The sequence below is a fragment of the Balaenoptera borealis genome (genome assembly GCF_965194805.1).
Source record: "Balaenoptera borealis genome assembly, chromosome: 8".
NCBI lineage: Eukaryota > Metazoa > Chordata > Mammalia > Artiodactyla > Balaenopteridae > Balaenoptera > Balaenoptera borealis.
The window spans coordinates 82486537-82630715 of NC_138865.1; the positions used below are offsets into that span (position 1 = coordinate 82486537).

General features: G+C 37.4%; 2 pseudogenes across 2 annotated transcripts; one reads left to right on the forward strand and one right to left on the reverse strand.

Annotated features, from left to right (window-relative positions):
- Positions 1–2962: 2962 nt before the first annotated feature.
- Positions 2963–93208, reverse strand: LOC309633108 (ferritin light chain pseudogene; annotated as a pseudogene). Its single transcript, XR_014249589.1, has 2 exons — positions 90193–93208; positions 2963–3286 (listed from the first exon to the last, which is right to left on the reverse strand). The product of XR_014249589.1 is annotated as a ferritin light chain pseudogene (transcript).
- LOC309633096 (leucine-rich repeat-containing protein 59 pseudogene) lies at positions 16095–19072 on the forward strand (annotated as a pseudogene). The gene has a single exon. The product of its transcript is annotated as a leucine-rich repeat-containing protein 59 pseudogene (transcript).
- Positions 93209–144179: the final 50971 nt, after the last annotated feature.

Genomic DNA, 144179 nt, shown 5'->3' on the forward strand with positions numbered 1-144179 from the left:
CCTGGCCAACTGTTTCTAGGAGACCTAAGGGGATGTTTCTTGTATATTTGCACACAGTTCTCTTGGCCACCGTATCTGAGGGTCTCCTCCTCTCCTGCTCACGGTGATGATGTCTATCAGGGAGGCTGCCAGCTTCTGAACCAGTCCTTGAGGAAAATAAGAAGGGCATTGTTGCCACTGGGATGCTGCCAGCTTGGCCCTGTTGCCTGTAATGCCACAGAGAGCCTCAACTTACTACTCAAGTGCCTGGCACCAAGGCTCGTAATCCAATTGGTTCCTTCTTAAACTCAAAGCAAATTCAGCTCCACAGAGACTTCGATGGAACTGATCTTCTTGTTTCTACTCCCTCATGACTGCTATTCCCACTTCCAAGCTATTCTAATCCAGTCTTCTCATTTTTACAGGCAAACACACTGAGGCCCAGAGTGATCAAATGACTTGTCCAAGGTCACACAGCTAGTTTTAGGTCAAATTGAGATTAGAGTCCTTCTGAGTCTTTCTTCATTCGGCAGATATTTATTGAGCATCTACTATATGTCAGGCAAAAATACCTGCCTCATAGAACCTACATTCTTTTTGAAGGGAAAGAGACAATAAAAAACATTAAAAATGAATTATATGGCAAGTTAGAAATCAACAAATGTTTTGGAGAAAAATAAACCAAGGATAGAGAATAGAGAATATAGGGGAGATGGGCATTACCATTTTATATAAGTTGGTTGAGAAAGAATTCATTGAGAAGATAACACCTGAACAATGACTTAAGGAGATGAAGGGGGCAGCACATAGATACCTAAGGGAAGAGGCTTCCAGACACAGGAAACAACAGCAAAGGCCCTGTGTTGGGAGCACGACTAGTGTGCTCAAGGTACAATAAGGCAGCCCTGTGGCTGGGAGCAGAGTGAAGGCAACGCAAACGTGTTTTCCCAGTGGATGGAAGTGGGGTGTAAGACAAACAGAGAAGCGAAGGATGAAGATGATGTCAACTGACATGGGGATAGACGCAGGAGCGGTGTTAGGAGTAATGGCCATGAGTTTAAATGTTGACAGGATAAATTTGAGATGCCAGTTAGACATCCACTGGGAAATGTTGCGTAGGGAGCTGTACATGCAAGTCTTGAGTTCACTGGAAAGGTGTGGGTTGGGATTCTAAATTTGCAGATACACAGTGTACAGATGGCATTTTAGGTCATGAGATTAGAACAGATGATCAAAGAAATGGTTGTAATTAAAGAAGAGGCCTAAGGACTGAGCACTACAACACTCCCACTTAAGAACTCAAAGAGATGACGAAGGACCAGCAGAAATCACTGTATCCTGCTTTCCCTCTTATGATAAGGCCACACCCAGGGAGCATCTCCTTGGTGATGAGTGAGTGGCTCCTGAGACCCTCAACCAGCACCATCCTCTCTTCTGATGATAATTGTCATCTATTCCAGCTTTCTGACTCTTTCATCTGGGCTTGCTTTTCCACTTTATTCCTACAAGATGCTGGGCACTAGATTTTTAAAATGTGTGAGTTCCTGGGAGTAAAGAATGGCTAATTTTATGTATCTGAAGGTGGCTTTCCTGGTACAAATGAACTATTTTGTTTTGAGTATGTTTCACAATAGAAAGGGGAAAAGGGCACCAGAGCTACTTTCTGTTGACAGAGTCCATCAAACTACTGATTTCATTTGAATTAACAAAAAAATAAAAAGCAAATTGACACAGATAGGAAACCCTTTAATTCCAGGCTGGAAGAAACTTATTTAGGAGCATTCAGTCTGAGGATGGCACTGGAAAAGAAACAGGCAAGATGGATATTGAAGCTACATGCTAACCTCTGCTGTAGAACATGTTTGTACCCTGTTCTGTTCCACATTGCCAGGCCGTTTAATGTAACTGTCTGCAGTGTGTCCTCTTTGGGGAAAAATTAAGGCAAGGACCGCAGCTTTATATGCACCCTATTTTAAAGAATGGCTAGGTTCAGTTGCAGGGTGGGGGAGTTTAAGTAAATGAGATATGAAGCCATAAGGACCAGTGATTCTAGGGTAGGCATGAAAATTTGAATTTTTATGTGGAATTTTCTGAATTTTAGTGTTTATAACTATTTCAAATACTCTTCAAACGCAGTGAGAGCCAAAACATACATTCACACTCATACACACACATCTGTGGATGACAACACTCTCAGTGGACAGCATATTCTACAAATAATACAGAATTTTCTAGCCAACAATCATGATAAACTGCCATGATTTATTTCTTGGTGATAAGATTTCCTGCTTAAAAACAACAATAACAAAACAATTATGAAACATATTAGTTAGTGCTGTGATGTTTTAATGATAGAATGTTAAGAATCAACCTACTGATTCAGGAAAAACTTTTATGGCATGGGAATCTTCTTCTTGTCACTGAACCAGCAAGTCAGTAGTTACTTCTTTTACCTCCAAGTGAGGCTCGTCTTAAAATTATACCAAATTACAAATAAAATAATGTAAACTAGTGATGAAACCCTAAAGTCCTCAAAAACAGAGATTCTGGAATATTTTTATATTTGTCTCCAGATAGAGAGTGATAGGAATTGACCTAAGCCAATTTGGCCCTTCAGGAGTTTTCAAGCATTTTGGTAGATATCAAAAAGAGACTGGAAATATATGGAAGCTCTGAGGTCTCTTCAGCAGGTGGTATTTTACACTGGAAACAAACCTTAGACCCAACTACAATAACCTACTAATGAGAAGGCACAACCTATTTTAGTTAAGCGTGGGGAAAACTTTCTCTGTTTTCAAGTAATCCCATAAGCACCTATGAAGGATGCATTCTGAGGTAGAAACCGCAATACTGGGACTCAGTCTCAGCCAATATCTATTTGGGTCAGTCATAGCATTCTCTAGAAAGTTCCATATAGAGCATAGGCCTGCAACATTCCTATACCTTTCTTTTTTTTTTTTTTTTTTTTAATTTTATAGCTACTTTTATTTTTATTTATTTATTTATTTATTTTTGGCTGTGCTGGGTCTTCGGTTCGTGCGAGGGCTTTCTCTAGTTGAGGCAAGTGGGGGCCACTCTTCATCGCGGTGCGGGGACCGCTCTTCATCGCGGTGCGCGGGCCTTTCACTATCGTGGCCCCTCCCGTTGCGGGGCACAGGCTCCAGACGCGCAGGCTCAGTAGTTGTGGCTCACGGGCCCAGCTGCTCCGTGGCATGTGGGATCTTCCCAGACCAGGGCTCGAACCCGTGTCCCCTGCATTAGCAGGCAGATTCTCAACCACTGTGCCACCAGGGAAGCCCTCCTATACCTTTCTTATGCAATGGTCTCAGGGGCTGAATAGTCCTTCTCGCCAACCATGTATTTTGAACACTCAATTCACCAGTGAAAAGTGATTTCTTATGCTAATAAAAAGGATGAGAATTCCAGACAGAATTCAAGTGTTAACAGGTCCTAGAGTATATATTAAAATGAATTTATATGTTGGTACATTACACTGTGTCTACTAAAGCATAATACGTGGACAGTATAACAGAGGTCCTAACTACCTTCCATTTATAGACAAAGCACCAATACCCCCTCATTCTGGATTCCTAAGACCTGCACAGCTGTAATTCAGGACACTCATGTCACTGAAGATAGTGACAACATTGGCTTAGAAAATTATCTTTATTACAAGCAAGGAAATTTCCTTTAGAAAATTGTCTTTATTACAAGCAAGGAAATTTCCTTTTGAAATTGGTGTGAATCTTTTCAAAGCCCTGATTCTTTTCTCTCTTTGGGCTACTATGTTCTTTATGGCTAGATCAAAGATACATATTATATATATATATATATATATATATATATATATATATATATAAAATATGTATATACTGTATATATAAAAACTAAAAAGCAATCAACAGTTACCTATGTAAGGAGCTGGAGTCACCACTCCATCACAACAAGTAAAAAGCTGAACAGAATGAAAATCAACAAAATGTGACAATACAAGGAAAGGTGCAAACATTTCGGATGATACGTGGTAGAGAGTAAAAGCAGTAACATGAAGAGTGGAGAGTTCTTTAATGAGAATTCATATTCTGTTGAGATTAGAAAGTATACGAAAAATTGGAACATTTATAGTAGCTTCTAGACCTGATTGAATAAAGAAAATCTATTAGGTTATGAGGTAGTATGAAACAGGATACCGACATAGAACTTGCTCGGCGTGACTAGCAGATAGGAGAAACATTGAATTTTTTCCACTATGAGTTAATTAGACCCGTGACGTAATTCTTATTCTTCACTAACAGCCATCTGTGCGAAGTTCTTCATGTAATTTCCCAAATCTCATACCTGACTTTTAGAAGTAAGAATGGTATAAAAATGGAGGACATTATTTTTCTTTCATAAAATATGTTGCACATTTTGTTTTCATGGAATCTTTAATTATAAGAAGAGTAAACCAGAGTAAAGACAATTTGGGGAAAACCATAGCAAAAAGTCTTATTTGCCTGATATCAAAACCCTTTTCATTTTGTTTTCTTCCTGGTTTTATCCACAATGACACATATTTTTATGTAGATTGATTATGATACATAAACAAATTTTGTTTTGCTTATTTTACTAACTTTCTATTAAAATTTAAATCCGTCTACTTGTAGATTTCATTATTGCTTTTGGTTTCTTTCCATATTATAAAATGATGTGAACATTTAGAATTAAATGAAGTAATATCTTCTAGTGAAAGTTAAGACCATGGGAGTCTGATATTTTAATTAATAACATGCAGATTTTAAAATTACTTTTTGCACACTTTTCAGGACATAAATTGTCCCCAAATTATATGAATGTATTCTCAGTATGAAAGAGAATATTATAGAAGAATACAGGGATATGAAAGAGATGTGGAGATGCAATAACGGAGTAAACTATACAGCAGCCTGTCCTATATTTCATCCCTCTTCAAGGACCATAGCCATTTGTTTGTGCTTCTTTAATTTCTTTTATCAGTATCTTCTTGTTTTCTATGTTTTTAAGGTCTATAGTTTCCAGTGTACAGGTCTTTCATCTCCTTGGTTAAATTTATTCCTAAGTATTTTATTGTTTTTGATATTATTATAAAAGGGATTGTTTTCTCAATTTCTCTTTCTAATGGTTTGTTGTTAGTGTATAGAATCACACCTCGTTTTTTAATACTGATTTTTGGATCTTGCAACTTTACTGAATTCATTTATTTGTTCTAACAGTTTTTTTGGTGGAGTTCTTAGAATTTTCTCTATATAAGATAATGTCATCTGCAAACAGACAATTTTACTTCTACCTTCTGCTTTGGATGCTTTTTTCTTTCCCTTGCCCAGTTGGGCTAACTAGGATTCCCAGTACTATGTTGAATAAAAGTGGCAAGAGTGGGCATACTTGTCTTGTTCCTGATCTCAGAGGAAAAGCTTTCAGCTTTTCACCTTTGAGTATGATGTTAGCTGTGGGCTTGTCGTACATGGCATCTATTTTGTTGAGATACATTCCTTCCATACCTAATTTGTTGAGGGTTTCTAATGTGACATGATTTTGAATTTTGTCAAATGCTTTTTCTGCATCCATTGAGATGATAATATAATTTTTATCCTTTATTCTATTGATGTGGTGCCTCCCATTTAGTGATTTTTATATGTTGAATTATCCTTGCATCCTAGGGATAAATCCCACTTGACCATGGTATATGATCCTTTTAATGTGCTGTTGAATTCTATTTGCTAGTATTTCGTGGAAGATTTTTGTGCATATGTACATCAGGGATATTTTCTTTTCTTGTAGTAGTGTCCTTGTCTGGCTTTGGTATTCTACTTGATTACTCCAATCAGTTCTTGGGTTAAATATCACCTTTAAACAATTTTTTAAATGAGGTATAATTGACATGCAACATTATATTGGTTTCAGGTGTACAAATAATGATTTAATATTTGTATATATTATAAAATGATTGCCACAATAAGTCTAGTTAACATTTGTTACCATACATAGTTAAATTTTTTTTCTTGTGATGAGAACTTTTAAGATCTTTTGGCAACTTTCAAATACACAATACAGTATTCTTAACTGTAGTCACCATGCTGTACATTACATCCTCATGACTTGTTTATTTTTTAACTGGAAGTTTGTACCTTTTGACCCCCTTCATCCATTTTGCCCACCCGCCCCCCCACCCAGCCCCCTGCCTCTGGCAACCAATCTCTGTATCTATGAGTTTATTTTTTTGGTTTTGTTTTTGCTTTTGCATTTCACATGTAAGTGAGATCACATGGTATTTATCTTTCTCTGTCTGACTTAATTCACTTGGCACAATGACCTCAGGGTCTATCTATGTTTTCAAAAATGGCAGGATTTCCTTCTTTTTATGGCAGAATAATATTCCATTATATATCTATGTCTATATCACATTTTCTTTATCCATTCATCCATCAATTGACACTTAGGTTGTTTCCATATCTTGGCTATTGTAAATAGTACTGAAATAAACAGAGGGGTGCAGACATCTTTTTAAGTTAGTGTTTTTGTTTTCTTCAGGTAAGTACCCAGAACTGGAATTGCCAGATCATATGGTAGTTCTATTTTTAATTTTTTTGAGGGCCCTCCATACTGTTTTCCGTAGTGGCTGCCCCAATTTACATTTCCACCAACAGTGCACAAGGGTTCTCTTTTCTCCACATCCTTGCCCACTCCTCTCATCTCTTGTCTTTTTGATAACAGCCATCCTAACAGGTATGCAGTGATATCTCATTGTGGTTCTGATTGGCGTTTCCCTTGCCTGTTTTTTTTCCCCCCACAATGCTAAATATTGTATATGAAAAACTAGAAATAATTTGATGCTTGGGATGATTTTTAAAAAATCTTTATTGGAGTATAATTGCTTTACAATGCTGTGTTAGTTTCTGCTGTACAACAAAGTGAATCGGCTGTATGTATACCTATATCCCCGTATCTCCTCCCTCTTGAGCCTCCCTCCCACCCTCCCTATCCCACCCCTTTTCTTTCTCCAGTGAGCCTTCCCTTTGCTTCTATTGGCTGTTATTCTAAGGGCACTAACAGTCTCAGGTCACCTCAACCCCAAAGGGTTTAGAATTGTTTGAACCTGGACTTTGTTTCCTGTTAGGGCCAGGCTGTTTCTGGTTTAATGTTGCTTGCTGTGCCCCTCAAAAGTTTGGGTATTTACAAGGACCCTCCTGCTTGGCAGGCCCTGGGTGCCATTTTTGGGTCTTAGCCCTGTGAGTCTATTGAAGGCTGTGCTCAGCTTCTCAATCGTACAGCCACTGCCTTTGGAATTGAGGATCATATTGAGAAAAGTTGTTGCAAGTGCTAATTGCTGTCCCCTTATCAAGTCATATAGTAGTATTTCATAATATTTATTCAGCATCACTTATTATTAATACGTTGGTGGATAGTGAAGTTACTTATAACTTTTCGAAATAGGTAAAAATCAATTATATTTAAAATGGAGTTTTTAAATTAGAAATCTGCCATTTTTTTGTTTTATTGTCTTTAAGTATGCATTGTGGTCAAGGAGAAGCCTGATGTTCATATGATTCTTTTTCTTTTGTAGGGAAGCTGTTCTTTCTCTTCGGAATAATTTAGGAGTGTTATTTTTCAGTCTTGGCTTGTGGAATTTGATGTGTTTAGTTGTAGGTTTGTGCTCATTCTCCAGATTGATACCTTTGGGTCTCTTCTTCTGCTCTGTAAAATCTTTTATTATTTCATTGATTATATATTTTTCTCTATTATCTAGCTTTCCTTTTCCCAATGATTCTATTGAATAGATTTTGGGTCTAATAGATCTTTTCTCTGCAACTCTTTATATCATTGCATCTTCCATCATTTTTTCCTTTCACACCATGTCCCGTGGGTCCTTTGGCATGATTGTCTAAACTCACTAATTTACTCTTCAGCCTAATTCATTTTGCTATTCATCTCACCTTTTGAACCTACTTTTCTTTCCAAGTTCTCCAGATTTTTTCATAAATACTCTTCTAGTTTTATAGAAATGGTAAATAAATTCACATAATCTCATTATAGTCTTAACTTGCTCCATTAAATATTTTTCTATATGTTAGTTTTCTACTTACTGAATTGGAGTTCATTCTTTAATAGTTTTGGTTTTCCTCAGATATTTTCTGGTTCTTAGTTTATCTGCTCATATTTTCAGAATCATTTCCTGCTTACTTGCTTATGGATGCATGTTTTGACTAAAGAAGCTTGTCTTTGGAGAGATATGAATACTGAAGAACATGGTGTGATGGCAACCTATAATTTGGTTTTGAAAGCACCCCCTTCATCTCTCTCTGTGCCTTCAAGCTACCTGGAATTCTCTGGTTTTAGTGCTCTATTCACTGATACCTTTTGGAAGCAAACTCAGTTACTGTATCCTCTCAAGATATTTGTACAAGGTGACAGCTTGCGTTGATAGTTACCTAAAGCTCCATTATCATTCCTTATATCCTTTGACCCTCAGTATCCTCCTAACCTACTCTGATCTCAACACCATTTATTTACTCTGTGTATTTTCATTACAATTATATGTAGTCTTCAGTTCCTCTTTCATTCCTATTGGTTTTCTGTTCTTCAGAAATTCACCACAATTTTTTGTTTTCCAATAACATAAAATATTTTAGACAGCTTTGGTTTCATTTCAAATGATTTTGGCCTAGGGTGGAAGTGGTTGCTTGTGATCAGTCCACTCTGCTTTGCAATGAAAATCATACAGTTGCAGGGGTATAAACTGTAGAATAAAAACCTCAGAAGTAGTTTATATAGAAACACATGGTGACGGTTTGTGTCTACTTCTGGTGTTGCTATTATAGTGAGAGGACAGGTGTAGGAAGGTAAGCATGAGATTTCCAGAAATTGATTTGTAGTCCAAGTTGAGTATTGAATCTTTGGTCCTTGGTTAGCCAAAACAAAAAAACAAAAAAAAAAAAAAAAGAGAGAGTGAGCCAACTGTATAATAAAGAATGAGCTAGAATACAAATCAGAGAAATTCTTCAGAATGAGTCAAGCAGGTCTTCTTACACAAAACCTCTTCCAAAAAACACAGGACACAGATGAGTATTTGATTCCAGGAAAGAAGTTTGAAGAAAATAACCATGTTGAAGAACAGGATTTTGGTTGATTTCAGGATACTGATTATTGACAATGATTGACGTTCTATTGGAGCCTTCACCAGAGAAGATTGCAGGTAGCTCTGAAGTAAAGCACTAGACCAGTAATTTTCTGTGGTATGTAAATAATAATCATTTTATTTCTTAAGCCATCTCAATGTATCCACCCTGAGTCTAGGTACTCAGAGAACGTCAGAAACCACTTAAAATATATTCATAATGAAAAACCAAAATTTAAACACAGTTAAAATCATGTATTATATGTTATTTTAAAAAGCCCATTACCAAAAGTGCACACTGGCATTGTACAACATGGAAACAATCCACTGAGGTCAAGTCAATTCTAGGAATTTTAGAAGTTTGAATCCATCTTTATGCATTTAAATTTGAAACTGAGTAACAAGAGTAATAGAATGATGTAAGTGGAAGGACCTGGAAACTCATTAGACTAACATCACCAGCATTTTAATTATCTGGAATTTTAAAATAAACATGGTTTGGACCTTAAATTGTATCTGTGGTGATTGCCAAAGATAGCTGCATGTCAGAATCACAGAGAGGACATTTTCTTTTGAATGCAAAACCCCAGGTCTTACTCAGAGATTTCATTTCAGTTGGTTTTCAGGGGCCCTTGGGAATTTACACTGTTAAAAATCTCCCCAGATGATAGTGGACACGTAGCAAGATATCTGATTTAGAAAACTTCCTGGATTCTTCATGGTTCCTTCATTTATAGAATATGCATGCTATATATTTTCTTTCTTTCTTTCCTTCCTTCTTTCTTTTCTTTCTTTCTTTCTTTTTCTTTCTTTCCTTCTTTTCTTTCTTTCTTTCTTTCTTTCTTTCTTTCTTTCTTTCTTTCTTTCTTTCCTTCTTTCTATCTTTTTTACTAAAAGGTCTAGAGTTTTCCTCAAAATGCTTTTAGACCCCAATTGTTTTAGGGAAATAAGGCACAAAAATTAACTATAGCAGGAAATTAGCCTATATCCATGGAACCTAAATGGTTTTAAAGAGTCCCTCTCTTTTTTTGCTTTCAACACTACCCAATGAAGAAAAATAAAACTCCCCCCAAAGAATAGCTTTTGTAACTCTTATTGCAAGTTCACAAAAACAGGAAACATCTGAGCTCTAGCAAATCCTTTGATGAAAACTTGCAATACTAACTCCTCAGAAAAAGAGAACATAAATGAAATCTCTCATCTTCAGCATGATCTTTCACTGAGTTCATTGCCATTCTCTACGTAAGTCCTATGACCAATGCCAATGACCTGTGCCAATCACCCACAGATTTTCATAGTGTCAACTTGTGGCTGTTCCTGGAGTATCCAAATTTGCCTTTAGTATCCAAATTTGCCTTTAGTCTTGATAGTCTCTTCCTATTTGTTTTTAAACTTGTAACAAACCTGAAACATCTCACACTTCTTTCTTCCTTTCTCCCTCCCTCTCTTTCCCTCCCCTCCCCCCCTCTGTCTTTTTGCCTAGCGATTATCAATATAGAAGAAAATGTGCATTTGAATGCTGTTTCACAAAACCTATAACAGAAAAGACCCAAGCTGTCAATTTCACCACTTCACTCCCTAGATTAAAATTTTTCAAAGGCTTCTCATTTTTCTTAGGATGAAATAAAAAGTCCGGTATGCTGGTTATTCTCTGTTTGCCATCTTTTCCTCCCCTAATTTCTCTACGTCCCAAGAAAGACACTGGCTGGGATGCATTGGCAGAGCATGAGGAGAGACGGAGGGTTTGGAGGTATTTCCTGCTGCTTCCCTGTTTCTGCCTTTCTTCTCTGCCAGCAGGTGTGGGTAGCCTCACCTCCACAGCTCCAGCTCCCACCAGACTCCAATACTTCTCTTCCTCCTTCTTGTTCTAGGGATGGTGAGAGCTTCCTGTTATGCTTTCTCTGGGTGCTGACTCCTGAAATACTGCCTACACATCTGAAAGTATCCCTATTGTTAAAATCTCATTATTAAACCATCTGAATAAGCTGTGTTTCCTCCTAGGACCTTGAGGTCCTGCATGATCTAACCTCTGCCTACCTCACCCACCCTTCACTCTATTCCAGCCACGGTTTCTCCTTCCCACGGGCATGTGCTACTTCCTTTTCCTGAAATGTTCCTCCTCACCCTTTTTCCTGGCTAAAGTACCTTCCTCCCATCCTTCAGGTATCCATGTATTTGAAATGATTTGTAGATCAGTCAGTACCAAGAAGTTCCCAGCGAATATCTGACACTTACTGAATGTTTTCTGGTTGAGGATAGTAATGTTCATGCAAATTGCTTTGCCAACAAGTTAGCCCAGGGAAACAGCTATTGAAAATGCAGATGAAATTGCTGCTTTGTACATCTTTTTCATTATTTGGTTTAATAGATTGGACATACAAAAATTATTTTAACCTAGTGGAAAATCAAGTATGTTCGACCCCAAGCCTTTTAAAAAAAATTTGCTAGACATGTTTCATCCTTTCAAAACTTTATAGGAAATTTATTGGGGGCTTAGGGAGGAGAATGCTTATATATACTGTACAACAAACTTACATTCTCTTCCTTACCCCAATGTATTTCCTATAAAACTTCAAAAGGATGCAAAGTTTGCTTCTATATGATATTGTACAATGAAAGAAATAGAATGGTCTAGAATATTAATTGTTGCTGCAAGTTACTTTTAAACCTACTTGGTTCTGAAGAAAACCTTATGCAACCGGGACCAGAAACAACTTTAACTATTGATGATCGTCATTTGCTGCAGGATATACACAGCCGTGCCTTTTTAACTCAGTCACCTTTTGGTTTGATCTCTATGAGCATTGCCAGTGTTTGTGAGGATCTTGAATATTTCACTTCTATTGACCTCCTGATTAGAGTAAGGGTCCTCCTACTTTATACAGCATCTCACCTCTCTCTGAGCTCCTTCACATGCAGTGTCTAATCTTGACCCAGTGAGATGCCTCTAGGCTCAGAATGTTCAATGCCTTGGAGAAGGCCACAGGTACTGAACGGGGAAGAGTTTTATAATAACCTTGGATTTTCTCTCACAAAGTTTGGTCTTTCTTCCACTGTTTTATATTTCTTTTACACATATCCCTGACTATCAAAAATTTGGGCCATCATCTCTTCCTCTGCTTCTGAAAATAGATTTATTTAAAAGGGAAAGGGAAGAGCTGACATTATAATTGGGCCAAGACAAAGAAAGCTGTATGTGGTTGTTTAACATGCCGAGCATTAATGTCTGGCAAATAGTAGGTGTTCCACAAATATTAGTTCTCTTGGAAGAGAACTCTGGAAAAGGGTTCTTCTGGAAACAAATAAACACAGAAACAATTGAGAACACTGTGTCTTAGTAAAAACTTGCCACTGGTATATGAGCAAAGAGCAAAAGCCGCTGGTGCCCCCAGATCATGGGGTTGAGTTAAACTGGTCTTGGATCTGACGTCTTTCCTGAATCAGAATGTAAAGGAGTTTGACTATTCATTTTAAGGTCATTTATTTAGAGAGTACCTGGAGCATCTTATTTTTTGTCACAGATCATCTGCTTAATGAAGGCCATCAAGCGCATTTTGAGCTCAGTTAAACCCAGGATATGCCTCTGTATGTCATTGCAATACTTGTCTCCTCGTGGTCTGCAGAAGCCGGGGCCAGAGCATGGTACCAGGTTGAGTCCTTGTCCTATGGCTCCTTTGGTGCCAACTCCATAAATTGCTCAGTTCTCCTTTGTTTAGACATACTGTCTCCCATTTCAAGAGCAGTCATTTGCAATAACCTGATAAGATTAGCGGGCCTTGGTCAGGGCCTTTGGTCCACCTGCTGATGCAATCACCGAGGCAAATGGATGAGGCAGGAGTACACCTTGATGGTGGCTCAGGGGTGAACCTCCAGTTTAGCCCCTCACTTCCACAGCGGGATCCTTGTGTTTAAAACCCTGATCCCTCAGTGCCTAGTGGTCCAAGGAAAAAAGAACGATTTTAAGTGTAGGATGATGATTTTTTTCCTCCTCTCAAGCCATTTGAGACATTTAGCCCATTTGGATTCTTGAAGAAGTGGAGGGAAAGAATCAGGGGTGGGGGAAGAGGGACAATCCTCTTGAATAAAAAAGCCAATCATCAGGTGACACCCCCGGCACTAACATTTAGTAACTGATAATTGCTGTAACTAGGGCCATTGAGCTTTGCAAATATTATGCAGTAAATTTTAATTAGCACCTGGGGGATTGAAGAGTTTCAGAATAAGCTCTTGGGAGAAGCTTCCCCAGCCAGGGGCTGTGTGCTGAGTAATTTTAGATCAGCTGGCCTGTCAGAGTGGATCAGTGTCATCGCACCACATATCCTGAGGAAAATGCACCTGCTTCTACATGGAAATAAGGGGCATTATTTGGTAATTTGTGCTGCTTATTTCCACTGCTCCCCTGGTTTGGCGAGTGGGGAGTATAAGGACTAAATCATGAGGCTTTGGAGGAGAAAGGAAGGAGAGTTCTATTGCCCTTCAAGGGCACATGCTGTCACAGGCCCTGAAGGCTTCCTCTTCCTCTTTTGGTTGCCTTGGGACCTCTCTTAGAACTGTATCAACATGGGATGCATTTTACTATGAGAACTGATGGTGCTATTTTGCAATAAAGATATTTCTTATTATTTTCTTTTTGTATGGGGAATTTATAATTGTATTTTGAAGGGGACGGTGAGAAATTAGGTAAGGCGGAACACTGATCCACGACACGGAATCTATTAAAGGCTAAACCAAAATATGGGCTAGAAATATTTAGAAACAAGTATGTGCAAAGATAAAATGTAAACCTCATTGATTTTTTTAAATTGCGCAGTACATGAAACGCCTCCTAATTGTAAAAGAGTCAATGAATACAGAAATATTGAGCTAATATTTATAAATCAACTATCTAGAAGCGCTATGCTAAGCAAATTGTGTATGCTGTTTTTATTGTCCCTACTTATAGATAGGAAAAATGAACTTAGAGCAATTAATCAACTTACTCCAGGTCATTCAGGTACTATGTAGCAGTGCCTGGATTTGACCTCAAGCAATTTAACTTGAGAGCCCACACTTTCATAGTTCTGAGACATACATGTTTACATGTAAATAAATGTATGCATGCAAGATGTACACACATGTGCATATGTATATGCACACACATTCTTATCAGCTTACATTCACTCCTTTTTCTCATTGATTTTTGAATTGCTTTAAGAGCAAGGATTTTAACACTGAACTGAATAAATGTAACAAATATTTTAAGATGCACTTCAAAGAAAGCCTAGGATTAGTCATCAGGAAAATGCAAATAGAAACCAAAATGAGATACTGTTTCATACGTACTAGGATGGCTATCATCAAAAAGTCAGATAATAACAAGTGTAGGTGAGGAAGTGGAGAAATTGGAACTCTCCTACACTGCTGGTGGGAATGAAAAATGATTCAGCCACTTTAGAAAACTGTCTGGCAGTTTTCAAAAGCTTAAACGTAGAGTTACCATAGAATCCAGCATTTTCACTTCTGGGTATAGAACGAAGAGAAATGAAACCATATGTCTACACAAAATCTTGTACATGAACATTCATAGTAGCATTCTTCATAGCAGCCAAAAGGTGGAAACAGACCAATGTCCACTAACTGATGAATGGATAGACAGAATGGGACATATCTGTACAATAAAATGTTATTCTGCCATGAAAATAAATGAGGTATTGATACATACTACAACATGAATGAACCTTAAACATCTTACACTGATTGAAGGAAATAGTCACAAATGCCACATACTGTATGCTTCCATTATATGAAATGTTCAAAACAGACAAATATATGGAGACAGAGAGCAGATTAATGGTTGCCTAGAGCTGGAGGGATGGAGGAATTGGGAGCTGGCAGCCAAGGGGTACAGGGTTTCTTTTTGGGGTGGTAAAAATATTCTAAAACTGATTGTGGTGATGATTGCACAACTGTAAATATACCAAAAGCCACAGAATCATACACTTTTGTTTTTAATTGGAGTATAGTTGCTTTACAATGTTGTGTTAGTTTCTACTGTACAGCAAAGTGAATCAGCTATACATATACATATATCCACTCTTTCTTTAGATTCTATTCCCATATAGGTCATTACGGAGTATTGAGTAGAGTTCCCTGTGCTATACAGTAGGTTCTCATTAGTTAGCTATTTTATACATAGTATCAATAGTGTATATATGTCAATCCCAATCTCCCAATTCATCCCACTACCTCCTTCCCCCATGGTATCCATACATTTGTTCTCTACATCTATGTCTTTATCTCTGCTTTGTAAATAAGATTGTCCATACCAATTTTTTCAGATTCCACATATATGTGTTAATATACGATATTTGTTTTTCTCTTTCTGATTTACTTCACACTGTATGACAGTCTCTAGGTTCATCCATGTCTCTACAAGTGACCCAGTTCCGTTCCTTTTTATGGCTGAGTAATATTCCATTGTATATATGTGCCACATCTTCTCTATCCATTCATCTGTTGAGGGACACTTAGGTTGCTTCCATGTCCTGGCTATTGTAAATAGAGCTGCCATGAACATTGTGGTACATGACTCTTTCTGAATTATGGTTTTCTCAGGGTATATGCCCAGGAGTGGGATTGCTGGGTTGCATGGTAGTTCTATTTTTAGTTTTTTAAGGAACCTCCATACTGTTCTCCATAGTGGCTGTAAATGAGTGACTTGTATGGTGTGTGAATTACATCTCAAAAAACTGTTAAAAAAAGAAAAACCTAGGTGCACATGGTGACTGAACATTTTAGTTGAATGACTTTGGTGGGATGAGTTACTTCATCATCGTTGTCGCGGCTGCACCGGTGGGAACGGGGCGTGGGGCTCAGAGTGCCAACTGGGGGGCGGGTAGGTGGCAGGGGACGCAGGCATTGTCGGTTGGGTGCGAGTCTGCCGAGCCAACGAGCGGCTTCTCACCCCTTCTCTTGCCCGTCGGAGCCCCGTTCAGCCGGCGTCACCATGACCGAGGCCGGTAGCCAGGGCGGGAACCTCCGCGACAAGCTAGACAGCAACCAGCTGGCCCTGAGCCTCAGCGACCTGAATGAGGTCCCGGTCGAGGAGTTGGCTGCACCCCCCATCCACCATGCTGGATCTGCCCTGCAGTAAACGGTCTACTCTTCCGTCGGATTTCCGTGGCCTCACCCACCTGGTGAAGCTGGGCCTGAGGAAGAACAAACTGCGGCAGCTGCCAGCGGGTTCGGCCGCCCGGTCAACCTCCAGCACCTGCACCTCCTCCACAGCAGGCTGGTCACCCTGCCTGTCAGCTTTGCTCAGCTCCGGAGTCTGAGGCGGCTGGGCCTGAAGGGTAACCCCCTGGATCCTGGGGCGAGAAGCAGCGCAAGCAGGGCGCCAACAGGGTGTTAGAGCACCCGAAGGCGGTGCGGCTCGGTCAGGAGCCAGAGAGGCAGCGGCAGCCGGAAATAGACCGAGAGGCCGAGGAGACGTGGGAGGCCAAGCAGCGAGCTCAGGAGGCGCCGGAGCGGAACTGCGGAAGCGGAGAAGGCGGAAGAGAAGGAGCGCCGGAGAAAGCGGTAGGACGCCCTCAAAGCAGCCAAGCGGGAGCCGGAGGAACCTAAGAAGGAAACAGATCAGATCAGGCCCCGAAATCTGAGGCCGGCTCTCGGCCCCGGAAGCCACCACCCGGGAACCACACTCGATCCTGGGCTGCGCTGAGGCCGCTGCTGCTGCGTGTGGCTGGCGGGCTGCTTGCTTGTCGGGTGACGGAGCTGCAGCAGCGGCCCGACTGCACCAGCGTGAACACCATCTACGACAACGCGCTCCGGCGCTGCGCAGGCACGCCATCCTCCAGTGGGTCCTGCAGACCGATTCTTAGCAGGGAGCTTGTCCTCCACGCCTGCTGCCCCCCAGCCTTGGAGCTTGGACTCCCGTGGAGTTGGGTTCTGCTGGACACAACCTCTTTTTAGTGTCAGACCTACCTGCCATCATCACATGGCTGCCGTTTGGTACTTGAGACCTCCTCTTTGTAAGACTCCTTTGTTCCTTCGTCAGGGTCCCCCTGGTGGAATAAGGAGAAATAGGAGGTGGGGATACCTCCTGCATGCTTAAAAGAGTCGGCTTGGGGTGGGGAGAGGAAAAAGCATAGCCTTTCCTAGTTGTTATACAAAGCTGTGTAAAGGCAAGACTCATTTCTACTAAAGGTCAGCTGTCACACTACATTTATAATTGTGTGTGTCACAAGCCCTTTCTTTCATTCCTCCCTGGGGAGCCAGGGCAGATCAGGAGGCAGTGTGTTACTGGGGACTAGGGGAACACCGTACTCGGCAAATCTAGTCTAAATGGGGGGGGGGGGGGAGGGGCATACCTATTTTTTAAGGACCTCAGACATTCAGATATTTTAACAGTCATACAAGATCTCAGGCTGTGACAGGACTTTCAGACCACCCGGTCCAATGTAACACTTGTAGACAGGGAAACTGAGGTCTTCCAGGACTTGCCTCCGGTCTCCCAGCTAATTTGAGGCAGAACTGGATTCCCACCCTGGTATCCTTTCCATCATTTTGCCTCCTTTATAATGTCCTGAGAGAACAAAACTTACACCAGGATTGAGTGTCTCTTGGCTGGAATATAGAATCTTTCATGGGAAACAGATTCATGACCCACAAATAGAAATCTCATAGCCATGAGGGTCTTGGGCAGCTCTCGTAGAGTCCTGAGGCAATTTATGTGGCTTCTATAAAATGGGGACAGTCCAGGCTCCTTGCTTCAGTTTGAGAGCATTAATTCCCTGATTGCCAATAAACAAGAAGGTGGGCCCTTGCAAAGCCACATTGTCTATGACAGCTCTGTTACATAATTGGTGTGACTAAATACCTCATAGGCAACCTGAAAACTAAAGCTTCATAAGAGACTTTGGTTTAGAATTGATTCTAGACGTAACTACACCTACACAATGAAGGGAAATAAGTAGCATCATGGAGTTTAAAAGTGGTACATTAACGACTAGCACAGATGAGGGCAGAACTGTCCATTCTCTTGTCTGCCAGACTCAGCATTTTCTTCCTCTGTGGCCTCCTTTGCCTCTTTTCACAACAGCTAGAGGAAGGGATCAGAAATGGCCGTCATGGTGCTCCTTCACAGAAGACTCCTGACTGAAAGCTCCTTGCCTCTCCCCAGGGAGAGCAAGAACCTGTCATGCTCAGAGACAGAATGGGTTCCAGCCTTTTAGCACTAGTGGCCCATGGATAGGACTGACACTCATGACTGTCCTGATAGTGGAAGAAAAGACCTGTTCTTTTCTTCCTCAGGGAGGGCTCTGCTGCGTAGGCCCACACGTTACTCAGAATCACTTAGTCTTCCTCCAAGCTCCAGAGCCATTGGTACAAATGCTTTATCGAAACTAAACACATAGTACATAAGATGAGATTAAGAGAATGCAGAAGTCAGCATAGTGATCAGACCCCTGTTCCTTGGCTGGTTGAGGCAGCTTCAGTGGATGGCAGGAAGGCGGGAGCGCGTCCAGCCTTGTCAAGCAATCCGCCGAGGGCAGTTCAGCTGTGACCTCGAGATTAGACACTGAGGTTCTTTTGGATTTTTACAATTATTAAGTACGTGTCTGAGTGGTAAAAAACAAACAAACAAAGCAAAAACATTTTAGTTGAATGACTCTGGTGGGATGAGTTACTTCATTTTTCCAGCCACTCAGAGGCAGAGTATTAATGGCCAAATGCTCGTTTGCCCTGGTTATGAGCTAGGGGGTGCAAAATGGAATAGTGATCAAAAAACAGACTTTGCAATCAAATAGATCTCTGTGGTCTTCGGCAAATTATTTACCTTCCCTGAGCCTGTTTCCCAAGGTCTATTGTGGCTATTTTGAAGGGATGTTGTGACTTTAAAAGGTAAAAAATGTAAATTGACAGCGTAGTCCTTGATTCAGAGTAATTTCTTAAGCGCTTATTTTGGTTTAACCTCTTTTTTTTTTTTTAAACTGTTTGTAACTCTGCACATTTAGGAATTAACACTTTACCAAACAGAAATAATATAATCTGTGCTTCAGAGCAGGCAAGAATGAAAAGATTCGTACAAATCAAGGCTGAACCTGAAAGTAAAGTAAGTTTTTCTGGTATTGAAAAAAAATTCTTAATATATATAGTGACATGGCTCCCTGCATTTGGCAGATATTTGTGTGTGTATATAAATAATATGCTCTCTTTCCTCTGAAGTGCTGATACAAAAACAGAAGTTCGAAAATATCGCATGGTATTTCCACTCTTACTGGAGGCACGAAGGGTCTCAGAGGCTCCCATGTCACCTCAGTTGCCTGTGCTCATTTATATTATCTACTTATCCAACCTGTATATTTTTTTGAGCACCTTAGCATTTTCTGTAGAATTTATGAAATCTGCTACAGAAATGAATTTACCTTGAGGGTTCTCAGCCTAGGTTTATGTCACACTTTGATTTGAATGAAGACAAATGAATATACTCTTATTGTCACCTGTGGACTTAACCATCTGTTGTGCATTGCAAGGGCCACAGAAGAAATAGAAAGATCAGCCTGCATCTCAAAATTTTAATTGGAGAGACAAAAAAACAAATGCGTAAAATAGCTGGAAAACTGTAAGTTACATATATGGCAGTTTTAGCATTTTGGAAAGAAAACATTTTAGATATGCTAAGGCAGGAAGAGAGGCTAGATGGCAAGATCTGAATAGATGTTTGAGAAGTGAAAACGAGCTGGTAATCATACACCATGAGAAGGGGCTTTTGTGTTGCCACAATGAACATTTTCAAGTGTTGTTGTTTCTTTTCCTTTCTTTAATAATTCTCCTTCCCTCCATCTTCCTCGCTTCTTTATCCTCCTCCTCCTTCTTCTTGTGTATCAATTTTCAAACATTTTAGTGTCATCTAAGAGTAGGTTGAGGTTTAGGGTACGTGATGCTGTTTATAAGCCTCAGACTATTCAGGTGTGTATCTTTATGTATATTACCTACTGGAAGATGCTTTGTAAGCCTGAATTTCTTTAATACCTGCCTTTGATTTCTACTTTACTTAGGTTATATTTACCATACTAAGTAATCTTTGAATAGCACTAAAAAGTTTACCTAGAGTTCTCATAGATTATCTCATTTAATCTCATAATTATCATGTCAGGTAATTTCTTGTTAGCTCATTTTACGTATAATATACTGAGACTTAGAGAGAATAAGTATTTTCCTTAGATTGCTCAATGATAAAATGAGTAATTCTAAGGTCCCAAGTATCCTTTAAGCATTTCTAAAAAATACATGCAAGAGAAAAGATTGTGAAATGTAGTCAAATGGGAATGTCACTTTTTTGTTATGCAAAAGTTCTAAAGCTGTGAAAGGTATAAGGGGTGAAAAAGTTTTCCAGCATACTAAAGAAAAGGGCTGAACGTAACCCCATGGGCTTTGCTGGAGGTGGCAACCCAGTTCAGCTACCATTACTCCAACAGCCCAGGTAAGAGAAGACAGGCATTCAAAAGCAACTTCAGCTACCATCACTCCAACAGCCCAGGTAAGAGAAGACAGGCATTCAAAAGCAACTTTGGTGAAGGAAACTTCCTTTGAAGGAGACTGACAGCTCTCTTTTCTCTTCCTTAGGAAGGGGAGAGGGTAATTCCCCCTTCTATGCCAAGTGAATATGGTCCCACCACTAAATATTATGGCATCTGCAAGAGACAGACTGGCATCTCCCTCTGGTTGGAAGAGTGATGAGACTTTTAGGTGCCCCCGTACAAAATCAGTCTTGAGAGTTTGATTTATGTCCCTCGAAGCCTGGGGAGGGGCACGGGGCCTGGTGTCTGCCTCTCACTTGGAAAAGTCTGAAGGCCCAAGGCTGGATGGTGGTGACTGCAAAAACAGAGAGGACAGATCAGTAGTGGTTGAAGCTGCATTTCCCCAATTTGGAGGAGCCAGTGTATGTGCTTTCCCATAGGACACTGTGAAAGGTAGCCAGGCTTCAGACGTCTTGAAAGGATCTTAACTAAGAAGAGCATGTGCATGGGCATCTCGAAAAGCCAGTTCATGTGCTGTACAGCAGGGCCGTCATTTGGTTATTTACTGGGACAGGCAGAAGACATTTGCTATCTAAGAAAGTACTAAAAGCTCTGGCTGGAAGCAGCAGAGACGTTGGGAGACAAAGGAGAGTGAAAAAGCCAGGTGTGATATTCAAAGTATGTCACCATTGGTGGGGCACGCATGCTGACCAGCCAGCAAGGATGCCCGCCGGGGCTGCTGTGGGCTGGCAGAATACCAGCCTAAAGAAAGTTCGTCTTGTTTCTCCTTTCTCACTGCTACTCTCCAAACGCCAGGTCAGACTTGAACTTAGGGAACAGGAAAGAAGCTCTACTACATTGGATATGATATTAAAATTTAGATTTAGACTAAAGTATCTAATACAGAAGTTTTAATACAGAAAACACACCTTTCCCGACCTCTTGGGCCTGTTGGAGATGATGTGTAGAGGAGGAAGAGTTCTCTCCTACAGAGAGTCTCACAAGGCTGGTGGGAGACAAGTTCATGCTGACTGTACCCTACCCAGTTCAGCAAGCTCACTCAGTGATTTACACGTAGTGAATATATTTCCATAAAATGACCATGAACTCTATATAGAGAAAAAAAGTTTGACATGACCTTGGCTAGCGTTTCATGAGTGAGATGTAGAACTGGGGTCCATTCAGGTGAAGGTGTCTGGCCAAAGTCGTACACACAGCTCAGTGGGTGAAACACTCGTGAAAACACTGACTCTGATGCCAGGTTTCTGGAGCAAGGTCAGCTGCTCCCTTTACTAACGGAATGACATGTTGAACTGCTTAAAGTTACACAACGCACATATGTGGTTTCTCCTGTAAACAACCGGGAAAGGATAATTTGTTGTAGCCCTCAGGAGTAAACAAGATTCTTGGTAAGACTCTAAAGAAAGTAAAGATAAAAGGAGGAAAAGCTTTATCTTATATTGTTACAAGTTCACTTAGTTTTGGAGGAAACGCTGAAGGCTAGCAAACAGCCGGCAGAATCCAGTTATTAAAGAGAGGAACCAGAGCCATACCAGAGAATTAGAGACCAGTGAGAGTAATGGTGACCTCCAAGGGATGGCCAGAGAAAAATGTTTTGGAGGATCCAGCAGAATTGGAAACAAGCATTTTAATCAAACTAAGGCAAAATGTAGGAAAGAATGCTTCATGTGTGGAAAATGCCATTACTGAGGAAAGCATTTTTTTTTTCTTTTTTAAATGATTGTTTCAAAACACTTTACTTTCCTCTAGTTTGTGTTTTTCCTATTGTGCTGTACTTTGATACATGCCATAATCTCTTTTTTATTAAAAAAAAGGTGTTGCCTTAGGGGGTAGATCTCTTGTTTTGGAGAAGTTTAGGAAGAAAATTCAACAGGGTAAGAACTAACTGAGATGCTAAAGCTTCTCTCATGAAATTTAGGTTCTAATGCAAATATACAGTAAAAAAAAAAAAATCAGTAAACTATTGTGCACAAAACAGCAAGCAAGTAAAGGGATGTAGGGAGTCCTAAGTGTGGCTGGGAGAAAGGACCTGTAGTCATTTTAAAGAGTAGCTATCATTGACATGGAAAGAAATATGCCATATCATATGCCATGCCATTAGGCTTGATTCTGAGCTGGAAAAACTGATACCCAGAGCATGCTCGTTTGTTATATGTCTTTTCTGCTTTTAAAACACAAGTTCCTTTCCTCCTACTTCCCTTCTTACTCTTCCCTTAAAAATGTCACTTCCACCTTATCAGAGGCTGATAACGTGGCTGGTGGCATCCCAGCAGGTTAGCAAAGGCAGTTCTTGTTTCTTGAATCAAAGATGTACGAGGAGCACATATGCCACCACAAACAAATTAGTGCTCGGTTTGTTTGCTTGTGGATCCTCACAACTTCATTGGTGTTTTATCAGTAAAAATGTCAGTGTTTTTAATAGCTAGCTGGAAGATAGGATAGGCCCTGGTCCAGAGTTAGTCCAGGCTTCTTAACTGTAGCTGCACATGAGAATCATCCAGGGAGCTTTGAAAAGTGCAGATGCTAAGGTCTAGGGCCAGAGATGCTGATTCAGTTGGCCTCCATGGGGCCAGATGTTGATATTTTTAGACGCTGTCCAGTGATGCCGGAGGCGGCCAGGGCTGGGGACTCAAAGGTGTGCCAGGCAGCTGGCAGGTACTTTCAGAGGAATGTGCCACAGGATTTAATCTCACAACAGTACAACAAAGGTATTGGGCATTCTCATGTGCAGAGGAGACTATTTCTGAGAGCTGCTATGATTTTCCCAGAGCCACACCACTAGGTTGTAGAAGGGTGTATTTCATTTCTGACTTCGTATTTGGAAATTGTGGGTTGGAAAAGCTAATTCAGTTCCACTCAAATAAAATGGTTTACTCGTGAAACGTTTTCCCACCATCTGCGCCTCCGAAAATAGAGTGGCAAGTTCTATTATGGAACTGTAGAAAGTTTGACCCCAAATGAATAACTGATAAAAAGTGAAATTAAATAACATACCTGGTTTTGGAGAGGGGATCCCAAAACAGGTATCTTAAAATTATTTCTGTTGTTTGCCTTTGTATTTATACATTTCAAAGGAGAGAATTCAGCAAAGCTTTTTTCTTTTTTAACATTTGAAACAGCATTTTTTTCATTGTTTCCAAGCAAGTTAAACCCAGGCAGCACTAGAAATTTCATGCAATAGGTTTTTCTTCCTGATAACACTTGAGTAGTGTAAAATAAAACAAAAACTCACTTTTGTTAAGAGATTTTGAATTATTGCTTTAGTTATAAATTCCGAATATAGAGGGTATTTTTACAGTGACTTAGACAAACACGTGCTTCCCTGTATTATGACCATATTACAGCCCTGTACATATATGAATCTTAGTATACAAATGACTTTTTTCAATTGAAAGATGAGTTTTGCATATGATATAAAATACAGAAGGTTAAAAAAAAGGGATGATAGTGAAAAGAAAGTGCACCTGACAGCCTAGAACCATTGTTCCATTACTCCCGGGAGTTAACTATTTTTACACGTTTTCCTTTGTGTAGCTATCCTTCTAGCAATACTTCATACCTCTCCAAACATACAATACATATATTTATCTTTTATATGAATAGAAGCATACCAAGAATTCATACTATTCTGCATCTTATTTCACTGAATAGTATTTCTTGGAGGTCATCCTCTTTCAGCACATACAGACCTACTTCATTATTTAGTGTTAGATTGTACGGATCGCCATAGTTCACTTAATTAATTCCCACTGATGGACATTGATGAGTTTCGAGTGTTTTAGGATTATAAACAATACTACCACATGCGCTATGAATTGTCTGAACCATCTCGCACTTCTGCCAATAATGTATAAGTGTCTTCTACCCTAACCTTTGGTGAACTGTATATTATCACATTTTAAAATTTTTATCTAAATCCAATAGGTGCAAAATGCTTACTTATGGTTTTAATTTATATTTTGTACATTGAGTAATATTGGCTATGCATTCACATTTAAAAAGCAACTTCTGTTTCTTTTTCTGTGAACTGCCCAAACCTACTCTCATATTTGGAAAGGGTATAAAGATAAATAATGTTGCAATTACCCGTATACCCACAACCTAGCTGCACATGTAGAGCACTACCCATGCCCCCCAAAACCTTGGGGATCCCACCTCCATCTCATCACTCAAAGGCAATGAGCATCCTGAATTGCAACTACCATTCTCTTGCTTCTCTCAATAGTTTTATAATCTCTGAGTTCTTAAACATTAGATCATCTAGTTTTGTATGTTTTTAAAGTTTATATACATGAAATCAAACTATACATATTTGTTTGTGACTTTATTTTTTTCTTTCACTCAAAAACATTGTCATAATATTCACTTATATCCACACCCAAGTATTGGTGTCTTTTAAGTGCCCCTAACACTTCTTGGGTATTGCCTCTTCAGAAGTTACTGTCCCCATTCTACAGTTCCTCATCCCGACTCCGTGTCTTTTCATTTCTTCGTAACGCTTTTATCACTCTCTTTATGTTACATTTTAGAAGTAGACTTATATTCATCTTCTAGTACACTAAATCTTTGTCTATTTAATCTTATCTTTATCTTTTAAATTTTTATATCCATTTAAAAATTTCTGGAATACACATTTGTTTCTTTTTCATTCTCCTTAGTCTTTTGTTGCAGTCTGCTTTCCTTGCTTATATTTTAAGGCTTTTTAGTCTCTTAAATATAGAAATAGTTATTTCATAGTCTTCATTTGATAATTCTGATACCTGAAGTGCTCTTAAAGTTGATTCTGCTCTTTGCTATTTATTCTTTTTTTATTTGACATTTTATATTTTTATTTTATTTTTATTTATTTTCGGTTGCGTTGGGTCTTCGTTGCTGCACGCGGGCTTTCTCTAGTTGAGGAGAGTGGGGGCTACTCTTCGTTGTGATGCACGGACTTCTCATTGAGGTGGCTTCTCTTGTTGTGGAGCACAGGCTCTAGGCACGCAGGCTTCAGTAGTTGTGGCTCACGGGCTTCAGTAGTTGTGGCTCATGGGCTTCAGTAGTTGTGGCTCACGGGCTCTAGAGCTCAGGCTCAGTAGTTGCGGCGCACGGGCTTAGCTGCTCCGTGGCATGTGGGATCTTCCCGGACCAGGGATCAAACCCATGTCCCCTGCAGGCAGGTGGATTCTTAACCACTGTGCCACCAGGGAAGTCCCTCTGCTATTTATTCTTGCTGTCACACATGGTACCTTGAGCTCTTTGCTACTATATACAGTATCTTTTTTACAATTCATCTTCTAATTGTTAGTCACTAGTATACAGAAATATAATTAATGCTTATTATAAACTGATTTTTATCCAGTGTTCTTGCTAAATTCATGAGTTAATTCTCACTCTTTAACTAGATATTCTTGGATTTTTCTATATACACAATCATTTGTAAATAATGGCAGCTTTCCAGTCTTCCTTCATTTATACCTTTATATCTTTTATTTCTTTTCTTTTTAAATTTCATTAGCTACAATCTGTAGAGCAATATTAATAGAAATTAATACCAGGTATCTTCATCTCATTTCTAATTTCAGGTGCTTAGCTTTCAATATTTCACCATTAAGCACCATGTTTGCTGTAAGTTATTTATAGATAACCTTTAATGAATTAAGGAAACTTTCTTTTATTATTAGTTTGCTAAGAGGTTTTTCTTCCTTTATCATGAAAAAAATGTTACTTTTTTTTTTTTTTTTGCATTCTCAGAAACATGGGATGATTTTCAGTTTTTACTCAACCTAAGCCCATCTACATTGTAATATATTATTATCTTATATAATGCTGGAGTCAATTTGCTGATTTTTGGTTTAGGAAGTTTATATCCATGTTCATGGAGAAAATTGGCCTATAATTTTCCCTTCTTGTTATGCCATTTTCAGTTTTGGTATAAAAGTTCTGCTGGCCTACACAAATTATTTGAGAAGTAGTTCCTATGTTTCTGTTCTTTGTAAGAGTTTTTATAATATTGGTGATGTTTCTTTCTCAGATTATTGGTAGAATTCACAGGGAAACCATCTGGACCTACAGTTTTCTTTGTGGAAACATTTTTTTAAACAGCTTTATTGATGTGTAATTTACATACCATAAAATTCACTCATCTTAAGTGTAAACCTCAATGATTTTTAGTAAATTTACAGAGTTTTGCAGCTATCATCAAAATCCAATTTTAGAATATTTTCATCACCTCAAAAATATTCCTCATGCCAATTTATAGTTATTTTAACTCCCATCCCCCAGTTCTAGGCAACCACTAGTCTACTTTCTGTCTATATAGATTTGCCTTTTCTGCACGTTTGATATAAATGGAATTATACAATATATGACCTTTGTCCCTAGTCTCTTTTACTTAACATAATATTTTTGAGGTTCATCTATGTTGCAGCTATCTGACCAGTAGTTTGCTGAATAGTATTCTATAATATGAATATACCTTATTTTGTTTATCCAATCACCAGTTGATGGAGATTGGGTGTTTCCACATTTTGGCTATTTCTAATAACGCTGTTATGAACATTTATGTGCAAGTTTTCATTTCTAAGAGTAGAATTTCTGGGTTGTATGGTATAATTATGTTTAATAATTTAACAAACTGCCTAACTGTTTTTCAAAATGGTTGCACCATTTTACATTCCTACAAGCAATGTTCCTGTTTCTCCACATCCTGCTGCGGTTATCTGCAATTGTGATGCTACAGTCTCAGGCTTTATCAACCAGAGATTGGTCCCATGGACCACCCAACTGCCACCCAGCTGATAGACATGTTCCCTGGTGGGCTTCACCAGAACCGTGCCCTGCCACTTTTGCCCTGATGCAAATCTGAAGGACGGAACTAAAGCACAATATCTACAGTTATGGTGGACTTACTCTGTGCCAGGCGTTTTTCTAAACATATTAAAGAGATGATCTCATTTAATCATCACTCTGATCACCCCATTTAGTAGATTAGGAACCTGAGACTCAGAGGTGAAGCGCCTTGTCCAGGGTCTCCCTGCTGATCAGAGGCTTGGGCCCAGCCAGTGGTTGTGAGGCCCATGCTCTTAGTCTCCTCGTGGGGCAGCTGATGGCCACATTCTTGGCCCACATCCCTGGACCAGGATCTGCACATGATCTGGGGACCAGAATGGAACAGGAGGGGTAATAAGGGCTCAGTGACCCAGACAAGGAGTCTGGCTTCTAGAGGGTTAAATCTTCATGTACACAAAAGTCCAGATATCCAGAAAATCCATCTAGCCTGTAGATTAAGGCAGCACCTCCAAGAAGGCCTTCAAAGTGGAGGCAAAACTTAGCCTCAGCCAGAGAGATTTACATGCTTTCAGGAAAAATCTCCAAAAATAACTAGCCTGTAGCTGCAAGCTTGGAGAATATAAATGGAGTTATTTGCCTGGATCGGGGTGCACGCACACACACACGTGTGTGTGTGTGTGTGTGTGTGATACATACGAGCATACACACAGCAGTACAGGTTCTAATATTTCCTTTGAACTGTGATGAAGATGACCTTCACATTTTCTCATTTCTGCTGGAGAGCTACATATATTACTCTACGCAGAGAAGAAACTCATTTGAACTAGTCAAATAGAGGGAAATGAATCTTGCCATTTCTGCTTCCTGTTGTGCCTATTGATAGTAAGTTGTACAGCGGTTTATCCCACATGCTGCTTAGGAATTCCGCTAACGCTTGCGGTTTACATTTCCAGGACCAGGAAGGAAACCCTGGTAACATCTTTGGACCTGAAGATAAGAATGATTAATTTTTCCGAACTTATGCTGTAGTTTTGTCCTGTCACTCTGAGAAACCTTTCAAAGCTTTTGTTGAGATGATGGGTCTCTAGATGGCAGTCATGTGAACAAGTATTTAGTTTAAGTACAACTAATCAGTGATGCTGAGATCTGTTTATCCCGCAGTTCACTAGACACAATGGGAAGATAAAGTTCATAACATGGCCCCTCCTTTAAGGCTGTCACGGTATCCTTGGAGCTGAAGTAGCACCTATGATATAAGCAGAGAAGTGTTGGGTGCAAATTAGTATGCTACTGACTATAAAGACAGTCTGAGTTTAGAAAAAGAAATCAGACAATAAAAGTTCACTCTTTAATGTTTGCAGAGGTTTTCATTTTAAACAGCAAACATTTATGGAGAAAAGGCAACTTAGGGAACAAGAATGTACATCAAATTTGGCAAGTGGTAGTGGGATATCTGTTATTATAGTCATGAATCACATACATTTTCCCCAAATGACAATGAAAGTTTACTATGTCTTCCACTACTGATTTTGTCAGCTGTCACTGGCATTTCATTGGCTCAAGTTACGTTTTCTTCTGGTAGTGGAATCTCCTCATATTATTGTTTTACAATTATGTATTTTCTATTTAGATACTTTTAGAAGGATGAATTCCAGCACAGGCTGGGGTGTTAATTAAGCAGTCTATGTTAGAGACAAAGCCATGAACCTCCAGGGGTGTACAATTCAGTCAAGTTGTCAGAGGTGAACAGAAAGCTGTAAGACAACTTAAGATGCAACAAGCAATTTAAGCCTTAAAAACAGCTTTGAGAGAGGCTGCCTCGTGATCTACTACATTGCAGGCCCTATTGATTCTGCCAGAACCCCATAGCTGGGCAAACTGGAATCCATGGGGCTCTTAGATAAAAGACCCTCTGTCTTGCTTAGTCTCCCTTCTGTACCAGGTACCCCAAAGATTCTTGAGGTGACTGCTACTTTTCAATCTAGAAGGAAACCAGTGGAAACAAATTTCCCATTTCAGACTGCGGGGAATTAATTAACACTCTCAAAAATAAGAACTAAGGTTGCTTACATATTACAGATAAAAATAATTACAATCCGATATTTTAAAATAAAAACCCTCTAAAATGTATTTATTCTTGAAAGACAATTAAAACTTTGTTTTGTGTTTTAACTACATAAAATAATTTAGTCATTCATCTCTCTGTCTTTTGATAAAAAGCAATTAAACACTGATCCAGGGGGAATATTGATAAACTCCCCTACCTAAATATTTTTTCCAGCCAAAAATATCCTGATTTCAAAACAAGAAAAGATTTTCAACACGTATGATTGTGTTTAGGTTGAAATTTTTTATCATTTAAAAACTGTTCTAAAATTAAATAGGACTTCCCTGGTGGCGCAGTGGTTAAGAATCCGCCTGCCAATGCAGGGCACACGGGTTCGAGCCCTGGTCCGGGAAGATCCCACATGCCACGGAGCAGCTAAGCCCGTGCGCCACAACTACTGAGCCTGCACTCTAGAGCCTGCGAGCCACAGCTACTGAGCCCGCGTGCCACAACTACTGAAGCCCGCACGCCTAGAGCCCGTACTCTGCAACAAGAGAAGCCACCACAATTAGAAGCCCACGCACCGCAATAAAGAGTAGCCCCCGCTCACCACAACTAGAGAAAGCCAGTGCACAGCAACTAAGACCCAATGCAGCCAAAAATAAATAAATTAATTAATTTTAAAAAAAGTAAATAGGCAAAAAATTAAATAAACCTATAGAAAAAAGGGAAAGGACATGAATAAATAGTTTGACAAAAATAAAACATAAATAGCTTCGGAACATATGAATAAATACTCAATTTCTCTTATAACTTAATATAAAAATTTAAAACAATTGTGAAATACCATTTTAACTTTCATTTTGCAAAAAGAAAAATGGTAGTGCACATCACTGGCAAAAATGTGCGGAAATGAGCAATTTCAAACCATATTAATGAGAATATACATTGGTACACTCTCTTTGAAGCACAGTTTAGAAATATCTTTCAAATTTTTAAATTCAGATATTATTTGACCTGGCAATTGCATTTGTAGGAATCTACCCTGTGGATATGACTAACATGTGTGTGAAAGATATGTGTCTGTTGCTATTAGTAGTGAGTCTAGAAATATTCTAAAATGCCCATTAACAGGAAACTGATTCAATAAATCATGGTATATTCATATAAGGGATTGCCTTGCAGCCATTTTTGTAAATGAGGCATCTTCCTATATACTGACATAGAACTCTAAGGTATATTATTAAGAGAAAAAAAGAAATCTGTTGAGGAGGGTAACAGGGCACAATAATCTGCATAGAAAATATACTTAAGAACCTTTAAATAGTAGCTCCCTGTGGGACGATGTGGAATGGGAGGGATAATTATTTTCACTGTTTACCTGTTCTGCTATTTTGTATGTATATTTCCTACTTTAATTATAATACTAAAATCTAGTTAAGAATGAGTAAAGTGTACCATGCCAGCATGGATATAGTCTGAGTTCTATAGGCCTTTTAAGTTAATATACCTCTAAGAAAAGTAGGAAAAAACACTTAGCTTAAATATGCAACAAGGAAATTACGTGAGAGATGAATAGAGAGATGAGCATTCAGGATGCGCATCTATTTCAAATCCAGGCAGAACGTTTCACAGTTAACCTTTAGGCAATGTGTTTACCAGTCCCACTAGCTAAGCTCCTCACACTGGATTAAAAGAACACAATTACGGCTAAAGGATTAATAGAAACACTCCTGAAAATGTTGTGACTCTAAAAGGAAGAGGGCTGCAATTCTCTCCCGTATTGCCAAATTGTTTTTTAGGTCTGGTTTATGTAGGTGTTTTAATCATTTGCCCAGCTGCCATCAATTGCAATGTGTTTTCTTTTCTTCACTAATAATACACCTAGCTATTTGTTAACATTTTCATAACTCAGGCTTAGCGTGTGGTGGTTACTTGATTCACTTGACATTTTGCTTGAGCTGTTTAAAGGTTGGTGGTTGTTTTTCTGAAGTAGCACTAATTCGTGGGAGTTGTAACATCCCTGTGGCTTCGTGGTTTCTGCTTTCCTCCCCACTGAGGTTTCCACTGAAAGAACCAGCTGTTTATTGAGAGCTCACGACTATACACAAAAATATTCATTGCCAGTGGATTTCTGAAGAGTCCTCTTTTAAATGAGATGCATTTTAAATGCACACAGAGGAATATATGCAGGTTGCACACCTCCCAGGTCAGTGTCCACTTGTAAATGAACTTCAGTTGGTTTTCAGTCTATAAACTGAAAATATACTGAGTCCAAATTCTGCTTTCTTTTCTGTTTTCAGTGAGGACAATAAAAGCCAGTGCATTTGGCTTTTATGCTCAAAAGTCTTCTTGTCCTATCAACTAAAAGTCAAATTGAATATTCCCAGGCCACAGAACCCCTCTCACTCTAACTGGAAGTTACACACCCAAGATGGGCGTCACGAACAGAAAATCATGTACATAGTAAATATTTTAAAAACTCTTTCTGGCCACAACAGGGCCTTTTGATGTTAGGATTGTGTTCATATTTTCTCTTCCTTTTGGAAGTCAATATCAGAATCAATAAGGGATCGTATCTACTTAACAGTCTTTGTCCAGAAACCTAACATACATAATTTGGTACCAATTTTCACAAAGTAAAACCACTGTCCTTGTGAAAATCAACTAAAAACGAATATGCTGATTTTAAATAGAGTTCTGGTTCCAACCCAAACTGTGAAAAGTAAAGCAATACATTGAAAGCAAAAAAGTCTTCATTGTTAGAACACACCTTAGAAGATGTGAGACTATTTTTTTTCTCTTTTTTAAGTGGTTATTTTTAAGAGTGTGTAAGATCCATGCATAGTTTTGTGTTTGCAGTGGTATTGAATGAGAAACAGGGTGTTGGGGTGTGCAATGAGCATGGATCAAATAAACAGCATTTGTTTTTTCACAATTAGGTCCTTTGCTGGCTGTCTGAGCAAATAAGCCAAGTACTGACTGTTCTTTGCATAAATATGTCTCTCATCACAAAAAAGTAGCCAGGTAATTAATCAGCCACAAAACACAGTACTAACAGCATCAGAAAAGCTGTGTGGCCAGTGTCTCCAGTGTTCTCAATCTGCTGGTGTTTCATGAGTTCCCAAACTGAAAAGTAAAGTTAGATTAAATTAAATTAAAATAACATGAAATAAAAGCCCAAACAGGATCTGCTATGGAAAAAGCAGTTTGAGTGTATGGGCCATACAATAAGAATTGCTTATTTAAACAGAGGTAGTTTCAAAATCACTTTCTGTAGGCTTAGGAAATACCTGAATTTTACTTTTTCAGCTTTCCAATCCCTTATCTAAAATTAATTTGGTCAGTTGAGTTTTGGAATTCAGATTTTTTTTCAGACTCTATAGAGGTAACACAGTGCATCTACACATATAGTATGTAGTGACCCTCAGTGGGATCTAGGGCAGCTCCCCCTAATCAAACACATTAAGATTTCTACAACAAAAAGCAGAGATATTCACATTAAGTGAGGTAAATAGACTCCAAATAGTGTCATATCAGTTCAAGTCAGGTTTTGCCACTAAATAAATATGCTGCTAATTTTTTTTAAAAAAACTTTTGATTTTCAGAGTTTCTGTATTTGATAACTGTGGTAAGGGATAATGGAGTTGTATTAAACTGGCACTACACAGCAGGCAAGATTATGTAAAAGCCTTTTCCATTGTCACCAGAAAAACTGTGTCCCTCATCTTCTTTTCTCTTAACGTGGAAATACACAATTGGTAAAGAGCTACAGTTCAGGAAGAACACAGTGAATCAGAGGCACTGGCACCAAAAATTTAAGCACACCCCTCAAGCAGGATTCTCTCTTCTAGAAGCTGGGAAGACACATGGGGTTGGAAAGCTGCATTGGCTGATTTGAACTGGGTACTGTATCTGTGAAAAAGTTAAGCCCCATGCCTCTCATTCAGTTTGTGAGCTTTCATTGATGTAATTGAACTTCAACCTTGAGGGTTAAAGTGTGGGGGACACTCAGGGAGTTTCGTTGCCATTAGTGATTGTTATCCTGGTTGCTGCTCATCTGACATTTTTAGAAACTATCAGTGGTTTAGAATGGTGACAGTTTTAATCACGATGTTAGACTCAATGTTTCTGATGATCTCATTGATTAAATGGAATCAGCTACATGGCAGAAACTCATTTTTTTTTTCACAGTTGAAAAATAATTTATTCAAGTATAACATGCATATATACACAAATTATAGTCATTTAGGCTGATGAATTTTCACAAATTGAACATTTTCAAGAAAACCAAAATTCCAATCATGAAACAACACTACCAGCATCCCAGAATTCCACTTTGTCTACTTCAAGTCACTGTTCCAAAAATAAAACCCACTTTCCTGTCTTCTACCAGTATATGAGTTTACCTGTGTTGTAAATATATATACACATACACACATACATATGATCAAACAATATAAACTCTTTGCTATACATTTTCTTTAGCATTTATTTAATATAAATTTATTTATCCATATTTTTGTGTATAGTTACATTGTTCTCTTTGCATAGAATTACATTGTGAGAAAATACTGCAATTTATTTCACCATTCCACTATTTTTCAGCTTACTTGTAGTTTCTGAATAGTACTACTACGAACGTTTAGCATTTCTTTTTCATGAACATATGCATGCAGTTCTATGGGTTATATGCTTAGGAATAGAATTGCTAGATTATAGGATATGCTTATGTTCAGCTACAGTAAATCTATCAATAGCATTTTAAACTGCTTGCACAAATTTGTACTCCCATCAGTAGGAAAAGAGTTCTGACTATGCCGTGTCCTTACAACACTTCCTATTTTCGGACTTTTTTATTTTTGTGTAATAGTAACACATCATGGTTAAATTTGCACTTCTCAGAATAATGTTAAGTATCTTTTCATATATTTATTAGCCACTTGGATACACTTTTTTGTGCTTGTCCAAGTATTTTGCCCATTTTTTTTCCTACTGGTTTGTTAATCATTTTCCTATTGATTTACAGTGCTCTATATATTCAGGACATAAGCCCTTTGTCAGATATGTGTTGCAAATATTTTGTCTCACTCTGTGGGTTACCTTTTCATCCTTTTTGGGTCATTCTTGAATGAATTAAAGCTCTTAATTTTCAAATTATCTAATCTGTTATTTTTCTTTACAATTAGCTCCCTGTTTTAGAAATCTCTGTTTACTCAAGGGTCAGAAAGATGTTTTTCTATGTTTCTTCTTAAAATGTTGCTGTTTTACTTTTTTGTTTTGAGTACATTTTAAAATTTTATCTTACTTTTTATAAAATTTTGTTTAGATTGCAATCCATGTGGAATTGATTTTTGTATATGGCATGGAATAGGGGTCAAGATAATGTTTTCATATGAAAATTTAATCCAACAACATTTATTTTAAAGATCATTGTTTCCACTGCCCTGTAGTATTTGCTTTGTTACAAGTTACTTGATTCTGACTTGGAGCGTTGTTTTCTATTTCATTGTCCTATGTGTCTTCTATTGTTGTGTCAATCCTATACTTTTTTACTAGTACAGCTTTTTAAAGAAACTCATTATTAATTGGCCAAAACTTTTAAAAAGAACTGCTGGCTTTAGAAACTGGGAACATAATAAAAGTTATATGTAGAAAAAGTCCACTTGAGGATAGGAGAAAGAAGAAGAACTCACACGTCCAGACAGTTCTGTTAAAAAAAAAAACTGCTATTTTCTCTTTGATGGTTTGAATGTATCAATTGTTGCCTTCTGATAGTGAGACGAAAATATTGGACCAGAGTGGAAAGCCCTGTTCAGAGCACAGGGTACTTTTAAGACCCAGAGGAAGTGGAAAACTTCCCAGGTAAATGTGTTTGGGAAGTCCCCACATGCCCACATGACAGAGATCAGTGAACCTTGTTAATGAAACTCACCTTCTCCCCCGACAACCTTCAGCCCTTATGTATCTGCACCTGACATGCAAAGCTATTGTTCTAAGACCTTCTTTTAGACTTTCCTGACAAACAACCATCACTTCCTGATATTCAGCCCTCTGCTTTGTTTCTGAATGAGTGTCCAACCCCTGTCTCCCCCACCCTCCTCAGCCACATCAACTTGATCTGGTTATAGAGTATTTAATATCTTCATGCTTATTTCTGCTTAAGCCAAAGTTTTAGTTCCTGTTGGTCATCAAAGTCTCCCCCATCCTTTCCAAATGTCCCATAATAAAGCAAAAGAAGCTAGACCCCAAGTAGATTCCATTACCATCTGGATCCACCTTGAAAAGAGGGAGCTGGGAGAATAGTAGAAAGAATTCTTAATGGAAAGCAGAATCTCTTGGTACAAAGCCTGGCTTTCTCCCTCACCAGTCGTCTAATCCTCAGCAAGCCACATCACTTCTCAGACTTGAACTATCTCTCTGTTAAAATGGGAGATCATTGAATTTATTGACCACCAGGTTTTCCTTCAACTTGACAAGCTTATTAGACTTTGATTCTTCTGTTTTTGGCAGACCTGCCATCCTACCCTCATTGGCCTCTCTCACTGTGAAGTAACAAAGTAGAATTTCCTGAATCGATTCCGATCCTCCCCTATCACGTTATTATCTACTTGCTCTTTGTGCTAGCTACCAACCCTTCCTTCCTTGGCTTCTCCCCAACACTAATTAAGTGAAGACCATTTGTACATGTGCTCAACATGGAATGAGAGTAGACATGAGATTATATGTACGTTTCTCCTAAGCCAGAAACTTAAACAATACTGTTTGCTTGTTTCAGGCTTACACTTGAGGATTGGTCAAAGGAGTCATTTACCTGGCAAAACCATAACTCGATAGGAAACCTTATTCATTTAAGTGTTTTCTAAAAAACATTTCTTGCTTCTCAGCTCTTAATAGCATGATTTTGTTTCTCTGATTCTTCCTACGAAACAGAATGGTGGGCTTACCTTTAAAAAAAGAAAGGCTAAGAGAGAAAGAAACATTTGTAAAAATATATACTCTTCTCTGGTATTATCATTATAAAACTGTGTAGCAACTGACAGTTTAGTATTTGATGTTTATGATTAGTTTTCTTTTTTTTTTTTCTTCCTGCCTGAGCCTACCCCCTGCATTGGACTTGGAAGGAAACTAGATAAGTCAATTAAAAACAAAAACATTGATATTTTAACTATATTTTCTAGTATAACTTTCATGTCAAACATGAGATTTAAGCAAAATAGAAAGATGGTATTTATGTAAATGAGCCCCCAATGGCACTAACATCTGTGATTTTGTTAAAAAATTTTATTTGTTATAAAATATGTTACCCATGTTATAAAGAGGCAGTTGGGAGAATAGTAGAAAGAATGTTGTTTTTAAACATAATGTAACTAAGCATTTATTATACTGTTTAAGAAGAGCAGCAACTGCTGTGATATTTCAGAAATTGTATCTTTTTTAATGTAATATATGCTCATAGACTCTAAAGAGTATTTTAAAATATACGATCTCTCCAAAAGAAAATATTCAACTAAAGATAGATAATTTTTAATATAAGTAAAGTGTTACAAGATTTTAAATTAAAGTCATCATTGGATTCTTCACAGAACAATGTACAGAAGTTTGCAAACTTCCTGTACAGAGCAGTACAATCTTTACTCGAGTGACGTGTTCAGTAACATGTTGGTAATCTTCCACATCTGCACTTAAAGTGTTTAAATACTTTTCTACCCCTAAAGTATTTGTTGACCAAAAAAATGCTCCCACTCAGGGAATTTAGGAAAAGAGAGATTCCATTTGATGGATGTCCTCAAGAAAGAAGTAACTGAACACGAGGTGTAGAGAAGCCTTTAAGGCAGAAGAAGGCAAATAATCACTGTCAACTGCATTTTAACTAAAATAACACCAGATGCTATTTTTAATATCTGAATAATTAGTCTAAAATCAGCTGGTGCAGCCCTTACCAATTTAGAATCCAGGACAAAAGCAGAAATTTTAATTTGGCTGGCTTAATGTGTGGAGATAGGGCATTTGTGCTTAAGGAAAAATTACCCACAGGATTTAGTGTTTAAAATTTTGACCTTTAGAAGGTTCATTAATCTCTCCAGAACTCCATTTTTCAGTCAATGAAACAGGATATTTGCCAACTACCCTACATGAGATTTGTAACGTAAATGTAAGTAAATCTTTTAGAAATATAGAGAAAAAGTATAAGTGTCAAAAACACGGTCATTTCCTTTTAATGTCTTTTTTTTTGTTCATAATAAAAGTGGTTCACACTTTTTAAAGGCAATTGAGAAAATAAATGTGATAGATATATCCCAGGGCTTTCTTATAAATGTATGTCTATTTCAGGTCTAAATGGGCCTGAGTGTTTTACCCTTTTGATGAGAGGAAATCCAGTTTTCCTCAGGACTCTTTCCTTAAAGAATTCCCTCTGGGAATCTCTGATGTGGACAGAAGGGGAGAAAGAGAGTTTTATTCTATTGCTGCCTGTACCCTCTGCTCTGGGGGCTGGCAATCTGTTTTGCTGTTTTGCTCCTAGGCCTGCCAGCGCTCAGCTGCTCACAGCCCCTTGTCTCCCTCTGTGATCTTCTTCCTCCCTTTATTCATCATTAAAATGACAGACGCTCACCTGGAGAATCCAGGGTGTTGCAGGATTGAGGCTTGGGGGCTGGCAGCTCCAAGTTTGGCAGCCTCACCCTGTGACATCACTCACGTTGAATTTCTCTCCAGAACTCCATTTTCTTTCCTTCCAGTGCAACCTCGTGGGTGGTAGCCTGGCCCATCTAACAGGAACTTGGGTCCTGTGATGGTCGGGGGGCTGCTGCCCTGTGACAGGACTGGGAAGACGGCAGCCAGAGATTGGGGTTTCCCCTCAGCCTCCTGAGACTGGAGCCAGACTGGTGAGGGCCTGACTCTTTTCCTTTTGTTCCACAGAAAAAAAACACATGGCCTGCCCCTGCTGACTCTGGGGTAATAGATGGGGCTGAACCCCTTTCTGTGGATAAGGCTCAAGTCCTCTCTCACAGTAATCCCAGGCCCAAGCACTATCTGTATGACTGGAAGTTTCCGTAACAACCTAGAGGAAGGTTAAGCAGCCGCTCCCCACCCAGCACATACCCAGCTTTGCCTCCAATGTTAACCTAACGTGGTCTCACCTCTAACAAAGCAAGAGCTTTCCTTCTAACTTTCTCAGTTTCCACCTTCTATATCTGAGCTCCCAATGTTAAAGTTCCTTGCAGCTTTTTCTTGGTTTATATTCTTTTCTTTCTCCTTGCTCTCTCTCTAGGTGATCTCATCCATCCTTAAGTCTTTCAAATCTGTCAACTTGCTGGTGACTCCCTAATATGTAACTCTAGTCAGAGCTCTCTGCAGACCTCCAAAGTGATGGTGGTTGTGAGGAGCAGGGGTGAGTCTGGATTCTTGATCTATTTTGAAGGTAGAGACAATGGAATGTCTTGGTTGCTGTGAGAAAAGGAGAAGAGACTTTGGGCTTGAGCAAATGGTTGAGTGGCGATCCCATTAGAGTTGGGGAAGTTTGTGAGAAGAAGAGGTTTGGCAGGGAACGTCAGTAGTTTAGCACTGAGACGTCTATCAGTCATGCAAGCGATGTTGAGAAGATAGGTCTCTATCAGGATGAAGGGTTAGAAAAGAGGTCAGGGGGCTGTCGGCATAGAATTCATAGACTAGGACAAGGTCACCAGTAGAACAGTATAAAAATACATCAGGTATTTACACATACATAGTACATATTTGTATTACGTTTGTGCATTTTAAATATTTTCTATTATTTATAATACTCATATAAATATGTATATAAGTATACCATAAAGGGATATGTTATTAACACTTCCAAGTCTTTTGATTGATCACGTTGTACCATTACATTTCAGAATGGCTGTACAATTTACACTCCCTTCATCTGTCTACATATGCATCCATTTCCCTCTAGAATGTCATTTACTTAGGCATCACTTCCCAACAGGGTATAAAATAAGCAGGAATCGGTGAAGAGCTATATTTATCTGCAGGCTAAAAGATGGCACTTCTCCAAGATTATGAGCAGTTCAGAGACTTTATTCTCGTAAACACAAGATGAGCAAGGGGATTTTGGCTTTCAGTTTAAAAGATTAACTCCAAGGGAACTGTTCTGGTTCAAATAGCTAGCTACTGTGACAATCTGATGGCCATCAAGATGACTGATACTTCTTGAGGAGTAAAGAGGAGTATCAGTCTCCCTGATGTTGTCACGTTCCAAATGGGGTTGGGTCATTGCAGCACCAGAAAGTGAGACAAATTTCTTTAAGAAGATGGTATTCCATTTATGAATAGATAATGGAGTTTTGTGAGCCTGTGTTTTTGCTGTTTTTACACCAGCTGTTGGTAAGGCTGTACTTATAACTGATATTGATTTAAAAAATAGATTATTGTCACTTTTGTTAGCTATTTTCCCTGCCCTTTCTCCCAGCGACCCCATTCCTTCACTTTCACCATGCCTGGGAGATAGGTAGGTTTCCTACTAGCTTAGGAAATGAGCCAATGACTGTTAAGTGATCATTCTCACCAGGACAGCATTTTCAGGCTGGGGGAAGTGGTTGAAATTTATAGTAATAGTATATCTTTAGAGGACATCTTTCTCTTAGGAGCTTGTTGTATTTTATAGGCATTCAGCTTGATTCTCCCCAGGACCCAGGAGAAACCAGTAACGGTAATGACATACACTAGTATTTATAAACCTTAATGATAGATGCCCATGTTGTCTTAGGAAGGAAATGCCTACCTTGACTGTAGCCTTTCTGCTTAATGCAAAACTCTGCTGAGAGAGACTTCACTGCCCATGCCTGACTGCCTCCCCCAAGCCCTAAATGTTGAGCTGCATCTTGGGGCTGAGTGGATTTCCCCTTCCAATACAGTGGAGGAAAAATTGTGCTCATCATTATTCTAATGTGGGAAATATCACTATAGAGACTGATGGCTCAAATATCACTCAGAGACTGTTGAATTCAGTTCAACAGCAATTTGTTAAGTGGCTACTATGTGCCAGACCTTTTGTGACGGACGCGGTCCTGACCAAATACTTAGAATCTATGGTGTGGTTTCCAGGCATGTGCCAACAAAGCAGAGCCAGGCAGGATGCATCAGAACGGACTGGGGAGGTGTTTTAACAGAGATTCCAGAATCCTGCCTCTGGACAGCCAGTAGGTCTCTGGTGAGTTCCAGGTTTCCGCCTTTTTAAAATAAAATCTATTTTGACAAAAAAAGTGATTTTCCTGAACTATCAAATCCAGGAATCATTGTTCTCATTCATTAGCTACACTGTGATAACATTATATTTTTAACAATTTGGGAAAAGTAAGCTGCAGAAGTAGAATATTCTTGAACTGGCGTGTGACAGTGGTATTGTATGGTGATGAAAGTTGGAGTTTGGAAGCAGACCAAATCTCTCCTTTACCTCCTCTAACTCTGTGATATCAGGCAACTGCTTGAGAGCTTTAGCATTTTGCTTTGGCTCACAGCTCTCTTCTGTAAAATAGAGGTAATACTTCCTTATTTTATAGGTTGTTTCGCTGATTAAATGAGACGTTGCATGCCAAGTGTGACGCCATGCATACTCTGTTAGTGGTAGTTATCATTGTTGCTGTCATCATTGGTAAAACTCAGGAGAAAAGTCAAACCATCTGTATTCACCCCCTTCATTAGAATATCGGGCCTCTCTGTCATCAGCTCTGTAGTGACAAATATCAAAGGCACATGCATGCCCACACAGTTCATGTGCATAGTGTCCATAAGTGGAAGATACGGCCAGTCATGTGTCTCGAATAACATTCCCCATTAGTCTTAATCTAATTTCTTTTTGTTTTAAGGAGTAAGTTAAAAGAAAATGTACTTAACTTTTAAGGAGTAAGTTAAAAGAAATAAGTCTTTTTCTTATATGGGTTCCTAGGTTATTTTCCCTCCAATCAAATGTTAGCATCATTAGTTTTGAGTTCTTCTGGCGAGGGCATAGGCTCTCTTGGGTATGTTCCCAATCCATAAATATAGTCAATGTTGGAATGGAAGGACTGACCAGATCATACATTCTGTGCTAGGACTCTAGATTTTCCTCCCGAGGAAGACAGAAAAAGAGCTGGGGCACTTCCTGAAAAATCAATGGACGTCACATAGAAACTGCAGGAGAAAAATCCCTTAAGGCTTTTATGATGCAGTTTCAGTCATCACCAGTTAAGACAAGACATGCCCCCTAGGGGAGAAAAGGAATGTAAGTTCCAGGACGAGATGAGATGCTGAGCAGAGCCCCTGCCAAGCCAGGAAGGAGAGGGTTAACAGAGCCTAGGTTAGTTAGTTACCAGTTAACATTTGTGAGGATGTTTTATAGACACAGCACGTAAAACAGGCCGGATTCCAGATGTCACAGCTGAGGTTACTAGCCTCTGGAGGGATCTACAAAGAATCCCTCTTAAGTCTACTTTCTTCAGAAGGTGGGAAGAAGAGGGAAAGAGTTGGAGAAAGCAATCGGGGGCAGCGTGGACAGGGAATACTTGCGTGCAAATAGTGAGAAAGATGCTCTTATCATTTATCAGCATGTTTCCAAACACGGTTCTACAGATGTTTGATTAAAGGTACGCAGCCGGCATTCTCTGGTGTTCCTGTTACAATTTTAGTGCTTTTTTAATGTCTGTGGTATTGTTTCTCAAAATATTCAATGCTTCATTCATTTGCTTGCTCATTCATTCATTCATTCGTTTCCCAAAAGCTCCTTGAGGCATTTTCTCTAAGCCTAACAAAAAGACATTAAGGTATATTCGTGCCCTTAGAGCTCACGGAGATAGAGACGCAACCGGTAATTATCTTACGAGGAGATAAGTGTGAAAGCAAATGTGTGTGCACGGTCTGTGGGAGCATGGAGGTGGGACCGAGGGCTCTGATGGAGGACTGGGGAGAATTCAGAGGAGGTGTATTATATGTTGCTGTATCTTAAAGGAGGGCTACAGTGTTTGCAGCTGCATATAAGAGAATGGACAACTCAGGTAGGGAGCAGGAGCTGCTGGGCCTGGAGACTGAAGAAGCATGAAATGATGCAAGAAAAAAGAAGACTATTTCGATGTAGACAGTCCACTGGGCACACTGGGTAGATGCGGCAGGGGCAGCCAATTAGGATCTTGCTGGGGAGAGTGGACTTTAGCTCATGAACATAGGGAAACATTGAATGTTGTTAGGCAGGAAAAATGGTATGCTCATTCAGTACTTTATACAAACAGACCTTGTATTGTGCTATTGTGCTTTGCTTTATTGCGGTTTCTTTCTTTTTTTTTTTTTTTAAAGAGTCTTTTCTTGTCCTTTTTTAAAAAATTAATTTATTTATTTATATTTATTTTTGGCTGTGTTGGGTCTTTGTTTTTGTGCGAGGGCTTTCTCTAGTTGCGGCGAGTGGGGGCCACTCTTTATCGCGGTGCGCGGACCTCTCACTATCGCGGCCTCTCTTTTTGCGGAGCACAGGCTCCAGACGCGCAGGCTCAGTAGTTGTGGCTCACGGGCCCAGTTGCTCTGCGGCATGTGGGATCTTCCCAGACCAGGGCTCAAACCCGTGTCCCCTGCATTGGCAGGCGGATTCTCAACCACTGCACCACCAGGGAAGCCCTCTTTTTTTTTTTTTTAACAAATTGAAGGTTTGTGGCATCCTTGCCTAGAGCAAGTCTGTTGGCGCCATTCTTCCAACAGCGTTTGCTCACTTTTTGTCTCTGTGTCACATTTGGGTAATGCTTGCAGTATTTCAAACTTTTCATTATTATTTTCTTTGTTATGGTGATCAGTGATGAGTGATCTTTGATGTCACTATTGTAATTGGTTTGCGGGGGGCAGTGAGCCACGCCCATATAAGATGGTGAACTTGATAGATAAATGTTGTGTGTGTTCTGACTGCTCCACTGACCGGCCATTCCCTGTCTCTCTCCCTCTCCTTGGGCCTCCCTATTCCTTGAGACACAACGATATTGAAATTACGCCAATTAGTAATCCTACAATGGCCTCTAAGCATTCAAGTGAAAGGAAGAGTCTATCAATGTGGCGGACTTCACTGTGGTCTTATTTTAAGAAGTTTCCACAGCCACCCCACCTTCAGCAATCACCACCCTCCTCAGTCAGCAGCCATCAGCACTGAGGCAAGACCCGCCACCAGCAAAAGGGTTAGGACTCGCTGAAAGCTCAGACGATGGCTAGCATTTTTTGGCAATGCAGTGCTTTTTAATTAAGGTATGCACATTCTTTAAAGATACAATACTATTGCACACTTAATAGACTGCATAATAGTGTAAACAAAGCTTTTATATGTACTGGGAAACCAAAAGAATTGTGCGACTTGCTTTATTGCAGTATTTGCTTTGTTGCCTTGGTCTGGAACCAAACCGACAATATCTCCAAAATATGCCTGTATATGTTCAACAGAGTAGGGAAAGGAAAAGAGATAATGGAGACAGTGGGGAAGAAGGAATTAATTTAAAGGACATGACCATTAACTAAAAACCGGCCATCCTCCAGACATAGTGCTGTGGTGCTCCCATAAACTATTTCCTTGTAGAATCCATACATCCACACACACAATCTGTGTTGTAGCAACGATCACTTCCAGATAAGGGAGTTGAGGCTCATCGAGGTTATGTAACTCATCCCAGCTCACAAGTTCATCAGTGGCTGATATCAAGTGCAAACCCAAGGGCCTCTGAGGTGAAGGGCCATGCTCTCTCCCCTCTAAACATTGAGATGCCCCAAGAGAACGTTACTCTAGGTCAGGATTTTGCCTGGGCTTGAGGGGATGATGATGGGAATCTTTGGGTAACTTAAAAGAAGGCTTGAGAGAACCGAATGAAATAGAGTCTAGCTGCAACAACTGAATAAGACCTCGAGTCTTACTCTCCCTGTCACCAAAGACAAAGAAAGACGATCAGGATGAACACAGTTGGCAATCTCAGCAGCCCGCCATCAGCGGTGCACTCGGAGCACGCCCTGAACAGCACTTAGCCCTACCCCAGCCATCGTGACTGACAAGAGAAGTGATCTGTCTTCCAAACATGCAGAACACGGACGATTTTTCCAAATGAATTATGCATTCAAAGCTTCCAACAAAAAGAACGTTGCCTTTCATTCAGTGAGGGGGCTGTGAGGAGGGGAATTAGAAGTGCTGAGGTGACAGGAAGGATGTTGACATTATTAAACAGATGGAGCTGCTGTAATAATAAGCTTTAAGGTAACAGTTGCTAAATAAAGGCAAGCCTAGTGAAATATGCAATTAAAAAAGAATAGAAATTGATTGGTGAAAACAAGTCAGGGAGCCCAAATGCAAGTTGGTTTGGTACCTAAGGAGTGAGAAGAATGTAAAGAAGAAATATGTTTTCTGGAAACAGTTGTGGTTTCTTAAAAAGTCAAGTAATTATTAGAGATTCAGATGAATTCTTTGATGAATACTGAAATATACCTGCTAATATTATTAGGAAATTTACTAGCCACAGGAAATAGCAGGCAGATGGTATTTTAAAATTGATTTTTTCCCCCCAGAGGAGAGAGAAAATTTGGGAATTGTCTTTCAAGGATATCCTTGGGACACATAAGTAAAATACAAGGAAAAACATGAATCAGAAAAATTAAGGACATAGAAGACAAAGGTCTTATTATTTGGAATTCTTTCAAATCTGTGAGAAAACTCTAAAATTCCAATTAAAATGGGTAAAGATATTAACGAGCAATTCACAAGGAGAAATCAAATGGTCAATATAATTTCACACAAAAACTATTCAAAAATCAACCATCACAAAAATTCAAAAGAGAAGAACAATTGCAGATACTCAGCTCAACTGGCAATCTTTAAATGATAAGGAGTCTTGGCAAGTTTGTTAAGGATATGGGCATCATCATACATTGTAGTTGGGAGTGAAATTGATATATATGTCTGGAGGCCATTTTGGTAATAGTTGTACATAAAAATTGAGAAATTTGTAAACACATCCAGTCAGAGAAGTAATGGAAACAATATGCAAATGTTTGTAATTGACAGAATAGTTACCCCATGAAGACCTTTACCTGCAAGACCTACTTTAGTACGTACTGCTGTGCTTCAAAGTTGGTAGCATCTTAACCCTCATTAACAGCAGAAGGAACAGGACTAACTTCTTAGACATTAGTTATTGATAATTTTGCTCAAGGTCACTCAACTAGTAAGTAAGGCATGAATGAAAAGGGATTAGAACTCAGGTCTGACCACAGAGCTTGCATTCTGTTCTTTGTGGGAGAGTAGAAGCTTTCTTAAAAAATTTCAACCGAACTGGTTTATCAGATGAATGTACAACACATTCCCTCTGCAAATCCCAGGGATGAATGTTCAGTGCATGCTATGCGCCTGTCACCAGTAGGTATCCCTCTATTGGGCTCAAATACTTCTGCTTCTCTAGCTGAGTTACATGTTTACCAACAGTCAGTTGTGTTTCTCCCTATGCATTTATCCCAGGTATAATTATCACTATCATTATGTAATTTAATTAATAGTGTATAAATTCTAGGCCCCTTATGAGTGTGAAAAGATTTTGTTTCTATGAATCCTAAGTTAATCCTTTAAACATACTTCATACACTTGAGCTGCTAAACAAACAAACAAACAAAAACTTGTTGAATTAAGTGGGAGCAAGACAGTTATGAAATATTAAGAAGATTTTATTAACTCAATATTAATCATTTCATAACTAATGGCTTCATGTTTCCTTATGTTCTTACTCCACTTAAAAGACTAATAAATAACTAATATTTATGGAACACTGTGGTAGGCAGAATAATGCACTCTTCTACCCCACCCCGGCCCCCAAAAAAGATGTCCGCATCCTAATCCCCAGAACCTGTGACTATGTTAAGTTACTTGACAAAGGGCAATTAAAGTTGCTAGTGTAAGATAGGGAGATTATCCTGGATTATCTGGGTGGGTCCAATGTTATCAGATTGATCCTTAAAAGTGGAAGACTGAGGTAGAAGAGGAGAGAGTCAAAAAAATGTGTGATGAAAGATGCAAGTTCAACACGATGCATGTGAGAAGGACCCAACCTGCCATTACTGGCTTTAAAGGTGGAGCACGGGGCCACAAGCCAAGGAGTGAGGACACCCTTTAGTAGCTGGAATAAGGCAAGGAAGTCAGTTTTCCCCTGGAACCTCCAGAAAGGAACACAGCCCTGCTGACACCTCAGTTTTAGCCCAGTGAAACCTGTGTTGGACTTCAGACCTATAGTACAGTAAGATCATAAATTTGAGTTGTTTCTATGCTACTAAATTTTTGGTAATTTGTTACATTAGCAGCAAAACGCTGCTATACATGTATAGTTTAATCGTATGACCCTCTCAAATGCGCCGCTTTTGATAACTGACTTTGTAACAAGATCTCAGAAAAGGGAAAAAGAGTGGAATTCAGCATACCCGTAACAGTCACTACTACTGTTAAAAAGAGAGGAGGGGTTGTTGTAAAGCTCTGTTGAGGGAATTGATACAGAGCGCAGTGGTTATGAGGTAGAGAGAGCCTAGAATCAGACTCCCTGTCAGAGACTGGCCTTTGCAGCTCTATACATAACTCTATAGAAAAGTCCCTGGCACCTGACTGGTACTCAGTAAATGTTAGCTATTTATGATGACATGACAGTCCATCAGAAGTGCAAGTCACTCTAGAACATGCAAAGGAAAAGTATTGTTGTATTGGGTGGGCCAAACAGTTCATTCGGAAAAACCCAAACGAACTGTTTGGCCAGCCCAATAGATCTAGGTTAACTCTGCAGACCTGTCCACACCCTTCCCCTATTTGCATCTCCTGCTTGGTCCAGTTTGGTGGGTTTGCTATACAGTCCCTGAGCCTTTTTCCTCTTCCTGGTAACTTTTCATCTCTCTGACACCTTATTTTTCTCTTCTTGCCAAGTCCTATTCATCTCTTAAGTTTTAGCTTGAATTTCTTTTCTCTGAAATCTTCCCAGAAAACTGCTGCCTGTAGTAGCAATCTTTCCTTTAACCCTTCTAGAACTGGGCCTGCATGGTTATGGGATCAGAGTTCATGTTTCCAAGGACTGCTGTTGGAAATTCTCTCTGGAATAAATAAAAGGATGAGCTCAGGGGAGAAGGGGTGACTTGTCAGAAAGATAGGAGACTACTTACCTGAAAATTCCATAGGAATGCTGAAATCTCTGAAATCAGGAAGGGTATCTTTAGGGTGATGAAACTTTAAGGAAAGAGAAATGAGCACTGACTTTAGGCCCAGGAAGAGAGAAACAATGGGGATGGCTTTTAAAAACTTGTTGTTGTTCTGTGTTAATGAAAAGCCTGAAATGAGGTTTGTGGGGCTGTCTTCCCTACCATTATTATGACTTGAGGACAGAAGTGAAACAGTATACATGCATCATTACAGCACCTACCACGGTACTGTGCCTTACACACAGCCAACTCTCAAAGAAGACTTGTTTCAATTGTTATTCATTGGATTCTGAATGCTCTACACATTCAAATGTTCCAAGAAGGCTCAGTACATAGTGGGAATTCAGGAACTTACTTTAATAACTATAAAGTTAAAAATAAAACATAATAAAAATATAAAGAGAATAGGAAGATAAGACACAGATGGGGAAAATATTTGCAAATGACATATCTAATAAAGTACTGTTATCTAAAATATAAAAAGAACTCTTAAAACTCAACAGTAAGGAGACCAACAACCCAATCTAAAAAATGAGCAAGACTTAGATGCCTCACCAAAGAATGTATACAGATGGCCAGGAAGCAGATGAAAAGATGCTCAACACTACATGTCTTTAGGGACTTCTGAATTAAAACAATAATGAGATACCACTACACACCCATTACAATGGCCAAAATTCAGAACACTGACAACATCAAATGTTGGCGAGGATGTGGAGCAACAGGAATGCTCTTTCTTTGCAGGTGGGAGTGCAAAATAGAACTTTGGGAGATGGTAGTTTCTTATAAAACTAAACATACTCTTACATACTATCCAGTAATTATCCTTCTTGGTATTCTCCCAAATGAGGTGAAAACTTATGTGTACACAGAAACCTGCACATGTATGTTTATAACAGCTTTGTTCAGAATTGCCAAAACTTGGAAGTAACCAAAATGTCCTTTAGTAGGCGAATGGATAAATAGACTGTGGTGGAGTAATGGAAATAAAAACAAAAATAAACCAATGGGACCTAATGAAACTTAAAAGCTTTTGCACAGCAAAGGAAACTATAAACAAGATGAAAAGACAACCCTCAGAATGGGAGAAAATATTTGCAAATGAATCAACAGACAAAGGATTAATCTCCAAAATATATAAACAGCTCATGCAGCACAATATTAAAAAAACAAACAACCTAATCAAAAAATGGGCAGAAGACCTAAACACACTTTCTCCAAAGAAGACATACAGATGGCCAAGAGGCATGTGAAAAGCTGCTCAACATCACTAATTATTAGAGAAATGCAAATCAAAACTACAATGAGGTATCAACTCACACCAGTTAGAATGGGCATCATCAGAAAATCTACAAACAACAAATGCTGGAGAGGGTGTGGACAAAAGGGAACCCTCTTGCACTGTTGGTGGGAATGTAAATTGATACAGCCACTATGGAGAACAGTATGGAGGTTCCTTACAAAACTAAAAATAGAATTACCATATGACCCAGCAATCCCACTACTGGGCATATACCCAGAGAAAACCATAATTCAAAAAGACACATGTGGGCTTCCCTGGTGGTGCAGTGGTTAAGAATCTGCCTGCCAACTCAGGGGCCACGGGTTCAAGCCCTGGTCCAGGAAGATCCCACCTGCCACGGAGCAACTAAGCCCATGCACCACAACTATTGAGTCTGCGCTCTAGAGACTGTGAGACACAACTACTGAGCCCACATGCCACAACTACTGAAGCCCATGTGCCTAGAGCCTGTGCTCTGCAACAAGAGAAGCCACTGCAATGAGAAACCCACACACTGCGACGAAGAGTAGCCCCCGCTCACCACAACTAGAGAAAGCCCACGCACAGCAATGAAGACCCAGCGCAGCCAAAAATAAAATTAATTAATTAATTAATTAAAAAATATTTTTGACAAAAAAAAGACACACGCACCCCAATGTTCATTGCAGCACCATTTACAATAGCCAGGTCATGGAAGCAACCTAAATGCGCATCAGCAGACGAATGGATAAAGAAGATGTGGTACATATATACAATGGAATATTACTCAGCCATAAAAAGGAACAAAATTGGGTCATTTGTAGAGACATGGATGGACCTAGAGACTGTCATACAGAGTGAAGTAAGTCAGAAAGAGAAAAACAAATATCATATATTAACTCATATGTGGAATCTAGAAAAATGGTACAGATGAACCGGTTTGCAAGGCAGAAATAGAGACACAGATGTAGAGAACAAATGTATGGACACCAAGGGGGGGAGGGGGGGTGAGTGGTGGTGGGATGAATTGGGAGGTTGGGATTGACCTGTGTACACTAATATGTATAAAATGGATAACTAATAAGAACCTGCTGTATAAAAAATAAAATAAAATTCAAAAAAAAGACACATTGTTCTTCACAAAGAGAAACATTAATGAAAATATTGATAATAAAATTATTAAACTCAAAAAAAAAAAAGAAATTAACTGTTGTGCATCCAGACAATGGAACATTATTTGCCACTAAAAAGGAATGAGTTATCAAGCCAGGAAAAGACGTGGAGGAAACTTAAATGAATATTACTAGATGAAAGAAGCCAATCTGAAAAGGTTGCTTATTGTGTGATTTCAACTATCAGACATTTCTGTGAAAGGCAAAACTAAGGAGACAGTAAAAAGGTTACTAGAAGTTAGAGGAGAGGGAAGGATGAATAGGTGGAGCACAGAGGATTTTTGGGGTAGTGAATCTCCTCTGTGTGATACTATAAGGTAAACTCTGGGCTGTGGGTGATAATGATGTGTCCGTGTAGATTCATCAGTTGTAACAATGTACCACTCCCGTGACTGATATTGATGGTAAGGGTGACTGATATTGATGGTAAGGGAGGCTTTTGTGTGGGTGCGAGCAGGGAATATACGGGAACTTCCTGTACTATTGTTCTATGAATTTAAAATTGCTCTAAAAAATAACGTCTATTAATTAAATATACATAATCTTTTATTTATTTATTTATTTTTATTTAAAACAAGTCTTATTCTCAATATCCTATTTATACAGGGTGCCCTGGAGTACTTGGCCTTTTAATGTATAAGTAAAGAGATCACAGTTTGCCAGTTTTCTTCCTTCCTTATTGGTATCCCCCATGCATTGGACAAGTTTTGGACCTTCAGTCTCCAAGGTCAGCTTTGCCCATCAGTGACTGAGAATTAAGTAAATAAATGAACTGAGTTTTCATACCCCATTTTTAAAAACATTCTTGTTTTGTCCTTAGTATACATTTTTAAGTCTTTACGAGGACCTATAAAATCCACTGTAATCTAACACCTGTCTACCTTTCAAGTCTCACCTCTTGCCCTTCCTCACTTTCCTTGTTTGTGCTCTAATTAAAACAGAAATTCATTCTGTTACTTGAGAATACTTTCATTTTGTTGTTTTCCCCACCGGCGCCTTCACACGTGCTGTTCTCTCTTTCTAGACTATTCTCTCTCTCGCCCATTTATCTCCCTTTGTTTTCTCAAACGTATCTGCCCTACGTATTTCTCAGGCTATTGAAAAGATTAAAAATCAAATACATAATTGTAGGCTTTCTAAAAGGAAAAAAAAAAGGGTGTTTTACATTTGTAGAGCCCTAGTTCTGGAAACCCAAGTTGCTCTGTAGGATCAGAAAAGGCATCCCTGAAGAAGTGATTGTACAACTGAAACAGGAAAGGACTACTAGGATGAATCACGTAAGAGAAAGAGAAAACCCAGGCTGGGCAGTGTGGGGCAGTGATTAGAAACAGACTCTGATCATAGGGGCTTAGGTCCAGTTCATAGTTCCTTATAACCACATTACCTTGACAATCAACCTCTTCAAGCCACAGTTTCCTCACCTGTAAAACTGGAAATACGATAGTCTCCTACCTGATAGGGTTTTTGTAAAGATTATGAGGGTAAACATTAAATCCATATTAAATATAATTGGCATTATTATAGATTCCATTTTAAATATGTTGAATTTAAGTGCCAGTGGGATACCGAGTGTCCTAGGAAACAGCTGCATATGTGCTTCTGAATTTCAGGAGTGAGATCTAGGTAGACAATTTTTGATTTGGGAATTATCAACATACTCATAGAACTTGAAGTCTTGGGATGGAATGAGGTGACCTAGGCAGAATGTGAAGAATGAGAAGTTAACAGCCTTGGACTTCAACATTTACAGGGTGGGAATAAAAAAGAGAACCAGAAAAAGGGACTGAGAAAACATTAGGGAAGTTAAGGTGTATTTTATTTGAAGAAGACAGATGGTCCGTTTGGTGCAATCAGTAACGTCGTGACTCGCCTCTGCATTCCAGATCCACCACGCATGTGAATAAAATTATGCTTTAGGAAAATGACAAATGATTACATATCACAGACCTCCAAGGGTTTCTGACAAAGTCAAATCTCTGACTGTTACATCTATGAAAGTCAAGAGTCTCATGAACTTTTGGGTGCCCTGATATGATCAGCATGTGTCTTGAAACACAAAATTTAGTCATCTTTGTAGGACAGTACTGTTCAGGACGTCACTGGCAATAAAACTATCCAGGCTTTAAAAATAAATTTAAAATACAGAATTTTTCTTGACTACTAGTTCCTGCAGCAGTAAAATCCATACTTGGAGTTACATCGAGTTGTGGGTAGTTTAATTAAAAGCCAGCACGCCATGAATATTACAGAGATAAGAGACCTGCAAGCCAAGGGTGAGGTGCCTTATGCAAAAATGCAAACATAACAAGTGGTAATGTTATCTTCTGGATTGGATTTTTAAATAGAGTAGCTGTAATGCCCCATAAAGCGCTGTTAATTTGTAAAGTTGAGTTGTACCCCTTCTCTGCATCCCTTTGCTGGATTTTAGTTCTGGTTGAGAAAAGAGGACATGAAACTTGAAATAAGATCTTTGCATAACAAACAGATATAATTCATAACCCGACGTGCAGAAAATGGCCATCTGCTAACAAGCATCCTATGAGTGGCCTGGCCATTTGTTGAAATCTCCTGGGTGAACCTAGATTTAATCGTACATAGAAGAGCAAGGTGTTTCTGTTCTCACAGGGAATAGCCGGTCTGCATGGACTAACACGGATGGTGCTGGGAATATCCCTTACAGATAATGGCCATTTGCAGAGCTCTGGGTAGGTGGGCTCGTTCACTTAAGAGTGCCATGCTGCCTTGATTTCACCTGGTTGGGATCAAGAGGGGCTTTAGCTTGAAGTGAAATGAGTGAAATGAGAAACAGAAAGCCAGAAGCTCACCCCTTTGGGACTACTAACCCTGCTTTCCTAAGCTTGCAGTGTTTTGAAAGCTGCTCTGTCTGGCCTTTGAAATTGCATTCAAATCCTTCTCTGAAAGTCCTCTGACGATAACCAATCTCGCATGGTGAGGGCAACTAGAGACTGAAAAAGGAACACGTAACTGTGATGGGTCTATTGAATATACTAGAAGGCATCTTAAAGTGGAATAATACAATTGGTTTCAAAAGCTATACTCCCCCCCCCCCCCAAAAGTCACCAGCAAGGGTAAATTGGATGGGAATGCGTAAAAATTGAGTTCCTTGGGCTTTTTTATCCGTGACTTGGTACTAGTAAATTTTCCTCAATCTTCTTTTATTTCCTGGCTTGTTCTTCTCTCATTCATGTACTAGAGTAGAATATAAACAGCTGGTTCATTTGCAATCCATTATGACATTTATAATACTGCCATCCTCATAAAGACAAGGTTTACTGTTAAGAATATGCTATTTCCAGAGTCTAACAACTTGTTATCTGACAGATTGTGTATCCGGATTTCTAATTTATAATTCATCACAATTTGGTCCACTTGAAACTGACCCCCGAAATGCAAACATGGGGCTTTTTTTCTTTGCTTTTAAGAATAACAATTGAAACACGACCAATTACTCAAAATGAACCTGCTCCCTTTGTCTCTTTGGGGTGAAAATATTATTTTTAGCCAGTTCCTAGGTTTATATGAGCTGTACATTTTGACTCTGACACTTCCCTCCTGGTATTTACACTTTTATTCATAGACTTGGAAATTGACAAGGTACTGGAAATAGTCTTTCAAGAATTCCTGTTCTAGGAACTGTGCACCAAAGGGGGAAAGATCAGTTGCCTCCACCTTAATGGGTTTAAACCTCAGCCAGGGGGAAAAAATAAAAGTATGTCTTTTTAAGTAATACCATGTCATCTTCTTAATCATGCTGATTCTGAATAATTCAGCCTCTATGGAAGTTGCAGAGCCAGAATCTATAGCTCTGTCTCTCTGGGGGGGAAGGGGGGGGGAGTTTATTATCACTGCGCCTGACAGGAGAGCGCTCTGGCAGGTTAATTGCTGCAGCAGGACTAGCTGGGAGTTTGCTGGTTGATATATAGCAAGTAAAGGGAGGGAAAGGGATTGACTCTGCCTGTTATAGCACAAATATCTTCATGCGCCTCAGGTTGCTCAGAAAGAGATGAGAAATAAATGTTCCCTGTTCATTTTCTGTCTGCACAATACAAATAGCCTCCGGCTGAACATGGCGTCTGCAGCACAGAGACTTTAGAAAAAAAGAAGAGGAAATTTGCAAATTAACATTATTAGAAACATTCCTGCCTGAAAGTGCTGAAAATCAATTTCAATATGTTTTGCATTTTAATGAATTGCCAAAGAGATAAATCAGCTGTGTTTGAAGAAAGCTTGCCTGGCAATGATGTTTTCTTATCACATCTTGTCTTAACTGATAGCATTTAAAATGAAACCAGCGTTAATTGAAGGCATGGGAAATGTAACTGCTAGTTAATGAAGTAAATGCATGCTAGTTAGGCAGAATTAGAAATTTGCTTTAATGTACTAACTCTTTATATTGTCTTCCTGGTCTTACAGCCCCTAAAACCAAAGTAGTAATGCTCAGTATTATAAATGGTTAAAAGGCAAAGCAACGTTGTTACCGAACCCTATAGCTAAAGGCCACTGTGTTTTAATCCCCCAGTGGAAACAATGCAAATGGTACTGTTGTTTTTATTTTACAACGTAAACAACAAATTTTAACTCCCAAGCCTTCGAGGAGCCTTGAGGAAGGCAGAATCTCACACTCCTTTTCTATTAAGAAAATAAACAAAACTTTTCAATCTATCAGCTGTTTTGAACTGTTTAAAATTACCTAGCTGAAAGAGGAAGTGGGTTTGTTAATATTACTGAGATTCTAGCTTCACCAGGTCATATCCGTTAGCGCTCCCTCAGCACTTAGTATGTGCTCATTCAGATACTATTGGATGGATGGATGGATGGATGGATGGATGGACGCATGTATGCATAATAGCCCTCCTTTGATCTCTTTGTCTCTGAACAACAAAGAAATCATCACATTTTCCACTATGTACATATATATGTTTAACAACTATAACGTGCATTATATACTGACACTTTGAATTAGTATGTATAGAATACACATGCATTTTTTTCCTGACGTCTTCTGCAAGGATATAATCCTTGTTAGTAAGAACAATTGCATTTCACTCTCCAGTATGTCATGAGTTTTCTTTCTTCCTTTTTTCTTTTTTTTTAATTACATAAAACAAAATTAGGAAATCTCTTTCTTGGGAAATAATTTCTTGAAAAGTAACAAATGACATCATTTGGCAAACTAAAATTAGATAGCAACAAAGAAGGCAATTTATATTATCTTATACACCTCAGAGCATTTCAAGTCTGGAGGTTGCTGAGGTGTCCCCTACTTCCTGTCAATGAAATGGAAAACCTTGCCTTATGAAATCATTTGGCCGTGCAAGACTTGCTGTCCACAATGCAAGGAGGTTTTCTTTCTTCTTAAATTTTTAATCTCATCACTAGTGTGCCAACTACGTAAACATCAGATTTTTAATTGTGAGCAATTCATAATTAAATAACTTTATGTAACAATTAAAGAGAGACATACTTCCTAATGGACAGAAAATATGGCCATTAGATATTAAGCATGGAAACATTGGAAGATTTGATACAGTGTGTCATCTTTGAATAAACTGGACCTTGCAGGTAAATTATCAGGGATAACATGGCTCTTAGTCCTTATAATTGAGATTAAGTGGGAAACAATTTTGATGCCTAACTGTTAACGTGCAATTTATGACTGCTTTTATTTGTGGGACCTTTTAAAGTCAGTTATCCCCCAAAAGCCCATTTCAAGCCAGAACATATCTTTTTGTTTTTACAAGCCTCTCTTGCGCCCTCCCCACCGTCAGCGTTATTGATCCCCCCCCCCTCCTCGCCCTGAGCAAGGAGCTCTCTGTGGAGCAAGGAGAGAAGAAGGAGCCATGTCCGGCTGCCTTGTTTCTGGTCCTTTGCTCAATGACGGGAAGCAGCTAATTGCTGAGGCCATAGAACTTGAACCATTTAGAAGGTGAATGTCAAAAACGATGATGCTGTGTACTTCCGAGGATGCACTTGTGTATCTTGATGGATCGTTCTTAGGTCTTGCTTTGCCAGTTGTTATACCCCCAGCATTGGAAAAAGAGGCCACCGTTCTGTTGTGCTGGCCATCTGTTCTCCTGCTCCATTCAATAACATCTTCTGGTGCCTACTCAGTGCGAGTGACTGTACTTGGAGCTGTGGAGCACAGCTCAGTTGGTGAGGATACTATCAGGGGTGTAAGCCCTGGACTTAGATCACAAGGCTTCAAGTCAAATCCCACCTCTACAGTTCACTCTTTGTTCCCTCACCAAGTATTGATATGTTCTGAGACTCAGTTTCCTTTTCCATAAAATGGGTATAGTAATACGTGCTTTATAACTCTTGTAGGGTTGCTTGAGAGTTATGAGGGATAGAAATGGACATTGCTATGATATAAGATAGACACCAAGGGCAGCAGTGATATGCATTTTAATATTCATGGGTTCATGAAGAGTGGGGCTTTTAAGTTAAACTTGAAGAATCAAGAAAGGCTTTTTTTTGTAAGATGTGATATTGAGCTGTAATGTTACTCTCTGAAGATTTATCTCATGTTTATGTAAAAATTCTCTGTGATTACTGCTTGTAGAATTAAATGCCTTTCTTTTTTTATATTTGGACAAAATTATACATAACATAGAATCAAATCTGTCTTACTATTAAGATCGGGGCTCTATTTATTAATTTGTTAACATCTTCCAACCCTGATTGTCTCATGCAGCCATGGAGAGAGTTGAATATAAACCCCTCACACAACCAAATTTTATAAACATCATATATAAAACATGGAGTTACTTAATAAACATGAGGTGTTAAAGTGATGGATTCTTACAGTAAACCCAAGGGTAAAGAGCCTTTAAAAATTAATCTAATTCCTCCTGATACACTTTTCTAGAGAGATCATGACATGGTGTGTAGCCAAGCTGGCTTTGAAAAACCATCACTAGCAGCTATTTTTTTCTGATCATTTAAAATGCCAGTTGCAGATGTCAGAGGAATAATTGGCCTGAGTCTGTACTGGAAACCCTGTTGCATAAAAAGCTTGGGACTTTTTCCTTTTATTGATTTCATTCAATTTAATGTAAGCAATAGTTTAAAGTAAGTACCAAAAAAATAAATAACCAAACTTTAGGCTTATCCAGCATCTTACATCTGTCTAATTAAAACAATACACATAGTATTTTTCAGACAATTTTATTGAGGCATAATTGATAGTTAAAAACTGGACATATTAAATGAATACAATTGATGAGTCTGGAGACGTGCAGATACCCATGAAACCATCATCAAGGTAATAAACATATCCATCACCTCCAAAAGTTTCCTTCTGCTCCTTTGGGGTTGTTTGTTTGCTTTTGTTTGTGTGGTAAGAACATTTAATGTGAGATCCATCCGTTTAACAAAATGTTAAGTGTACAATACTGAATTGTTAGCTATAGGCACTATGTTATACAGCAGATCTCTAGAACTTATTCATGTCCCATAAATGAAACTTTATGCCTGTTAAAAAACTCCCCATTTCCCCCTCCCACTGCCCCTGGCAACCACCATATAAGTGGTATCATGCAGTGTATATTCTTCTGTGACTGGCGTATTTCACTTAGCATGATATCTTCCAGGTTCACCCATGTGACATATGGAAGGATTACCTTCTTACGACCAAATAACCTTCCAGTGTATGTATATAGTACATTTTTTTATCCTATCATCTGTCAGTAGACATTTAGTTTGTTTCCCTGTCTTAGCTGTCATGAATAATGCTGTGATGCACATGGATAGGATTGCAGATACAGTAGTCCCCCCTTATCTGTGGGAGATACATTCCAAGACTCCCAGTGGATGCCTGAAACCTTGGATAACATCGAACCCTGTATATACCATATATTTTTTTCTATGCATACATGCCTATGATAAGTTTTAATTTATAATTTAGGCACAGTAAGATATTAACAACAACAGTAAAATAGAACAATTATGACAATATACTATGATAAAAGCTATGTGAATGTTATCTCTCTCAGAATATCTTATTGTATAAATGCAATGCCTTTTCCATCTTAATTAAGCACTTATCATGCACTGTGGCCTAACTTTTGCAGTTTGAGGTTCAACAGCAAAGCTAACAAATTTATTTTCCCTTCTTCACAATTTCACAGATAGAAGTTTTGTTCTTACCATAGATCTTAGCAACCTCAGCATACAGTTTGTTTTTTTTTTTTCTCTCCTTATTAAAGCAAGAACTTTCGCCTTTCCACTTAAAGGAAGCACTTTACAGCTTTTCTTTGGCGTATTTGAATTGCCAGCATCACTAGTTGTGTGCTTTGGGGCCATTATTAAGTAAAATAAGAGTTACTTGAACACAAGCACTGCAATGCCAAGACAGTCAACCTGGTAACTGAGACGGCTACTGAGTGACGAAGGGTGGAATCCGCTGGACAAAGGGATGACTCACGTCCTGGGCTGGACAGAGCAGGTCGGTGGAAGGTTTCATCACACTGCTTAGAATTACCCGAGAGTTAAAACTTATAAATTGTTTATTTCTGGAATTTTCCATTTAATACTTTCAAACTGAGGTTGACCACGTGTAACAAACCACAGAACCAAAACCGTGGATAAGGGGGTCTACTGTTCTCTGAGATCCCGATTTCAATGCTTTTGGCTATATACCTGAAAGTGGGATTATTGGATCATATGGTAGTTCTATTTTTAATTTTTGAGAAACCTCCCTACTGTTTTCCATAGCTGCTGTGCCATTTTGCATCCCCACAAACAGTGATTAAGGGTTCCAATTTTACCACATCCTCACACCAACACTTGCTACCTTTTTTTTTTCTTAATGGCCATCTTAACAGGCATAAGGTGATATCTTATTGTGGCTTTCTTTGATTTGCATTTCTTTGATGATTAGTGATGTTGGGCACCTTTTCATATACCTATTGGCCATTTATATGCCTTCTTTGAAGAAATGTCTATTCAAGTCTTTGGTCCATTTTTAATCAGGTCATTTGTTTCATTTTGTTATTAATTTGTAGGAATTCCTTATATGTTTTGGATATTCATCCCTTATCAGATATATGGTTTGCAAATATTTTTGTTACCAAATCAGGTTCATTTTGCCCAATGCACAGCTAGTCAAAACCCTGAGACACTGGGTTTGCAGCAAAGAAGGGGTTTATTCACAAGGCAGCCAAGTGAGGAGGTGGGAGAACAAGTCTTAGATCTGCCTCTCTGAAGGCAAGGGGCTTGGGTATTTATGGGATAAAGAAGCAGGGTGATCTGAGGCATGGGGAGTGTGGGGAGCTTGGGGAGAGGTAATTGGGAAAGGTGAGGTAATTGTCATTCTGAGCAGGTGTAACTAAGCTATGGACCTCTTCATGGGACACAGGTTTAAAAATGGAGGTGCTTTGCATGATCTGAGGGTGGACTTTTCAGCTCTCTGACATCAAAAGGTCACAAAGCAGACACTCACACATGCCCAGTTGGAGGGTTGGTGGTCCTATCCAGTCTCAACTGGCTCAGCTCGAACTAGACATGGCTGACTCCAAGTTCCTGGAAAACACCTTGGGCAAACACCTTACTGTTTAGGCTACAAGCCGCTTGAAGGACATGCAAGTTTTTCATAACAACAATTAAAATGACCTTGATGAGTGAAGGCAGGTTACAGGTGTAATGGATTTAACTAATGATTACACATGGTTTCATTTTGTTCCATTCCATGGGTTGCCTTTCTATTCTGTTGATGGTTTCTTTTGCTATATGGAAGATTTTTTGTTTGATGTAATCCCACTTTCCTATTTTTGCTTTTGTTGCCTGTGCTTTTGATGTCATAGTCAGGAAACCATTACCAAGATAAATATCAAGAAGCTTTTCTCCTGTGTTTTCTTCTAGGAGATTTATAGTTTTAGGTATTACTTTTAAGTCTTTAATCAATTTTGAGTTGATTTTTGTGTATGGTGTAAGGTAAAGGTCCAGTTTCATTCTTTTGCATGTGGATATCCAGTTTTCAACACCACTTGTTGAAGAGACTACCCTTTCCCATTGCATATTCTTTACACTCTTGTTGAAGTTCAGTTTGACTGTATATGTGTGGGTTTATTTCTGGGCTGTCTATTCTGTTCCATTGGTCTATATGTCTGTATGCCAGTAGCATACTATTTTAATTACTACAACTTTATAATATATTTTGAGAACAAGAAGTATAGTGCCTCTAACTTTGTTCTTCTTTCTCAAGATTACTCTGGCCATTTGGGGGCTTTTGAATTTTGAATTGTTTTCTATTTCTGTAAAGAATGCCATTGGGATTTTGATGGGGATAGCATTAACTCTATAGATCACTTTGGGTAGTATGATCCCATGTTCATAGACTGGAAGACTTAATATTGTTAAAATGTCCATATAAATAGTATTTTAAACATAAAAATGAAAATATGAAGCAATACGATGCTTACTTTTAAAATGAAACAACGAAAGTTCAAGTTCATGTTGCAGTTTTAGTTTTAAGAATATTTCCAGAGTAGCTGCTTCTCTTTAGTCCCCACCCCTCCCCAATCTTCTTCCTCAAAACCATACCCTATACCTTCCTGTTGTAGCATACTTTTAAATACTTGGTTAGAGAAGAGCTGCATAATGTTTTTTTTTTTTTTTTGAATTTTTGAATTTTATTTTATTTATTTTTTTATACAGCAGGTTCTTATTAGTTATCTATTTTATACATATTAGTGTATATATGTCAATCCCAATCTCCCAATTCTGCATAATGTTTATTATTGCAATTAAAGAATGGTAAAAGAGGGAAGAAATGGCCTTTTCTAAAGAAAATAAATATTAATACAATTATTATTTCCTTGGAGTCACACTCATCTCTTTTCCGCATCTCCCTTTTACAATGCTGTTAGTGGTTTTGCTCGTTTGTTTGTTTTTTTAAATAAATTTATTTATTTTTATTTATTCATTATTTTTGGCTGTGTTGGGTCTTCGTTGCTGCACGCGGGCTTTCTCTAGTTGTGGCGAGCAGGGGCTACTCTTGGTTGTGGGGCACTGTTTGATTGGTTTTTAACTTTTAGCTTAAGAGTTAAAGCTATTTCCAAAGGAAAGACCTGAAATTTTACATCTCCAGTGCAGCCATGTTTTTAGCATTAGCTTCCAAAATGGGTGATGACAAAGCCTTACTAAAAAACCATGGACATAATATTAAATGGTGAAGAGACATCTTTTCAGGATCCTCTGGGTGGTGGTCATTTTGCAGGGAAGCCAACAGTGAATCAACTGCAGTTGAAGATTCTGATCTCTTATAAAATGACAAAATCATTAGATTCCCCATGAAGAAAAATATTCACACACACAGAGCAATTTACTGACAACTAGTAGAAATTTTTAAAAGGATAATATGAACAAAATAAGTATCTTTTATTAGGATTAATACCTTCAGGCATGACTCCAAAATTATTTCACCCCATTTCTTCCTGTTGGCATCTGGTGTGTGGTAGTCTGAATGAGTGTCTCCAATTCTTCCATCCTCTCTGCATTCACACTCTTACTGTAATCTCATTGTGGGTGGGTTGTCCTTCCCCAATCCTTGAATTTGAGCTTGGTCATGGGACTTTCTTTGGCTCAGGGCGTGTGAGCAGAAGTGACGATGTGCCAATACTCTCTTAGGTCTTAAGAGATCCTGTTTGTCTACCTGCAGTCTTGACTTTTGACATCACTGTAAGAAGAACCAATCCTGCTTTGCTTGTGGGTCCAAGATACACAAAACACACATGTTGCGAACCTGGACCTGCAGACTTGCAGCACTGAGTACCACAGCACCACCTGTCCTGTCGATCCTTGAGAATCAATGACTAGTGTGTGAGCCACCAAGATTTTTTTTTTTGATTGCTTATTACACAGCATTACTGTAGCAATTGTTGACCAATAAGAGAACTTTGATTGACCAAAGCCTGTTTTAAAATGGCTATTTACAAAATGTTAGACTTAAGCTTAATATGTTGTCATTGTTTTCAGTTTTAATGTTAGATGTGTATTTCTGAGCTGTATAATATTTTTAGTTTTATATAGCTGGATGATTACAGGTTTTGTCTTTTGTTCCAATTTTCATTGTTTATTAATGGGAAGAAGAAGTATGACACTCCAAGTGAAAGAGGACTTTGTTTCATTAACAATGACTACCATAGGCATACATACTACATATGTTCATATACTTATCAAGATACTAATACTGGGTCTGATTTTTCTCTTAGATCCTCACATTCAGAGCTGCATTTCGTCAGTGGTATAGGCTGGTCTTACAAACCATAGGTCAAAGGTCAAGATATTACCAGTTAATTCTGTCTTGAAACAGCGTAATACAGAGCATTAGACTGGGAGTCAAAAGGTCCAGGACCCACCAGTTGTTATGCTACCAATTACCGGTTCTACTTAGGAGAAGCCTCTTAATAACTTCTTGAGCCACAGATCCCATAAGACTATAAAGTTCTATAGTTTTCTGATTCTGGACCTTTCACTTAGTTGTGTCAATTCACAGTAATGCCAGAAAATGAGATTCTGACAATAGTGTCATTAATATTATAAGTATGGGAGAAACCGAGGAGGTGTCTACAGAGACTTTTATGGTTGCTCAAGTACCTCTTCAATAAGATTGATTTAAGAAAGGACATGTATGAAAGATAAAAAGAGAGCCATTGACCAAGGGGAAATGATACTAATAAAGCTAAAACTCAGAATGAGATGAAACTTATGAGAAATGATAAATTTAAAATAAGATGAGTTATGATGAGAAGGAGAAGAACAAAGACTGTATTGGCTGATTGGCTGGAGTACCTAAGACCTAGGCAAGTGTAGTCCCTACCACGGACCCTGTGCTTTTAAAGGGTCACTCTCTGGTCTGCCTCTTGGAATAAAGAGATCATGAGATTTAGGGGATACACTCACATGGGCCAGACCCCTTGTCCTTAGACCATGATCCAGGTAGGTTGGGACTCTGAAATTTCCTGCCCCAAATCCTCAAACCTGCTTTCGGTGCCAGCACAGGCCTCTTCTCTGGATTTGTCCTCACAAGGGTAGAAGGCCAACACATAGCTGTTTGCAGGGGATGGAGCATGGTTTGAACGGGCTGATGTGTGAAGCTATACAGGACAGAACCAAGGCTGGGAAGAGAAGTGAGGTGGGCCCAGGCATATAATCTGTGCAGTCACAGGGACCTGCACAGAAAAGGACCCTGCACTTAGTTTAATGCTCTGCTATTGATGTCTTGATATTCTTAATAATTTCTTCTTTGGATTTGTTTTCCAAACGTGGAGTCTAATAGGACAGTGGAACATGCATGTAAACAGAGGAGATACACGCAATATGCATGCTCACCACTGTTGCTTGCCACCCTATTTGCATGGCAGCATTCCTAGTGCCCCATGAGCACAGAATTTCAGTGAATTCACAACGCACGGGAGCTCAGTGAGACTCAAAGCAAGTAAAGGTAAGCAAGTTAGGTCTATTACTAAGGGCAGGCACGGACAGTCCTGAGAGGCCATGCTTTCTATTTGAACCAGAACTTGCTTTGAATGCAGAAAGTAAGCACTGGTGTTCTAAGAAATGTGAATGACCAAGGAAGCCTATCATATTCTTTCTTATTTGTGTTACTTCTCTTTAATAGCCAACCACTTATACTGAAAGTGATGACATAGAAGGAAAGAGAAAGGGTGATCAATAGTTCCTTTCCCAGTTAGCCCTTTCTTACTCATCAGTAAGGTGAAGGTAGAGATTTTTGGTGGATGTGCATATATGAAAAAGTGAACTAAAAGAAGTTGAAATAATTTCGTGCAATGTTTCCATTGTTGTGGTAACATATATACATACATACATATGTATATACATTATATATATAATGAGCTATAAAATATGAATCATATAGTTTAGGTAATTCTGCATACAAGTTAAATGTTCTCATATTCATATTTAAAACTGACATTGCACAATATAAAATGGTGCAACAGAAAGATTTTACAGTATAAAGATGTTTGCATTTAAAATTGGTCTTACATACTAAAAGGATATAAAATTCATGATAATAATTTAAAATTTCAATTTTTCTTTAGATAGTAAATACAAAACACCCATGACAAGTTGAGAAAGAGAGAAGAGGGACTGCAGAAGAAAGGGAAAAACTTCATAGTTTAATATCTTTAATGACATTTATTTCATACTTTGTTAATAAGGGGCCTAAACATTTCTATTTTGCACTGTGCCATACAAATTATGTAGCCTATCTTTGGTGGGCCATGGGTGGGAGGTCCTTGATGGGGACTAGCTCCCACTGTATCTAAAGTGTAACCAGCCCTTCCAAGTTCTCATTAAGGTGTATCTGTCAAGGTAAGAGGATATAAAACATGCTTAACAGATTTGGGTAGATATTTAATTCTAAATATTTGGATATATAACATGTGATCCCCATATTTTCTCTTGCTCCTGGCCCTGTAATGATTATCTGTGGGCTTGCTGTTTGAAGTCAACAGGACTATGAAAATAAAAGAGAGGAGTTTTGGTTTTAGCAGCACTGACATAGGCTGCTGGTTGTCTCCAACAAATCCAACTCTGGCAATGACGGAAAAAGTAAAAAAAACATATATAGATCTGAAAAATGAATGTAAACCCCTACAGAAACTCCTGGGGAAATGGAGGTGGTTGTGACCTGGCACAGGATGGAAAAAGGAGCCTAAGTGGGTGTAGGACTGGGAGCCCCCATCAAAAGATTGGTCAGGGCAGAACTCTGGAGTAGGGCTGCTTTAAAAAAGAAAAAAAAGCAGCAGCCGCCCAGCATAGCTTGGTTGGTAGGTAACTCCCGGGCAGTATTAAAGTCTGGCTGAAGTGTCAGTAAGCAGTCTGAGTCGTCATAACTACCTTCTACTTTTCTCCTAGATTCTGAATGTTGTATGATTGGAGGTGAAAAGCCCTTGAAGGAAAGCTATACTCAGGAAAGTCAGACAAGGAGTTTTGCTAAAAGGTAGAGTCGCAAACTTATTTGGGGTTTGGCAGCAAATAGGTAAATTCAAACCAAGATCTTTGCTTTAGGGCCCATCCACTCCGGGCAGATCCCTCTTCTTTAAGTCACTGAGAAAGTGGCATCACAAAATAGAGCCTGGGCTTTGGCCCCCTCCCTGAGTACACATTAACAATCTACCCAAGTAGTAGTCATATCCAAGGCTACTTACAGGGAACCTACAAGTAGGATGACCACTTAATTTATCATCCAAATCAGGACATTTTTGATGGTGAAAGGGGAGCAATTAATAACTACCTTGGCTCTATGGGTATAAACTGGGAATGTCCCAGGCCAACCAGGATACATGGTAACCCTACACATAAGTTTTATTTGTATAAATTAGAAAAAAGTATCCTTTCTGGATGAACAAATTAGAAAAACATACTTTCTACAAGGTGGGCAAATTGTTGAAACAATTTTAAAGGCACAACATGTCTAGGCAGAAAAATTAGAAATAAGCACTCACTCTGGACCCAAGAATTAGGAACAGGCAGCACCATATGGCTTGGCTCGACAAGTAGATGACACCTTTGGGTGAAGAAAAGTTCACTTTGATTTCTGGGAGGATCAGTCCTGTTCCAGAGCATCAACTTGGTGATGAAGCACAGGTGCATGTCAGGTCCTCTCGTCCCCTTGACCAGGCGTGTTTATGCAATGTTCAATTGGCATAGTCATGTATGGTGGTCCTGCTTATGACCACAGGACAATATAAGCTTCAAGTCATCTGAGGAGCACAAATACTATAAAAAAGTGGACTGAAATAATAAATTTATATTTAATTAATAATAAACAATGCCAGATTTGAAAATCAGCATGCTGAATACTTACAAAGTGATATGGGAAACTATTCATAATCTGAAGCAGGAACAACACTTATGAATACTGTGAAAGGCTCCTGGATTAAAACCATAAAGTGTTCCAAACAGGATAGGAAAGAGGAAAAACAACCACACTTTTAAATTTATAAGGAAAATTAAGGACATCACAATGAAAAATTCAAAAAGTCCAGAGAGAAAAAATAAGTAGATGAACTGTACATCAACAGGTGTCATACGGACATCAGGTTTCTTGATCACAAATGCAGGCCAAAAGATAATGGAGTAATAATTTCAAACTTTTGAAGGAAAATAAGTGTGAAACTAGAATTTTATATACTGCTAAATTATCATTTAAGATGAAACCACAATGAAGACATTCTCAGATACACAAAGCGTCAGAACGGTTACCATATAAAAACCTCCTTTGAAAACACTTGTTATGAAAGTATGTCATAACTAACTAACTAAATTCATTAATTCAATAATATGCTGTAAAATATACAGGCGGTATGGTAACTCTCATTTATTTTTTTAAAAAATCTCAAAGATCAGATTAATGAGCATATTCATACCAATTCAGAACTAAAGTTCTTAATGAGAAGGGTGGGCACATGAATAGGTAAGGGGAGCTCAGAGGAAGGAAAAATCACGTTAGCTCCATTTTTCTTTTCTGAAAAACATTATATATTGATGTTTAAAATATTCATAGGAAGAAATGACTCTAAGCGTGGGTCTTTATAAATTACATTTAACCACTAGAAGAAAAAAACTAGGATGTTTAACTCTCAAATAAAACAATCTATCCAATGAAAGGCCATATAGGAGGAGACGAAAAAGCAGAAAGAAATGAAAGTGTAAGCAATAGAAAATATAAAGTTAAATAGCCAAAATAAATCCTAATATAAGATTAATTGCAGTAAATATAAATATGTTGAATTCAAATACCAGAAGACTGGATTAAAAATACAAAATTGAACAACATGTTGTCTACTTGATTAATTCTTAAAATAATAGGACAAAAAATTGATAATAAAAAAATTTTAAGTTTTGGTATAAAGAGTTACCAGTCAATATGAACTGTAAGAAATCAGTGTAGTGATTTAATACTAGATAAAATAGAATTCATGATAAAATACATCATAAAACATAAAAGAGATTATATATACTGGTAAAACAAAAATAGATCAAGAATATATAACAATCATGAACATATAGGTACCTAAAATAGACTGTAAAATATGTGATAAAACAAGTGCTAGAAGCGTAAGGTGGAACTGAAAACTAAAAAAATTAAAAATAAAAAAATTAGTATTTTACTGCAAGTTTCTTAAAACTAGATAGATCAAGCAGAAAAAAATAAGGAAAAATAAAAGTTTGAATAATGCTATGAATAAGTTCAAACTAAGTGATTCAGAAAGAACTTAACATTAAACAACAACAACGAAACCCACACTTTTTCCAAATTATATGAGAATTTCACAAAAAGTTATTAGAAAGAAAGAATAAACATTGTTTTAAAGAAACAATAACATATCATAAAATATAGTCTCCTACGATAATGTCATATGCATAATATATAGCAAAATTTCATATATATGATTATTTAAAACAAATTTAAAAATCATAGGGGGAATTCCCTGGTGGTCCAGTGGTTAGGATTCTGTGCTTCCATTGTAGGGGGCACAGGTTCGAGTCCTGGTCTGGGAACTAGGATCCCACATGGTGTGCAGTGTGGCCCTCCCCACCCCCCCCCCAAAAGTCATACAATGACCCTTCAGTTAAAGAGATCAAGAAAAATGTATAAATATTTAAAACTGAAATGAAACGACAATGAAAACACTATTGCTTTAAGTTAGAGTGGGTATTTTTGCAATGCTCCCTTTAGTAAGTTATTAAACCAAAAAGCTATTGTGTAGAAAATTCAAGGTGTATGTGTGGGTATATGAATTTTTTCACTTCTCTATCATGGGACAAAAGAAAAAAAGTTGGGTTTCAATGCTGGCAAATTAGACACAGATATTTCATGGAAATATCTGTACCTTTAGGGTACTCAGAGGATGACCTTGAAAGAAGGAAGCTAAAATTGGATGGAAAAAAGTGTTAAATGTTGTTTAGAATGAGTTATATTTGATGAGCTTAAGTAAGAGCAATATTTACAAAGCCATATAAAGGCATACCTAAGAGATATTGTGGTTTTGGTTCCAGACTACCACAATAAAAAGAATATCACAATAAAGCAAGTCACAATTTTTTTGCTTTCCCAGTACATATGAGTTATGTTTTCACTATACTGTAGTCTATTAAGTGTGCATTAGCATTATGTCTGAAAAAACAATGTGCATACTTTAATTTAAAAATACTTTATTGCTAAAAAATGCTAACCATCATCTGAGTCTTCAGCAAGCCATAATCTTTTTTGCAATAGTAACATCAAAGATCACTGATCACAGATCACCATAGCAAATACAATAATAATGAAAAAGTTTGAACTATTGAGAGAATTTCCAAATTGTGACATAGGGACACAAAGTGAGCAAATGCTGTTAGAAAAAAAGTGCTGATAGACTTGCTTGACACAGGGTGGCCACAAATCTTTAATTTGTAAAAAACACAATGTCTGCGACGTGCAATAAAGTGAAGTACAATAAAAACAAGGCATGCCCATAATCTGTATGTGTATGTGAATGTGAATGTGTATGTGTATGTGTATATCAGACTAAAGGTTAGTTATAAAATGTCAACAGTTAGTGGAAGGGGGTTTTACACTTTCTGTTTGTTTATCCTAAAACTGGCTGAATATCAGAATCACCTGCAGAAGCAAAAAAATAAATAAAATCCAGATGCCCAAGTCCCATCTCTGAAGATTCTCATTCAATGGGTTCTGGATTTCCACTATGTTTAAAAACCTAAAGGTGATTCTGATACGATTCATAGACACAATGTAAAGCTTCTGCTTCACAGGAAATAATACCAGATTATTTTGTTATTTTATAGTTATATTAACAGGTTGTACTATTGACGGATAAGTCTGATGTCAAAATACACTCCCCACTAGGGATAAAAAAGGAACTAGTACTCTCTACTGCCGCTTGGTGGCAGCACGCATATATTGCAAGGGCAATTATTGTAGGAATCCAAATTAATGGAACATTTTAGAATTGGAAGACTACATAGAGATCATCTAGTCAAGCTTCCAACTATTATAGTTGTGAAAACTAAGGCCCATATAAATGAAATGATTCATCTTCAAAGAGCATTAGTGAAAGAGTATGAAATAAAAAATATCTCTGAACTTTTAATTTAGTGCTATTTTTATTAATCTCAAGAATTAGCTCAAACTTCAGTGTGATAGATTTGGGATTGAATTCTTGCTTGGATTTACTGGTCGCGTGCCTTTCAGTAGGTTACTAAAACACTTTTAACTTCTCTTTTCACATATGTAAAATGGTGAGCCTTGACTGATATAGAGTATGAGATAGCCTAGCACTGTTCTTAACACATACAAGTACTTAAAATTTTTTGGCTCTCATCCCTCTTAAACAACCTCTGTCCTCTTAACAATAAAAGTGTCTTTCAGCTAGCAAAGCACCCCAGAGCTGACAACATTCTGGCAAGAGATACAGGATTCTTTTTCTTACTGGGGGTTCTTTATACCTGATATTTGAACTGCATTTAAACACGAACCTCTCTTGTTTATACTGTATTAATGGATTTGATAGATGAATTTTAAAAAGTAATATGCAGAAATTAAGCTGCCTTACTCTCAAGAAATATAATTCGATAGTGGTGGCTAGAATGATAAACAGTGTTTGGACAGGGAGTCCATTTTGGATATGAACAACCTGTACTCCCATTTGTTATTAAGAATAAATAGAATCCTTTCAAAATCTGTTTTAAAGGGCAGTTATTTTCTTCTGACTCATTTAAGTTACCTTCAAGAAAAAGACAATCTTCTGAATCCTTGTTTAAAAGGCTTTTAATATAAAGCAAATAATTTTTTGCAACATTTCCCAAACTTTTCATTATCAAATTGGCTGAGGCTTCTCAACGATGATCATTTCACAACAATATCTCCATTTTCACCTTCTTTAAATGAATTGGCCTCATAGATGTGCCATTAAAACAGAGCTTCACTCTCAACATATTTTTAATTTTGTATTCAAACAGTATGAAGAAAACAGGATCAGGGAATTCAGCCATAAAAGTGAATGGATTGCTGATACATGCTACATCATGGATGCAACTAAGTGAAAGAAATCAGGCACGAAAGGCCACATATTGTATGGTTCCATTTATAGGAAATGTCCAGCAGTGGCAAATCCATAGAAACAGAAAATATTATACATTAGTGGTTGCCAGGGGTTTGGAAGAGAGGGAAATAGGGAATGACTTCTTAAAATGGGTGTAGGTTTCCTTTTGGGGTGATGAAAATGTTTTGCAACTAGGCAGTGGTGATAGTTACACAACACTGTGACAGTACTAAATTCCACTGAATGGTACAATGAATTGTAAAATGATCAAAATGGTGAATTTTATGTTATGTTCATTTTACTACAATAAAAAGGAGAAAGAATTAGGGAAAGACTTTGGGTTTGGGAAAGTAAGGCGAACTGGTCAAGAAAAAGACAGCCCTACTATTCAGTTTTCTCTCAGCTCTCCCAGTGCATTAATCCTCAGCAAAAAGTAGCCTGAACTTGTAGATGATAGTCATTCAACACAGTCCAGGGAAAAGTAAATAAAATAAAACCCAACTATTCTGATTTAGCACATCTATGACAGGTTAACTTCCTGCTCAGCCACATGGACATTCATGAGGACGTTTCACTTTAGGTGTCCTCTACTTCAGTACTTGATACACACAGCTCATTCACACATGTAGGCAACAGCATTCCTTAATTCGATGGAATCTGCTGTGCTGGTTGTGATCAGTCTCATGAAAAGAAAAGGAGGAAAAAGCCTCCACATTGGCTTTGTGGTCTTGGGACGAAATGGATGCAGAAGACAGCTTGATTGTCAAACTGGAAACTTTTATTTTCCTTTTCCTTTTCTTTTTGTCTTTCCTCTCAGGTCTTCTGCCCACTTCCCACCCCCTTCTTTCAAACAGGAAAGACACTAATTAGCTGTTTTGTTTTGTTTTTTGGTAAAACAACTGTTGTTTTAGATTTCTTGTTGTTCTGTGAATGTTATTGTTTTTACTGCCAAATGAGCTTCAGTGGTTGATGTAGGGGGTCTCTTGGGAACTTAACTTTTTCAAGTTTAAGTGTAAAAGCTTTTTTATTTGAATTGGCTTTTACTGGGTGCTTCAAGATTTGCTCTTGGCTCTCTGACGGGGGACTGAATAGCACTATGTTTCCTTTGAGGTTCCAATAAATAAAGGATTCCATGTTCTCCTGGGCACTTTTTGGTGATTTTGCTGTGTGTGCTCTTTAATAGCCAGATGCAGATTCCAGGAAAATGACATATAAATGAATATAAATAATCTTATAGTTTTAGGATTTGCTTTGGCCATACTCCTGGTATCATTCTGCTTCTTGTAGCGGATGGCTTTAAAGAGCATTAGCTATGTATATATTACATATAATATAAATATACCAATATTAAATATTATATTGATTATAAATGTAATATATTAATATTTATATTAATGTATAACAATTATGTATTATATTAATATATATTTTTGCATAGCATATATTATATACAAAATATATATGACTAATGTAATGTATTTATATGTTTAATATGTTCATAATATTAATATGATATATCATATATTGATTATAAAATAATTACATCACAATATATAAATATATAATTATTATCTGATATAATACATTATATTTAATATAGTCTTTGTAACACAATATATAATGTATTATTATAAGACAATTATATAATATAAATATAATACATATATAAAACTATATATATTTTAATTATACATTACACATACAAGTATGTATAGCTACTTATAATTTTATTTACATAGGAATCTGTCCATCATAACAACTGATGTAAAAACATGCAATATTTTAAATCAAATGGGCCATAATCTTACTACCTACACATAACTACTTTTAAAATCTTGAACCCTGTCTAAATCATGCTTACATATCTCTCAACCTGTTTTTCTACACATCACATATACACACATTTATACATAATATATAGGTATACTACCAGTTTTCGGTTCAATGTATATAAATATATGATATATATAATTATATTCCTGTGTATGTATACAAATATAAATCAAAGGTATGTGTATATGTATGTATTTCATATGTTTATATAAATATACAAATAATGTATGTGTATATAAATGCATGACTATATACATACATACACAGAAATATACTTATTTAAACAAAAGGGACCTAAATAAACATAGTTTTCTAAGAATAAAAATAGTTACGTCTCACTGTTTCAATAACAGTTTATAGTTTTCTACTGTATGTGCTTCTATAATTGTTATGAACAATTCCCATTTGTTGAATGTTAAGCTGTTTTAGTTTTTTGCCATTATTAATGAAGCTCTGAAGAATATGGTGGGCAAGATTACTTGAAAAACTCTCCTAAAAGAAAAGAGTTCGGTATGCTAGGTGAAACGGAAACAACTTATTTTTAAGTGCGTGGTTGATTTTTGAAGTGTGCAATAGAAATTTCCAGGACCCATGAAAGAAGGGTGGTACATGTGTGAGAGTTATAGCTATATTAAGAGTGGATTGAAGATCTTGATAGCTTAGAACAGAAGCTGGCAGTCCTGTTGTTATGGAGCCAGATAGCAAATATTTTAGGCTTTGTGGACCAAAGAGGCAAAACTGAGGATATTATTTAGGTACTTAGGTAACCATTTAAAATGTTACCACTTAAAATGTGAAAATTATTCATAGCTCATAGGCCATAAAATATAGGCACCTGTCTGGATTTGGAATACAGGCCATAGTTTAATGACACACCTGACATAGAGACTTGTTTTTAAATGGCCATGACCACATGGGAGGCAGGAGATAAGACTCCATCCCTACTAGATGGGAAGTTAGAACTAAACCTATCCCTAGCTTCACCTTTAATGAAAGGGTGTGCCAGTAGAAAAAATATCTGCTGGCAAAGGGAGACTAAGACCAAATTCTCTTGGCCGCTGCTCTGGGTAGGAAACAAGTAGGAAATCTTGAGAATTTTGAACCCCAGATCTGTGTTCACAGTGTTTGGGTTGCAAATTTATTTGTGGTCTTGCAAACAGAAGCTAAGAAATTAACTTAAAATGCTCCCAAATAGGTGGTATTCCAAACACAAAGCTAAACCCTTTCTGGAGAGGTAGAACTTCAATCCAGGCCTATAGCATTCCCACAGATAAAGTTTAGCTAAACATGAGCTCATGATCTAAATTTACACAATAATGAAGAAATCAGCTACAATTGGAGAGAATCAGCAAAAACAATCAATACCAGAATTAGATTCCCAAGGCCATCCATCAGATGTTGGAATTATCAGATGCAAGGCAGAAAATATACATAAAACTAGAACTGAAACAAGGAACAAGGATGTTTTAAAAGACTGGGTAGTATCTTTAAAAATTTTTTAAAGTACATGTCATTGATAAAGCTAAAAACTCAAAGGTTGTGTAAAACAGCAGATTAATCATGGAGAAGAGTGAAATTATGCTGTTTTTAAAAATATGGCACATCAGATTTTCTGCCTAATTATATAAGTAGATTTATCTTAAAAAATACACATTATTTTAAAGACTTATTGGCTGTAAAATAAGTAAAGGATATTTCAAAGGGCTTCTCTTCAAAGAAAAGTGAGAAGTAGCAAAACACAGAAAGTCTAGGGGAAAAAATGTCAATATATACATTGCTATAGGGTGCACTAAGGCTTAGGCCAGCAACAATGTGGAGGAGCTGACCCTTAGATACAACTAAGGTGGAATCTTCAAAAAGGTTCAAATATTTATAACTAAAAAGATTTATTAAAATTAATAACCAAGTGTTTTAATTAACATCAGAAGAACAAAACAATAAACCTTGAGAACATAGAAAAAATAGATAATAAAGATATGAGCAGAACTTAATAAAACAGAAAAAAGTATCAAATTGAGGTGATTTAGTAAGTCAAAATAATATTCTTTGAAAAGATTTAAAAAACACACTTTGATTAAAAAAAACAAAAATATATGTAAATAATATACAGAAAGAATCAGGACAATGTTATAGCAGAGAGTACAAACAGAGAATATATGAAATGCCAGTAAGTTTGAACATTTATGTAAGGTGGACAATTTCCTAGCTCCTAAAGTTTACCAAAACTGACACAAGAGGAAATATATAGCTGGAGTTCTTTAACCAGTAAAGGAATTAAGTCAATAGTTTACAATCTTTCACCAAGAAAATACCAGACTCACCCAGATCATTTGGGAGGTGAATTCTATCAAACTTCTACTAAACAGATAACATCAGTATTCATAAAGAAAAACTTCTAGAGAGTAGCAAAGGAAGAATGCTCTTTTATTCATCTTATGAAGTCTATATAATCCTAATACTGAAAAGAGATTAGGAGTGTAAGGAAAAAGAAATTTACAGGTCAAATTTACTTGTAAATATAAAAGCAAAAATTTTAAACTATTATATTAGCTACCCAAGTTCACTAGAGTAAGAAAAAGCATGACCAAGTTAGGTCATCCAATGAATGAAAAGGTAGTTTAATGTCAAGAATATATATCAATAGATTTAAATCACTACATTTTATTTCTTTCATTTGTCTCTTTAAAAAATTGATAAGTACTTATATTGATCTCTCTTGTACTAGGCACTGTCCTAAGTCATTTACATATTTACTCCTTTAAACCTTCTATCATCCCTGGGGGAAGGTTCTATTTTGCTTCCATTTCTTAGGTATGACTCTAACACCCAGGAAAGTAAAGTAACATTTGCAAGTTTTTGTGGATGGTCAGTGATGGGACCCATACAGGAACATCCAAAGTCTGTGCTTGGAAACAGTGCCCCATGTTGACACTCACATTACAGATGAAAGGAAAAGAACCACACGCTTAGAATATAGATGAAATCTCACAATACAGGTTAAAGGAAAGGAACCATGCATTTACATTATAGATTAATACCCACATAACAGGTTAAAGGAAAAAGAAACATGTGCTTCTCTCAAAAGTTGTAAAGAAAGCATATCTATTTCTAAATATATTTCCCAATTTCTTTTGCTTGTTTTCTGATCTTTGTAGTACATTTTGCCATGTGGAAAATTTTAATTCTTATATAATTAAATGTATCCTTTTTTCTTTGTATCTTAGAAAGGTATTCCTCATGAATAATTTATTTCAAGTCTCCCAGGTTTCTGATACTTTTAGAGTTTCATTATTTTTTTACTTTTAACTAGTTGCTATATCTAAAATTTATTAATGATAGCCATATTTTCCCACTTTTGTTGAATAATTTTTGCTACAGATCTAAAGTGTCAATTTTATTTTAATCTCAATTCCCTTATGCTCTTGAATCTAATCTTAAGATGCTTCCTATTCCACTGGTTGTTTTGTCTATCTGAAACAAAATGCTACCTTAATTATAATGTAATTATAATATAATAAATGTAATTAGTAAACATAATACAATATATAATAAATAGCATAATATAAAATAACAAAATATAATTTACCATATAACAAGGTCAAAGGAGAACAAGACTATACAGTCATTAGAAATATCCCCCAAAGATATTTTATAAAATTCAATATTCATTTCTAATTTAAAAGAAATAGTAAAATAAGAATTGATGAATGCTTCCACAATAAGAAAAAATTATATATCTAAAAGAGAAAGAGGTAAATGATAAACTTTAGTAACACTGGCAATAAATGCAGGACAAGATGAAGATGTCTGATATAATGTTAAAGAAAAACTATTATTTTTTTTGTTTTTTTTTTTTGTTTTTTGTTTTTTTTTTTTGGCTGTGCTGCACAGCATGTGGGATCTTCATTCCCCGACCAGGGGTCGAACCTACGCCTCCTGTATTGAAGGCGGATTCTTAACCACTGGACCACCAGGGAAGTCCCGAAAAACTATTATTTAACATTGTTTTTGCAGTACTGATGATTTCAGTGAAAAGAGAATCTCATAGAAAAGAGTATCTTGTTCTTAATGTCTGTACACTTTTCCATTGCATGAACATAACAGCTTATTTAACCAGTATGTTACTGATCTGCATCTGGATTTCTAGGTTTTTATGGCATTTTATTTATGCACAATTGTTTCAAACTCTAGGACTTCCTCTTATGTTTATATCTTTTGAAAGAAACAGTATCTCCGTAGATGATTTATCTGTGCTGGCTGCTAACGGACTATGGCTACTTCTCAGTTCTTCCCTTTACATTCCTAGTCAATATGAAAACGGAAGGCAAGAAGGTCTTCTGCTTAGAGACTGTAAAGATAGGTCTTGGTGATAAAGTCTTGGTGTTAAAGGCTAAAAATATCAACCCAGAACAAATGTTTTTCCAGCTATAACTATGTGTGATTCCCTTGGCTTGATTCTGTACAGGATGTAAGACAAGACTGTAGGATCTGCCCTCAAAGTGCTTTCAGTAGGATGAGCTAAGTAAAGTATGGTGGCATATCTAATTCAAGACAAAATATAATGGCTACTTTTTCTCTCATAGCAAAACTTGGTGGAGTGAATGTAGAAGTCACTGTAGGCTTTTAATTAAAGGAACACAATAAATCTTGTATTGGAAGGTGATTATTCTGGTCTCTTTGTGGAGATGAATTGGAAATTGTCTAGAAGAAGGAAAATTAGCTTAACCAAAGTTAAACTCATAAATAATTGAGCATTAATTAAATATTTGTGGCCTATGTTTCTCTTTGACCATAATTTCTCCCAATTTATACAGCTCTTTGATACCTGATTAATCATTGTCAAAGATGCAATTAACAATGATTATTACTGTGTATTAGGTTTTGCCTGGGCCCTGAAGAAACTATCCTAAATTACCAGCTATGATTGTCACTTGATTTCCTCACAAAGAACAATCAGAACTCCTGGTCTTAAGTGGCTTGGAATGTGAAACTAAGAAGTCTCTTAGATATTATTAGAGGACCCTACAGAGCCCATTGGTGAAAGTCTGGAAAACATTGGGCTTCTTAAAATTGATTCTTGTAGTGCTTTGGGAAAGATCACTGAACCAAAAGGATAACGGTGTTTCTGGTTCTGTTGTTAGCCTTCTACATGGAAACATCACTGAAGCTTCTGGACTCAATTTCCTTCCTCGTGTGTGAATGTCACTGAAAATATCCAACTCCTTTCTATCCCCATATAACTTCTAAAACTAAGCAAAATGAAGACTCAAAATTCATTTCAAATAATGAAATGAATGTATAACATAGAATGGAACTGGGAGAATACCTGGTTTAAATTCTGGAAAGTATTAAGTATACAATTCTGGATAAGTTGCTTAATCTTGCTTAGTCTAATTTAATGCCCATCTCACAGGTTGTTATGATGATTAATTTAATATCTTTGTATAACGTACAATGTTATGTAATTTCTTCTTGTTGTTTTTCTTGAGTAAATTCATATCCTTAAGCAACTCACTGTAAAAAATAGTTACTTACTTGCTTAAATTACTCTTATCTTCTATTATCAGCTGAATTGTGTCCTGCTTAAATTAATATGTGGAAGTCTTAACCCCCAATACCTCGTAATATGACTGTATTTGGAGATAAGGCCCTTAAATAGGTAACTGAGGTAAAAGGAGGTCAAATGGGTGGGCTCTAATCCAATATGACTGGTGTCCTTATAAAAAGAAAATATTAGGACACAGACATGTACAGAGAGAAGACCATGTGAAGACAAAAGGAAAAGATGGCATCTACAAGCCAAGAAGAGAGACCTCAGAAGAAATCAATCCTGTTGACACCTGATCTCAGATTTCTAGCCTCTAGACCTGTGAGTAAGTAAATTTCTGTTGTTTAACCTACTCAGTCTCTGGTACTTTGTCATGGCAGCTCTAGGAAACTAATACAAGTTTTTATGGCCTCCTTGTCTCAAGTTGAAAGTTCAATATTTGGCATTGTAGCTAGGAAACAAAAATAACATCTACATTCCTTGTTATAGTCTTTCTTCCCCATTCTCATTGCTAGTAATTTCCATATTTGGGTCTGTTTTCTATATCTTGTAAACAGAGTGTTATGCTCATTTCTAGCCTTACTGCTAATACACAATAAATGTGCAGATACTGAATAGATTTTGGAGAAGTGCAACATATAGTTGGTACATGTGTGTATGTGTGTGTGTGTGTATTCATATAATTTATACTTTTTCTCTATTTTCTTCCTTTGGTGTGATCTAGGATTCTCTGCTTTTGTGACTAGTACTCTTGGATACTAATCCCTGAGTTTAATTCACCAAAAATTGTCAATAATAATAATAATATGGGGAAAGAGAGAGTGATAGAGGGAGAGGAACAAACAATCAGGCAAGGGCAATACTGTGAAGTATTAGGGTCTTATTAATAAGATTAAGTTAGTCTAGAGGAAATGACTGTAAATATCATCAGTGAGCCCAGTTGGTCTTTACTGACTGCTAGACACATCCCTGAGTTCTGTTCTTAGTCTCCAACTGTATGATTACTACTGTCTGGAAGTATTATTTGAACAGCTAAAGTCACTTAATGGAAAAAGAATATGTCTTTAGAGAATCAACAGTAATTTTTCTATCTGATTAAAAAGCAATGTTGACTGTCTGGAAACCTCAGTCATATTTATAAGCAGGAAAGCATTGGCTATTAAAAGTGGATGATGTAAAGAGATGAGCAGAAGCTTTGGCAATAGATATACCTGGATTTAATTCTCACTTCTACCACTTGGCAACTGGATAGCCTTAGGCAAGTTTCATACCTCCCTGAAATTCACTTAATTCAGTCTGTAAAATGGCATAATAACTTATTATAGCATCCTTTTAGGAATTTTAAATCAGTTATTGAAATAAAAGTGCACAATATATAGACAAGTATGGATTCCTCAATAGGTGTTTGACCTTTCATTTCTCCAGTATCCCACCCGCATCAAATAAAGAAAAATACTTTTTAAAATTTACGAATACTTCATTGTTCTAAAGTTAAAGCAATAAAAATAAAAATAATCAAATGGCCTACTATCATACCATTAGAAGAAAACAAATAGGTGTTCATGAGAGTTCCAAATTAGAATACAGGTTTTCATTAGGCACCTGTTTATGTATGCTATTCTGCTCTTTACAATAAATAATTAAATTTAAAAGACTTAATTCCTACTTTTAAGACTTTATATTATTAGTTTACAAATTACATATCGACCTATGCTAAATTTTATACTGACCCATGCTAATGAATTCAGTACAGAAAACAAAAAACACTGCACTCAAGCAAACTATATATATATGTATACACATATATATGTATATATATATGTGTATACATATATATATAACTTACATGCATTTATATCCTATCATGTCTCATAAAGCATTGTGGTAACTCACCAGAATACACACAATCAAATATAATGGCAAAAGCACTTAATATAAACAGGGCCAAGGAAACATAGACAGAAGATGAAGAAAAGATGAGGGAAATGTGAACAGGAGGAAATGTAGTTAATTGAGTTGTATGTTTTGACTTTAGGATTCTCTGTGGATAAAACAACATGTAAATAATTGGTTACAAAGCCACATTCTTTGAAGGTGCCAGACTGCACATTAACAGTCTGACACCAAGGGACAGCACAGGAAAACTATTCAAAGATAAAGATTTTAAAATCTTTGCAGTTTGAAACCTTTTAGAGCAAGTATAATGAGCTTGACACATATTTCAACATTGAACATGTTAATCACATATTCAAAGTATGTCTCAAAGTCATTGGAAATAGTTGCTGTCTCTGACCCTGATATATAAAACTGATCTGTGATGTGTAAAACTCAGGAGGTATTGATAGCCACTTTTTAGCATCTGAACAGGAAAACAAAGTTGTTTCGCAGTGATAATAAAGAATGAAGTAAATGCAAAAGGATACAAAAGACAAAGCACTCAGGGAATGTATTAACAAAACAAATCAAACTAAATTCTGGTGACCTGGGGCCTATGATTGTACACACTCCATGGAAATACCCCAGCCTAAATACTGGCACAGGAGGAAGGGTACTGCGAAGCCCATCACAGTGTAATCCTTTTAAATGTCCCTTTCAAGGTTGGCTCCACTCAATACTTAGTATAGGAAATCTTCCCATCAGGCAGCAACACTGGCTGCCCAATGATTGACCAAGAAATTAACACACTAATGAATAAATGATGCTAATTTATTTCTATCCCTGAAAATGGGCAACAGCACGCACTCTGTGTTAATGGTATGTCCTCTTTCCCACTTTTCTAAATAGCAAATCAGGTTTTTCCCTTCATTGCTTTATATTATGTGTGGCAGGCATGATGGGAAATGGCTATCAATGGTTCTGTTATTGATTTCTATCTTCATTTCACTGTAGCTAAAGAAGATACTTTGTATGATTCAATTTCTTAAAAATGTATTGGTACTTGTATTGTGGCCTAACGTATGGTCTATCCTGGGGAATGTTCCATGTGTACTTGAGAAAAATGTGTACTCTGCTGTTGTTGAGTGGAGTGATCTATATATGGCTGTTAGATTTAGTTGGTTAACTGTGTTATTCAGTCCCCCTACCTCTCTACTGATCTTCTGTCTAGATGTGTTATCCATTATTGAAAGCAAGGTATCGATCTCCAACTATTATTTTAGAACTATCTATTTCTTCCTTCAATTCTGTCAATGTTTGCTTCATATATTTGGGGGTTGTTTGGTACATATATGTTTATAGTTGTTATATCTTTTTGATAGATTGAACTTGTTTTCAATATATAGTGCCCTCCTTTTCCTCTTGTGACAGTTTTTGATTTAAAGTTTATTTTGTGTGATATTAGCATAGCCATCCCAGATCTTTCTTTCTTTCTTCCTTTCTTGCTTTTTCTTTCTTTCTTCCTCCCTTCCTTCCTTCCTTTCTTTCTTTTTTTCTCTCTCTCTCTCTTTCTTTCTTTCTTTTCTGTTACTATTTGCATGGGATATTTTATTCTATACTTTAACTTTCAACCAACTTGTGTCTTTTGATATCAAGTGAGTTTTTTGCAGACAACATATAATTGGATTATGGGTTTTTTTAAACTCCATTCTGCCAATGTTTATGTTTTTATTGGAGAGCTTCATCCACTTACTTTTTCAAAAATTACTGATGAGGAAGAACTTAATTCTGTCAGCTTCCTGCTTGTTTTCTGTATGTCTTATGCATTTTTTGCCCCTCATTTACTCCATTACTGACTTCTGTGCTTAGTCGATTTTTTTGTAGTGAACTCTTTTGATTCCCTTTTCATTTCTTTTTGCATATAGTCTATTGATATTTTCTTTGTGGTTATCAAGAAGATTACATTTACCATTCTAAAGTTAAAACAATATAAATTGAATTGAAACCAACTTCAATAGCATACAGAAACTCTGTTCCTATACAGTTCCATTCCTCCTCTTTACATTACTGTTGTCACAAATTACACCTTTATGCGTTGTGAGCCCAGTAACATTGATTTATGATTACTTTATGCATTTGTTTTTTCAATAATGTAAGAAATAAAAAGTGGAGTTACAAGCCAATAACACAATGCTGGCTTTAATATTTGCCCATGTATTTATCTTTACTGGAGATTTCTATTCGTTTATACAGCTTCGAGTTGCTGTCTAGTGTCCTTTCATTTCTACATGAAGGTTCAATTTGGCATTTCTTATAGGGCAGTGGTAGGAAGTTGTAACAAACTCCCTCAGCCTTTGTTCATCTGGGAATGTGTTAATTTCTCCCTAAGTTTTGAAAACAGTTTGGCCAAATATAGAATTCTTGGTGGACAATTTTTTTCTTTCAGCACTTTAAATATGTCTGGCCTCTGGCTTCCGTGGTTTCAGATAGGAAATTAGCTATTAATCTTTTTGAGGATCGCTTCTTTGTAATGAATTTCTTTTTTCTTTCTCCTTTTGGAGAAAAGATTCTTTCTTTGTTTTTTGGCTTCTGAGAGTTTGATTATACTGTTTCTTGTTGTGGGGTTCTTTGAGTTTATCTTAGTCCTGAAATCAGCCAAAGATTTACAGCAACAAAACACATACTGAACCAGGGAAGAGGCAATTTGAAAATGGCAGGAAAGCTTTGTGGCATTTTTACTTGCCTTTGCCACATCCACTCTTAGTGTAGTGATGGTCTTAAAGTGGTGGAGTCTTAATGCAATGACAGTCTTAAAATAGCAGCAGACCATGTTCCTAGTATGGGACCCTCAATCCTGGTTCAGGAGGGAGCAGAAGAGTCCCTACTCTCAGATTATTATGTGTATCTGTTCTAACCTGTCTGGGAACTACCTGAAGGACTGACACAAGATGCTTATCTCTGTTTTACCTAACTTGGAACATAGTCTGGGAAAGCAGTGGTCATTGTTCAAAAAAAGTGCAAGGTGAACTAACAAAGCACAGATGGCTGGGGCAAAAGACTGTGAATTGAAATACCATAGACCACATAAGATCCAGGAGCAAAAGTTGGGGGAGATTCTTTGGGAAATTAGAACTTACAAAAAGTACACATGTGTACAGAGAAATTAAGAAAGCCACATGCATACCCAAGATAAGATGCATGCTCTGAAAACACCAGAGAAGTCTCTAAGCGTTTACCTTGGGCTGAACCCTGAACTCAGTGCAGGTCAGCTAAATGTTGAAGGAGTGATCCAGCAATCTGCAAAATGGGGAGAGGTGTGTGGTTTTGAGTGTGCATGTGGATGTGCGTGTGTATATTTGTTTTTGTTTGTTTTAGGTGCAGGAATTCAAGGAAATCTCTGTCAAAACATCAGCTAAACATGAACTAAAGGAACAGAGACTTCAGTGCCTACATACGATAAGGAATACAGTCATTGCAAAAATAGTTTGGAAAGGTCCCTAAACAAACAGACTACTACAGCCTTCAACAATCAAAAGCACAGAAAACCCTGGGAAAGTGGGAGAATCTGATTTCCCTAGACACCACGTTATAATATTTGAATGCCAAATTTTCAACCAAAAAAATCACAAGGCATACAAAGACATGGAAAAGTACGGCCCATTTAAGAAAACAAATTAATAGATGAAACCATCCCTAAGGAAGCCCAGACTTTTCTCCATTGCATATTCTTGCCTCCTTTGTCAGAGATTAATTGACCATAAGTGCATGGGTTTATTTCTGGGCTCTCTATTCTGTTCCAGTGATCTACATTTTGTGCCAGTACCATACTGTTTTGATTACTGTAGGTTTGTAGCACAGTCTGAAGCCAGGGAGCATGATTCCTCCAGTTCTGTTCTTCTTTCTCAAGACTGTTTTAGCTATTCAGGATCTTTTGTGTTTCCATACAAATTTTAAAATTATTTGTTCTAGGTCTGTGGAAAATGCCCTTGATGTTTTGATACAGACTGCATTGAATCCATAGATTTCCTTGGGTATGATGGTCATTTTAACAATATTAATTCTTCCAATCCGTGACCATGGTATATCTTTCCAGCTGTTTGTGTCATTTTTAATTTCTTTTATCAGTGTCATAGAGTTTCCTGGGTACAGGTCTTTTACCTCCTTAGGCAGGTTTATTCTTATGTATTTTATTCTTTTTTATGCGATTGTAAATGAGATTGTTTCCTTAATTTCTCTTTCTGATAGTTCATTGTTAGTGTATAGAAATACAATAGATTTCTATATATTAATTTTGTATCCTGCAAATTTACCAAATTCATTTTTGAGCTCTAATAGTTTTTTTGATGGTGTCTTTAGGATTTTCTATGTATCATGCCATCTGCAAACAGTGACAGTTTTACTTTTTCCTGTCCAATTTGGATTCCTTTTATTTACTTATTTTTTTCTTGTCTTATTGCTGTGGCTAGGACTTCCAAAACTACGTTGAATAAAAGTGGTGAGAGTGGGCATCCTTGTCTTGTTCCTGATCTTAGGGGAAATGCTTTCAGCTTTTCACCATTAAGTATGTTAGCTATGGGCTTGTCATATATGGCCTCTATTATGTTGAGGTATGTTCCCTCTATGCCCACTTTCTGGAGAGTTTTTACCATGAATGGATATTGAAGTTTTTTCAAAAGCTTTTTCTGCATCTATTGAGATGATCATATGGTTTTTAGTCTTCAATTTGTTAATGTGATGATAAGAGACCTAAGACAGCTACAGAGGCTAAGTGACCTTTCCTTCCCTGACTGGTAGGTATCCTTGTTCTGCCTTCTAATTGAGTTAGTATCTGAGTAAAGAACTGCCAAGTATCATTTAGTTCACAATACACTGCTGTGGCAATATAGAAATGAATTTGGCTAAATGATTTGGCTTTTCCAAATTATAGTAAATGAATATACTGAATGAATACTTCAACTTAATGAAATGTTCTTAAAAATCTATTAATGTAGGCACTTCAGTGGAGAATTGAAAACAAAACAAAAAATTCAGGTAAAGGGTTGAAATAAAAGTACACTCAGTTGTATCCAGTTTCCTCTTGTAAAACTCTCTTTTTAATTTGAGTGGACAGTAAATTGAGAATATCTGACTTGGGCCTAAGGAAATCTAAGCCTTCTCAGCCACACTGTATTCTCTTATGTCATTTAATAAAGACACCAGTTGGGTTGCTGAAAAAATAGTGGGAAAAATCAATCCCTCCGATCCAAAGAGCTGCTCTTGAAAATATGTGGATTGTTGTAGTTATTTTGCTCTTCTGGCCTCAAAAGGTCTAATCTTAACCTTAGCCCCTCAGGGAGAGAGACTTTTTAAAGCAATTCCCGTATTACTCATTATATGACTGTTGAAAAAGAGCAACCCAGCTCTTTTCCTGTGCTTTCAACCAGTTATCTTATTCAAAAATCTGTTTGGATTGTTATACCTTAATCTTGCCTGGCAAGGGACTTATGGGAAGGTCCTTATTGTTTGAAAGTTTGGTGCCAGTATCTGCAAAGAAAGAAAAAAGTAAAGAAGGAAAGATGTGTTTATCAAACATCCCAATAGTGAAGGTGTGTGAAAGCAACTTTTGAAAAAGTTAATCTGTCAGAGTTTAGCCTTATTATTACATTTTATTTTATTCATTGAAAATAAATAATTATCAATGAATCCTTTCTAGATTTTCTAGTTTCCCAAAGTTCCCTGCATTCACATTCTAAGAGGAAAAATGGTATTTTAAGTCACTGCTCTCCACCTTATATTATTTATAATCACTCCTCATCACCTCTTCCCTCAAAGAAACGTGATCCTGAGAAGTGTCCTTTGTTTGTCTTTGTGGAATAAGTGATGGGGATGCATCCTGGAGACCTGTGAGATGTTTAAATTGTGGCATAATGAAACTAGGATGGAGAGCTCTGGAAAGATCTGGAAAGATGGCTGGTAGAGTATGGCCGGATGTGGGAGAAGAGAGATGTGCAGAGAGAGGGAGAGGAAATTTGCAGAGGGAGAAAATTAAACAAATAATTAAATAAGTTTTGTTGTGTGCTGTGGGATGCAAGCCTTTCTCTTCCCCTTTCCTTCACAATCTCTTTGTTAAAGACTGTGTTATTCATTAGTGTTACTAAGATAGGATTTGCCATTTTGTTTGGATACTGAGAATGGACCCATGGAAACAGTTACATTTGGGTTATCTATGACTATCTTTAATGAAGAGCATAAATATTGGCCACACTATCTATGCACATGCTATCACCATGCCTTTTTTGTTCCCTATTCATATATCTAAGTCCTCTTCTTTCTTTAAGGTCAACCTCAAATCTCATCTCAAATGTACATTTATTGATATATTCAACCCCTAATGAACTGTCCCTTCTTTGTCCTCCTTAGGCTCTGATTATTTATAAAAACTCATTTTTGAACTTAGAAACTATCCAATATGATATATTAGTTATTTCATCAGCATATGTTATATCTTCAACACAATTATAAGCTTTTGTGGGGCTGGGATCATACATTCTGTAATTTTTCTCAGTACTTACACTTACTTTGATAAAAAGCGCATTCATTCATCTAAGCATCATTTATTGAGTGTTCATTAAATATCTCAACTCAATAAATATTGTTCGAATGAATGCATGCATGAATGAGGGAGTATGCAATAGGTAGCCTAGTGTACCACCCAATATGAAAAAAACAAAAACATAAACACAAAAGCAAGCCAAAAAGTGGACCAGGACTTTCTGTAAAATATCCTGCTTTTTGTTGGATGATGCCATGAAAATGGAGATGCTCTTGAAAGGTCTTAATAGCTGACCAAGAATAGTAAACAATTGAAATTCTCTCAGGCTTATTCAACCCTATCACTAGACACATTTATACCTCTCAGGAATGTTACTAAAGGAAGAGATTAATAAAGCTTTTATAGATGAGTTGATAAATCTCTAAATATTTAAATCTTCATTTCCTCCTAGGTTTTCTCTATTTTAGGGTTCCAAAAGATTTAAATAAACTACAGGATAATTAAAAATTAGACATTATCTTTCTTACCTTCACTTTTTTTATGGTAAACACCTTTTTATTTTCTCCATAGTGCTGCCCAGTTTCCACCAGTACAGTTCTTAAGTGAATTTTGCTCTGGATGGTGGGATATATAAGATGTAAGTGAATTGTTTGTATATGTTTTAGAATTCTTCAAAATGGCCTGGCCATGGAAATGCATTGAATATTATTTAAATAACTAAAGTAACTTCCTCAGAATTATTATTCTATTCTGGTTAGGATACTATCTGCTCTGGTTTGTTAAAATTTCCCTTTAGAGTGGTTTTAATTTTGTCTCTGATGGGGTCCTAGGATTTATTGCCATACCCATCCTGCACCTGTTTTTCTTTGAATTACTCACCTTGCAGTTTCTGATTCATACAGGGCCTTACAGGTTAGTGACAACCTGGCCATCACAACTCTGGGAAGGACAGGCCTACTTTTCAGAGGTGTTGATGTTTTTTCTACCTGAAGGTTTTAAAGAGATACCAATCTTCCTCACCACCTCTTTTGGCCATTTTAATGGACTAAGCAGTTCCTCATGAAATTTCTGTAGGATATCTGTACCAACTTCTCAATATTGTTCCGTCCTGAGTCTAAATTCCTGGCCTCAAGGTAATGTTAGATTTCTAGCTCCAGCCCCTATTTACATAAGGCCTATACTAAGGAACAGAACCCATAGACATCAGTCCGCTCTTATTTCTCTGGATGTAATGTCTCTGTTACTTTCTGAAACATGCAGGTGTTCCTTTCTTTTTTTTTTATTATTATTTATTTATTTATTTTTGGCTGTGTTGGGTCTTCGTTTCTGTGCGAGGGCTTTCTCTAGTTGTGGCAAGCGGGGGACACTCTTCATCGCGGTGCGTGGGCCTCTCACTATCGCAGCCTCTCTTGTGGAGCACAGGCTCCAGACGCGCAGGCTCAGTAATTGTGGCTCACAGGCCCAGTTGCTCCGTGGCATGTGGGATCTTCCCAGACCAGGGCTCGAACCCGTGTCCCCTGCATTGGCAGGCAGATTCTCAACCACTGTGCCACCAGGGAAGCCCCCTTTCTTTCTTTTAATCTCAGCTATGAGCTTTTAACTTTTTCAAAATTCACCCAGAATTTACATGTGTCTCCAGTAAGAGTACATTAAATTGAGCTTAGTCTGCTATTCTACTGGCATGTTTGAGATCCAAATAATTTGCTACTTACTGGATTCAATTACCTGTATATTTCAGGCATCTAAAACTCACAATGTTCCAAATTTCCCTCCTTATTGTTAGTAATTTTCTTGGGAATCTGGATGACATTAAATGGAATAAATTTAGTGAGTGGCCCAGGAATGCCTGAACGTTTGTTTGTCAGAGTGGCCAGGGAAAGTTTAAGCAAGGAAGAAAGCCACGTGAAAAACAGAATCACATTATTATGGCTGAGTTTACTCCCAAGATTCCATGCAGAGCTCTCTGTAAAGCTGGGTTGGGTTATAACTTATGCCAGAGCTCTAAGTGGGGCTGACACCATCTCATGCCAAGCTCTCAATTCTGGGCTAACGTCATCTCTGGTCCACTGTATGGAGTGGAACTTTGGAGGAATGGCCAATGTGTTCCAGGGTGTATGAAGAGGGAAATTGTGAACATGACTTTCTAAATTGTGGGAGAACTACCCACTGTAAATGTACTTTGAACTATGTTGTTTAATTTGACCAATCAGATCAATGACTTTCCCCTTGAATAAAATGCTGCTATGTATATGAGAAGAAGAACAAAGCTGGTATAAGGAGATGGAGATACTGGGAGTTTTATTTTCCTACCAATTATCTTTTCCTCTGACCATGACCTTCCCTTTGAGTCTCCTAGACCTTGGGGATGATCCCAACCCCTTGGGTTGGGTGATGGCAACCCCATCTTCACTAGAACCTCTAAAGTTAACTTTGATTTTTCCCATTCTTTCTATCCGTCCCATGTATGCAGTCAGACATTTGATCTTGGACTTTTACTGACAAAATATGCTTGAATATAACCATTTCTTTTCACTCCCATTGCTACTGCTATTGTCACTGCCTTAACTAGGGCTTTAAGTTCTACATATAAAAATATAAATATCTATATATAAATAAAATATACAAATAAATATAATATTAATTCTGATGATTTTAAAGTCTTTTCTTGATAAAGACTTTTCCTGATAAAGATACACAATATCTTATATATTTTTGTATTATCTGTTCTTTTCTTAGAATTTTAGTCATATGATTCTATCTCTTGGTATGTCTAGAACTTTTTGATTGAATGCTGGCTATTTTATTTGGCTGTTTTTGTTTTTCTCAGTGGAAATGTTGTTTTGCTTCAAAATATTTTATTCTACTTGGAAGTAGCAAATCTTCAAATTACAATTTTTTAAATGCTGTCAAATATCAATACTATAGGTATCACAAAATCTAGAAAAATGACATTTAAAAATTAACTACTGCCATGTATCTCTATAAAACTTTTCCCCCACTCTTTTAGCTATATATTCTTCAATTTCCTCATATGACAGTTGATGTATTTTAGAAATAAAAATTTAAGAAATAAACTTTGTAGTTTATAGACATAGATTTCTTTTAACATGGTTGATTAGAATTTGCTTTTAGTTAGTAATAGTTTAGAAAAGTTTATTTCAGTTTCACAATTTATTATTGATAATGTCACATTAATTTTCATTGTTAAATTTGAGAAAATCTCTATGGATTACTTCTTCCTAAATATTTACTATTATAAATGCATTACTGATTTCAGTACTGCTATAGGTTTGTGCATTACAGGAATTCTGATAAAATACTCTTTCACACCATTCCATTACACACACACACACACACACACACACACACTCTGTTATTGATGGAGTATATTCTTGACGAAGAAAATTTCTGTTTTGACTAATCATTGATGAGAACGGAATCTTTGACTTACCTTTCACATGCCTGATGATTGAAATAATTTTCCACAGAATAGCTTCTGGCTTTATACTTTTCAGTTCTTTTTTTCTTCTTCAAATGCACATGCTTTGAGAGCTGTGAAGTGCAGGACGTGGCTATATTGTAAGGTGGTTTTTGTCCTTATGCTTCTGTGTCTTGTGCTAGTTAAGTCAGTAGAGTAGTCAGTAAGAGTACTGGAAGTTATTCCTGTAATGGGATAGTATTATAGTCAGTTACATATGGTGGTGTCTGAAAATCACATAATAGCCTCACCTAAAACATCTCCTTAGCCAGATTTCAAAAAAGCCTGTGGCCATTCCAATATGATCCAACATAGCGGAATATGATAGAGGGAAAATTGGCAAAGAAAGAGACGCTGGTCTTACCTGATTGAAGTTAAAATATCTCACTTTTGACAATTTTGAAAAAGCATATAATTACATGAACTAATTTCTAGGGTTCTTCCTAGGACCTAAAAAGGAACCCATAGAGTTGTGGAACAACAATAGAAGCTACTGTAATGAGAAGCCTGTGCACCGCAACAAAGAGTAGCCCCTGCTCGACGCAACTAGAGAAAGCCCGCGCGCAGCAATGAAGACCCAACGCAGCCAAAATAAAAATAAATAAATTTGTTTTAAAAAAGTAATACCCAGCTTTGAGGCATGAGAAATATGATAAGGAGAAATTAGCTAATGTTTTCAGAACTTTTCAAATTTCAAACTCAGTCTCTAAGATTTTAGCATTATATACAATATCGGTTACCTTATTAGTGGTTTGGGAAGACCAATTTAAAAATTTCTCTTACTATATTGAAAGTCACGGCCCTAATGTTTTCCACGTTGACTATATGAATGATGAAGAAAATTCAATCATGTATTTCATTTCCAACTGGACAGAAAACAAAATTTAAAAAAATGTTTGGACTACTGACTTTTGATTTCTTCTAACGCAAATGTATAGGTAATTTTTATTCCCTGATTAGGAGAGAAGTGGTGGAAGAGGGCAGGGTTAAGAATTAAGCAGTTAAGCTGTTGGTCCCACATCAGACAAATTATCCTTATACCTCCTGTCAATATTGTTAACAGAGACTGTTATTTTATTAATCCTTATGATCCAGTGATTCTTTTTTTCATGTTTCAGGGCACAGCAGGTGAGAGAGTGGATTTGTTAAGCTGGGTGGGTTTATCCTTCTTTTATGTGTTCATTCAATTTTATGTTCATTTACTTATTGTACACATATGGCAATAGAAGCTGCTAAAGCAATCATTGCTATTCTGCAAAACAACAAGGCACAGAAGCAGATGTCTTATTTCCGAGATTTCTCCCCCCAGGATTATTATGATTAAAGATCCTTTCCCCCACTCCCTGGAGAGGACAAGGGGCTGCTTGCTGGAGATTTTTTAATGACTTGGGGAAAGGCTCAAATATCCCCCCATTATGGTAATCCACCCCAGGGACAAACCACACAAGAATATTATGAATTTATTTTATTTTTCTATCCTTGCAAAGGTAATACTCAGCTCATTAGAATATGAAAAATATACTGTCAAATTTCAGAATTACATGGATGAAGAAAATCACCAAAGTGGCATCATATCATGTGTGTTATAGTTGTATTTACTATATTGACTATATTAACTATATTGTGTTAACAATAGGTTGTATAACTATATATTGAAAAGGCAAAACGCTGTAACTTATTTCAGAGAAAATAATTATGTTGGCAAACCCCAAATTGTACATTGTAGACGGGTCCTAGGAAAAGAAGATTTAATTCACAGTGGACAAGAGGTTAGCTTCTGTTTTCAGCCATGTGCTATTTCAAGAATCAAACATCATGAATAATACAGGATATAGGAGGAATAGTCTAAAGATGGAAAAGCACATTTTGATTAGGAAAGAGAATTTAAGGTTTAAGTCTTTTTTTTTTTTTTTTTAAGGAAAACTGCCTTATTACAATGAGATAAGAAAATTGTTTCCTTCCTTTCTTCCTTTCTTCTTCTTTTTCTTAACCATTTTTATTTTGGATATTTGACCTCTAAGCTGAGATGACTGAAAATGCCTCCTCTGGGCATCAACCTTTTTGAAAGACTTTTTCCCCCTACCTGAGGGCTATTTGTCTCTTGGAGGCATTGTCCACATTACTCACCAAGAGGCAAGCATTTGTCCTTGCACTAAATGCTGACATCTCCTGATAAGAGGGAAGCTGCAAAGCAGAATTGAAGGTCAATATGTTGATATTGCTCTCAAGCGCATTGATGTACATTTGTGTATTGGGGAAGGGGAGTGAAGCTTGAGAGTGGGCCAGTGGGGAGGGGTAAATATTTTGTGATGCTGTGTACCTAGGGGCTTATAAAGTTTACAGCTGCATTAGGAGGACAAGCATTACCATTAGCATGAAGAGTAGAGCAGATCTCAATTGCAAAAGCTTCTAGCCATACACATAGGGCAATACATAAATGATACACCTTATTGCATTCACCCGTTCACCCTCCCCTGTTCAAGCTAATTGGAAATTTCAATCCATTTCAGAGAAGTAACACAACTATCAATCATTTTCCCTGGCACGAATCTTCCAGGAGGAAGAAAATGGAATACACCTAGCAACAGAGCTCACACACTAGCCCATGTGTCTTAGATTTAATATCTGATCACTAGCTGGATTGAAGCCAAGAGGTGATTCACAAATTTGCTGCACATTAGAATCACCTGGGGATCTCTGAGCCCTCCCCGTGCCCAGGCTCCTCCCTAGACCTACTAAATGAAAATCTCTGGGGCTGGGACCCAGACACCAATGTTTTTTTAAAAAAGCTCTTTAGGTAATTCAAATGAGCAGCAAAGCTTGAGAACCAGCCCAATAACGGGAACAAACTTATTTCACACAGATAAAGTGGGAGCAATTCGTATGTTAAAAGAACGTGTATATATATATATATATATATATATATATATACATATATATATATACACATATATATATGTGTATATATATATATGTATATATATATATATATATATATATACACATTTCTTTTTTTCTCTTTATTCTGTTTGTGTTTCAAATAGGCGCTTTTTTTTTTTTTTTCCTGCAAAAATCTTTATTGTTTCCATTTGGTCCAAGGCTTGGGAGAGAGCTCCAGGGTGGTTAAAAAGCTGCTTAGTGGCTGCAGAGAGGGCCTTCAGGAAAAGCTCTGACGCCAGAGGGGCTCCTCAAAGGCCGCTGAACTCTGGAAACTCCTGTTCGTGCTTGAGGGTGAGCCTTTTAAAGAGATACTCGCCCAGCCCAGCCTGCGGACCAGCCAGCCTGCGGAGGTTGGTCAGGTGGTCGCCCATCTTCTTGATGAGTTTCACCTGCTCGTCCCGGAAGCGGCTCTCCCGGAAGTCGTAGGGGTGGGAGTCTGCGCGGGCAGAACCCGGGGCACGCAGATCCCAAAACGCCTGGTTCGGGTTCTTCTCCCTAATAATGGCGGCTTCCACAGCGTCCTGGGTTTTACCCCACTCATCTTGAGAAGGCTTCCGCGCATCCTGGAAGAGGGCGTGGCTGCAGCACTGGTTTTGCATTTTCAAGAGACGCTGGGCGCCCTCACACTTCTCCTCGGCCAACTGGCGAAAAAAGTGGCCCACACCGTCCAGAGTCCCATTGTTGCTGTCGAAATAGAAGCTCAGAGAGAGGTAAGTGTCCACAGATGCATGTTGAACAGGCGGTGGACGGCGGCCTCCACCTCGGAATAATTCTGACGAATCTGGGAACTCATGGTTGATCAGTGATAAGGAGCTAAGCTCAAAAAACGGTGTTGGCCTGTCTTGGAGGCTGAGGATAGCTGAGTGGCTGATTCTAAAGGTTGCGACTGGAAGAATGGTTGGAGGGTGGTCGGGGGCTGGAGCAAGGAACGTAGGAACGTCCCCTCTGCTTAGTCCGCTGGTCCTTAGTTCTGGCTAGACGTTGGCATCGTCTGAGGATATTTAAAATGATTTTATTGGTCTAGGATGACCAACCGTCGGTGTGAGGGGTTTTGAAAAGTGCTTCAGATGATTCTAATATGCAACCAATTTAGGTACCACTGCTTAAGCTTTTGAACCGCTGCTACTTATTTTAACCTCGTCTTCCTATGAGAATATCCAACTGTAGTTGAGGTTTGTTTTTTTTCTTTTTTTTAAACTGTTTTATTATAAGATTTGCTGTCTTAAATAAGATTGAATGTACAGAAAATCCTGGTAGTCCATCTGGTGTAGCTGGATACCCAGAATAATATCGTTAAGATGTGTACCATTTAAGTATTGTGACTGGCCTTTTTAAAACTAACATATGCATTGAATTAGTATGATCTCTTTCGAAGTTGTCATGTTGCGGAGCTATACCTCTAATCTGCTGCCATTGCTAAATATCTGGACATCTCTTATTAGGAATTGCTTTTAAAAATCTTTAGGGATTAAAACCAAGATTGCTGTATTATTTGTACTGGGACCACAAAAACCTCACAAAGTTCCCCCGCTGTACCTTCTACCCCCATCTCTAATCCTTGGCAACTTCTAATCTGTTCTCCATCTCCACAGTTTTGTTATTTTAAGAATACTGTATAAACATAATCATGAATTACTTAATTGGCTTTTTAAAATTTTTCCCTCAGCGTCATTCCCTTGAAGTTCATTTCAATTTTTGCATATATTAATAATTTGTTCCTTTTTGTTGCTAAGTAGTATTCTATCATAAGATTTTATCACAATTTGTTTAAACATTCACCCATTGAAAGACATTTGGGTAGTTGCCAGTTTTGGGCTATTATAAATAAAACTGCTATGAACATTTACGTGTAAGTTTCTGTGGGAACTTAATTTTTTGTTTTTTTGAGTTAAATGCTCAAGAGTACAATTACTGGGTTGTAGGGTGAATCTACTTTTACGATTAAAAGAGACTGTCAAGCTGTTTGTCAGAGTGGCTAAACCATTTTATATTCCCACCAGTGATATGATATAATTTTTCCACATACTTGCCAGCATTTGATGTTGTCACTATACTTTAATTTTAGTTATTCTCTGATATCTCATTATGGTCTTAATTTGCATTTCCCTAATGGCTAATGATGTTGAACATCTTTTCATGTGCTTATTTGCCATGTGTATATACTCTTCCCTGAAATGTCTGTTCCTGCCTTCTGCCTATTTTCTAATTGGATTTTTTAAAGTTGTTTGGAGGGTTCTTTGTATATTATAAATACAGGTCATTTGTCTCATATGGGATTTTCAATTATGTTTTCCCAGTGTGTAATTTGAGTTTTCATCCACTTAAAAGGATCTTCTATGGAGCATTTTTAACTCATTTTGATGAGATCCAATTTATCAGTTTTTGCTTTAACTGATCATACTTTCGGTGTGAAGTCTAAGACTTATTCACTTAGTTCTAGATGCCAAAGATTTTCTCCTATTTTTTTTTTCTAAAACTGTCCTGCTTTTACATTTAAGATTATGATCCACTTTGATTTAATTTTTGTATAAGGTGTGGAGGTTTAGGTTAAGGTTCATTTTTTTTTTTTTTTGGTTGAGGGATGTCCAGCTGTTTCAGTACCATGTTTTGAAAAGTCTATTCTTCCTTGATAGCTTTTGCACTGTTGTCAAAAACAAGTTAAATGTATTTATGTCAGTCTATTGCTGGGTTCTCTGTTCCATTCCATTGATCTATGTATCTACCCTCCATCACTACTGCGAAATCTTGAAATTGGGTAGATTAATTCCTCCCATTTTAATCTTCCTTTACAGATTGTTTTAGCTATTCTTCAGCCTCTTCTTTCCATATAAATCTTAAAATAAGCTTGTCTATATCCACAAAAACCTTGAGGGCATTTTAAGAGTAATTGTGTTAAGCCTATTAACTTGGGGAGAATTGACATCTTTATTATGTTGTGCTTTCTAATCCATGAACAAGGTATGTCTCCCCATTTGTTTGGGACTTTAAAATTTTTCTTCATCAACATTTTGTAATTTTCAGTACAGAGGTCCTATAAATGTCTTATTGGACTTATATTTAAGTATTTATTTTATTTAGATCAGTTGTAAATGGCATCACATATCTTTATTTAAGCTTCTACACATTTGTTACTAATATATAATTTGATAAAATTGTATTGATCTTGTACTCTAAAACATTTACAAACTAATATTATTTCTCAAGATTTTGTGGATTCCTTGTATTTTCTCCATTTAGATTATCATCTCATCTTCAGATACAGTTTTACTTTTCTGTATTGAATATAATAGGATATATTACTATTCAACATTTAGTAGGATATATTCCTTCTTATTCAACATAATAGGAATAGTCCTTTTATCTTTTAAATAACATTTTTTTAAAATTTAACTTTTAAATTTATGTATTTATTTATTTTTGCTTTATTTTCTTACTAGAACCTCCAGTAATATGTTTAATAATAGTGGTGAGAGCAGATATCGGTGCCTTGTTTCTGATCTTACAGAGAAAGCATTCAGTCTTTCACAGTTAAATATAATGTCAGTATAGGTTGTTTGTAGATCATCTTTATGAGTTTCAGTATGTTTCTTTTCTATTCCTAGTTTGCTTGGAATTTTTTTTTCTTCTTTTTTTAAAATCATGAATGGGATTGGATTTTGTCAAATGCTTTCTCTGCATTAATGGATAGGATCACATGTTTTCCCTCTTAGTCTATTGGATATGGTGGATTACATTGTTTGATTTTCAAATATTTAACCAACTTTGCATAACTGGAATAAATACCACTTGGTCATGGTATATTATTCTTTTTATATATTTCTGGATTTGCTAATATTTGGCTGAGGATTTTTACAGCCAATTTCATAAAAAATATTGGTTTATAGTTTTCTTCTTTCTATACTATCCCTGTCTGGTTTTGGTATCAAGGTAATACTGGCTTCATAAAATTAATTAGGAACTGTTCCCTCTACTTCTATTTCTTAAAAAATCATGTGAAATTGGTGTTAATTCTTTAAGTCTTGGGTAAAAGTGAAACATCTAAGCCTGAATATTTCTTTTGGGAGTTTTTAAATGAAAAATTCAGTGTTTCTAATGGTTACAGGAAAACTGAGATTATTTCATCTTGGCTGAGTTTTGGTAGTTTTGGGTTTAGAAGCATTGGTTCATTTCGTCTGCATTTTTGAATTTATAGTGTAGACTTGTTCATAATAACTTGTCCCTTATTAACCTTCAGGATATTTCATGATATCCCTGGTTGCATTTCTGATATTTGTGATTTGTGCCATTTCTCTTTTTATCTTTATGTCTTGCTAGATCTTTATTGATTAGATTGTTTATTTCAAAGAACGAGCCTTTTGTTTTATTGATTTTTCCCCCCTATTTTCCTGTTTTCAGTTTCATGGATTTCTGTTTTATATCTATTATTTCCTTCTTTCTGCTTGTTTAGTGCTTTCTCCTCTTCCTTTTTTAGTATTTTAATATAGAAAATTAGATTATTGCTTTGAAATATTTTCTTTCTCAATTTAGTGCTATAAACTTCCCTTTCAGCATAGCTTTAGCTTCATTCCACAAACTTTGATCTGTTATATCTTCATTGTCTTTTATTCTATGCATTTAAAAATTTTTCCTTGACGCTTTCTTTTTTACCCATGGGTTATTTGGAATTGTGTTGTTTAGTTTTCATGTGATTGAAGATTTTCCCGTTGTCTTTCTGTTATTGATTTCTAGTCTGATTCCATTATGGCTAGAGAACATACTCTATATGATTTTAATTCTTTTAAATCTGCTAATGTATTTTTATCACCCAGTATATGGTATATGAGTGAATGTTCCACGGACACTTGAGTATGTAGTCTGCTCTTATTGAGTGTGTTCTTTAAATGTCAATTATATCCTGTTGATTGATGATGTTTTCAGTTCTTCCATATCCTTGGTGGTTTTTCTTTCTGGTAGTTCTATAAATTGCTGTGTTGAAGTCTCAAATAATAATTGTGGATTTAAAATTTTCTCCTTTTTTCAGTGTTTGCTTCATGTATTTTGAAGTTCTGTTGTTTGGTGCACACACATTTAGTATCACTAGATCATCTAGGTGGATTAATCCTGTTATCTTTATGTAATGACCCTCTTTTCCCCTAATAATTTCCTTTGCTCTGAAATCTATTTTATCTGATATTAATATAGCCATTCCTGTTTTTTCTCATTAACGTTCATATGATATATCTTTTTCATTCTTTTACTTTAAACTACCTATATCATGATGTTTAAAGTAAACTTCTTACAGACAGTATATAGTTGGATCATGCTTGCTATTTTTTAATCTACTCTTCCAATCTCTGTCTTTGACTTGGTTATTTAGATAATTTACATTTAATGTAATTTTTGCTATGTTAAAGATTAGATCTACCATTTTATTTTTTGTTTTCTGTTTTTTACCTTAATTTCTCAATCCTATGTTTTTCTTATTTTGCCTTCCTGTGGGTTACTTAAACATTTTTTAATAATTCCATTTTAATTTAATTTATTTAAAATCATTTGTGTACACTGTTATGTACAGTTTTCTTAGTGGTTGCTTTTGGCATTACACTATACATATGTAACTTATCATAGCCTACTGGAATCAGTGTTTTGTTACTTCAAGTGAAGTTTCAAAATTTTACTTCCATTTAGGTCTTTTAATATTCCCCACTTTTAAAGTATGATTTTCTTTAGTATTTCCTTTACATACATTGAGAACCACATCAGATGGTGTCATAATTTTTGCTTTGACCATCATATAGAATTTAAGAAACTCATGAGGCTAATGATAGTCTATTATACTGCCTCACTTTTTTTTCACCCATTCCATTGTTCCCCTTTTCTTTCTGAAGTTCCCAGTCTTCTGTTGTTGTTTTTTTATGTTTTCATAACAGTAGGTGATATCTGAACTTTCCAGTGTCATTGGATATGAGTTTCAGGAAACACTGAGCCTGGATCACTTAATGCTACTGAGTTGGAGGGTTTGTATATGTTGGGCCTGTTGGCACAGCAGATGCTAGCAGATTAGACTAGTGTTGATGGGACTAGTGCCACAGGAGGATGGGTTCCCATTCAGGCTATGCTGCTGCTACAGTAGATCAAGTCCCCCTCTACCCCAAGTGTGGGGCAGTGACCTGCTGCTGTCACTGCTTTGCATTAGGCTACTTTTGCCTCAGGTGTGTGGTGGGATCCCTTTGAAGGTGCTGCTGCTGTCAATCACAAGGTTAAATTCATTTTAGAAATACTTAAATATAAATATATAGACTGGCTCTTGTAAGACCTCTGTATTTGTTTTCTACTGCTTTCATATGAATTACCACAAACTTAGTGACTCAAAACAACGTAAATTTATTACCTTACAAGTCTGACATTGGTCTCAATTGGGTAAAGTAAAAGTGTTGGCAGGATCGACAGATGAATGGATAAAGAAGATGTGGCACATATATACAATGGAATATTATTCAGCCATAAAAAGAAACGAAATTGAGTTATTTGTAGTGAGGTGGATGGACCTAGAGACTGTCATACAGAGTGAAGTAAGTCAGAAAGAGAAAAACAAATACTGTATGCTAACACATATATATGGAATCAAAAAAAGAAAAAAACAGGTTCTGAAGAACCTAGGGGCAGGACAGGAATAAAGACGCAGCCATAGAGAATGGACTTGAGGACACAGGGAGGGGGAAGGGTAAGCTGGGATGAAGTGAGAGAGTGGTATGGACATATATACACTACCAAATGTAAAATAGATAGTTAGTGGGAAGCAGCTGCAAAACACAGGGAGATCAGCTTGGTGCTTTGTGTCCACCTAGAGGGGTGGGTTAGGGAGGGTGGGAGGGACATGCAAGAGGGAGGAGATATGGGGATATATGTATAGCTGATTCACTTTGTTATAAAGCAGAAACTAACACATCATTGAAAAGCAGTTATACTCCAATAAAGATGTTTAAAAAAAAAAAGTGTTGGCAGAGCTACATTCTTTTCTGAAGGCTCTTAGGGGTGTTTCTGTTCCCTGGACTTTATCAGCTTCCAGCGGTCACTTGCAGTCCTTGACTCAGAGTCCCCTTTCTCCACCTTCAAAACCCGAAATGTTGCATCTCTCTGATCCTGCATCTATTAGGACATCTCTCTCTTTCTCTTTCTACAGTTGGGAATGGTTTTCTGCTTTTAAGGATTCATGCAATTAGATTTGTTCCATGAGATAATCCAGGATAATCTTTCTATCTCAAGGTCTATAACTTCAGTCATATCTGCAAGGTCTATAACTTCAGTCATACCTGCAAAGTCCTTTTTGCCATGTAAGGTAACATATTAATAGGTTCTAGGGATTAGGGTGAGGGCATTTTTAAGAGCCATTATGCTGCCTACCACACCCTTAATAAGTGACCTTGAGAAAATTACTGAGATTTTTAAAGCCTTACTTTCCTCAAATATAAAATGGAAAGAAAGATATCTAGTTTATATCATGAAAGTGAAACAGTATATATGAAATCAACTAATTCAAAAAATAAGATTTCTTCTTTTTCTTTATGATTTACATAATTCTCAGAGTTCAGTTACTTGAAGAGTTACTTTTTTTTAAACAGAGCTAGGGAATTTCAGTGTTCAGGTGCTGTAAGATTGTCTGAATTATCTGAGTAACAATTAGCTAAGCACAGGTGTAAAGTATTTGATTTACTCCCTGGTGTTCTTTATCTTCTCATCCCACTAAATCCATAGCCCTTGTCTAGCTCCAGCCAGTAGAGTCAGAACTTGTTTTACTGTTTAACTAAAGTTCAATTTAAATTCTCTCTACATCTCCCAGTTCTCAGCCCTGGTTGCATATTATAATCACCTGGGGAGATTTCAGAAACTACTGATGCCAAATTTCTACCTAGCATGGATATTTGAGGAGGGACCTGGAATGAAAGGCTCTAGCTTATGGTTTTTGGAGCCAAATCATAGTCTACACTGAGCCAAATCATTTGAGAGATCACCTCTGAAAAGGAATTTATCTGTTATAACTAATGCTCTTCCTTTGCCAGTATGCTTGATTTGTCCCTCTTTGGGGGGAAAAAAGGGGGGAAACCCCCCCCCCCAGCAGTTTGGCTCCCTGAATTACAACCTTATGCTGTGGAATTAGTGTTGGCTCAGAGCGCACATCTTCGGATACCCATGCTCTCTCCTGCTCCCTTGCATGAACTTCTATCCTTGGGCAGTTTTTCATCCACCACCCTCTTTTGCTTCTAATCTTAGCAAGTAAAGTCTCCCCTTAATGAAACAGCATTTCATGGGACTTACTGGGAGCATAGGTCAGTTCCAGACCTATCATATGTTAGCTAAAGCAGATATAAGTGATGTATTTTTGGCATTCATCCTTGTGGGTTGGAGAGAGAAGACAGAATTTTATCCTTATAGGTGTCATCTGACTGGGCAAATGGCCTCTTTCCCTCTGCTGCCTACCATGTGAAAAACTGAGGGTGCTATCTCTAGAAGGTATCAAAATAGTTCAGATAAATCAAATTTCTCACTAAAAGATGACAAAACTATGGCTTAGGTGGTTAATTTTACATGTCAATTTGTCTGGGCCACCATGCCCAGTTATTTGGTCAAATATTATTCTGGATATTTCTGTGATGGTGTTTTGGGGTTTTTAAAAAATTTTTATATTTTATTTATTTATTTTTATTTTTGGCTGCGTTGGGTCTTCGTTGCTGCACGTGGGCTTTCTCTATTTGCAGCAAGTGGGGGTTACTCTTTGTTGTGGTGCGCGGGCTTCTCATTGCCATGGCTTCTCTTGTTGTGGAGCATGGGCTCTAGGCACACGGGTGCGATAGTTGTGGTGCACGGGCTTAGTTGCTCCATGGCGTGTGGGATCTTCCTGGACCAGGGCTCGAACCCGTGTCCCCTGCATTGGCAGGCGGATTCTTAACCACTGTGCCACCAGGAAAGTCCCTGTGATGGTGTTTTTGGATGAAATTCATATTTAAATTGGTGGACTTTGAGTAAAGCAGATCATCCTCCATAATATGGGTGGGCCTCATCCAATCAGTTGAAGCTCTTAATAAAACAAAGACTGACCTCCCTGTTGCAAAAAGGAATTCTACCAGAAGACTTAACAGAAATTGAACTGCAGCTCTTCCTAGAGTCTCTAGAATGCCTAACCTGCAGATTTTGAAATTACCAAGCCTCTATAATTGTGTGAACCAGTTGTTTAAAATCTCTCTCTCTCTTTCTCTATCTATATATAGATACGGATATAGATATCAATATCGATATCTAGATCTATATCTATCAATATATATGGGCACATTGTATACACATGCTATTAGTTCTGTTTTTCTGGAGAACCTTGACTAATAAAGTGGCCCATATAAATAAAAGGATGAACCCAGGTTCACCCAGGTAGAAAGTAATACAATGAGAACTGGAACTTAAGGCCTCATGACTCATTCAGCTGTGAACACTGACCCAAAACTGGGGTCAGCAAACTCTGGCCCACTGATCAGATCTCGCTTGACTCCCTGGTTTTGTACATAACATTTTGCTTGAACACAGCCGCACCCATTCATTAACGTACTGTGCATGGCTGTTTCTGTGCTACAGCAGCAGATGGGCAGTTGCAACAGAGACGTATGGTACACAAAATCCAAAATATTTACTATCTGACCCTTTACGGAAAAGATCTGCTGACCCTTGCTCTAGGATGCCATCTGATTTCTGATAGCACCGAGGAGAATAATTCGTGCACATTGGGTTAGATTGTTAATCTCATGTCCTCCTTAGGTCAAAGATCTCTTAAATGCTCACCCTTGCAATAGCCAACTTGGGGAGGATTATCTGAGGATGCAGAAATATTTCTTGCCAGATCTTTCCAATCCACACTGCTCCCTGACTGTGGTTCTTAAAACCTATTTTAAAAAAAAATTTTATTGGAGTATAGTTGATTTACAATGTTGTGTTAGTTTCAGGTGTACAGCAAAGTGAATCAGTTATACATATACATATATCCACTTTTTTTTTTTTAGAGTCTTTTCCAAATAGGCCATTACAGAGTATTGAGTGGAGTTCCCTGTGCTAATAAGAACAGCAGGTTCTAATTAGTTACCTATTTTATATATAGTAGTGCATATATTTCAGTCCCAATCTCCCAGTTTATCCCTTCCCCCCAAACCCCTGGTAACCCTAAGTTTGTTTTCTACATCTGTGCCTCTACTTCTAAAACCTGTCTATTTTAACCGTCTGCCACTCATTGCTTACTGGCTCTGGCTTCATGTACTTGATAATAAATCTATTTCTTGTTCTATCCTGGATGACATGTTCCAAGGACTGAGATAATATCTTATTCCACATAATTTGTCCTTGATATTGTCTATCTTGGGGTCTTCATCTATGTCCCGAAGAAAATAGTCACACTCTGTCTTCTAGTACTACTAATAATACCACATTTTATGGGATGACGTTGACCCAGTGCACTGAAATATCCCTTTAGAAGCTGTATGCAGCCTGTCACTGGGTTTTAGCACAGGGGTAGAACTCAGATTAGTGTTCATATTTAAACAAATCTACTTGACCAGAAACTTTTGTCTCACCAGTTATTTTATTACACAAGTAACTTCTGTCTTTGCATCTATGATGTAAATATTTTTAATTGCCTAAATTATCTGAAAAATTATTTAGAGCTTCCATTTCAGTAGGCATTGGAATTGCTGTGTTATGACTGTTGCATTATTTTATTTCCAAATGTTAAATTAGGCTTCAAGCTTTGGCCAAGAGTAGACAGAAAAGGGATTAAAAAGAAATGAAGAGTGGGAAAGACTTCTGATGCAATGGAGACTTAATAAAGATTTGATTTTGTATCAATAATTTATGTCATTGCAAAATAACTCCCTGGTAAAATTCCATTCTTGGGTAATCATTAAGTACAGAAATTAACAATCAAAATATGCAGTGCTCTTCTTCATTTTCTAAAAACAAACCTATATCTAGATGAGAGGAGAATTCATTGCATAACTGAGGCTCTGGACTTAACGACTCCAAGTCCTGTCTTCTTTCAACCATACCTGCTAAGTTTCTGTCTAACTTCTTGAACATGAGGTAATGGCTTCAGCTTTCATCCCCTTCCTCAGTCTATAGCTTGGTGACTAAGAGTAAGGGATCTAAAACTTGAGAACTTGGGTTCAAATCTTGACTCTAAAATTTACTTGTTGAGTACTTTTGAGCATGTTATCTGTTTTTGCCTCAGTTTTCTCATCTATAAAATAGAGATAACATTACTTCTCTCAGGGAGTTTGCTATGAGGGTTAAAAGAGAAAATTCATACAACGCAAGAATTTATCAGTTCTTGGAACATAATAAATACTGAAAAAAAATGTTAGCTATTATCAAAGGCCCCTCATTTTATGGATAATATAGATTAGTTTATATAGGTATAATATTTACATATACATAAACATTTTATATCTATATGTGTGTATACATTCTTCTCATAATAGAAATTGAGGAGTCAACATTCACATCTAAATATGTGCTCTGTGAAATGTAGATCTCCTGTGTACAGACACAGTGCTATAGTTATCTATTGCTACATAATAAAGAATTCCAAACTTAGTGGTGAAATAAACAAATTTTAATATGTGCACAGATTCTGTGGGTCAGCAATTCAAACAGTCCACAGAGGAGATGGCTTGTCCCTACTCCATGACTGGTGTCTGAAACCTCAGCTCATGAGGATTCAAATGGCTGGGGCTGGAATCATCTAGATAATTTTAATTCACATGTCTGGCACTTGAGATGGGATGACTTGAAGACTGGGCCCAACAAGGACTGTTGACTGGAGTGCCTACAGACGGCTGCCCATGTGGCTTGGACTTCTCTTAACATGGTAGTTAGGGCTCAAGATAGAGTATCCCAAGAATGAGTGTCCAGAGTTCAAGCATTCCAAGAGAATCATGCAAAAGCTGCATGACCTTTTATGACCTAGTTATAGATATTACATAGCATCACTTTCAGTATATTCTATTGCAGGAGTTGGAGATCTTTTTCCATAAAGTGTCAGACAGTCAATATTTTAGGCTTTACAAGCCATACAGTCTCTTTTGCAACTATTCAACTCTGCTGCTGTGATGTGAAAACAGACACAAACAATACATATACTAATGAACATGGCTGTGTTCCAATAAAGCTTTATTTATAAAAGCAGGTAGAGGCCTAGATTTGGCCCACCAGCCATAATTTACTGACCCCTGCTCTACTGTTTGAAGCCATGGAAAGCCTGCCCAAATTCAAGGGAAAATGCCCATATCTGGATGCGAAGAATGGCAACGAATTTGAGACCCTGCAATAAAACCACTACATATGGGATATTTATAAGAGGATCTGTCTGCATACCTTGTTTCTCCCATGTATGTTGGATATGAGGTATTGGGACTTCTTACATCTCTGTAAGCCTGGGTCAAGGTCATAGTTGGAGTCTGAACTTAATGACCTTGATTTCTGGAATAATTGGTAACTCTAATTATGATCTCCTAACATTCCTTACCCCAATAAATATACCACAAAAGATAGATTTCAAGAAAACAATTGCTTTATGGCAGATTTTTATTAAGTCTCCATTGACTGAATTATTCCATTTTGGTTGGAAAGCATGATTTTTGTTTCTTTCCTAAAGAGATCTGCAACTTTTCAGATGTGGTATTTCATTCTACTGAGAGGATGATGTAGGTTTTTATAAACAGTAAAAGCAGGGCAGACTGAGTTCACTCAGATCATACTAATGCTTACAGGAATAACCGAAACTGGAACACAGGCTTCCAGGTTTTCCTGTCCTGTGCTCTTTCCGGTAGGTGATGTCTGCTGGGCCTGGCAGTAATAATTTTTGACCTTTACCTCTCTAGGCTATTGTGAAGTGATTTGGGGCTTTGTTAGCTTTCTTACGAGTTCGTACTAAATTGTGTCCATAAAGTAGGCTGAATTCCTCAGGGAAGGATGATAGCTGTTACTGTGTTATTACTTAAATTGTTGTGTTGGTTACCTTTTGTTCTTTTCTTTTGTCCAGCTGTATCCTGAACTTAAAAGATATATTATCCAAAATGAAAGATGTGTATCTGGTGGAAAACACTAATTTAAGGGATGAAAATTCCTGATGATTGCTTCAGTCAACCGTTAATACACACTGAGCTTCATTAGTAAATAGACAACTCTCAGATCTTTCCCTTGGAAGAGATCGCATAATCAGGCTTTGTGTTGATTTCGCATTCCGTTCTTTAGAGACAGAACAAATTAGAATAATTGGCTGGTACAGGGAAAGCACAAAGAACTTTCTTCTGTTTTTGTGATGCATCCCTTAATAAGTGTTGAAAATGAGACTAGAGGTAAGAACGTGAAACTCTCAGAAGGGCAATGGGGAGAGGATATTGTTTCTTTGAAAATACTCTTTCAGTGTTGGCCCAGAAGAAATATGAAGCTGAGGGAAATATTTTTTAAAAAATGATGATTTTTGTGTTAACGATGTGAGTGTGGAATTAGTAAGAATCAGGAAGCAAGCATCCTTTTCCACCAAGGACTTGAGAGCAAATGAAACCGTAAATGCTCCCCACTCTTGGAAACCCTTTTGGAGAATAATCAGAGAAGGGTAAAGGCAGTGCCTCAGGGCGGAGGTGTTCAGAGCAAAGGGATAGGAGGAGAACAAAAGGAGAGTGGGTATTTTTAGAGCTGTCATTTTGAAATTTACCTGCTTCTGCTTCAGTGCTGCTTTGCCACGGTGTTGGTCCAGTAGAAATCCTCAAAGTAGGAGCAGCTGTATTTTAAAATAATAGGATTAGAACAAGTGACTTTAATCCAGGTCTCTTTAGTTCAAGAGCAGAGAGGAGAGTGTGATGAAAGAGTGAGGCCACAAGGAATTGTTCACTGGGTAAATTTTCCCCAAACCTCACTAACTAGGAGAAATTGACCACTGGATTATGTGACTTGAAGGAAAGCAAAAATGTTGAAAGCAAAGAGTGTGGAGCTTGTTTAGAAAGCAAGCTTATCATTTGGTCACCTGCTGATGATAATAGCATTGGCTGAGACCTGACCATTTACAATGAAGGCACTTCTGTAGGTAATAAGTTCCAGGAGGGCCAGAACTGAGTATGTCTGTTTCAGCATTTAGCATGGTTTAGCATCTTAGAGCCTGGTACATTATTGGCATATAGTAGACTTAAAAATGAATATTTGCGGATTGTCTGAATGAGTGGATGTGTGTGATTCATATCCTATTTGCAGGTCCTATGCCCTACAGTGGATTTTCAGTGTCAGATTGTGAAAGTATTTATGACGGGGATTGGCATTGTTCCCCATCTTATGGATAAAGATTACACATCATAGGACTTTATATTGACATCCCAAAAGCCTCATAGAAATTACTTAACAAAAAAATAAAATTGGATTCTGTATAATTTCTAATTTATAAGCTGGCCAGAACACTGGTATTTCAGCCAATCCTCTGGTGGTTCCAATGATGTCCCCATGATCACCCAGGCATAATCAGAATGGTTTTAGGATTTGGGAGCCAAAATGTTCCTCAGTATTTACTGCTTTGCTAGTCCATTTTAGAAAATGGACTATTGAAGAAATAGCTTCAGACACAATATGGCATTTTATGATTTAGCATGAAACCTGAGAAATATAGAGGTTATCTGAAGCCTGCAATGGTAAAGTTCCCTCTGCTATTGAAGTTATTGTCTTTAAACAAAGATTCTACATCAGTAATGCTATATATATATATATTTTTTTCATGATATTCAGGTTAATTTCCTGCTCTCTCTAAGGAAGTAATGGGTTGGTTGGTATGAGAGATGGTGTGGCTTCCAAAGGTGAAAAGTATCATTTTGTTGTAATTTCTGGCTACCTAAGGATGGGAGAGGCCCAGGACACTGCAGTCAGTATATTGTGTGGAGCAGGTTATATTGTGGTTTATTTATGAACTTTTACATGTTTATTTTCTATGCAAGTTTGTGTGTTCTTTTTTGAGTTTTGGTAGATAAGTGTTTTGTAACTTTGGAATACTTGGAGTTATATATATATAACTTTTATATATATATATTTTAACGTAGTAGTTAAAGCCGTGGAGAGTGTACTAGTCTACCTAGGTTCAAATTCTGGCTTTACCCTATGGCTTCCCTGTGGCTTTCTCTCCTTATCTATTAAAAAGGAGTATAGTAAGACTGCTGTGATGAGTTACAATAATGCCTGGCATATACTAAGTGCTATTTAAGCATTTGCTATAATGATTATGTATACTTGAAGGCAAGGACCTTGTCCCTTGATCGTCTCTATATTCCTAATGCTTAAGAATTCCTAGGGCTTTTATAGTGCATTGTCTTAGGATAGAGATAGCTGAGTATAGTTCTTGTCACTATAAAGTACTGTTATGTTGAAAGTCTTTGCTTGTGTACTAATCTATGACATATCTGCTGAGGACAAGGAAAGGAATAGTTTTAAAACTACAGTGGATAACAAAAGATTGTATGATTTAATGCCTTTATTATGTAATTATAAAACTAACAAATCATGATGGTAGAAAATTTGAAAAACTCCTAGACAAAATAGAGATCAAGAAAATTTGGAGTAAATTTCAGAGTGTAAAGTTGTCCATGAATATTAGTGCTTTCACATTTTCCAGGACTTTAAGTAGACTCTGCTTCTTAAGAGTCTATTCATGAGATTTTATTTTAATGATGTTTTCATCATGGGGACACACACACACAAATCTGTTAAAAAAAGAAAGACATGTAAATCACTGATGTTTCAGATAGCCACATGAAATAAAGTGGGAAAGGTCAACAAGTTGAAAGAATGTGGAGTAGCATCTCCTTAATTGCTTACATAATTCTAATAATTACCTCTTTGTGGATAAAATAATTAATGGGGAATCTAATTCAAGAAAAATGTATGAACTTCACGCCTTCTTGAAGCCAAGTATTTCTTTCCACAAAAGGTTACTTTCCACACCATGATTCCTTATTACCTGACAGGGAAAGAGTATTGTATGGCAAAGGGTCTTCCCGAAGTAAGGTGCTTCCCACACTGATTGTCATAATGACTTCGGAATTACTGTTGCTGTATTACCAAAATCTTAAACTAGGATATTTTTGACAAATGCGGTCCTTGGTTAATTTTTAGAGCTACAAACTGTCAGATGGCTCTGAAATAACAATTGTCTGGCTATTCTTCAGGGTGATCACAATATGGTAATGAACTTGAGGTATCACTAAAAAGCAGGAAGGTGTGAGTCTTCCTTTAGTTCCAGAGTGAAATGCTAGTTGGAGTTGGAGTTGGAAAAGAAGCCAAAAACCAAGAGAAGGAAAGGATAGAGAAGAGAAGGATAGGGAAGGAAATGTGAGGTCATTAGTGAAAAACCAGGTTTAAGTTAAGGTGAAGAGGCATGAGGAAATGGTCAACTGTTATAGTATTACGAAGATCATCAAGAAGCATATCCATGAATGCGGTTTGTACTGCAATCTGCTGAAAAAGAGACAAATATACTGGCCTGGACTTCATGGAGATTATATTTTATTGATTCTGATAATAGATGATTGTTGAAAAGGGCCTCCTATAAATTACAACCATGAAAAGGCAGCAAGATAATTTTTTTTTTCTTTATGTATGTGTTTCTCATTCCTACTCACTTTCACACTTACCCTTTCTCTCTCAGGGGAAGAGAAAATCACAAAAAACAAAAATGTCAAATCTCAGCTATTCATTTTCAAAATAATTTTTTTCCCCAAATTCCAGTGGAGGCAATAGTTTAACTGTTAAGATTTGTAAGCCTCAAAAAGCTAGATTTTTACAAACTGTAGCCAAATTTTATTCCATAAATAATAGCTTTGGAAAGAATATGTGATGATGCAAAGTTGGAAAAAGCTGGTTTTTCTTCCATAAATGACTTCACTGTGTTTGGGAGAAGAGGCAGAGAAGAAATCAAGGTAATCAAACGTGGGGTGAGTTTTTCTGATAGGGGACTCTAGTGCTTTAAAATAGACTAGATAATCCTAGGGATAATCTGAGGGTAGAACAGACCAATGCCTCATTCCAATCTGGTACCCTGGAAGAAAACAGTGTATTTCCTTTGAGGTCTTGAGAGGTTTTTCTTTTGCTTTGTTTTGTTTTTGGTTCATTTTGTAATCAACCTTATTAAGGTATCATTTACATACAATAAAATGCAGATATTTTTAGTCAACGGTTCAGTGACTTTTAACTTATGTATACATTTGTATAACTACCACCCCCATAAAGATAGATAACAATTCTAAAACCCTAGAAAGTTTCCTCCTAGCCTTTTGCAAAAGTATCCCCACCTTCCACCCCAAGGCAACCACTGATCTGTTTTTTACCTTTAGAGATGAATTTTGCCCAGTTTAGAATTTCATGTCAGTTGAATAATATAGTAGATGCCCTTTTGATCTGGCTTCACTTGTTCAGCATATGGTTTTTGAGATTCATTCATGTTGGGATGTTTTAAATCAGGACTTTAGCCTGGGTGGCTGATTTTGTCTGAAGGCACCTATAGGTACATCTGAGTCTCTGGCATTGTCACTGTCCTTGGCTCAGTATTTTAAACTTTACTAAGAAGCACAGGGTGGAAGTAAGGAAGATCATTGTCAGTATAATGGAGGTGAAATGGGTTTTGTTATATAATATTCTCAGCATAAATTGACCTGCTTGGAATCATTGTGTTGATAATCAACAAGGATACTCTTCCTACAAAAAACCTTGATAGTATAAAACTTCTAAAGGATGCTGTCGTAGGACTCTTTTAGTTTTCATTTTTTGGGAAACATTTCTGGAAAAATCAAATGCTCACAATCTGAAAGAAGCAATTATTCACCTGAAGGCTAACTCTGCTAAAGTTGAGTTGTCCGACCTTTACATGCTGATAGAACCCAAATAGCCTTGCAAAACAATGCTCTCTTATTGGATATAAGCATATAGACTATTTAAGATGGACGTGTGTATGCAGTAAAGTGAAAAAACAAAGAATCTTTGAGTTTCCCTTGCTGTTTTTATTTTTTTTTTCATTTAAGTTTCTATAGCATATGCTCATAGTTTATGGTAACCTCAGGTTAGTTTTAGGTCCACTCTTTACATAAATGTTGAAGTACTCCATACCCACCTTTTTCCTACCTTCTTTTCTTCCATCTTTCCTTTCTAACTTCTTATAATCCATTATATTTAATCCTGCATTTGTTGAGGTGGCAATTAGTGTAGGAAAATTGAAAGCAGTGTGAAATTTTGCTGTTCAGAATGCATGTTGACCAAATGCTATATTGAGAGAAGGTCTGAATTTACCCACAGTAACCCTTTCTCAGCGTCTTCGAATAAAGGCCATAGAAACTGGGCTATAATATCCTGAAAGGTATGTAGAATTCATAGCAATTGCCCTCAAAGAGCTTACCTACCGTAGATGCACATGAATGCATTTAATGATTGCTTTATTGGCAGCTGTGCCAACATACACAGTCTATTTTGTTTTATATCATTATCCTTACCTGCTGTTTACCACTGTATACATTGCTAATGGTGTGGTTTCTATGGCTTGTGAATTTCACGGCCAAATAATATGAAATTTATTGCACACTTTAGTGTAGAAGATGGAGACTGCATAAATTTTTGTGTGCTCTTTGCCCCTTTGGAATGTATTACACTGAGATCAGGCAAAGTAATAAATTTATTTCAAACGTGCTTGATAGCTAAACATCAGTTAGGACTGACAGGCAACATTTCTTCTTCCAGCAACATAACAGTTTTTAAAGACTAAGCCATTGAACATGGAGTTACTGAACATGGGACTCAGTTCACTGGGATCCCGTCTTAGAAAAATAAAGGAAAATTTGAATTGGATATGTGTGGCTTATTCAAGTAGTAACTAATCAGCTACACCTTGGTTAACTTAATTTGTCAGAATCATTTGGTATTAACTCTGTTCCACTTCTTCCCCTGACTCTCACAAGAATGGATCATGAGTATCTTAAAACATACTAAGTCGTCTTCCATCCCTGTTAATCTAACTACTAAAGCACACTTTCCTTATCCAGTGTAACTTACTGTCTTTTAGAGTAACTGTGGTTTTAATTCTCTACAAAATTAAAACCAGCAAAGAGAAACATTTTCAAGGAGCCACCACATTGTAGAGCTTTAGAAAGAAGACTTTAGAATTAAGAACAAATATATCATTTTATAGCTAAAGCTAAAGCTAAAGCAACTGAGGCCTAAAGTAGGAAGGTAACCATCGAGGTCAGGGAAAGGGGTTGAAGATCAGGTTTCAAGCTGAGAAAGAGTCTACAGGGACTCAATCTGAGCAGTTCAGAAACTGAAGGGAGACCACTGATGTCCTGGGAAGGCTGGCATCTGGCCTCGAGTGTGGGATTTCAGACAGGGAGTGGGCCCGGGGGGAACTGAGCTTCTGCAGTAGGCAGAGAAGTCCACCTCGTCTCCGGGAAGTGACACTGACCTCAGGGTGTTGGGGGGAAAGAAAAATGAATTCCAGTCCGCCTGAGAAAGCAGGCCAATCTGATTAACTCTGAATTTAGGCTTATCTCAGATACTTCTTGAGAAAGAACTTGGACAAGCGCAAGTCCCGTGCAGCCTCTTTAAATCCATGCCCAGTGTTTTCTGGTGGAGCTGCTTAAACCCCCCAAGTAACTCCAGTATTTTAATTTCACTCTATATTTAATTCTGACAGTTCTATAATTGATTATTTAATGGGCAAATAAGTAGGGCCACAAAAGAGTGTGAATGTATTTTATAGGATGAGGATGGGTGGAGTGGAGCAGTCTGGAATAGGACACCAATAAAAAGGGATCTTGGTAAATAAGAACATCTATTAGAAATGTAGAGGAATTTGGGCTTCGCTGGTGGCGCAGTGGTTGAGAGTCCGCCTGCCAATGCAGGGGACATGGGTTCGAGCCCTGGTCTGGGAAGATCCCACATGCCGCAGAGCAACTGGGCCCGTGAGCCACAACTACTGAGCCTGCGCGTCTGGAGCCCGTGCTCCGCAACAGGAGAGGCCGTGATGGTGAGAGGCCCGCGCACCGCGATGAAGAGTGGCCCCCGCTTGCTGCAAATAGAGAAAGCCCTCGCACAGAAACGAAGACCCAACACAGCCATAGATAAATAAATTAATTAATTAAATTAAAAAAAAAAAAAAGAAATGTAGAGGAATTTGGAAGGAAATTAGTGCCTGACACCATGCCCTACTCTCTGCGTGTTTAGAAGCTAGTTTCTAATTTTATTTTCGTAGGAGATCTCCCTGTGATGAATTGTCTTTTACCTCCACACTATCACATGGACATATTGTGAAGTTTGTGTGAGAGAAAGCAAGTATTAGAATTTGTCTTGCAAGCAGCTATAAACATTTCCTGGAACCAATCTAGGGTAGAAGGAAAAGGAAAGGAAGGTGGAAACAAAGGAGAAAGACAGCTAATGATGCTTGAGTCTCTCACTGGGATTTGTGGTATCTCCTTTTGAAACTAAGTACAGAAAGTCAGAACTTGACTGGTTGTTTCTTGATCACGGTTTGTTTTCATTTTTGTTTTTTTCTTGCTCTCTCATCAATTATTCCAGCCAGTATTATGTCATTTTCAGTTTCAGTAAGCATGCCTGTCTTGTTTCCATTCGCATTATTTATGCAAACGTTGACTGAACTGATGACCCCAAGTTATCAAGGAAACATTAGATACACCAGTGGATACATTGCTTAATTTTAGAAAAAAATTACTGAGTGAAGGTTAAAATAACTCTTCTTAAATTTGTCATATAAAAAAATTATCCTAACATACAATACCTCATTGCCTAATAATGCCAGATAAATGAAGAATTCTTGTGTATTCATGAATGCAGGCTAGTCTGTATATTTTTTGGCAGGTATGACCGTTACTGAGGGTGACGGCCTAGTTTGCTGGCCATGTCCTGTGTCCTAGAAAGTTGTAGTTTCTGTTGTCTTTCAGTTGGCCCATTGGATATCAGAGGTGAATTTATAAAACTATACTTCCCTTTACACTTAACTTTGCTTTGTTTTTTTTTTAATTTACTTGAAGTATAGTTGATTTACAATGTTGTGTTTCAGGTGTACAGCAAAGTGATTCAGATATATATATTTCTTTTTCAGATCCTTTTCCATTATAGGTTATTACAAGGTTTGAATATAGTTGCCTGTGCTATACAGTAGGACCTTGTTTATCTATTTGATATATAGTATACACTTACTTTGTGTGATCCAGGCTGGTCAGACCACATGATTATTTTTACTTCTGATATAATTTTTTCAGGTACAACCTCAAAGTATTTGATAAGAAGATATTTTAAAATAAGTTTAGCATGTGTGTGCTCTAAATCCAACAGTAGTTATTAGAGATATGGTTTTGCACTAGGTATTCCTCTCTTTTTGGTTCTTGGCCTACCAAAAGAAAATTAGCTTTTATTTTCTGGTTGGTTTGCTAGATGTTTATGACTATAACAAAAGTCTTAAATTTTGTCCCATATCTTAAAACACAATCTGAATTAGCAATGGATATTGTGCTATACATAGGGGCTGTGATATAAATATAGTTTCTAACTTCAAAAACATATAACCTAGAAGGGAACACAGACACATATGCAGCAATTATGGCAACTGCATTTGTTTACTAAGTGAAATATTAGTGAGATGGATAAAGTGCTAGCAAGCCTTGAACAGCCAAATCAGCTTCAAAAATAGATGTGCAGTTCTTTAAAAATATTTTTAACATTTTTCCAGCTACATGTAGAATATAACTTAGTATAAAAACGGTATGGGTTTTATTTTAAGCAATTTAGCATTTTGACATCCTCATAATGAAATTAAATCCAGAAGGAGGTTTCTCTCCATGATCTCTTGAAATGGTCCTTGATCATCCACAATATTTACCATAATCACAAAGGTGCTACCAAGGGCAGAAAGCTCCAACATTATTAAAGTTTCATAAAGCAAAGTCAATTTTAAGAATATAATGTCCCCAAACTGACAAAGGTCTTGAAAAATAATTTCAAGGGAAGCATAAATTATTTTCTGTTTGTCAAAGGGCAAAAGTATTTAGGTTGAGTTAATGAATGATAGAGTTTTTGAGTGGAGAGTGTCCTTAAAATATTATGTAGATCTGTACTGTCAACAGATGCTAGCCATGTAGCATTATTTATATTTAAACAAATTTAAAAATAAGATTAAAAATTCAATTCCTCAGTTGCATTTGCCATACTTCAAAGATGTTTATTAGCTCCATGTGGCTATTGAATACTGCATTGGATAGTACAGATATAGAATATTTTCATTATCACAGAAAATTCTATTGAGCAATACTAAAATTATACCCAGATATTCACAGAAAAGGCAACCAAGTCTCAAGGAAATAATATAACTTCCCCAAGGTCACACAGCTATGTTTTTAAAGAAACACAGAATGACACAAAGGAAATAGTAACAGAGGCATTAAAGAAACCCAATAAGTTTCTGGAACAGTCAAAATAGGGTTTAAAAGTGCGTACTTAGCTGTTAGCAGGGCTGAAGCTCTTGACGGTTGGTAAGATCTACCTGCCTGAATTTGGACATTTAGCATTTTATGCAATGAATTAAAAGCAAAAAATTATTTCAACGAATGGCTGCCAGCTCCATATTTTTAGCCACTGCTGTGCTTCCAGATTATGTTTATCACTTTCATATACAGGGCACCACTCTGAAATGTGATGGTTTATCTGACCCCAGAGAAATCAAGAAATCTTGTGGGAGTTGTGGCTATATTTGCAAAGGTTGATTTTTAAATGCATCATGCAGACTGGCCCTGTTTTAAAAGGGATTCCTGCCATCACATAATCAAAATGTGAACTCACTTCTCACCTTGCAAAAGTCAAAGATAGTCCCTGCATTTTTATTATTTCGTTGAAATCCAAATATTATTTTTCCATTCTCTAACTTGTTTTCATCACAGTGTGATCAACTATTGCCAAGGAAGGAAAGGTTAGATTTATCAATCAAAGTTTGCTAAAGGCCCCCTACGTAATTGAACCCTCAGGAGAAACAATCCTCATGTATTCTTTCTCTGTTGTTTCAATATCTTCGTAAAGAGTCATTTCAATATGTTTGGTTCTGTAGCAGAGGTTCTGTGAACTGCTTATCTTCCTCAGAGGTCCTGTGGGTAAAGATGGGTAAGGAGAGAGAGGGAAGGAGGCTAGAGAGAGGCTCAGTGCTGAGATAAGCACAGTGTTCTAAAGCCTCCTGGGGCTGGGGGTGGGGTGCACAAACACCCAGGACTAATCCAGACAGAAACTGAATAATCAAGGGGACGACCACTGTGAAGTCATGTCGTCACCTCTCCCTCTAGAAATAAACATTGCCCTCAGGAAGTCTCCTCCCGCCCCAGAAAAGCATTAGGAAGGTCTGGAGAGGGGGATTATTGGCAGAAATGGAAAAAGCGGGTTGAAGGGATTAGCCTGGAGCAGAGAGACCAAGAAACCCAAGCCAGTAGACGGAAGGCAGACTTTTCATGGACGTCTCCAAGCCCAAGTTCTGGGAACACCAAGCACAAGTCAAAGAGTGCTCATTTAACCCCTTTGGGCCCCCACAGGAGTGGAGGAAGACTGGACAGAGAGGGGAAAAGGACCATTGAAGGTACAGTATTTACTGTGGGATTTAACTCCTGAAAGGCCTCCCAGTACCTTCAGATCTGCTCAAGAATCCTTCATGTCCTGCTGGTTCGCAGTGAGTGGCTCACAGCTGCAAGGCCTCCTCTGCCAGATGGAGAACTATTTCAAACATCCTGCTTCTATTTTGTACTGTAGCAATCCAGACAGGAAACCTGACCCCATTTTCAGGTTCTAAAGAGAAATTCTAAGTACCTGAAAGACCTAGGAACGTGGTGGCTTCTATTTAAGATGTGGAGATAGAGAGCGTATACCTGGACTTGGGTCTGCAGGAGCGCCAAATTGCACCAAGAGTTCCCTTTATTTTCTCTCCCATCTCTGTTTCTCCTTTTCTCTCTGCTGGATTAGCCATGGGGACTCCAAGTTCTTCATTGTGTGGTCCTGGTACCAAGATTCTCCTGGGAATTATACAGCTATTCACCTTCTACATTGAGCACTTCTTATTTTTTCCCCAGCAACGTAAGTCATCCTTAAGAGGAGTCAGGGTGCTAGCTCTTAAATATATTTTAGTCATCCCTTTGTACATTAAATGCTCTTTCTTGGAGACTGCTTCTGACATGGTGTTCAGCGTGCTCTCAGCTGGCCTCATTTGGAAGCCGATCCTGCTTCCAAATGCTGCCTGCCGCTGGCTTCCTGAAGTTCTGTCCTGCCTTCCCCACCAGGTACAGTTCAGGAGCTGCCTACCTCAGGGTGATAGGTTATCTTCTAGTTGCTTTATTCCTTTCCCTTTTACATTTAGAGATATATCATTTGGATATTTAAACTTCTCTGTGACCACAGCTTTATTTGCAACCCACAGGTTTTGTTATGGCATATTTTCATTATCATTCAATTAATAAAATTCTAATTCCCATTGCGACTTTACCTTTGACCTACATAATGATCAGAAGTATGTTTTCAATATCCAACTATTTGGTAAAATATTGGTTATATATTTTTAAATTTCTTGCTTATTCTGAGTCTTGTTTTATAACCAGCATATAGTCGATTTTATAAATGTGCCATGTGCACCTAAAACTTTGCGTATAATGTATATATTCCATCATTGTTGGTGCAGTGTTTTATGTAAATTTAGGCCAAGGTTTTTAATGGTGGTATTAGATCTTCTATAATTTGCTGATTTGTTGTTGTGGTTCTATGTTACTGATCTAGGTAATTTAGATTTTTCTATTTCTACTTAGATTTTTGGAATTTCCCTTCATATGTTGCATTGAAGTTTAGATTTATAATATATTCCTTGTAAAGTAACAGTAGGTTTTATTATCCTGCCTTATCGCCAGTGGTACTTTTTGCTTTCAAATCTATGTTAACATTAAAAAAAACTTCTTCAATTTTATTTATTGTTGTTATGACATAATTTTTGCATGCTTTAATTTTCAGTCTGACTCTTGTCTCTTGTAAGTGGCATAGAATTAGGTTTTTTTGTTTGTTTCAATAATCTTTGTCCTTTAATTTGAGTATTTACAGTTAATGTATTTTCTTATAGACTATTTACTCCTTGTTTACTATTTGTCCCACCTTGTTATGTTCTTTTTGCTCTTCTTTCTTCCTTTTAGATTCTTCAAATTCCATTTTCCCTTGTATTAGCTTGTTATTTTTACATAAGTAGCAGTTGCACATGTACCATGACTTATTAGCTCTTTTACTGCTTCTCAGGCAATGCTGAGATCTTAAATTTCTTTTACTACTTCTTCCTCTTCCATTTGTTTTAATGCATTCTGATTTTTGATATATTTTATTATTACTCTTTTGTGCAGTTAGATTTTATTTAGATTTATCCACTTATTTATCCTTTCTGTTATACATAATTCCTTTATAAAGTCCTTATTTTCATCTGTGATAATTTTCCTTCTGCCTGCGGGTCTCCCTTTATAATTTAATTCAGTCAGTTCTGATGAGAACATATTCTCTAAATTTTGTTTGTCGGCAAATTTCCTTATTTCATCTTTCCTTCCAAACAACATTTTCTCTGCCTCTAGAATTCTCAATGGGCAGTTATTTTCTTTAGCACTTAAAAATGTTATTCCATTATTTTCTAGTATCCAGTCATTTTCATTGAGAAGTAAGCTGTAATCTTAATCCTATTGTTCCTTTGAAAGTAATATCTCTCTTTTTCCTCTGGCTACTTTTAAGATGTTCTGTTTTTCTTTGCTATTCAAGAATTGTACTGTGGTTATCTTAGGTGTGGTTTTCTTTGTACTTATTCTTGTTGCATTTTTTTAGTGCTTATTGAATTTATTGCTCGATATATTCTTTTTAGTTTTAGAGAACTCTCAGCTGTTATTTCTGAAATATTGTTTTCATCCCAATCTCTCTCTCCTTTTTTCTTTGGACTCCAGTTTAAACATATGATAAAAATGTTTACTGTGGCCCATATGTCTCAAATGCACTTTTGTGTACTTTATATCCTTTTTGTTTTCCACGCTTTAGTCTTAATATTTTTACTACTCTGTCTTCCAGTTCACTTACCTCTCTTTACCTGTGTCCAATCCACTACTGAGTTTTAAATTTAGTATAATTTTTAATTCTATCAGTTCAACTTCAATCAGTTTATAGCTTCCAGTTATCTAGTTAAATTCTCCACCTTGTCATCTGTTTTCTTGAACTTGATAATATTTACCAAAGTATGTATGAACTTTAATGTTTAGGTCATCTATGATTCTGATTCTGTTTTGATTTTTATTCTAATTCTCCTTTTCTTGGTAGTCTTGGTGGTTCTTCAATGAATACCAGACTTGGGATATGACAAGTTGTAGAGAATCTGAATGACATTACAGTTGCCCTTTGAACAACCTGGGTTTCAACTGTACAGATCCACTTATACATGGATTTTTTTCCAATAAGTAATACAGTACTACATGATCTGTGGTTGGTTGAATCCTCAGATTCAGAACCACAGATAGGAAGGGCCGACCATAAAGTTACATGTGGATTTTTGACTGCACAGGGAGTCAGCGTCTCTAACCCCTACATTGTTCAAGGGTCAACTGTATTTTCTTCAGGAGAGAATTTCCTATTCTCAGGTAGGGAGCAGAGGGGAAGATCACCTCAGTCACTGGACAAACTTCATACTCATTTTCCTTCTTTATAAGGTTCAATGTAGATGTTGCTTCAACCTTCCTAACACACACACACATACACACACACAGACTTTCAATGTCCTAATTCATATCATTAGTTTTCCATTGGGCCACAATTCTTTGATAGGTTCTGAACCCCAGTTTTGTCTCTTCAGCATTATAAGCCAACTAAGTCTTTGACTTAGTTAGCTTTTGACTTCTGCTTTGACTTCAGTTGGCTTCTGTTTGACTTCTTAGCATCTTACCTTGTCTACCTATTACACATGGAAAATACTGCAAGGGAACACTGTTGCTGAATCCAGCTCAATTCTCTGAATTTTTACTCTCTCTGGGATTTTGGTCCTTAAAGTTCGATCTGCCTTGTTATTCTAAATTCCAACTCTGGTTTCCTTAGTCCTATGACATTGTCCTAAGATCTACTGGCATTTCTGCCTCTTAGGAGCCACATTTGGTTTCTCAGACTTTTGTTCTTCATCAATAGTTTCTAAATGACTGGGCTAGAAAAGCATGTGCAGAATATTGTTCTCACTTCAGTGAGTTTCTTTTTCTATTTTACTTTTCTAGGTCATGGCTACCTCAGTAGCTTTCTAACACTCACAGTCAAATGTTGCTTATGATTTATCTGGCCATTCTAGTATGTTTTCCTAAGGTAAACTGATATAGTGGGAAACAGAAGTTCTTACCCACCATTTAAAAAATTCTGTTTTGTCTTTCTATGAATTCTTTGTTTTGTCCCATCTTCCGTCACTTTTTCCTACCAAAAATTCCCATTCTCACAGATAGATTATTTTAAGATTAAAAATTGTTATTAAGCTAATATGTTAATTTTGAAAGGAATTAATTTTGCTTTGAACAAGAACACAGATTGGTGAATGGAATATGGAAAATTCCTTAAGAACTTTTTCATCTCTAAGAGTAGTATCCAACCATCTGTACCATAATAAGTTTGTCAACTATGGAAGAAAGCAGTCTTTATAAAATCAGCATTATTCAATAACAATTGCAAAAACTGCTGCACTTTCCTGCTCATGCCACCAATTTCCAAATGTTCAGAGCAGAGAATTGTGGGATGGAATATGGAGAAATGGCCTGTCATAGTAACTATAAATATTGGAAGAATGAAATTATAAATAAAGAGAGTTTTCTATGAATATATTTGAAGTATTTGTTCCTAAAGAACTTCTAGAATAAGACTCAAAAGTTTAACACAGAAACACCTCTTGATAAGTATGAAAATCAGTAAAATTTATCTCATAATAGTTTTTTCTTTTCTGTTATGTGATTCTCAGATTCACACAAAATTATTTTTATCTGGACTTCACAGATCTTCTTATATTTACTATGGGATCAGTCACCCTACATTTTTGAAACGTGGCAAAATAGTTAAAATTTGAACATTTCCCAAATCCAGGGCATATGACCTACATTTCTGTAGAAGACAATATTATATTTCTGTCTAGTTCTGGGGTAAACTTTTTCATACCTGCCAATCTGATTTGACTAATGTATTGTTTTTACAGTGCATTAGTGGAAATTAAATGGTAAATTCAGTCAAACATTCATTTCATACATCAAAAAGAAAAATCAGTCAACACAACTGTCTGACTGAAATGAATGAAGAAAATAATTCAAGGCAAACAATTGTCCCAGTAGACTTGTATAAATACAGTAGTAGTGTCATGTGCAGAATTAATCTTTCCTGACTCTTAACTGGAGAACACTCTGCCAGCCAATTCAGTCACTCAAATAATCCTGAATTTTAATATTCCAGTTTCATTTACTCTCAGTTAATGGTGACTGCCCTTTCTTCTCCTTCATCTGTCAATCAGTGGAGAATGTCAGAGCAGGAGAATAGTAATATTGGCATATTGTAATGTACTGTCCTGAATTCTACAGCTTCAAAATTCTTAGGCTAACTCAATGATCTTAAACAGTCTGGTGCAGGAAGGATATGTGAATTAAATCGCAGACCATTGGCTGGCCCTTCCAGCACTAACATCCCTTATTCCTGGTTCTAATATATCACAAAATACTCAAGAAGAAATTTTTGAGTGGTCAGCAGAAATACGGCTCCAAAGCAGGCACGTGGAAAAAAAAAAACATTGTCATCTATGATTCACTTTAAAGTTGACTTGTCTTTTACTCATAAACCAGAATCAGTGTAAATTCTGTTCTGCTAAACGTTAGAGAATCTGTTGGAGGAGTGTGGCCAATTCTTTCAAATTTTTTTACTCTCTCTTTTTTTTAAACGTCTTTGTTGGAGTATAATTGCTTTACAATGGTGTGGTAGTTTCTGCTTCATAACAAAGTGAATCAGCTATACATATACATATATCCCCATATCTCCTCCCTCCTGCGTCTCCCTCCCACCCTCCCTATCCCACCCCTCTAGGTGGTCACAAAGCAACCAGCTGATCTCCCTGTGCTGTATGGCTGCTTCCCACTAGCTATCTATTTTATATTTGGTAGTGTATATATGTCCGTGACACTCTCTCACTTCATCCCAGCTTATCCTTCCCCCTCCCTGTGTCCTCAAGCCCATTCTCTACGTCTGCATCTTTATTCTTGTCCTGCCCCTAGGTTCTTCAGAAGCTTTTTTTTTTAGATTCCATATATATGTGTTAGCATATGGTATTTGTTTTTCTCTTTCTGACTTACTTCACTCTGTATGACAGACTCTAGGTCCATCCGCCTCACTACTAATAACTCAATTTCGTTTCTTTTTATGGCTGACTAATATTCCATTGTATATATGTGTCACATCTTCTTTATCCATTCATCTGTCGATGGACACTTAGGTTGCTTCCATGTCCTGGTGATTGTAAATAGAGCTGCAGTGAACACTGTGGTACATGTCTCTTTTTTTTTTTTTTTTAACATCTTTATTGGAGTAAAATTGCTTTACAATGGTGTGTTAGTTTCTGCTTTATAACAAAGTGAATCAGTTATACATATACATATATCCCCATATCTCTTCCCTCTTGCATCTCCCTCCCTCCAACCCTCCCTATCCCACCCCTCTAGGTGGGCACAAAGCACCGAGCTGATCTCCCTGTGCTATGCAGCTGCTTCCCACTAGCTATCAGTCTTACATTTGGTAGTGTATATATGTCCATGGCACTCTCTCACTTTGTCCCAGCTTACCCTTCCCCCTCCCCATGTCCTCAAGTCCATTCTCTAGTAGGTATGCGTCTTTATTCCCGTCTTGCCCCTAGGTTCTTCATGACTTTTTTTTTTTAGATTCCATATATATGTGTTAGCATACGGTATTTGTTTTTCTCTTTCTCACTTACTTCACTCTGTATGACAGACTCTAGGTCCATCCACCTCACTACTAATAACTCAATTTCGGTTTTTTTATGGCTGACTAATATTCCATTGTATATATGTGCCACATCTTCTTTATCCATTCATCTGTTGATGGACACTTAGGTTGATTCCATGGCCTGGCTATTGTAAATAAAGCTGCAGTGAACATTGTGGTACATGACTCTTTTTGAATTATGGTTTTCTCAGGGTAAATGCCCAGTAGTGGGATTGCTGGGTCAGATGGTAGTTCTATTTTTACTTTTTTAAGGAACCTCCATACTGTTCTCCATAGTGGCTGTATCAATTTACATTCCCACCAACAGTGCAAGAGGGTTCCCTTTTCTCCACACCCTCTCCAGCATTTATTGTTTGTAGAGTTTTTGATGATGGCCATTCTGACCGGTGTGAGATGATATCTCATTGTAGTTTTGATTTGCATTTCTCTAATGACTAATGATGTTGAGCATTCTTTCGTGTGTTTGTTGGCAATCTGTATATCTTCTTTGGAGAAATGTCTATTTAGGTCTTCTGCCCATATTTTGGACTGGGTTGTCTGTTTTTTTGATATTGAGCTGCATGAGCTGCTTGTAAATTTTGGAGATTAATCCTTTGTCAGTTGCTTCATTTGCAAATAGTTTCTCCCATTCTGAGGGTTGTCTTTTCACCTTGTTTATGGTTTCCTATTCTGTGCAAAAGCTTTGAAGTTTCATTAGGTCCCATTTGTTTATTTTTGTTTTTAGTTCATTTCTCTAGGAGGTGGGTCAAAAGGGATCTCGCTGTGATTTATGTCATAGATTGTTCTGCCTATGTTTTCCTCTAAGAGTTTGATAGTGTCTGGCCTTACATTTAGGTCTTTAATCCATTTTGAGTTTATTTTTGTGTATGGTGTTAGGGAGTGTTCTAATTTCATTCTTTTACATGTAGCTGTCCAGTTTTCCCAGCACCACTTATTGAAGAGGCTGTCTTTTCTCCACTGTATATGCTTGCCTCCTTTATCAAAGATAAGGTGACCATATGTGCGTGGGTTTATCTCTGGGCTTTCTATCTTGTTCCTTTGATCTATATTTCTGTTTTTGTGCCAGTACCATACTGTCTTGATTACTGTAGCTTTCTTGTATAGTCTGAAGTCCGGGAGCCTGATTCCTCCAGCTCCGTTTTTCTTTCTCAAGATTGCTTTGGCTATTCGGGGTCTTTTGTGTTTCCATACAAATTGTGAAATCTTTTGTTCTAGTTCTGTGAAAAATGCCATTGGTAGTTTGTTATGGATTGCACTGAATCTGTAGATTGCTTTGGGTAGTATAGTCATTTTCCCAATGTTGATTCTTCCAATCCAAGAACATGGTATATCTCTCCATCTGTTTGTATCATCTTTAATTTCTTTCATCAGTTCCTTATAGTTTTCTGCATACAGGTCTTTTGTCTCCTTAGGTCGGTTTATTCCTAGGTATTTTATTCTTTTTGTTGCAGTGGTAAATGGGAGTGTTTTCTTAATTTCACTTTCAGATTTTTCATTATTAGTGTGTAGGAATGCAAGAGATTTCTGTGCATTAATTTTGTATCCTGCTACTTTACCAAATTCATTGATTCGCTCTAGTAATTTTCTGGTAGCATCTTTAGGATTCTCTATGTATAGTATCATGGCATCTGCAAACAGTGACAGCTTTACTTTTTCTTTTCCACACTCTAACTTTTAAAGTAAGATTATTTTTCAAATACTTTAAGGGTTACTTGAATACTATTATAAGGCTTGTTTGTATTTTTGAGTTGCCTATTTTCTAGAACAAATTTGTATGCTTAAGTGCTTTATTGTAGTATATAGATAGCACATGGAAAGCAAGTGAAATAGATGGCTTTTCTGCTTTGAAAAAACTCTGCCTGTCTATGTAAGTAACAGGACACACTCCTCATGAAATAATGTGTCAGGAAGGAAGGAAAGGTAGTTTTCCTTAGTTTAAGTTTATGATACCAAAGAGGACTCTAAGAATAGCTTTGTAAAGAGGATCTGCATGAAACAGAAGTAACTCTAGGAAGGAAAAACCAAGTCTTGGCTAATATTATGTATTTTCTGATGGGCTCTTATTTTTTTGGTGGTGGAATGAGGATATGGCAAAGAAGTAGCAATAATAATATTGACATGTTACTTCAAGCTGTTTCCTGGGATGCAGGGATAACATGTGGGATAATAAAAGCACTTGGCAAAGGGAGTCAGTTCTCAATCATCCATCACTCAGTTTGCAGAGTATTCTTGTACTTTTCCTCCTCCTTCTTGTTGCCTTTTGGCCATTTTATGTTTCTCAGCATATCTGAGAGAAGGCAAGGTGAAAAAGAGTGGGTTAACTGTCAAATCAATCTAGTTTTCCATTTTGTAGTACCTCTCACAGTATGAGTATAGATAGAGAGCATTAGAATAATGGAAAAGAAGAGTCTCTTGGATCAGTAATAGGCTCTTGATATTTGGGCAATCTTGTGCTCATTTAGGAAGCTAAATGACAATTGAATAGTGTAAATAATTAGAAGTATGTAAACTTCTAATTCAGTAATTAATTAAATGCTCATTCAGATAGTATACCCGGGCAAGAAAAAAATTCTTTTTTTTTCCTTGTCATAATATTAATGGACATTGGGGGGAATTTGTCTTTATCTGTCTATCCATCCAGATATAGATACATACTTCGGATTTTATGGATTTATTAGTCCTGTACCTGTTTTCCCTCAGATCTATTCCTTGTCCTTTTCTTTCTCTGCTGACCCCTATAAGCTACATATACAAGGGCCCACTGTTAACATGGTTAGGTTTAATGAGAATCCCTGGTATGAGATTGCGGAGCAGGAGGAAGGGAGAAATCATAGTAGTCTTCTGTCTCTCTCTCTATCTTGATGGCATCTCTGGTAGCAGTGTCTTCAGCTCTGGGGCTCTAGGTCCTAAAAAGCCCTTCAGACAGGTGAACCTGGATGTTGTCTGGACTTTTGTGATATCACCTGCTTCCTTTGGCCCTCCAGCATAAGAGGGTAGCAGTCTTCTGTTGGTGATAATCTCTGGATTGTTTCACATCCCTTGTTTGGTCTCATGGCTCTTCCATGACCTGTGTAACCAATCCCCTGTACTAAATTCCCTTTATTCTTGCTTGTAAAATGGTTTTGTTTCCCTGGTTAGATCCTGGGATACAATGGATAGGGCAGTTTTTCTCATGACTAACTCACTAATCAGTGAATATCAACAAATGCCCAGTAACATTAATACCCTAATTTTACTAGATTATTAGCTGCATTGACTGTAATATATCAGCCATCCTTAGAGTATCTTTAAGGTAGCATGATTTGGGGGATCTTGAGAGGGGTCATATGACCTCTCTACCAACTTCATAAATTCTTGTCCCAATGTCACATGTAAAATCATTTTTTAACCTCACAAAATCTGAGACATGGAGGGGGGATTGTAACTATGGGACATAGTTTCTGGAATTAGATGCATACATTTAAAGCATCAATCACACCACTATTTGTTCTATGACAATATAAATATTTCAAATGTTTGGTCTTTATGAAACCTGATAACAAATACAGTTTATAATAATAATCCCTATGAGATATGCTACTACCACATTCAGTTTTTACTAACAAGGCATTTTTCCCCATGATATAACAAGTGTGAATCATTACACAATACTAGGGGTACCAGTAATATCATAGATTTCAAGATTTTTTTTTCATATAAATAAAATGTATTTTGGATCCAGACACAAACCACCAAGTTTGGCAAATGTACAGTACCATCCAATAGTGGAAAACCCCTCCATTATTTTGTAGAAGAAATCTGAGGCTTCTACTACACCAGAAAAAGTGGAGAGAGACTTGGTCCTCATTGGCAAAGGTCATCCCTGCCAATATTCTTTGATCAGAAAGGAATGATCCCTTCAAAGGTAGGAGGTATTCCAGAATATCATGATTTAGAATCCACTCTCCATAGACACAGCACATTTAGAAATCCTGCTATGCATGGGTGCCATATTGAAGTTGTAACCACATTCCTCTTCTTCATCCTCAGTGACCTCACAGTAACTTAGGATCAGATCAGCATTGTTGGACCTTGATACTCACATTGTCAACCCACTGATGTGACAGTAAATGTTTTCCAACTGGCTCACTGTAAAAATGAAGCCACAATTGTAGTGTTTGCCAATTTCTGTAGTGTGAATGCTCCCACCGTGGCCAGTTTCAGGTTACCAACATGATGTCACTGAAGGCAAAGTTGGAAAGAGATTTTTTCTTATTTCCACCATACAAATTCAAAACAGGTAAACAACCTCAAGAAAGAGCGTAGATAATAACAAAATGTAGTAAAATAATTAGGAAGTGATGAGTTTTGAGTATTCATTAACATTGTTTTTAATAAAATTTATTTCACAGTAAGTTTATATAATCTAAATTTTAATAATGGCTATGTTTAACAACACAAAATTCCTGAAAAAAAAAAAAAAACTGGTTCTTGCAAGAGAGTATGAGCTATATGTAGCACACTATTGTTTGTCCTCCTCTTCTTAGATTCTCTGAGTTGCCTCAACCTCCAAACACAAAGAGCCATTTAAGGATTGTCGTCATCATGGCCCACAGTCCAGGGTATGTCTTCTTTCAAAGAAACGCAAAAAGAAGCCTGTTTACTATGCCCCTTGGTATATGTAGAGCTGAGAACTAGACTTTTGGGACTGACTGTGTCTCTGGAGGGAAGAGAGTTGGGGATGGAGGATTGTTGGGAAGCTCATTTTTATATGTTTTTATGAGTCTAGAGCAGTAAAACACAAAATGAAAATTTATCAGTAGAGTGTTTGGCTACATAAAATTTTCAGTAAGTCACCCCACTATGAAAAATGTTCCTTCTCCACCCAACTGTTTCAGGATATCACAGAGGGCTCACTTACAGTGCTCTCTAGTTAATGTAGACAGCAGCTACCATTGACACAGCTGCCCTTTCTGTGACATAGCAAGCTTGGCTCCCACCATCCTCTGGTACCCTCCAATTCTGCTGCTATCCAAAGCTTTTTCAGTTCTATGGGCCTTGGGGATCATCTTCAGAGTTAGCTCTTTTCTCTCTATTGTGCTCTGTAAAAGATGTCCTAGAGCCAAGTTGCCTAGCTCTGGAATAGCACAGATTGAACGGGACAACTGCTTTAGTTTCACATATAGTCCTTCTGTTCTGTGGGACTAGATGCTAAGGTGGCTGGGCCCAGGCCATTTTGTAAAATAGTCACTAATCTGTATCTAGTAAGCCACTTCTATCTGATAATAATGTTGTTGCTTGACTTGGTCTACATTTAGGATATGTCTTTCTTAGCAGCTCTGTCTAACACCTTTAAAGTCTGATTCTATCATCTGTCCCAGAATATTCAGTTGCCATATATGCCTACATATGTCTTAATCCCAATTGTAGAATTGTTTCAACCTTTTTCCCAAGAAATTCTTGTGTTTCTATTAAAGAATGTGATACAGAAAGATATTTGGAAAGAGTAGCCTGCCTGTGATGAGTTAATGAGACCGGCCTGCCTGTGAAGGTTAATCTTATGTGTTAACTTGACTGGGCCATGGAGTGCCCAGATGTTTGGTTAAACGTTATTCTGGGTTCTACAGTCTGAATGCTTGTGTCTCCCCAAAATTCATATGTTGAAATTCTAATGCCCCAAGAGTGATAGTAATAGGAGTTAGGGGCCTTGGAAGGTGACCGAAGGGTCATGAGAGTAGAACCCTTATGAATGAGATTAGTGTTCTTATAAGAGAGACCCCACAGAGATCCCTTGTCCCTTATGCTACTTGAAGATAAAACAAGAAGTCTGCAGTCCAGAAAAGTCTGCATCTGACTATGTTGGCACTCTGATCTTTTGATGTACAGCCTCCAGAACTGTGAGAAATTTCTGTTGTTTGTTAAGTTGTCCAATCTGTAGTATTTTCTTATAGCAGCCCAAATGGATTAAGACACTATTTCTCTTAAGGGTGTTTTTGGATGAGATTAAAATTTAAATCTGTGTATTGAGTAAATCAGCCCCCTGTAATGTGAGTAGGCCTCATCTAATCAGCTGAAGGTCTGAATAGAACAGAAAAGCTGACCTTCCCCTGAATAAGAGGGAATTCTGCCACCTGATGTCCTTTGAACTGGGACATTGACTTTTCTCCTGCCTTTGGACTCAAACTAAAACATTTGCTCTTCCTGGATCTCAAGCCTGCTGGTTTTTAGAATGGAACATCATTGGCTCTCCTGATTCTCAGGATTTTGGACTCAGACTTGAGTCTTGAGTCTTCAGCTTGCTTACTCATCCTGTAGATATTGGGACTTCTGCACCTCTATAATCATGTGAGCTAATTCCCTGTAATGAATATCTTTATATATAAATATATACATATATCTGTATACACACACATATATACATATCCATATATATCCTGTTGGTCCTACTTCACTGCAGAACTCTAATACACTGCCTGATATACTTAGTTTTGACTCTGTTAACCTCAGCACTCCACTACTGCACATGGTATACATATTTTTTGCATAACCATAATTTCTTTATTGAATACATTTTTGAAATAGAAGGAAAGATATTTTCTTTTTTTTTTTAAGATTTTTTTTGATGTGGACCATTCTTAAAGTCTTTATTGAATTTGTTACAGTATTGCTTCTGTTTTCTGTTTTGGTTCTTTGGTTCTAAGGAGAAGTCTTAACCACTGGACTGCCAGGGAAGTCCCAAAGATATTTTCTTTATATGTACAGCAATACAAGTTTTTTCACCATAGCCATAGATCCCAATGATTATTTCAATGAGCTGATTTAGTATTGATGAAAATGATGGAGAATATTTTTTAAACCCAGTTTTTCTAACTACATAATCATAAATCTTCACACTTAATCAGTTTACATGTTTGGAAAATTAAATGACTCTAAAGGAGCCTAAGTAGTTATTTATGTATACTGTACAAAATTACAGAGACAGGAGATTTGTTGATATTCCTTTAAGGTTCTTTTGAATTTCCAGAATATTTTATAAGATTTAGTTTACTTTGAAGTAGGATTAGCTTTTGTAAATAAGAAATCAAAGTTCTGAAAGGAGGAGCACCAAAAAAAGTCAGGTCTCTTAAAAACTAACCTTGGCTCTACCAGTGATTAGCTGTTTAACCAGTTCACATCTGTGGATCTCATTTTCATTATGTATAATACAAGTACTGGTGATAACCAAATAATCTCTATGCTTTTAGTATTACGTCATCCATAGGCAAGAGTGTGAGATAAGGAGAGGTTTTCTTGATTCTAACTCATCTAAACTCATCTTACTGACTTGGGTTTTTCTCAACCTACTTCTAAGACCACAGAATGATTCCCTCCTCCAACCAAATGGCACTGGGGAAAAAATCTGATACTCATTTGTCGTATGTGTAAATAATTTAAAATGGATTCAAATGTTATTAACTCTCCAGTTTTATATTTCTTTGCTTTGCATTATAACAAGAATGACATTTTTAACTAAATGAATGAAACTCAAAAGTGGAATTTCAGGTGACAGAGTATAGTTTGGGACATTAGGAGTTTTCTTGACCATTTAAAGAACTTTCAGGGTGATTGTCTACTTGGCTTACCTATAACATTGAGAGAAGTGTGTACGATGTTACAGGTCAGGACTGGCCAAGAGGTAGAGGAACTGCTACCAAGCATACGTCATTAATATTTAATCAAGTACTATGTGCTAGGCATTGTGCTGGTTGATAGGTGTGTAGGGTTAGTGAAGATGGTGCATGGAGCTTACTATCTACCTGTACTTACTTGTGACCATGGAATCTACAAACTTATCAGAGAAATATTGAAGACGCCAGGCCCACAATGCCCTACATTGCATAACAGTCATCTATTCTTACTTGATAAATAGAGTTTGAAATACTATTTAAAACTGGAGGAAAGAGAGGAACAATTCTTTACATCTTACCTCAACCCTGAAATATCTCCTCATTTTCTTATGTGTCCCTCCTGTTTTTTGCTTTAAGGAAGAAAGGGAACTAAAAAAAAGTATTTCTGAGACATAGAGACAAATGAAAAAATAATATCAATACATTTTGATAATTGATGCCTGAGACTGTGTAAATAGCTTTGAGATCAAATTTAACTGAAAATAGTGCAACAGAAAGTGAATAAGTACCAGCTACCGATATTTATTTGACCCAAATGTTCAGAGTCAAGGGCTGGACACTAATAATAATAATAATTTATAATCAAGGTAAATACTTAGACTAGAGAAAATTCTTGTGTAGGACTTCTTTAGCCTCCTAAATTAATTCACCAAAACTCAAATACTATCCTTTATAACCTTGAAAATGAAAGCTTTACTTTTTAATAGGAAATCTGCATCTCATTGTAAAAATAGAACACTTCATTCCTGGCCTATACATATTTTCAGAAGCAGTAGTTTTTGGAGTGCTGAATACTTAGCATAAAGACATTGAGTCTTGAAAATTCATTTCAGGCATGAGAGACCTACATATATATGTATAGATAGATACAGGACTATTAAAATGAAATAACCACTTCCTGGGAGCAAAAGTCTGTATGATGAAAACTCTCCAGAGTGATACCTTTTGCCTTATGTTTTGTGATCCTAAGTCTGCAAGTACAAAATAGATCGAAAAATGAGGAATAAATACAATTTATGGTGATTATTGATATAATTAAAGTTCCTGGTACTACTTGGGTCAATTATCAAGGAGCAGAGAGAATTTTACCAGTAAAACAGTCTACCAGATTTATCAAATCTTTTCTTAAACTTGATGATTAGAGTATCCTACATGCAAACATTATTACATTTTTATTTTTGACATTTTCCTGCTTTACTGAGAAGTTAATGATGTATCATTCTGGTAATACAGAGCCTGAAGTTTTGGTTCCAATTTTGTGATTTGGAATAAGTCCCATATCTTATGTAAGCCCTCTATTGTAAAAGTAAAGCTTTCATTTCCAAAGTTTTAGAGGACAATATTTAACAATGGGTTTTGGTAAATTAAGTTTATGAAGGTTAAATAAGTCCTATGTAAGAATTTTCTCTAGTTTGAAGTGTTGACATTTGATGACAAATTTAGAAGGTGGACCATGACCCCAGTTATCAGTGCTGGGTGCTTTCTCCTACACCAAGATATTTCTCACCTTAAAGATCAAAAGAGTAAAGTGTGTTAAATTCAGATTGATATGAACTGACACCTAGGAATTGCGACTTAGGCATAACTAATGTTTGTTCATGAATGTAAGCTGTCTCACAGAAGTGTGAGCAAATCCATGGTATTTAGATTGAGTTTAAAGTCAACCACTTGGAGGATATATTCCAGAGAGTTACATATGTTTGTAGATCAAATGATCTTCATATTTTTATGAATTTGGTGTGAAATGCTTACCTGATAGAGCCTCAAAAATTATCTGTGGTTTGTGCAGGAGAACATAAGGGCAATGTGGCAGACTAATGGACTAATAAAGTTTCATACTTTCCTGAGGTTGTTTGTCACGAGTTGGGACCATGTGGCCACTTCCCCCCAAAATGAATGTGAAGTGAGAATAATGCATATATCTTCAGGAACAAAGCAGTTAGGAAATAGATGTACCTTTTCTGTGGTCTCTTTTTCCAAATAAAAAAATGAGAGGATCTCAAAGACCTAGCCAAGGACAGGATTCCTGAAGGCCATTAAACCAGGAAACCCCAACTGGACTTTTTACAGGATTCAGAAATATTATTGTGTGAAGCCACTGAACTATGGAGAATTGCTGGCCATACTGAAATATTACTTAACCTTCCAAATACAGAATTTGACTTTTTTTTGCCAATGATAGTACTAACTCAAGATATTTAAGGGCTGTTGAAGAATAATGCCATACATTTGTTTGTGGTCTCTCAGTTTACAGGGTTTGCATTTGTGCTTTACAAAACCCCATCAAGTAGTTGAGGGGCACAAATCCATAAAAAATTTACTGGAGAAACAGGCTTAGGAAACTTCCCTAGGACACACTGCTAATGAATGTCATAGTGCAGTGGAGACTTCCAACTCAGGCAAATGGATCGAAAGCCCACACTTTTCCAATGCTCTTCTGCCTGAAAAAGCCTAGAGTTAGTTGCTCCAAGGTATCCATGATGGATACAGATGCAATCTTAAGGTCCAGCTGCATTCTCCCTTCAAAGGTTTTATTGAAGTGTATTATATGTACAGGGAAGTACAAATATCATAAATATTTCACTTCAAAGATTATCACAAATTAAGCACAACTAAGTACCCAGCATGCAGACAAAGACATAGTCCTCCATACTCCCAGTTACTAATTCCGTTCAAGTGTGACCATTTCCAGCCTCTGACTTTTAACCTAAAGACTAGTTTGACTGCGTTCCATTTTATATAAATTTGACAGTATAGTATGCATTCTTTTGTGTCTGGCTTTTTTGCTACATATTATATTTAAGAAATTCATTCATATTGTTGTGTGTAGTTGAAGATGATACTTTTTCATTGCTGTGTGTTATCTTCTTGTTTGTAAAAATCACAATCTATTAATCCATTCTGCTGCTCATGGGCATGTGGTAGTTTTCACTTTGGGTCTCTTAGAAATAATCAGAGGCAGTTTTGAGTCCCACATTTTCCTTTCTTTCTTTCTTTCTTTTTTTAAAAAAAACATCTTTATTGGAGTATAATTGCTTTACAATGGTGTGTTAGTTTCTGCTTTATAACAAAGTGAATCAGCTATGCTTTATAACAAAGTGAATCAGCTATACATATACATATATCTCCATATCTCCTACTTCTTGTGTCTCCCTCCCACCCTCCCCATCCCACCCCTCTAGGTGGTCACAAAGCACCGAGCTGATCTCCCTGTGCTATGCGGCTGCTTCCCACTAGCTAGCTATTTTACATTTGGTAGTGTATATATGTCCATGCCACGCTCTCACTTCGTCCCAGCTTACCCTTCCCCTTCCCCTTCCCCTTCCCCATGTCATCAAGCCCATTCTCTATGTCTGCATCTTTATTCTTTATTCTTTATTCTATGTCTGTTCTTTATTGGAATAAAGAACCAATAAAGAACCAATAAAGATGGTTCTTCAGAACCATTTTTTTTTTAGATTCCATATATATATGTTAGCATACAGTGTTTGTTTTTCTCTTTCTGACTTATTTCACTCTGTATGACAGACTCTAGGTCCATCCAACTCACTACTAATAACTCAATTTTGTTTCCTTTTATGGCTGACTAATATTCCATTGTATATATGTGCCATATCTTATTTATCCATTCATCTGTCAATGGACACTTAGGTTGCTTCCATGTCCTGGCTATTGTAAATAGTGCGACAATGAACATTGTGATACATGACTGTTTTTGAATTATGGTTTTTTCAGGGTATATGCCCAGTAGTGGGATTGCTGGGTCATATGGTAGTTTAATTTTTAGTTTTTTAAGGAACCTCCATACTGTTCTCCATAGTGGCTGTATCAATTGACATTCCCACCAACAGTGCAAGAGAGTTCCTTTTTCTCCACACCCTCTCCAGCATTTGTTGTTTGTAGATTTTTTGATGATGGCCATTCTGACTGGTGTGAGGTGATACCTCATTGTAGATTTGATTTGCATTTCTCTAATGATTAGTGATGTTGAGCATCCTTTCATGTGTTTGTTGGCAATCTGTATATCTTCTTTGGAGAAATGTCTATTTAAGTCTTCTGTCCATTTTTGGATTGGGTGGTTGTTTGTTTTTTTGATATTGAGCTGCATGAACTGTTTGTAAATTTTGGAGATTAATCCTTTGTCAGTTGCTCATTTGCAAATATTTTCTCCCATTCTGAGGGTTGTCTTTTCATCTTGTTTATGGTTTCCTTTGCTGTGCAAAAGCTTTGAAGTTTCATTAGGTCCCATTTGTTTATTATTGATTTTATTTCCATTTCTCTAGGAGGTGGGTCAAAAGGGATCTGGCTGTGATTTATGTCATACAGTGTTCTACCTATGTTTTCCTCTAAGAGTTTTATAGCGTCTGGCCTTACATTTAGGTCTTTAATCCATTTTGAGTTTATTTTTGTGTATGGTGTTAGGGAGTGTTCTAATTTCATTCTTTTACATGTAGCTGTCCAGTTTTCCCAGCACCACTTACTGAAGAGGCTGTCTTTTCTCCATTGTATATTCTTGCCTCCTTTATCAAAGATAAGGTGACCATATGTGCATGGGTTTATCTCTGGGCTTTCTATCCTGTTCCATGATCTATATTTCTGTTTTTGTGCCAGTACCATACTGTCTTGATGACTGTAGCTTTGTAGTATAGTCTGAAATCAGGGAACCTGATTCCTCCAGCTCCGTTTTTCTTTCTCAAGATTGCTTTGGCTGTTCGAGGTCTTTTGTGTTTCCATACAAACTGTGGAATTTTTTGTTCTAGTTCTGTGAAAAATACCATTGGTAATTTGTTATGGATTGCATTGAATCTGTAGATTGCTTTGGGTAGTATAGTCATTTTCCCAACGTTGATTCTTCCAATCCAAGAACATGGTATATCTCTCCATCTGTTTGTATCATCTTTAATTTCTTTCATCAGTTTCTTATAGTTTTCTGCATACAGGTCTTTTGTCTCCTTAGGTCGGTTTATTCCTAGGTATTTGATTCTTTTTGTTGCAATGGTAAATGGGAGTGTTTTCTTAATTTCACTTTCAGATTTTTCATCATTAGTGTATAGGAATGCAAGAGATTTCTGTGCATTAATTTTGTATCCTGCTACTTTACCAAATTCATTGATTAGCTTTAGTAGTTTTCTGGTAGCATCTTTAGGATTCTCTGTGTATAGTACCATGTCATCTGCAAACAGTGACACTTTTACTTCTTCTCTTCCAATTTGTATTCCTTTTATTTCTTTTTCTTCTCTGATTGCTGTGTCTAGGACTTCCAAAACTATGTTGAATAATAGTGGTGAGAGTGGACATCCTTGTCTTGTTCCTGATCTTAGAGGAAATGCTTTCAGTTTTTCACCATTGAGAATGATGTTTGCTGTGGGTTTGTCATATATGGCCTTTATTATGTTGAGGTAGGTTCCCTCTTTGCCCACTTTCTGGAGAGTTTTTATCATAAATGGGTATTGAATTTTGTCAAAAGCTTTTTCTGCATCTATTGAGATGATCATATGGTTTTTATTCTTCAATTTGCTAATATGGTGTATCACATTGATTGATTTGCATATATTGAAGAATCCTTGCATCCCTGGGATAAATCCCTCTTGACCATGGTGTATGATCCTTTTAATGTGCTGCTGGATTCTGTTTGCTAGTATTCTGTTGAGGATTTTTGCATCTATATTCATCAGTGATATTGGTCTGTAATTTTCTTTCTTTGTAGTGTCTTTGTCTGGTTTTGGTATCAGGGTGATGGTGGCCTCATAGAATGAGTTTGGGAGTGTTCCTTCCTCTGCAAGTTTTTGGAAGAGTTTGAGAAGGATGGGTGTTAGCTCTTCTCTAAATGTTTTGATAGAATTCACCTGTGAAACCATCTGGTCCTGGACTTTTGTTTGTTGGAAGATTATTAATCACAGTTTCAATTTCAGTGCATGTGATTGCCTGTTTATATTTTCTATTTCTTCCTGGTTCAGTCTCGGAAGGTTGTGCTTTTCTAAGAATTTGTCCATTTCGTCCAGGTGGTCCATTTTATTGCCGTATAATTGCTTGAAGTAATCTCTCATGATCCTTAGTACTTCTGCATTGTTGTTGTTATTTCTTTTTCATTTCTAATTCTATTGATTTGAGTCCTCTCCCTCTTTTTCTTGATGAGTCTGGCTAATGTTTTATCAATTTTGTTTATCTTCTCAAAGAATGAACTTTTAGTTTTATTGATCTTTGCTATTGTTTTCTTTGCTTGTATTTCATTTATTTCTGCTCTGATCTTTATGATTTCTTTTCTTCTGCTAACTTTGGGTTTTGTTTGTTCTTCTTTCTCTAGTTCCTTTAGGTGTAAGGTTAGATTGTTTATTTGAGATGTTTCTGGTTTCTTGAGGTAGGCTTGTATAGCTATAAACTTCCCTCTTAGAACTGCTTTTGCTGCATCCCATAGATTTTGGGTCATCGTGTTTTCATTGTCATTTGTCTCTAGGTATTTTTTGATTTCCCCTTTGATTTCTTCAGTGATCTCTTGGTTATTTAGTAACATATGGTTTAGCCTCCATGTGTTTGTGTTTTTTACGTTTTTTTCCCTGTAATTCATTTCTAATCTCATAGCGTTGTGGTCAGGAAAGATGCTTGATCTGATTTCAATTTTCTTAAATTTACTGAGGCTTGATTTGTGACCCAAGGTGTGAGCTATCATGGAGAATGATCCGTGCGCACTTGAGAAGAAAGTGTAATCTGCTGTTTTTGGATAGAATGTCCTATAAATATCAATTAAATCTATTTGGTCTATTGTGTCATTTAAAGCTTCTGTTTCCTTATTTATTTTCATTTTGGATGATCTGTCCATTGGTGTAAGTGAGGTGTTAAAGTCCCCCAGTATTATTGTGATACTGTCGATTTCCTCTTTTATAGCAGTTAGCAATTGCCTTATGTATTGAGGTGCTCCTATGTTGGGTGCATATATATTTATAATTGTCATATCTTCTTCTTGGATTGATCCCTTGATCGTTATGTAGTGTCCTTCCTTGTCTCTTGTAACATTCTTTAAAGTCTATTTTATCTCATATGAGTATAGCTACTCCAGCTTTCTTTTGATTTCCATTAGCATGGAATATCTTTTTCCATCCCTTCACTTTCAGTCTGTATGTGTCCCTAGGTCTGAAGTGGGTCTTTTGTAGACAGCATATATATGGATCTTGTTTTTGTATCCATTCAGCAAGCCTGTGTCTTTTGGTTGGAGCATTTAATCCTTTCACGTTTAGGGTAATTATTGATATGTATGTTCCTATGAGCATTTTCTTAATTGTTTTAGGTTTGTTTTTGTAGGTCCTTTTCTTCTCTTGTGTTTCCCACTTAGAGAAGGTCCTTTAGCATTTCTTGTAGAGCTGGTTTGGTGGTGTTGAATTCTCTTAGCTTTTGCTTGTCTGTAAAGCTTTTGATTTCTCCATCGAATCTGAATGAGATCCTTGCCAGGTAGAGTAATCTTGGTTGTAAGTTCTTCCCTTCATCACTTTAAGTATATCATGCCACTGTCTTCTGGCTTGTAGAGTTTCTGCTGAGAAATCAGCTGTTAACCTTATGGGAGTTCCCTTGTATGTTATTTGTCATTTTTCCCTTGCTGCTTTCAATAATTTTTCTTTGTCTTTAATTTTTGCCAATTTGATTACTATGTGTCTCAGCATGTTTCTCCTTGGGTTTATCCTGTATGGGACTCGCTGTGCCTCCTGGACTTGGGTGGCTATTTCCTTTCCCATGGTAGGGAAGTTTTCGAGTATAATCTCTTCAAATATTTTCTCTGGTCCTTTCTCTCTCTCTTCTCCTTCTGGGACCCCTATAATGCGAATGTTGTTGCGTTTAATGTTGTCCCAGAGGTCTCTTAGGCTGTCTTCATTTCTTTTCATTCTTTTTTCTTTAGTCTGTTCTGCAGCAGTGAATTCCACCATTCTGTTTTCCAGGTCACTTCTCCATTCTTCTGCCTCAGTTATTCTGCTATTGATTCCTTTTAGTGTAGTTTTCATTTCAGTTATTGTATTGTTCATCTCTGTTTGTTTGTTCTTTAATTCGTCTAGGTCTTTGTTAAACATTTCTTGCATCTTCTCGATCTTTTCCTCCATTCTTTTTCCGTGGTCCTGAATCATCTTCACTATCATTATTCTGAATTCTTTCTCTGGAGTGTTCCCTGTGTCCACCCCATTTAGATGTTTTTCTGGGGTTTTATCTTGTTCCTTCATCTGGTACATAGCCCTCTGCCTGTTCATCTTGACTGTCTTTCTGTGAATGTGGTTTTTGTTCCACAGGCTGCAGGATTGTAGTTCTTTTCGCTTCTGCTTGTGTTTCCTTATTAATTTTCATTTGGATGATCTGTCCATTGGTGAAAGTCGGGTGTTAATGTCCCCTACTATGATTGTGTTACTGTTGATTTCCGCTTTTATAGCTGTTACCATTTGCCTTATATATCGAGGTGCTCCTATGTTGGGTGCATAAATATTTACAATTGTTATATGTTCTTCTTGGATTGATCCCTTGATCATTATGTAGTGTCCTTCTTTGTCTCTTTTAATAGTCTTTATTTTAAAGTCTATTTTGTCTGATAAGAGAAATGCTACTCTAGCTTTCTTTTGATTTCCATTTGCATGGAATATCTTTTTCCATCCCCTCACTTTCAGTCTGTATGTGTCCCTAGGTCTGAAGTGGGTCTCTTGTAGACAGGATATATATGGGTCTTTTTTTTGTATTCATTCAGCCAGTCTGTGTCTTTTGGTTGGAGCATTTAATCCATTTTCATTTAAGGTAATTATTGATATGTAAGTTCCTGTTCCCATTTTCTTAAGTGTTTTGGGTTTGTTATTTTAGGTCTTTTCCTTCCCTTGTGTTTCCTGTCTAGAGAAGTTCCTTTAGCATTTGTTGTAAAGCTGGTTTGATGGTGCTGAATTCTCTTAGCTTTTGCTTGTCTGTAAAGGTTTTAATTTCTCCATGTAATCTGAATGAGATCCTTTCTGGGTAGAGTAATCTTGGTTGTAGGTTTTTCCCTTTCATCACTTTAAATATGTCTTGCCACTCCCTTCTGGCTTGCAGAGTTTCTGCTCAAAGATAAGCTGTTAACCTCATGGAGATACCCTTGTATGTTATTTGTTGTTTTTCCCTTGCTGCTTTTAATATTTTTTCTTTGTATTTAATTTTTGATAGTTTGATTAATATGTGTCTTGGTTTGTTTCTCCTTGGATTTATCCTGTATGGGACTCTCTGCACTTCCTGGACTTCATTGACTGTTTCGTTTCCCATATTAGGGAAGTTTTCAACTATAATCTCTTCAAATATTTTCTCAGTCCTTTTCTTTCTCTCTTCTTCTGGGACCCCTGTAATTCAAATGTTAGTGTGTTTAATGTTGTCCCAGAGGTCTCTGAGACTATCCTCAATTCTTTTCATTCTTTTTTCTTTATTCTGCTCTGTGGTAGTTATTTCCACTATTTTATCTTCTAGGTCACTTATCCGTTCTTCTGCCTCACTTATTCTGCTATTCATTTCGTCTAGAGAAGTTTTAATTTCATTTATTGTGTTGTTCATCATTGTTTGTTTGCTCTTTAGTTCTTTTAGGTCCTTGTTAAACGTTTTCTGTATTTTCTCCATTCTATTTCCAAGATTTTGGATCATCTTTATTATCATTACTCTGAATTCTCTTTCAGGTAGACTGCCTATTTCCTCTTCATTTGTTCAGTCTGGTGGGTTTTTACCTTACTCCTTCTTCTGCTGTGTGTTTCTCTGTCTTCTTATTTTGCTTAACTTACTGTGTTTGGGGTCTCCTTTTCGCAGGCTGCAGGTTCGTAGTTCCTGTTGTTTTTGGTGTCTGTCCCCAGTGGCTAAAGTTGGTTCAGTGGGTTGTGTAGGCTTCCTGGTGGAGGGGACTGGTGCCTGTGTTCTGGTGGATGAGGCTGGATCTTGTCTTTCTGCTGAGCAGGACCACGTCCAGGGGTGTGTTTTGGGGTGCCTGTGACCTTATTATGATTTTCGGCAGCCTCTCTTCTAATGGGTGGTGTTGTGTTCCTGTCTTGCAAGTTGTTTGGCATAGGGTGTCCAGCGCTGTAGCTTGCTGGTCGTTGAGTGTAGCTGGGTGTTAACATTGAGATGGAGATCTCTGGGAGAGTTTTCACCGTTTGACGTTACACGGAGCCGGGTGGTCTCTGGTGGACCAATGTCCTGAACTCGGCTCTCCCACCTCAGAGGCTCAGGCCTGACACCTGGCCAGAGCACCATGACCCTGTGAGCCACACGGCTCAGAAGAAAAGGGAGAAGGAAGGAAGGGAGAGAGGGAGGGAGGGAAGGAGGAAGGAAGGAAGGAAGGGAATAAAATAGCATAAAAGAAAATTATGAAAAAATAAAAAATAAAAAAACTATTGGGCTTCCCTGGTGGCGCAGTGGTTGAGAATCTGCCTGCCAGTGCAGGGGACACGGGTTCGAGCCCTGGTCTGGGAAGACCCACATGCCGCGGAGCGGCTGGGCCCGTGAGCCACAACTACTGAGCCTGTGCATCTGGAGCCTGTGCTCCACAACAAGAGAGGCCGCGACAGTGAGAGGCCCGTGCACCGCGATGAAGAGTGACCCCTGCTCATCACAACTGGAGAAAGCCCTTGCACGGAAACGAAGACTCAACACAGCCAAAAATAAATAAATTAATTAATTAATTAAAAAAAAACTATTAAAAATAAAAAAATTAAAAAGTAAGAAAAATAAAAGGAAGAAGAGAGCAACCAAACCAAAAACAAATCCACCAATAATAAGCACTAAAAGCTATACTAAAAAATTAATAAATAAAATCAGATAGGCGGAACACTAGGTTAAATGGTAAACACTAGGTCAAATGGTAAAAGCAAAGCTACAGACAAAATCACACAAAGTCCACTGCCTCAATTAGGGGTGATTCATTGTCTATTCAGGTATTCCACAGATGCAGGGTACGTCAAGTTGACTGTGGAGATTTAATCTGCTGCTCCTGAGGCTGCTGGGAGAGATTTCCCTTTCTCTTCTTTGTTCGCACAGCTCCTGGGGTTCAGCTTTGGAATTGCCCCCACCTCTGCTTGTAGGTCACTTTAGTGCATCTGTTGCTGCTCAGACAGGACGGAGTTAAAAGTAGCAGCTGATTAGGTGGCACTGGCTCAATCAGGCCGGGGGGAAGGAGGGGTACGGAATGCAGGGTGCGCCTGTGGCGGCAGAGGTCAGCGTGACATTGCACCAGCCTGAAGCGCGCCGTGTGTTCTCCCAGGGAAGTTGTTCCTGGATCATGGGACCATGGCAGTGGCGGGCTGCACAGGCTCCCAGGAGGGGAGGTGTGGATAGTGACCTGTGCTTGCACACAGGCTTCTTGGTGGCGGCAGCAGCAGCCTTAGCGTCTCATGCCAGTCTCTGGTGTCCGTGCTGATAGCTGCGGCTCGTGCCCGTCTCTGGAGCTCGTTTAGGTGGTGCTCTGAATCCCGTCTCCTCGCGCACCATGAAACAGTGGTCTCTTGCCTCTTAGGCAGTTCCAGACATTTTCCCGGACTCCCTGCCGGCTAGCTGTGGTGCACCAGCCCCCTTCAGGCTGTGTTCACGCAGCCAACCCCAGTCCTCTCCCTGGGATCCGATGTCCGAAGCCCGAGCCTCAGCTCCCAGCCCCCGCCCACCCCGGCAGGTGAGCAGACAACCCTCTCGGGCTGGTGAGTGCTGGTCGGCACCGATACTCTGTTAGGGAATCTCTCGCTTTGCCCTCTGCACCCCTGTTGCTGTGCTCTCCTCCGTGGCTCTGAAGCTTCCCCGCTGCCATCCCCCGTCTCCGCCCGCAAAGGGGCTTCCCAGTGTGTGGAAACTTTTCCTCATTCCCAGCTCCCTCCCACTGGTGCAGGTCCTTTCCCTATTCTTTTGTCTCTGTTTTTTCTTTTCTCTTTTGACCTATCCAGGTACCTGGGGAGTTCCTTGCCTTTTGGGAAATCTGAGATCTTCTACCAGCGTTCAGTAGGTGGTCTGTAGGAGTTGTTCCACATGTAGATATATTTCTGATGTATTTGTTGGGAGGAAGGTGATCTCCACATTTTACTCCTTGGCCATCTTGAAGGTCTCCCCACGTTTTTCTAAAAGAGCACACAAATGAAAAAACCAAAGGGCTCAGTGTCCCATGCTTGCCATCTTCATCTGTATCCCAATTCTTCACATTTCAGTAGACCTATTCTTAAAGGAAAGGAAGCTACCAGAGGACATTTGGTATCCATCTTCTATCTGACCTTACTGTTTTACTATCTTTATTACTTGGATACTCTGTATAGGTTTACCTTTTTGAATATGCTAAATGTAAGAAGCCTAATTTTAAATTTCTTTTTTACATAAAATATACAAAAACTAATAAACATTTCAAAGATGAAAACATCAACTTACTATAGACAAAAGAGCACTGGACTTAGAATTCTGGAAAACTGGATTTTAATTTCTGTCTTGGGGACTTTGTTTAAAGAACATCTTCAGGACTCAACTTTGCAATATATATGATGGAGTTATATTCCTGCTTCAAATTTTTTCTGTTATGTGAATGCTTTATATGTAAAGATGCTTGGTAATTCAAAAAACAATACACACATATTGGTCATTATTAGTGATAAACTTGCAAAGCAAGTGGATTTTAAGGCCAAGTATTCATGAGAGCTAAAACAAATCTAAGGTCAAATCTGTTGAGATTTTCCTCATTTAATTTTCTTTTCTCTATCTCTCTTTTTTTTGTGTGTGAATGCACTCTTAAGTCTACTGTTATTTTACAAAAAGAGAGTGAAAGAGAAAGAAGAGAAAGCTATCCAGGAAACATTAAGCTTGAAATTCTTGCCAAGAACTAGACTGGCTCCCTACAGAGTGAGGTGTTACGGTTATCGACATCCATTTCTCCCCTCTCTCGGGACTCATAAACCGGCTAGATGTCCTCCAGTTTCTATCCAGGACATTAAATGGCACGGGTGCATTGTCAGCATGTGATTACACCCTCCCCAAGGAATCTGCAATTTCAAGCACCCACTCCTAATCTCCCTGCTACAGCAGAAGTGCACTGCAATCAAAGACAAATTTGTAGGTCAATGAGGTGGAAATTGGTTGTCTTTAAGTTTCTGATTTTTAAATACATTTTATACAAATTGGTTCAAATGAAAAATAGGTTGGGATGGGGAAAAATGAGAGCTGCCACCTTGCATTAATATTCACAATATTGTCTACTTAGTTTTGGTTTCTGGATTAATGTAGCACTGACTTGACTCCTGTCTCAGTCAATAATAAAAAGATAATAAAATGGATAAATGGAAACCAAAGAATTTGCAGGCTGCACGATGTGTGATTTTTCAAGTTAAAAAAATGACGTTCATCTGGGAGCAAACTAACTTAAAGATTTTCAAAGCCAATTTCAGCTCAGCTGCTGGGATTTGTTTGAAATCTACCACTGACTGAGGTGTGAAACTTACATGTGATACAGTAAATCTCATCCACTGTTATTTTAAAGGACCGAAATGTGCTTTTATAACAAAATTGTCTCAAATAAAAAATACATTTTTACAATCTCACTCTGTCATAAACTTTCATGTCAGGTTTTGGCTCCACAATACATGCGGAGGAAGCATTATACAGAAATAGGAAAGTGGCATGCATAATAACTTGTTTTATTTTCCATTGTAAGAGAGAGACAGAGATGGTCCTATACCGTTCATGTGATCAAAATACTAATATTACATAGTTTATCAGAAATGACCAATAAGCATATCTTGAGTCATAAGACTATTGCTTATTGCTGCAGAATAGTTTTGTAATTGATATACTGTAATGCCATATGTATATATATATATGGAGTTCTGTGAAATGTGGTTATAATTTCTTCCGTTTACCATATTTCCTGAAATAATTATTTAAAAACTCCAGGCCAAAATTCTAGAAGAGAGGCGTACCTAGTTTATATCATTTTCACACTAACATTTCAAAAATTGGGTTTTCTCAAAAAAGGTTTAAACGAATTGTGTTGTAATTAATTAAATTGTAGATTTCTCACTATTATAGGTACGATTATTTCAAGTTTGTAAGCAGTTAAAAAGATTCCATTTGTGTGAATAAAAT